The sequence below is a fragment of the Lithobates pipiens genome, unplaced genomic scaffold (assembly GCF_037356315.1).
Source record: "Lithobates pipiens isolate NorthernLeopardFrog02 unplaced genomic scaffold, aLitPip1_a1.2 Scaffold_10, whole genome shotgun sequence".
Lineage (NCBI taxonomy): Eukaryota > Metazoa > Chordata > Amphibia > Anura > Ranidae > Lithobates > Lithobates pipiens.
This window is the reverse complement of record NW_027507686.1, coordinates 21201784-21345962: the sequence shown is the minus strand read 5'-3', so window position 1 is coordinate 21345962 and position 144179 is coordinate 21201784. Positions and strand designations below refer to the sequence as shown.

Sequence of the window (144179 nt, the reverse complement as noted above, 5' to 3'; positions counted from 1 at the left end):
AGAGTTGGTGGACCTGTATGTCAGCGACACCAGATCTTAAAAGCATCGCTTGGAAGAAGCTAGCTGTATAGGATCTCTCGCCGTCCGCAAAAATCTGTCATTTGCTGCCTTGTGAATTGCTAGACTCAACACGCTTTTTCCTATTTTGTGCCATAGATTGTGTCCATCATGGAGACGGCTCACACTGACAACAACAGGAGGCCGAGTCATTCCGAGGTAAGGACCACATCTTTAGTTCTGCATTGAGACCTGCCCTGGCTCTATGTATTCACATCTCTAGCACCCTTCTCTTTTTTTTGTTTTTTGTTGTGGGTCTTGGTTCAGTCCCCCAGCCGCTCACCACCCCAGTCTGCTGACGCGATCAGCAGAGACTCGTCGGAGTCCAGCCTCTCCTCGCTGTCCACCAGTGCTGGACAGGAAGACACTAAAAGCAAATACAAAGAGGTAAAGTAATTTGAACTTCTTTTGGATCACATCTCATTTCACTAGGAGGTGCACTCCATATTTTCCTAGAACTGTGTGTATGTATGTAATTTTTTGCGAAGAATCACCAACAAGTGGGACACAATTGTGAAGTGGAAACGAAATCTATTGGATATTTAAAAAATTTTTATCAAATAAAAAACTGAAAAGTGGTGCGTGCAAAATTATTCGGCCCCTTTACTTTCAGTGCAGCAAACTCACTCCAGAAGTTCAGCGAGGATCTCTGAATGATCCAATGTTGTCCTAAATGACTGATGGTGATAAATAGAATCCACCTGTGTGTAATCAAGTCTCTGTATAAATGCACCTGCTCTGTGATAGTCTCAGGGTTCTGTTGAAAGCGCAGAGAGCATCATGAAGACCAAGGAACACACCAGGCAGGTCCGTAATACTGTTGTGGAGAAGTTTAAAGCCGGATTTGGATACAAAAAGATTTTCCAAGCTTTAAACATCCCAAGGAGCACTGTGCAAGCGATCATTTTGAAATGGAAGGAGTATCAGACCACTGCAAATCTACCAAGACCTGGCCGTCCCTCTAAACTTTCAGCTCAGACAAGGAGAAGACTGATCAGAGATGCAGCCAAGAGGCCCATGATCACTCTGGATGAACTGCAGAGAACTACAGCTGAGGTGGGAGAGTCTGTCCATAGGACAACAATCAGTCGTACACTGCACAAATCTGGCCTTTATGGAAGAGTGGCAAGAAGAAAGCCATTTCTCAAAGATATCCATAAAAACTCTCATCTAAAGTTTGCCACAAGCCACCTGGGAGACGCACCAAACATGTGGAAGAAGGTGCTCTGGTCAGATGAAACCAAAATCCAACTTTTTGCCCACAATGCAAAACGATATGTTTGGCGTAAAAGCAACACAGCTCATCACCCTCAACACACCATCCCCACTGTCAAACATGGTGGAGGCAGCATCATGGTTTGGGCCTGCTTTTCTTCAGCAGGGACAGGGAAGATGGTTAAAATTGAGGGAAAGATGGATACAGCCAAATACAGGAACATTCTGGATAAAAACCTGTGAAACTGGGACGGAGATTTATCTTCCAACAAGACAATGATCCCAAACATACAGCAAAATCTACAAAGGAATGGTTCACAAATAAACGTATCCAGGTGTTAGAATGGCCAAGTCAAAGTCCAGACCTGAATCCAATCGAGAATCTGTGGAAAGAGCTGAAAACTGCTGTTCACAAACGCTCTCCATCCAACCTCACTGAGCTCGAGCTGTTTTGCAAGGAAGAATGGGCAAGAATTTCAGTCTCTCGATGTGCAAAACTGATAGAGACATACCCCAAGCGACTTGCAGCTGAAATCGCAGCAAAAGGTGGCTCTACAAAGTATTAATGCAAGGGGGCCGAATAATTTTGCACGCCCCACTTTTCATTTTTTTTATTAGTTAAAAAAGTTTCAAAAATCCAATAGATTTCGTTTCACTTCACAATTGTGTCCCACTTGTTGGTGATTCTTCACAAAAAATAAAAATGTTATATCTTTATGTTTGAAGCTTGAAATGTGGCAAAAGGTTGAAAAGTTCAAGGGGGCCGAATACTTTCGCAAGGCACTGTATATATATATTATGGATGCTTTGCATAAGCTCTCTGGAAGTATTTGTGTGCATAGGTGTATTTACAAGTACATTTTGATTTTGATTTTTTTGGAACAATGACTAGAGGAAAGAAACAAAACCGAATTAAAGCCAAAATAATTTTGTTGCTAGAAAATTTACCCAGAACCCCTAAATAAATAAATAAATATATATATCTATATCTATATATATATATATATATATATATATATATATATATATATATATATATATATATATATATATATTATTTATTTATAATGAATGTGTGTAAAGCAGAGGCCCTAGAGAATAAAATGGTGGGTGTTGTCACGTGGTATTTGTGCAATTGTTTTTTTTTGGGGGGGGGGGGGGGAAATAAACTTTTTTTTTTTTTTTAATGCACTTTTTTAATTAATTTTAATGCAAAAAATATATATATAAACCAATTCTTTGATAAAATATTACGTGGCGTAAATGGATACCGTACATGTCACGCTTTAAAATTGCGCATTCTTGTGGAATGAAGCCAAACTAGGATTCCCCAAAAAAAAAAAAAAATTGAGCCTAGGATTATTTCTCTCGCTATAACATTTTGTAGCGATACCTCACATGTGTGGTGCAGACGCTGTTTACATATGTGGGCACGACCTACGTGTTTGTTTCTGTAGGAGGGGCGGTTGAAATTTTTTATTAATATGTATTTATTTACAATGTCCCTTAAATTTTTTTATTTTTTTTGGATTGATTTTATTGCTATCACAAGAAATGTAAACCTCCCTTGTGATAGAAATAAGGCATGACAGGTCCTCTTTATGGAGAGATCTGGGGTCCTCTAGCCTAGAAAGCATGAGATAAAAAACAAAAACATTGATCTTTTTTTTTATTTTATTTTTTTTTTCCAGGCGAAAAAAATCGACAGTGTTTATATCTGCCAAAACTGGAATTGAGGTGATGACATTGCTTTCGGCCTCCCAGGAGCATAGGGATGGCCGGAGACCATCTGGTCCATGGCCAGCTCTGCAATAACCCGGCGGAAGCGCCTGATCAGAGCCCAGGCTCTCTAATCATGTGGAAGAGCCCAGAGAGGCACCGGTGGGCGGCAGGAAGGAGGGAGTCCCCTTCCGGATCCTGTAAAAGCAGTTTAGCAGCTAATCAGCCGCTAGGATGGCTTTTACAAAAAACAGAATCGCCAGCTGAAAAATAATATACTGGGATAATTCCTGTAGCTGCAGGCATCATCCTGGTATAACCACTTTAACCTACAGGCATCCATGAACGTCCTACAGTCAGGAAGTGGTTAAATCAGCTAAATACGTTCCAGGTGCATCAAAACAAACCTATGCAAATTCCTACAGTTCATTGTAACAGCAGCTTCAGCCTGATAGAAAAGCCTTTCCCCTACCAGCAGAGTGCGGAATCAGTGGCCTCTCTGCAGAGGCCCAACAAACCCCCTGCTGCATCAGACCCTACAGCTCTGCAATCTGCTAAGCTTGTGTTCCATTGCTGATTTCATTGTTCTGAATCTGACTTGGCAAAGGACGTGTCAGACCTCTGCAGCGAGACCGCTGTAAAGTCTTGCCCCCCATTGAATGCTGGTAGAGGTCAGACTTTTATTCCCAGGCTGTAGCTGCTTTCTAGAGAAACCAAACTGCAAGACTGTCAGAGTTTTTATTAACCTAAATTAGCCTTCTCAGCCAGGGCTCTTCCTGAGCTTCCTAGGGGTAGTGAAAAGATGTGTATACTTGCCTTAAAACAAGGGCGCTCTGGTACAGTTATGAAGCGCCGGCTTCAGGGGAGTGGAGGGACAGCCAACAACAGATGTCCCATAGTAAGGCTCCTTTTACATTAGTGCATCTCCAAAGTCGCACGATTTCCAGTGTGGCTCTGGCCTTACTTTTCATTCTCTGTACCAAAGTCGCATTAAAAGTAGTACCAAAGTAGTTCAGCAACCTTTTTCTGAAGTCGCAGCGACTTCTGTAGTGTCAGTAGGAATGGCTCTCGGAAATGTATTTTTAGTGGCGCTTTAGCATTGTTTTAGCGGTGCTTTTAACCCCTGCTAGCAGCCGAAGAAGGGGTTAATCCTGCCCCTGTAGTGCCGCAGAGCTTAGCGGGCACTGCCCATTCATTTCAATGGGCAGGGGCACTTTAGGAGCGGTGTATACACTGCTCCTAAAGCGCCCCAAAGATGCTGCTTGCAGGACTTTTTCTAACGTCCCGCAAGCGCACCGCCCCAGTGTGAAAGGACTCAGGCTTTCACACTGGAGTGATGGGAGAGGCGCTTTATGGGTTCTTTTGCAGGCGCTATTTTTAACGCTAAAGCGCCTGTAAAACGACTGTGTGAAAGTAGCCTAAGTCTAAGGGCGACATCACTGCTCAGGCTCTGCAGCTGTTGTCGCTGCTCTCTCCTCTCCCCTGCAGCCAGCTTCTGGGGATATCATGTAACTGAAGCACCCTTAGAATAGGTACGTATACACCTCTTTCCTTTTCAGGCTAGTATAGGGCTTAGAATGGGGGTGGGTGAGGATTTAAAGTGGACTTCCACCCTGAAGTGGAAGTTCCGCTCATCTGATCCCTCCCCCCCCTCTGGTGCCACAATCGGCACCTTTCAGGGGGGAGGGGGATGCAGATACCTTGATAATCCAGGTATCTGCACTCACTTCCGGGAAACAAGCTAGCCGCAGATGCCCTGCGCCCCCAGGACACAGCGGGGACCAGTAGAGACGCGCAGCGCGACTCGCGCGTGCGCAGTAGGGAACCGGGCAGTGAAGCCGCAATGCTTCACTTCCCGATTCCCTTACAGAGGGTGGCGGCGGGGGCAGCAGAGAGACAAGCGATTGCTCGTCATCTGCCGCCGACATCGCTGGACCCTGGGACAGGTAAGTGTCAATTTATTAAAAGTCAGCAGCTGCAATAGTTGTAGCTGCTGCCTTTTAATATTTTTTTAAAGGTGCAGCTCCTCTTTAAGCTTGCTTAGGTTTAGACCAAACTTTTACTTTAATGCTAATGTAATGCAAACTGTAGGTAGAATTATTTTTGGCATTTATTCCCAAGACCTAAAAAATATTTATTTGGGGTAAAAAGGATGAGAAAGGCTGACCTAAATTCCAAGTTATTTGCTTTTCTGATTTATTTTTTATTTTTTATTTTTTTTTATTTTACAGGTTGAGAAACTTTTAAGAGCCGTTTCTGATGGTGATTTGGAAATGGTAGGTCATTTTTTTTTTTTTTTAAACTTCAGACATCTGATACAGAATTTGTACTGATACAAAATTTGTACAGACTTGATTTGCTTCCTTTTTGCTTATTCCGGTCTGTTCCCCTAGGTGCGGTACCTCTTGGAGTGGGTTGATGATGACTATGAGGATGAGCTGGAAGATTCTTTGCTGGGGAAGAAAGAGTTTTGCCATCCATTGTGTCAGTGCCGGACCTGCGGTCCTGTTCAGAAGGTCAGTCTGGTTTGTTTTATTCATAAAAAATCAACAGAACTTTTTATATGCATTAATTATGTGAAGCACAATAATTCTGGGAGACCTTGCTGATTTCCACTGATTGCTAAGGGCTCTTCCTATGAAGTTATAATTATTGCATCACTCTCATAATTCGAATCCCTAAGGTTTTGGTTATCCTTTAAACCAGGGTTTCTCATCCAGGCTTCCATGGGACTCTAGGGTTCCTCCAGAGTTTGCTAGGGGTACCTTGAGCAATTTCTGCCTCTCAGATATGTTCCCACTGACACCATTGATCTCTTTTAGCCATCTGTAAGAGGGTAATTCTCACTGACCATCACTAATTTATTATGAGTTTATAGCTGTAGTAACCTTTTAGCAGGGGTTCCCTGAGACTGGAATGTTATTTTACCGGTTCCTCTGTGTTGAAAAGGTTGAGGGCGGCTGCTTTAACCACTTGCCTACTGGGCACTTTTACCCCCTTCCTGCCCAGGCCAACTTTCAGCTGTCACTGATGGGCACTGTTGGGGCTGCACTGATCATCTGTGCAGATCTCCCCTGTGAGGAAATGCTGCTGATCGGCAGAAGCAGATAACCGGCATTTCCTTGTTTACATGTGATTGGACACAGCTGATCACAAGGGTAAATAGTCTCGTCATTGGCTCTTCCTGGGATCGGTGATGCACCGTGTCCAAGGGACTGAGCGCACCACTGATCGCTGAGAGTGGGAAAACGTCATATGTCCTAGAACAAGAGAGCCGTCTCCCGCCCGTCAATTGAAAATTTGATGGGTGGTAGGTGCTTGAACCATCACTTGACTTTCCAATAGTTGCATCCTTTTGTCAGAACAGGAAATTCTGTTTTGGGTAATTTGCCTCCGGAGATCCTGAGACATTAGAAGCCAGAGTGTGATTCAGCGATGGCCTTATTTTATCAGTTGTGGCTCAGAGCTGTCCATGACTCCTGGGTCATATAAAACTATTTTATACAAAAGCGTGCAGCGCAAAATTAGGGCTCATTAAAATCTTTCATATATAATAAAAAGTCCATATAAATCCAAATAGAAACAAAAGCAGAAGGTGGACTAACAGTCCCAGCAAACAACGTCCCAGTGAGAAATTTTAATGCAAGGGTGACTTTCCCTCCACCTCCAGCACACTCGCTTCGCTCACCTCTAGGAGTGGACCAGTGAGATAATAGATGGTCAACAACACATGTCCCATATGGGTTTGATCTCCAAACAGGGTCCAGATCCACCATTCGATATCCCGGGGGGGGGGGGGGAGGTATAGTATTAAGAGAGAAGCAGAATCTAAGTGCACGCTGATGATTCTTTTTTCAAACAGCTTTATCAAACGGCTACTCACATGGGCTTCAAAACTATTGTTCCACATAAATTAGTCAGCAAATTGAAAAATCTATATTAAAGCTACATTCCAGGTATGACATTTTGTTTAGATAATTACATTGGTCCAATGTAAGAATGTATATACCATCCCTGTAGAGGATCCTTGTGGAAGCTGGATATCACTGAAATAGGCACCACTGCTACAGTGATAGCCTATGGGTCCTTTGCCAAGTGGCTGCCCCTGCTGTATTGTCAATATAGGAGGTCACCTTCTCAGCACGGGCACCATTCAGGTAACAATTTGTATTTTCACAATGAATGCAAAATGTCCTTTGAGTCTGTTTTATCTTGCCAATATGACTGCCCCATGTACTGGATAGGATTAAAAGCTATGCACTTAAAAAAGAAAAAAAAAAAGTTTTTTCAAACACACCATTTAGATCAAGGGGTCAGCAAGCCGTCGATCGCGATCTACTCAGGACTGGTGCAAGTATTTTTGACGCCCTAGGCAAAACCTCATTTTGCTACCCTCCACCCCCTTTGCCCTGCCCATGTATACCCCACCTTTTTAATGTAGCACCCATCATTGCAGCCTCACCAGTGCCCATCAATGCAGCATACCAGCCCCCATCAATGCAGTCTACTAGTGCCCATCAATGAATGTTTGTTGGTTTCCATTCATTTGGGAGTCGGGACACAGACACAGGTCTACTAATGCTGAGGCTTACAGTATTTATCATGTATAACACGCACCCCAATTTTAGGAGGGAATTTTAAGGAAAAAAAGCTTACATTTGAATGCCCATCAATGCAGCCTTGTCAGTGTCATTTTGCAGCCTTGTCAGTCATTTGCAGCCTTGAATTGCAGCTTTGTCAGTGTTGTTGCAGGCTTGCCATTTAAAAATGCCACCGCCGAGATACAGAGCGGATGCCCTGTGTATCTCGGCAGCGCTTGGTAGCTCTGGGTGGCTTTCGGCTATTTTTGGCCGCTCTCTGCGGCTTTTGGCTGTCCGAAACGAGAACGGCCGAGTGCAGCCAAAAATAGACGAGATCCACAGAAAACCTCACAATCGGCGGGGGATCGGCGTATAACACGCACCCACGATTTTCCCCTGGTTTTAAGGGGAAAAAAGTGCGTGTTATACGCTGATAAATACGGTAGCTGCTTGCTGCAGAGAGAAGAGAGTAGGAACACAAGTGGCCGGGTGCCCTAGGCAGCAGTGCACCCTAGGCGGCTGCCTAGTTTTCCTAGTGGTAGCACCGGCCCTGGATCTACTGGATGACCGCGTGGAGCCGACAGGTGGATCGTGAACACTGCTCTGCCCCACCCCCCCCCCACCAGCCTGTGCTGGGAGACTGTGAAAAAAACACTGATGGCTACTGGTCACACGGTGATGATCAGGAGCCAGTAAGCTGGGCTTATGATCACTGTGACAGCCAGTTGTTGATCACATTATCAGGAAGCCCAAGAAACGTCTCCATTGTTAAATCTTTTAATGGGGCTGGTTGGAAGGGGTTATGACTCACAATGCACAGAGCAAACTAAGGGTTTTAGGGTTTACATCTCCTTTAAATGTTTCTAGTTATTTTTGTATTTGTCTGCAGAAGCTGAGCAAGATTCCTTCCAATGGCCTCAGTGTCAACGTGACCAGCCGAGACGGTTTCACTCCTGTCCATATAACCAGTCTGCACGGTCACTCCATCCTTCTCTCTCTTCTGCTGAAACATGGGGCTCAAGTGGATGCTAAGAATGCTAACCGCGCAATACCTCTTCACCTTGCCTGCCACAAAGGACATCTGGATGTGAGTCTGGCTCCATTTTGTAGACATCGCTTTATATTGAAACGTGTGCAAGCAACACTTTTTAGACTGGATGCCCAGGTGACATCCTTTTTCTGCAATGTTCAGAATCTGCCCAATGGGGGAGCCATCTTAATTTGCACTGCTGGGTGGCTTTCAAATCTCCCGCTACTGCTGGTTTAACATGAAAAGGTTTAATATTGAGGGACTGACTATGCTCTGCAATAGGAATTGAATTTATGGTAAGATACTCCCTAAGCCTTGTCTGCTAAAGGGATGCAGACACTGCAGTTTTCCTACTTAAACAGTGAGAATAGTTTGGATGGTTATATCGGACACAAGAATTAGTCTTAAAAGGACATGCGAAAATAACAACAAGGTTTGTTTAAAAATCCTTGCAACGTCCATAGATAACCAATTCACTCAAAGTGATATTTTATTGGAAGGGGTAATTTGTTGGGCTGAATCACCTGGGGGTTTTTATACAGTAAAACCTTGGATTGCAAGTATAATTTGTTCCAGAAACATGCTTGTAATCCAAAGCACTTGCATATCAAAGCAAATTTCCCCATACAAAATCATGGGAACTCAAATGATTCGTTCCACAACCATTCATAAATCCTTCAGATTATAGTCCATATAAAAATATTATAGCAATGTGACCAGGTTGTATAACCATAAAATGTCCATCCACAAGGGGATTGGAAGCAAAATCCATCAGGAGCTACAGAGTGTAAAAGAGAAGAGAGGCGCCTCTAAGTGTAGCAATATGTTGCTAAATGTTGTACCTTCATTAAATGTAACCATATTGCTACACTTGGAGGCGCCTCTCTTCTCTTCTTTACTCAGTTGTGACATGACACTACTTGGCAAGACATGGTTTGTATATCAATTCAAAATGTATTCAAAATGTTTGCTTGTCTTGCAAAATGTTCTCTAAATCCAATGTTTTACTGTACTTCCTTGTAACCACATGAAGTAATTGGTGCAAATAAATATTATTGGAAGGTGGGTACGGATCCCCTCTATTTATTGCACCTATGCATTAACTTGTCTATTTCTATAGTTAGCTAGTCTATTAAAACGTTGATCACATGTTACTGTTGATATCACAATAATACAAGGTTAGCTATGAAACCAAGCATGCTGCTTAATAAAACAGTCTTATTTATTTCCCAAGAGAATAGGAAGCGCTAACATGAAAATACTAAAGAAAGATTTTACAAACATATACCAACAGAACACGTAATACAAGAATATCAAGGATACTTATCACAATGCTTTCCTCGAGGCTTTGTATTGTCAGGCTGGGCTCAGATGGCAAAGAGGGAGCCATGCGGCTCAGGCACAAGCCAAGAGCAATAAGGGACGAATTAATTCCTGTGTGCCCTTTTTACATATTCATTCTGACCCATTCGTAACCACCCCCACTAACCTCCTGTCCAATGAGATATTGCCAAGAGGTAGTCTTTTTAATATCTTATATTGCTGTTCGTCTTGCTGTATTGGCCTCTAGGAGCAGCATTGTCCATGTATGTATCCTGGTCAATCTTCAATGCCTTTGATCTTCTGTAGCAGGACAGTCATCAATCATCTTGTCAGCTATAGTCCCTTTAAAGTTTGCATTATAATTGACGGTCCGGAGCCTTGATGGAGGCCTGAGCTAAACAAAGCTTTGATGTGCAACTTGTTACATTCCAGACCTGGTATCAACCAGGAAGAATGTCAGACCTTTACCCTTTAAATCCATGGAACTGCAAGGATCAGCATGGCTGATCTTTGGGAATAGGAAACGGATATGTAGAAATTCCAGAAATATGACATTAGACCATGTTGCCTTCCAACACCACAGCAGCAAGATCTTTGATTCCTACTTCTCATGCTGCAGTAGGTGTGTTGGGCTGTCTGGATAGCTAAAAATGAATGCCAACATGGAGAGTTGGACACATCTGTAAAAACTTGGCAGGTGTATTATATCTCGCTGATCTCTTCTGTTTCAACAGGTGGTGAAGATCTTGATGGAGTACAGCACTGGGAAAAATAAGAGAGACATGCATGGCAATACACCTCTTATGTACGCTTGTATGGGAAACCATCTGGAAATTGCATCACTGTTACTGGAGGTAGGGCGTCTCCACCAGACTTGTCCTGACATTTGTAAATGATGAGACTGATGTAACCATCTTTTTACAGTTGTGCATTATCACAAATAAAGGGTCATACCATGCACAGAAGATACTTGTGTCTTAACCAGTTCCCAACCGCCCTATAGAAGTTTTACTGCTACAAACGGTGTAAAAATAAAAAAATAAAAGGTAAAATAAATAAGAATTTTTTTTTTTTATTAACGCGCCCTGTCCCGACGAGCTCACGTGCAGAAGCGAACCCATACGTGAGTAGCGCCGGCATATGAAACCGGTGTTCAAACCACACATGTGAGATATCAAAACATGCAACCTGTAGCATTTTTTAAACGTCACCTATGGAGATTTTTAAGGGTAAAAGTTTTGCCGCCATTTCACGAGCGGGCACAATTTTGAAGTGTGACATGTTGGGTATCAATTTACTCTGCGTAACATTATCTTTCACAATATGAAAAAAAAATTAGGCTAACTTTACTGTCTTATTGTGTGTTTGTTTTTTTTATTAAAAAAAAGTGTATTTTTTCCCCAAAAAAGTGCGCTTGTAAGTCCACTGCTCAAATACGTTGTGACAAAGTATTATTCTCTATGGTGTTAGAAAAAAAAAATGTCTAAATGTTTGGGGATTCTAAGTAATTTTTCAGAAAAAAAAACAAAACTGTTTTATCTTGTAAAGAAACAAATCTCAAAGAGGCTCGGTCCTTAAGTGGTTAAAGAAAAAAAAAATACAAAATTCTCCTCTTTACTCTCTCCAGCATGGAGCATCTGTTGATCTCTGCAACGTGAAAGGGAACACAGCACTACACGAGTCCGTCCGCAGGAATCACGAGGGGTTAGTGAAGCTGCTGCTGTTTTACGGGGCGGCGGTGGACATCAGGAATAAGCGGCAGTACTCCCCTTTGGACTATGCAAAAGAGGTACACAATCTCATGCATGATGTGCATAATTGGTTTATCTTGGTTTTTCTAATGACCGCAGTCTTGCTGTGTTTCAGGGGTTTTATGTAAATGAGACTCTGTCAATTTTCCCATTCAGGGCAGAGCTACAGATTCGTTATAAAAGGCCCCTCCGCAATACCCCGCCTCTGCCCGAGCCCTGGTTTTACTCCCTCTGTAAGCTTGTGACTGTATTTAGGCCACTGAGGACAGAGCACCGCATCCTGGCTATAAGTGCACTAAAAAAATATATACAAATATAACAAAATCCTGTGTTCAAAAAATGTAAGAAAATATAACAAAATGTTCAGTTGCTGCTGTACACTCTTAAAGCGGAGGTCCACCCTAAAGTGGACCTTCCGCTCATTGGAACCCTCCCCCCCCTCCGGTGCCACAATCGGCACCTTTCAGGGGGGAGGGGGGTGCAGTTACCTGGATAATCCAGGTAACTGCACCCACTTCCGGGATAGCTCTCTGCGGAAAGGGGCGTAACTTACGCCCCTTTCCGCAAGTGCCCGCCCCTTCCCACAAGTGCCCCGCTGCCTGCTGGGAAACACACAGATCCCAGAGGCAGCGGGGAGCGTCCTTATTGCGCAGCGCGATTCGCGCATGCGCAGTAGGGAACCGGGAAATGAAGCCGAAAGGCTCCATTTCCTGATTCCCATACCCAAGATGGCGGCGGCAGGACCCGACAGACGACCTAGAGATCGGCTTCGGGTGCCGACATCGCGGGCGTGCTGGACAGGTAAGTGTCACTATTTTAAAAGTCAGCAGCTGCAGTATTTGTAGCTGCTGGCTTTTAAAAAAAATAAAAAACGCGGAGTCCCGGTGGACTCCCGCTTTAAGCCTCGTACACATGATCAGACTGTCCAAGGGGAAATGTTGGATGTCGGGCTGTTTTCTCAAAATCCAACCGTGTGTACGCTCCATCGGACAATTGTTGTGGGACTTTCTGCTAACAAATGTTGGCTAGCAGGTTTTCAAATTTTCTGCGGACAAATGTGTGCTGTCGGATTTTCCGATCGTGTGCACACAAGTCCGTCGGACAAAAGTCCAAAGAACAAACACGCATGCTCGGAAGCGGAAGCAGTCGGTCTTGTGAACTAGCATTCGTAATGGAGAATTAACATTCGTGACGTGGCAAATTATGAAATCTCGAAATGCAGTGCACAATTCTCTTCTTCTTATAATGTATAGGGAGCTGATTCCTCTTGGGGGATTTTTAAGGGAGAACATCCACTTGTATGTTATGCTGAAGTGAACAAAATTTATTTTAAATAGTTAATGAGTATTTGTAGGTATACAAAATCTACATGGCATAAGAAGAAGAGAAGTGGGTGCATATAAAATAAACAGGATGCAATAGTCACAAACGTGAAATACAAAAACAAATTCCGACGTGTTTCGAGTATTGACTCTTCTTCAGGGAATAGAGATCAGCACATTATCATAAATCATGTAGTGTATCTTGAAATCATCAAGTGTAGTTGTATCCAAACATAAAAGAAAAGCCCTCTGTATAGGAAACAGCGGGGCAAGCACAGTCACCGTTCTGCATAGAATGCCTCACTGTAAAAAATCACTGTGATATACTTTGCTACGATCTCCTTCCTCCCCACCTGGGATTCAGCTCAGTTACCACATCTTTGTTCAGCGGACCACATGTAATCACAAATGCAGACCACATAGTGCTCTTCGTTTAAACATATATATTTAATAAAATTGCCCATTTAAAACACACTTGCAAGATATGCAATTACCGTATATACTCGAGTATAGGCCGACCCGAATATAAGCCGAGGCCCCCAATTTACCCCCAAAAAAACTGGCAAACTTATTGACTCGTGTATAAGCCGAGGGTGAGACATGCCTGTCCATCCCTGTGTGTGTCCGTCCATCCCTGTGTGTCCGTCCATCCCTGTGTGTCAGTCCATCCCTGTGTGTCAGTCCATCCCTGTGTGTCCGTCCATCCCTGTGTGTCCGTCCGTCCATCCCTGTGTGTCCGTCCGTCCATCCCTGTGTGTCCGTCCGTCCATCCCTGTGTGTCCGTCCATCCATCCCTGTGTGTGTGTGTGTCCATCCATCCATCCATCCCTGTGTGTGTGTGTGTCCATCCATCCATCCATCCCTGTGTGTGTGTGTCTCCATCCATCCATCCCTGTGTGTGTGTGTCTCCATCCATCCATCCATCCCTGTGTGTGTGTGTATCCATCCATCCCTGTGTGTGTGTGTCTCCATCCATCCATCCATCCCTGTGTGTGTGTGTCCATGTGTGTGTGTGTGTGTGTGTGTGTGTGTGTGTGTGTGTGTGTCCAGCCTACCTGTGTCCCGAGCCTGTGTCCCGAGCCTCCGTCCCGTGCCTTGCCTCCTTGCCTCCGTCCCGTGCCGTGCCTTGCCTCCTTGCCTCCGTCCCGTGCCGTGCCTTGCCTCCGTACCGTGCCGTGCCTTGCCTCCGTCCCGTCCCGTGCCTTGCCTTGCCTCCGTCCCGTGCCTTGCCAGGATCGCCGCTCTTCGTCGGCGCCTCGGCGGCCATTCTAAAATTCAAAAGCCGCGCCTCCGCCTTCGCCTGTGATAGGCGGAACACTGAATTTCCCAGCAGCCTGTGTTCCGCCTATCACGGACATCGTCTCATCCTCGTCCGTAGTACGAGGATGAGACGATGTCCGTGATAGGCGGAACACAGGCTGCTGGGAAATTCAGTGTTCCGCCTATCACAGGCGAAGGCGGAGGCGCGGCGTTTGAAGGGTAGAATGTCCGCTGTCTGTCTGCTCGACACGCTGATCGGGCAGGCAGACAGCGATGACTCGAGTATAAGCCGAGGGGGGCACTTTCAGCCTCAAAAAAGAGGCTGAAAATCTCGGCTTATACTCGAGTATATACGGTAACTACGTCTGCTTGCTCACCACTCCACACGGATCACGGTGGCTGCATGAAGTCACAGGCTCGGTTCCTCCCTCTTATGAGTGTCGTCCTCTCATTGGGCTTCTTCAGTAGGTCGTCTGCTACGAACCTTGGCACCCCAGATGTTTTGGAACTACATTTCCCATGATGCCCATACACTCTGCAGTGTAGGTGAGCATCATGGGAAATGTAGTTCCAAAACATCTGGGGTGCCAAGGTTCGCCATCACTGCCCTAGGGTCTCTGCTAAAAAAAAAAAAAATGTATAACGTTTGGGGATTATAGGTAATTTTTGAGGAAAAAATACTGATTTTAACTTTAAAAAAATAAATAAAAAGCCTGGTTTTCAAGTGGTAAGAAATATACTGTACTGATGGACATGTTTTTTTTTTTTTTTCCTCTTTAGAACACCAAAATCAAACAGCTTCTTCTCTCTGCACTCCACGGTGTAGTAGCAGATATCGGGTCAGCGGCATCACTGGAACAATCGCAGCATATTAGAAAGAAATGTAGGTTTGCTATTTCAGAAAGGGAACCCATGCCTGTATGATCTGAAACAATTTTGATACAGTATGTACGAAGTGGTGGGACTGCAACACAGTATATGTAATACCGGCTCTGTCCACAGCAGTAACAGAGTATTTCAGGAGAGGAAAGGTAGATAAAGGAGCAGAGTCCTCCAGCAGTACAGAATATTTCAGTGGACGAGAAGGAGAAAAGAGCATAGTCTGCCAGAAGCGCAGAGTATTTCAGCAGAGGAGAAATCTAGAAAGGAGCAGAGTCTTCCAGCAGAATATTTCAGCGGAGAAGAAGTAGAGAAAGGAGCAGAGTCTTCCAGCGGTGCAGAGTATTTCAGCAAAGGAGGAGTAGAGAAAGGAGCAGAGTCCTCCAGCAGTACAGAATATTTCAGCGGAGAGAAAGGAGCAGAATCTTCCAGCGGTGCAGAGTATTTCAGCGAAGTAGAGAAAGGAGCAGAGTCCTCCAGCAGTACAGACTTTCTCAGGCGAGTCAAACTAGCCATACGCTGAATGAATTTCATCTGGTTCTAAAGAAGCGGTGGAAATTTGACCAGTGAGGGACACTATCGGCACCCTCCCACTTGACACCCTTCAGTTGAAAAGGAGAGTTAGGTGGAGGAAGGGGCAGAGGGGAGGGGAGGAGAGATAGATGCTTAAAAGAGCAAAGTCGTCCAACAGAGCATATATTTCAGGAGAGGTGGGTTAGATGAAGTAAGGAGTAGAGACCCTCAGCAGTGGAGAATAATTCAGGAGAGGAGAGTTGGAGGAAGGAGTATTGAAAATCCAAGGAGCCGGGTAAAAAGTATCGGTCAAACGATACCCGCATTCAGTTAGATGTGGGTACTGTTCGGCTATTCTGACAGCCAGCATTGCCAATTAGAAATAGCCCCAGTGGGAACTTTATCTATCCACGCTATTTAGCAAGGATGGAGGAATGTGTCCGATTTTATTTTTTATTTTTTGTTCAGCCCGCAGGTGTATGGCCAGCTTAAGCTTTAGGAAGGAGCAGAGTTCTCCAGCAGTGCAGAATATTTCAGGAGAGGAGAGTTATGCCCTGTACACACGGTTGGACATTTTGACAACAAAATCCCTCAGATTTTTTCCGACGGATTTTGTGCCAAACTTGTGTTTCATACACACGGTCGGACAAAGTTGTCGGAAAATCCGATCGTTCGGAAATAGGTGACGTTCGTTGCGTACGACGGGACTACGTAGAGGCTAGTAGCCAATAGCTTTGATCTCGTAATTTAATCTGAGCATGCGTGGCACTTTGTCGGAATTCTCTACAAATGGTCGGAAAAAGTCAGATCGGATTTTGTTGTCGGAAAATTGTAGATCCAGCTCTCAAACTTTTTCCGAAGGAAAAAGTTCGATAGAGCCCACACACGATCAGATTTTCCAACAACATAATCCGATCTGACCTTTTCCGTTGGAAAATCTGACTGTGTGTACAGGGCATTAGAGGAATGAGCAGAGCAGGAGAAGAGCATTGGAGGAAGGAGAAGAGGCCTTCCGTAATGCAGAGTGTTTCAGAGGTGGACAATTGGAGGAAGGAGTGGAGTCACTTAATGCAGTGTATTTCAGGAGAGAAGGGTAGGATAGAAGAAGGAGCGGTGTCCCCCAGTAAAGCGAGGTATTTCAGTAGAGTTGGGTAGAGAATGGAGTAGAGTGTTCCCACAGTGCAGAGTATTTTAGGAGAGGCATGTTGGAGGAAGGAGCAGAGTCACTCTGCTTCTTCCTCCAACTCTGCTACCCCCTTCCCAAAATACCCTGTGCTGCTGAGTCCTCCAGCAGTGCAGTTTCTTTCAGGAGATGAGAGGGAGAAAGAAGCAGAGTCCTCTTAGCCGTGCAAAGTATTTCAGAAGAGGATAGTAGGAAATGGGAAGGAGAAGAATGCAGTGCAGAATATTTCAGGAGAGGAGAGTTAGAGAGGGGAAAGAGCAGAGTCTCCAGGAGCACAGGGCAGAGATGGTGAGGTGTTTGTAAATATACAATTACTGTCATCTGAAATTAATCTTCTCTTTTCAAGCTACAAATTCCAACCTGAGTTGTTCAGGATCTCCGTCTTCACCCGGACAAAGTCATGTTACGCAGTCCAAGTAAGTTCTACCAACCCACTTTCTGCCTTCACAGAATTTTGTTTGTTCTTTCAGTACCGGCTGCTCTCAGAAATGACGTAACATGCTTTTGTAATGTTGCTTTTATAATCTTGTTTTATGAAATTGAGGTTAAAGGGCTATTTGCCCTTGCCTTGTAATCCATTGCCTTCCATTACACATGCTTTACAGATAAGATTTGGGGATTGCCTTTGTGGAGGATTTGTCCATTAAGTATAATGGGAAACGATAAATGTGGCTTATTTTTCATGCAGACAGATGGTCTTCTCACATTTATGAGCAGCAAAAGGCAGATTTAGTATGAGAGGTGAAAGGATCTGCCAGTCATGTAGGAGGAAGGTACAGCTATATACTGCAGTGTATCCAGCGTGCTCATTCCACTGCGGTCAATGATATTCTCCTTATGTCAAGCAAATCTGTTCTGTACACTTAAAGTGTTCCTAAACCCAGGAGCCTGCGTTCACTAGATCTGGTCTCCCACAGTACGCAGAACATGGAAATGCAATTATTTTAGTAAATATAAACTGCTAAATACCTTTTCTCATCAGCGGTATATAGCAGTCTTGTGACTTCTTTCAGTTTCTGGTTAAAGCTTGTAGGAGGAGTTTTCATTCTCCCGTGACTGTCATATGAGGATACAGAACCCCTGACCCTCTGTCTGGACAGTGCTGATTGGCCCTGTGCTGATCACATGCACACAAGAGAAAAAAAAAAAAAACCTCTCTAGCAATATACACCAAACTGAGCATGTGCAGCTTGTCCACTAGCCTCTGTACTGTGCAGAGATTGTTTTGGGGACTCTAGAAAAGGGGGAGGATTAGAGAAGACAGGGGTCAAACAGTCTTTTTACACAATGCTGAGGATTAACCACTCAGGTTCCACAGTGAGCATAACAAGCATGCTATCCTGCATATACAGACTGATTTTACTGCTGTGGGTTTAGTAACACATTAAAGTGGCCATACACCAATCGAAATTCACCTGGTTCAGCGGGGACCAGCCCAATTTAGATTAGAGTGTGATCGTCCCTGTCGCTGGAACATTGTATTATGACAGCGAGACCTGCTTGTTAGAACCTCTGTCAGATTTTATTGTTGTCTGTGTGCCCCTTGGGGTGATTTACCCTCTCTGTTTGTCTTTCTGGCCACTGTCACCAGGACTGAAAGGGAGGGAAAATCCTAAAAGTCTGAGTTGTCACCAGTGCAGGAATAGAGGGAAATCATCCAGTGGGAATGCTTCTTGCTTTGACAAATGTCTTGGGCTGGTTGCGCTATAGTACGCCGGTATAAGGGCAGAGTTTGCACACAGAAGCACAGGTCCTCCGTGCATCCCCCTGCAGGCATTCCTAATCATTTCAATTGGGAAGCGGTGGCTGCACAGACACAACCGCTGCACTCAATTCAACAGCAATGTGGGTGCGGGTGCGTGTCCCGAACGCACACTGTCTGCGTTCAGGGCAGCCCACTCTCATAGCTGTCAATTTGGGAGCAGCTACTTTGTCCGTACAGCCACCTCTCCCCAATTGAAACAAATGGGACTGCCTGTATAGTGATTTACAGGGCACCTCTGCATCATGTGTGGGCAAAGACAGTCCTCACACAAGGCGTATGCTATAGGTATACCTGTGTGAATGAGGCCTAAATGGTGATTTCCCTATATATGGAGAATTTTTCTCTTACTGCCTTTTTGAACTCCCAATCACATGAAGGAAAATTTCCCCCAATGGAAACACAGACAGCAAAAAAAAACAAAAAACTCATTAGAGTTTTAACTCTTCCCTATTCTATCCAAAATGAAGAGGAAAAGTTTAAACTATACAGACACTTTAGAATAAAAATTGTTCTAGGGAACACTGATCTTTGGCCCTTTGTTTAGAAAGTTTGGAGACCCCTGATTTAGGCAGTCTATTGTCCTTCAGACTTCAGGGGGGCTAAACTGTGGCCAGCGGGAGTATAAATTGTCTTGGTGTCAGTGGGAGGTAAGAAATGCATTACTAGTAATTGGTGGGAGGAAGGGCTGGCCCCTCCCTTGGTGCCGGTGGGAGGAAGGGCTGGCCCCTCCCTTGGTGCCGGTGGGAGGAAGGGCTGGCCCCTCCCTTGGTGCCGGTGGGCCCCCTTGGGCCAGATAAAGGCAGGTTAAAGGTTCATTTTTTTTTTTTTTTCTAAATAGGTTCCTTTAAGCTAGTGCATTGTTGGTTCACTTACCTTTTCCTTCGATTTCCCTTCTAAATGTTGTTTTTCTTTGTTTTCTTTGTCTGAATTTCTCACTTCCTGTTCCTCAGTAAGCTGTTCTGGCTGACTAAACACCACTCGGATGATGGTGTGAAGTTTACTGAGGAGAAACAGGAAGTGAGAAATTCAGACAAAGAAAAACAACATTTAGAAGGCAAATCGAAGGAAAAGGTAAGTGAACCAACAATGCACTAGCTTAAAGGAACCTATTTGGAAAATAAAATACGAAGCTTTACAACCCCTTTAAGGGCCGCAGTATGGAGACCACTGGGCGAAAGCAATGTTAAATGTGTTTATTTCTTCTGTCCCAAACTACATGGGGGGTTTTGTGGAATATTTTTGCTACTAAGATCACCTGGGATACAGTCAGTCACACGATGACCGTCTCCCTTATGGGTCACCTCTTTATACACAGGGCTGCACAGACTTACATTTCTCTATTCTTGAATTGCAGATGTTCAAGCACAAAAAAGCCAATCCGCAGGGATAAAAGTATGCCAAACTTTGATGAGGATTTAATAAATCAGGTATGTGGAGTTAATATGTACTGTAAATCTTTCAGATGAACCCTGGGCACAACAAAAAATTATTTAAAATTATATACCTCAATAGCCACAAAGGGTATAATCTATGATGTGTGCTCCCAAATACCTTTCACAACCTCAAATCTTCGCTTGTAAAAGTGGCAGCGATTGCCACCAGGCTCCACCCACTACAGGCAGGAAACTACAGGATGGGGCGGAGACGAGATCACCCTGCAGAAGGCGAGAGCAAAGCTGTGGGAGGGGCCCAGCAAGCTCCACCCACTACAGGCAGGAAACTGCAGGATGGGGCAGAGACGAGACCAGTCACCCTGCAGAAGGCGAGAGCAGAGCTGTGGGAGGGGCCCAGCAGGCTCCACCCACTACAGGCTGTCTGTCGAAAACGACAGGAGGGGCGGAGCCCAGATCAGTCACTCTGCACAAGGAGAGGGATCAGCAGTGAGCGGTCTTTATTACAGGAAGTCTCACACTGGATTACTGCAAAGATCTGGAAGAAATACACAAAGCTCACCGAGATTCATGGAGAATACACATGATGAATGGATTTGGACAATATTTACTTATCCCAGCGTTCAGTTTTAATCTTTGTTGTCCTGTGCTGAATTTAGTAAATGAATAGGAATATATTATTCCAGATATTGTTCCAGCTTGAGGAAAAAAAAATGTAAGTCTGCATCTACAAATACTGTAGCTGCTGACTTTTAATACATGGACACTTACCTGTCCAGGGGGCCCATGATGTCAGTACCCCAACCGGTCATCGGATCGGCTGTCAGGTGCTGCCGCTGCCATCTCCACTAAGGAAAACCGGCAGTGAAGCCTTTTGGCTTCACAGATGGTCTCTAATTGGCCCGGCAGAGAAAGGAGGAAGGGGGGGGGGCGAACTTCCGAGGGACGGCGCCGTCTCATGGAAGTGGGGACAGGGACCTGTCAAACGGGTGTGTGTCCCCCCCGAAAAGTGCCAAATGTGGCACCGAAGAGAGGAGGAAGCAGATAAGCAGAAGTTCCACTTTTGGGTGGAACTCCGCTTTCATAACCTCTGGAGAAACAGATCCTGAGATCTGATGTTTGAAACTGCATTAACCAAAACTGCACTTCAGACAAAACATTTTTAAACCTCTGAAGAGGGTGTGAAAGGGGTTTGACCCTGTGTCATTTTTTTTTTGCTGTCTGTGTTTCTATGTGCTATATTTCCAATCCTGGCACCATCCTATTACATGGAAATCTTTAGGCGGTCACCTGGACAGGATATAATAGACCGCAGAAAACTGACATTGGTTTGTAAACTTTCACTACTCCATCCAAAATAATAAATTACTGTAAATCCACATTAAAACTGTATCCTATTTTGTATTTTTAGCTAGTCATCAACCAGTATCTTTAAAGTGGATCTTTACCCATAACTGTTCGATAACAATAATGTTCTTTAACAAAAAAACATACATTCCACATTAATAATTACGCTACCAAAATGAGTGTGTGCTGTGAATTGCCTCCAGCATTGCTCCTGTTTCTTCTTGCTGGAGGCCTCCATTTTGTTGAAGCCCAGAGCATTGACTTCCTTTATCAGAAGCTCTCCCTGTCTCTTTTGTGTCAAAAACTATTTTACTTGCAATTAACCACTTAAGGACCAGGCCACTGCGTTGCTCTAACTTACAATTGTGCGGCTGTGCGATGTTGTACACCAACTAAATGTGTAATTTTTCTCCCACAAATAGAGCTTTCTTTTGGTAGTATTTGATCGTCTCTGCGGTTTTTATTTTTTGTGCTATAAACAAAAAAGCGTCAATTTTGTAAAAAATAAATAAAACAATTTTTCACTTTTTGCTATAATCAATATCCCCCAATTTTTTTTAAACCAATTTCTTCATTAGTTTAGGCCAATATATATTCTTCTACATATTTTTGGTAAAAAAAATCACAATATAATCACTATTTATTTTTTTATTATTTACTAGTAATAGCGGCAATCTGTGATTTTTAGTGGGATTGCGACGGACAGATCAGACACTTGACACCTTTTTTTTTGGGACCGTTGACAGTTATACAGCGATCAGTGCTATAAAAATGCTCTAATTACTGTGTAAATGTCACTGGCAGAGAAGGGGATAACACTAGCGGTGATTAAGGGGTTGAATTGTGTTTCCTGGGAGGTGTTTCTAACTGTGGGGGGGGAGGGGGGGCGACTGACTGTAAGAGGAGAGAGATTGCTGCTCCTGACCACTAGGAACAGCAGATCTCTCTCCCCTCCCCTGTCAGAACGTGGATCTGTCTGTTTATATACACAGATCCCTGTTCTGGCTCGCTGAGAAGCGACCGCGGGTGGCCGGCGGACATTGTGGCCGCCGGCCACGCGCATCGGCTCCGGCGTCGCGAACGTGCCTCCTTTTAGCTTCTTAAAGCGGCTGGCGATTCGTGCAGCCGTGCCAACCTGCCACAGTACAACTGCGGGGGCTGGACGGCAAGTATGGACATTGTATATCTGGACTCCATTAGAGAGGAAGGCTGACAGAAGTTTTACATTGCTGAAGTTCACAGGCTGCTGATGAGGGAGAAATGAGAAACTATCAGGGAGATAAGAGAAGACCTTATCTCTGCAAGTTTTCCTTTTTTGTGTCTCCCTGGCAGCAGAGTTTGTCCTGTCACCTCCTCTGCTTTTCTCCCTTGCTAATCTGTGTTCCCTCCTGTTGCTTTCTTCCCCCTTCAGTACAGCAAATCCTAAAGCTGTCAGCTGATCGGCCGCTAGTGGCTCTGATTTTAGGCACAGTGCCGAGAATAGAGAGCAACTGAGCATGTGCAGAGCAGGGTGAGACCGTGCATTACTGAAGAATAAACAGTATAGGCACTTATATTTAATGTGCATAATGCATAGCTAGGGGCCAGTCTGAAGTGATCTAGTAGGACTTTATTTTCTGATTAAATTTTGCTTTAAAGTTTAATTCAAGCCTCAACCTGACTAATCCTAAATATGTCCCCTCCCCTAACAGCTATACTGACTAAGTAAAGTTGTTAAAAAGATGCATTTACTTACCTATTCTCAGCCAGCTTCAGTCCGATCACGTGATCTCCTGTGTCAGCCAGCGGCAGCTGCAGGAGAGAGAGTGCTAGACAATGGCTGGAATTCCTGGGAGCGGTGACATCCTCCATATGTCCCAACCATTGACTGTGCTCCCACCTCCTCACTACTGCTGGCTAATGCATGGAAGCCGGATGACGAGAGTGGAGTGAGCTGAGAAAGGAAGTATTACCAAAAGTATTGGGACACAGGCACATTAGGTTCAATATTGAATTGGCCCATCCGTCACAGCTTCAACTCTTCTGGGAAGGCTGTCCACAAGGTTTAGGAGTGTGTCTATGGGAATGTTTGACCATTCTTCCAGAAGTGCATTTATGAGGACAGGCACTGATGTTGGATGAAAAGGCCTGGCTTGCAGTCTCCACTCTAAGAACACCTTTGAGATGTATATCGGGTTGAGGTCAGGACTAGTGGTGCAACGGATCATCACCGATCCGTGATCCGAATGGGTCAACCTGTTTGGATCGGCACACCACGCGATCAGCAGAGCACTCCACTGCCTCGGCCTTAGCAAAGGCCGTGGCTTCGGCCTAGCTCTTGAGCGGCAGCCATCTTGGTACACCCGACGGCGTATCACGGTAAAAGGGCCGTTGATCGAGGTAGTTTACCATGTCATCGCTCTGTCAAATGACCGAGCTATCACTTGTAAACAAACCGGCGTCATGACATGATGCCAGTTAGTCTCTCCCCTCTGTGTACTGATCTGTACAGTGGAGGGGAGAGATCGGATGGCAGCAGCACTGTGGGCTGGATCTGTAGTGCCCACAGCACTGCTCTGTGACAATTGCAGTCACATCCATGGATCCATCCTTGCTCAGCCATACATCCGTCCTTGCTCAGCCATACATCCATCCGTCCATGCTCAGCCATACAGCCATCCGTCCATGCTCAGCCATACAGCCATCCGTCCATGCTCAGCCATACAGCCATCCGTCCATGCTCAGCCATACAGCCATCCGTCCATGCTCAGCCATACAGCCATCCGTCCATGCTCAGCCATACAGCCATCCGTCCATGCTCAGCCATACAGCCATCCGTCCATGCTCAGCCATACAGCCATCCGTCCATGCTCAGCCATACAGCCATCCGTCCATGCTCAGCCATACAGCCATCCGTCCATGCTCAGCCATACAGCCATCCGTCCATGCTCAGCCATACAGCCATCCGTCCATGCTCAGCCATACAGCCATCCGTCCATGCTCAGCCATACAGCCATCCGTCCATGCTCAGCCATACAGCCATCCGTCCATGCTCAGCCATACAGCCATCCGTCCATGCTCTGCAATACCCTGCCATACTCTGCAATACTCTGGGAAGGGCGGTTATTAGAGACACCAACAGGCTTGGAGCAGCATCGCTACCTCTGGCTTTAACTACTTGGCACCCCTCTATATAGCTAAAAGACGGCTACAGCACGGGCTTAAAATTCTGTGAGGGCGTACATAGATGTCATTGGGACTGGGCTTATCACAGATCGGGTAAAGGATCAATCACAGCAGGCTCTTTACCACATAATCAGCTGTCAGCCAATGACCTGATCATTGAAGTAAACAGAAGCCGGTTATCGGCTTTTTTTCCCCTCACGCTGTCAGCATGAACAAAATAAAGAAGTCGTTAACTGGCTTCTGTTAGAGGTACATCGGTCCCACACAGTGCCCATTAGTGCCAGCTATCGGGCCCATTAGTGCCAGCTATCGGGCCCATTAGTGCCAGCTATCGGGCCCATTAGTGCCACCTCATCAGCGCACATCAGTGAAACAGAAAATGTACTTATCTGCAAAATTTTATAACAAAACATGAAAGAATTTATTTATTTTTCCCCAAACTTTCTATATTTTTTTTTTTAGCAAAAACTAAAAGCCCAGCAGCGATTAAATACCACCAAAAGAAAGCTCTATTTATGTGAACAAAATGATAAAAATTGCCATTCAAAGTTGTGACAGCACTGAAAGCTGAAAAGTGCCTGGTAAGCAAGTGGTTAAAACAGTAGCGACTGGGTATCTGGTATTTTTTGGTGGAAGGTCGGTAGTGGCCACTGATTCTGTCCACACAGGTTCAGTTTAATCACTGTAGGCTTCCCTTTTCTTTCGCAGCTCTCCATCAGCAGACTGGAAGACAGTCAGTGCACATCAGACGCCAGAAGCTGCATCGAATTCATAGAAGGCTGTAAAGCAGACAAGCCGGACTCTGCGCTAAAGACTAACAAGTTCATGGCTAGAAGGCACAGCCTAAACATAGCTTGCACTATAGACAACGAGGAGACCACCAGTGACCTCAGCGACACGGTGACCGATATCAGCTCTCCTCTGTCCGACACGTTCAAGCTGGACTCGGACGACGAGGTGCGTAACCAAGAACTGTCTAACATGAACTCGCGCACAGGCCCGGAAGCTGCAAATGATACCCCAAAAATAGATGACCTCGAGTGCTCCGGGGGGCCGGAATGCTGCTGCGTAGCTTGTGTTTTGGCTCTGGAATCCTCCTGGTCTGTGGTGGATTCTAGTAGCTCATACACCTGCGATGGTCCCAACCAAGAAGACTGCAGTGGGCTCAATACCTAGGACTGTGGTAGTACGGCACCTAAATGCCGAGTGTATTAATGGACAACTTGTGCACCTCCAGCGTCTGAGTAGCGGCTAACTAAAGTATTATCAGGCCATGCTGGGGCTTGTAGTTACTCAACAGCTGAAGGACTAAGCTGTAGGGCTCATTTAACTGCTGCTGATGTTCACCCAGGGAATGATGTTGTGGTTTTGCAAGATTGGGATTTTACCGATGTGAACCAAGTATTCTGTAGACGATTGTGGAAAGATTATTAAAATCGGAGAAAGGTTAACTGCAAATGTTTGTATAGATTCTTAGGAGCCTTTCACAGAACAGAATGAACACGCACTATTATACATTAACAGCTCTTGCTCCAGCAAGGGAGACTGCTCTCCCAAGAATGAGAAACTGAGGATCCTAGCCCGGTCCCGACATGCACAATGATAGTCCCAAGCAATTGGTTCAGATCATTCTTTTCTCAGCCATGAGTTTTATGTGTAAATAGTATGCACAGGCAAGCAGACCTCAACAGAAGAGGAACCTTGACATGTCATGCACCAGGGGTGTCAAACTCCATTTCATTACAGGGCACATCTGGATTATGGTTGCTCTCGAAGGGCTGGTTGTATCTGTAAGACTAGATGTCCAGACTCTTCCCCCCCCCCCCCCCCCCACCTCAGATGTCAAGACCCTCTCTTACATTGCAGTATATTCCCCCACCCCCCCTTACCTGGCCAGGAAGAAGCTGGGAAGCAGAAAGTGCAGGGTCTGGAGAAGGACCAGAGGAGGTCAGCTGCCAGACATTAAGTACTGAGACCAGGGGAGGCAGAGTTGAGGGGGTGCTGCGGCTGCATAGAGCAGTTCTGGATCTGTAAGAGGCGTTCTGTCCTCCACGCTGCGGCTGAGACGAGGTCGGGGGTGCTGCAGCTGCATCAGAGGTGCAAAGGCCACATGAAATGGCCCACCGGGTCTGATTCGCCCCGCAGGCCTTGTGTTTAACATATGTGTTATGCACAAAGTGTTTAAAGCAGTAGTAAAGTGTTGCACAAAAAACTAAAATATTTTTTCCCCTGCAAGACAAATCTATAATGTGCTAGTATGCATCCTAGCACATTATGCAAAACTTGCCTTAAAACAAAGCCCTTCAGCGTCATGCTGTCACCGCTGACAGGGCTTCCATCTTCCCCCAGTCCTCCTTCCGGGTTTGCTGCCTCTGGCTATATGAGGAGCCCTCGGCTATGGCACGCCGTTGTATGTCACCGGCTGCATGCAGTGGGAATATTTCCTAAACTGTGCAGGTTTAGGAGATGGTCACTGTACCTACAGGTAAGTCTTATTATAGGTTTACCTGTAGGTACAAGGTAAAAAAAGTGGGTTTACCACCACTTTAAAGTGGCTCTAGATTCAAAAGGTTGTATTACCTTAATGCATTCGCTGCATCAAGGTAAAAAAAACACCCTACTATGTTCTGGAACACCTGAAGTATGATATAGAGAATGTAAAAATGTCAGGCTTTTGTAGCTTCTGCACACCAGAGGGTTTCCACAATTGATTGAGAGGGGTAAATCAAGAACTGGAGGGCCACACCATAATGCTGGAGTCCAAAGGATATGTCTATGCCAAACATATGTTCTATGTTAAAGCCAGGGCCCTACATAATTGGGGCTGAAACACCCCATAAAAAATATGATGAAGGGGGTGGAGCACAGCACCTAAAACGCATTGGCAACAGTTTCTGCTTGGGATACACCTATCTTTTTGGACTTGGGTTCCACCCTAAAGTGGAACTTCCGCTGATCGGAACACTCCCCCCCTCCAGTGTCACAATTGGCACCTTACAGGGGGGAGGGGGGACGGAGATACCTGTCAAAGACAGGTATTTACACCCACTTCCAGGCATAGACTCCCGTGGGAGTCTTATGTCATTTCCTGTCCCGCTGCACTGTCTGCTGGGACACACACGGGTCCCAGTGACAGCGCGGACAATTCCTATTGCGGTGCGCGACTCGCGCATGCGCAGTAGGGAACCTGGAAGTAAAGCCGATTCGCTTCACTTCCTGATTCCCTCACCTAGAATGGTGACGGCAGCAGCCGAGAGCCGAGTGATCGATCGGCCTCGGCTGCCGGCATCGCTGGAACCCGGGACAGGTGAGTATCCATTTATTAAAAGTCAGCAGCTGTAGTATTTATAGCTGCTGGCTTTTAATATTTTTTTTTTTTTTAGGTGGAATCCCTCTAAGGTTTGGTGCTTCAGTTCTAAATTCACGCAAATCTTTTGTTGACATTTGTTCTCCTCCTGTGCATACCCCTTCCATAAAGCTCCAGTTGAGCAGAGAACTATACATTCTTAAAATTTTTCATTTTGATTACGCACACTATTATAATGAACCTTCAGTCCCCACTATCCCCAGCAACCTCCCCGCTATCACTCGCTGACCTGCAGCAGTCAGAGGTTGCTGGGACTAGAACGGGTATATTGAGGTACTGTTGGTTGGAGCTGAGCCCTGACTGGCCTCCTCCTTCCAGTCATCGGCCTCCAGAGCTTAGTTTGTTTGTCCCTAATTTGTACCACTCGCTTCCACAATGCCTAAAGGAGGGCCCAGAGCTGAATGGGTCACCACATAAGATTGCTTAGGAAAACTTTTCTTTGCAGCACAATGGGCCAAGGTAAAGGTTGAGGTCACTCTTCAGGACTGTAGAGCCTAAAGTGTATCTATACCCAAGACACTTTTTGGGTTTTGGCTAGAATGGGGAAAGGATTAGAACCCCTGTCAGGATTTACTGCAATCCAGGAACTTGTTGGAGATATTTCTTCTCACTTTTTTGTTCTGGTGACAGACTCACCAGACAAAGTGAGAGAAAATCTGCATCAGGGAGACGGATAATGATAAAAAGCTGAGAGAGGTTCTAGGCTTCCCCTACTTAAGAAGGGACCTTCCACCTCCTAATCAAAAGAGGTATGTTACCTATGCTGTTTTTTCTTTCTGAACAAATGCATTCATCAGTCCAGCGACTCCAGAGTTCTCCTCTTCTCACCTGCTGCTCTCCAAGTGCAGAGACCTAGAGCCGAGACCAGAAGGCTGCATAAGGCCGGATTCATGCCTATGGCATTTTTAGTGCTTTTTGCAGATTTGCACTACAGAACGTGTTCCATAGGAAACAATTTTACATGGACTGTAGTGAAAATCTGCAAAATGGGGGAAAAAAAAGCACTAAAAATGCGTAGGTGTGAATCAAGCCTAAGACAGAGAATAACTGGCAACAGAGGACAGCCCAACCCTCGGGTCATCTAAAAGCCCCGGGTAGTCTAGAAATAGGAAATGAATATTAATCTCCAGGTAAAGTCAGTTGTGTGTCTAACCACAGCCAGAGTGTGCAATGATTTCTAGTAAGCATTAAACATTTACTGATCAGTAGGACTGGAACTGACCTATAATCCTGTCTGCATTGCTTTGGTAAGGGACATGGGACCCCAGAAGAGCACAGCGGAGATCGGGACAGCGATTGGTGCGTACAGGAGCTGTTATGGCTTTTTCTGGGTACATGGTTGCAGCTGATCTTCGGGGGGGGGGGGGGGGACTGATGGAGAAGGGAGGGGATAACCCCCTATCTACAATGGTGAAAAAAGCTAAGTTTTAGCTTTAGATGCTCCAGTAACAAATTAGCAAAGAGAAATACCCAGGACTTCCTGGTATAGAGGAGCATGTGACTTTCTCTTCTTCCTCCTTCCTGATGCTTGACGATCAGACACCAAGGGATGTCACACTGGGGCAGGAAGAGAGTCCTCTGCTCTGTTGTGGGTTCCAAATCCCAACTAGGGGTTCTGTCTATTGTGTTTAGGCAACACGGCTTGGTCAGTAGACTGCCTCAGGCTTTCCATATGAGCAGCACACATGATGTCATCCTATTATGTCATCCCTCTGCTCTCCATTCATGTGAGCATGTTCAGGAAGATGAACTACCAGCACCTTGCAAAAAACAAAACAAAAATACCTAATTGGCTAAAAACTTCTGCCCCTCCCCTTTTCCCTCTGTCATGAGTACCCCTCAGCAGGGATATGCAGGAGGCTGATACCATGACAAATTGAAGTATTCACACTAGCTGTACTGTTGGCAAAAATGTTTATTTTCTTCTCTTTTTTTTGTCCACTGGAGGTCACAGGGAGTCATATAATGTTGGGTTATACTGTTGCCCATCAGAGGATTGGATACTGGCAAACGCAAAACAATCTGTAGGCCATCCCAGGATTACCCCTCTTCTTCTCAGCATGTCTGTTTTTTTTTTTTTTTTTGCTATTGTCTTAGGAGGATGGACGTCTTTTTTCCTTCAGTTCTGCTGGAACGCCTATCTTTTCCTTCTTTTTTTTTTTTTCTCCAATTTTTCTATTTTTTTCTTCATATACCAAGGCTAGTTTCTACATAGCAGCTATCCAGAACAGTCTTTTCTGAGCCTAGCTTTGGAGTGCCGTCTCCAGCCACCGCTGAACTGGATGCATAAAGCTAGCCTGAGAAGTGACCTTTTGGAGCATTGGGTTCCACTTTCCAGACCCCATTTGGATAGCAAGTTAGCTGCGAATTTGTTTTCCTGGTCCAGAGATGCTGGCTTTGACTCTGCGCTTAACCCGTCTCTGAAGGCTTACTATGCGAAAAGGCAAGTCAGGCTGAGCACTGGGCTCTACCCCGCTGTTTGCACCGTGGGGCCCCTTTTTTCATTTCCTGCTTTTGCAGAAGGGGTTAATGTTCCTGCACTTTCTTGCTAATCGGCATCAGGGAAAGCACTCGACTCGAATCGCCTCTTAAGCTTCGTAGGTTGTTTCTAATCCATCTTAATTATTCCCTGGTAAATCCCACCATGGTAGGCTGGCTATCTCTAGGCTAGGAATCACTTGTTTTTGACCTAGAATAGTTGGGCCTGTAGAACTTTAGGGCCTTTCCATTTAGACTGGTTGGTCTTCTTTGTTCAAGTCCCTTCTTCCCTTGGTTAGTTGTACATGTTCCTAAGGCTTGATCCCTACCCTTGTTGGGCTTGTTAGTTTGTTTTTGTTTTGTTTTTCTTCCTCCCTGTTGTGGGTGGTTCAGGGTGACCAGCTCCTCCATAGTTTCATGCTTCCTTCCACATTGAATGGTTCCTCTGGTGAAATTTTATTTTTATTCTTAGTGGTCAGGTTGATCTGTGTTCTGCCTTAGCTCCTGTCGCCGGGTCCTCATATCAGGCAGGGGCCTCAGCCTCATCTGGTGTAAAATTTGGGCTTTGATACTTTTGGAGGCTCTTTGTGTTGTAGTCCCTTGTCCTGTTCTCTTGAACCGGTTATTGATTGTTACCCACTCCACTAACCGATTGGACCATTGGGCTCCCAATCACCCAACAAATAAAATTCAAAATGCTAACCACAACATACAAAGCCATTCACAACTCTGCCCCGAGCTACATCACCAATCTTATCTCCAAATATCACCCAAATCGTCCTCTCCGATCTACTCAAGACCTCCTACTCTCAAGCTCTCTCGTCTCCTCCTCCCATGCTCGTCTCCAGGATTTCTCCAGAGCCTCTCCCATCCTCTGGAACTCGCTACCTCCACTGGTCTGGCTATCCCCTACTCTCGCTACCTTCCGGCGATCCCTGAAAACTCATCTCTTCAGGGAAGCCTATCATGTCTCCAACTAATCTCCTACCACTTCCATCAGCTCATTCCCCACAGTTATAACCTTTTGTACCACCTGCACCACCCTATTAGATTATAAGCTCTTCTGAGCAGGACCCTCTTAATCCTCTTGTATTTTATTGTCTCCTTTTATATTGTAAAGCGCTGCGTAAATTGTTGGCGCTATATAAATCCTGTATAATAATATAATTACGTCTTGTGTCACTCAACAAAGTAAAATAGGATCTTTATGCTCAGCGTAAGCTCCCTGTCTTAAAGTTTGTTGTGATACAAGTCCCATCCTTCTGTGTCCACAATCAATCTCTTGCTACAAGCTGAGAAGAAAAGGTGGTGCCTTGGGCTAGGATAGAAGTTTTTTTTTGTTTTCCAATGTCCAATACTTCCTGCAGGTAACGGTATGATATTTCCTGTGCAATATCAATCTGTAATGCAGAGATGACCCCCTTACAGTACCAGATCACTAGACGTCCTCTGTCTTATATCCAGCATCATTCAAACCACTTCCTCTGACATAGGTGATAATGAACCCACCACGCCTGTGACTGGAGAGCAAAAGGAGAATCCGCAGTGCTAAGCTCACCTGTGTCACACTGCTCTCTCCTCCTGTGAGCATGCACTGATTGGCTTTGTACCTCCCCCAGTAGAAGTCAGACAAGAGGCTCATACCAGGTATTTACACAGCTTGCAATTAAAAGACATCTTAGACCCTCCGATTAGAGCTCATGAAAATGATAAGGCTGATCAATTCTGTGCTACACACCCCGAACCTTTAAAGCACCTTTTATGTCTCCTAATGTTGCACCCAAACACAGGCACATGCTATTTCCACACATCTCCATCACTAAATGTATAATTCTCTGTGAACAGTAATCGTAATTAATTTAGTCCAGGTTCAGTTTACACCAAATAAAGTCTTCTTCACATAGCATGAGCAAGTAATAAAGGTGTATATTTTTCTAAATAATAATTTTTTTTTTTTTCTAATGTGCCTTCACCTGTGCCAAGTTCTAAAAGGTTCAACATAATAAATGATTCTGTAACACATTCCTGGCTCTGTGTCATTTTGTTGTCACAGGAACGCATGTAACGGACAGACGCTGGAGATTAAAGTGTACTTTCCATTTTGATTGTTAAAATGCATATAAGGTTTTTTTTTTTGACTCTCAATATCTAAATTTGCTTCGCTAGCTGCATATACTATATGCCCAAAAGTTTTTGTACAGCTGGCCACCACAATGTTGTTGAAGTTTCCATTCCAAAACCATAGCCATTAATATGGAGTTGCACCCCTTTCTGAATATAAGAGCCTCCCACTGGACTGGGAAGGTTTTCAACAAGATTGGGTAGTGTGTGGGAATGTGTGCTCAGGTGTTGATGCTGGAGGAGAAAACCTGACTCCCAAAAGGTAGTTTTGAGGTCAGGACTCCAGTCCATCCTGTTCAACCTTAAAAACAAATAAAATAAAAAATAATCGTACAATCCAAATACCCAATTTTATGCCCACAAATGATCCAGAGGAAGGCGGAAAAAAAAAAACCCCAGCAGAGCATGATCCAATTTGCTACAGCAGGGGGAAAAAATTCCTTCCTGATCCCCCAAGAGGCGATCGGATTTTCCCTGGATCAACTTTACCTATAAATGTTAGTACGCAGTTATATTATGGGCATTCAGGAAAGTATCCAGACCTTTCTTAAAGCAATCTACTGAGCAGGCCAAAACCACCTCTGGCGGGAGTCTATTCACATTTTCACAGCTCTAACTGTGAAGAAACCTTTCCGTACTTGAAGATGAAATCTCTTTTCCTCTAGACGTAAAGAGTGCCCCCGTGTCCTCTGGGTTGACCGTACAGAGAACAACTCAACACCAAGTTCACTATATGGACCCCTTATATATTTGAACATGTTGATCATATCCCCCCTTATTCTCCTCTTCTCAAGAGTGAATAAATTTAGTTCCTCTAATCTTTCCTCATAGCTGAGGCCTCCATGCCTCTTATCAGTTTGGTTGCCCTTCTCTGCACTTTCTCCAGTTCCCCCATATCCTTTTTGAGAACTGGTGCCCAAAACTGAACTGCATATTCCAGGTGAGGTCTTACTAATGATTTGAACAGGGGCAAAATGATATCTCTCTCTCTGGAGTCCATACCTCTCTTAATACAAGAAAGGACTTTGCTCACTTTGGAAACAGCAGCTTGGCATTGCATGTTGTTATTGAGCTTATGGTCTACCAAAACCCCCCAGATCCTTCTCCACTATGGATTCCCCTAGTTGTACTCCCCCCTAGCATGTATGATGCATGCATATTCTTAGCCCCCAAGTGCATAACTTTACATTTATCAACATTAAACCTCATCTGCCACATAGTCGCCCAATTAGACAGTGTATTGAGGTCGGCTTGTAAATTGGAGACATCCTGTAAGGACGTTATTCCACTGCATATCTTGGTGTCATCTGCAAAGACAGAAATGTTACTCTCAAGTTTCTTTATACAAAACCATGGCTATATGGAGCTGGCTTTGTACACAGTCATGCTAAAACAGAAAAGGGTCTTCACCCAACTGTGACCACAATGTTGGAAGACTACAATATCTATGTGCTGTAGTATTAACATTACCCCTCACTGGAAACACCTGGTCTTATTTTTTTTTTTTTTACATTTTGGACAAACTCCATGCACCGGTCTTGTTGGACGGGTCACACATTAGTGCTGAAAGAGTAATTGTGACCAATCGCAGCTCACACAGAGCCAAAGACTTCCACAGCCCAACTCCAGAGATGATCACTACGTCTGGTGCGGGTGCATCACGAGATGATGGCATAATACGCTCCATCTCAGAAAAACCATGACAACCCTCAGCACTACATAGGAACCTTGACGCATAAAAGTCTGCAGGACAGGTTTCCTTTTAAGCAGAACTAACCTGTATCTGAGCACCACAAACTGAAATTGGAAGTGAATTCATGTAGTTCAAACCTAGCAGAAGATAAGCATACCTTACTTGCGGGCCTCCCGCTGCTCTGGTAGATTTGGCTCCATCATGGCCGCTTTCACAGCCCCATGTTACACTCGGCCTGCTGTGCCTAAATACATTCAGGAAGTATTGGGAGCCCCACCCACTCCTGCATCCTGGCAGTGACCCCCAGATTCCTCCTGTATTCAAATGTATTGTAACTGGCCTCATGGTATAAAGCGCTGCACTAACGGTTGGCGCTATATAACTTCTGTATAGTAATAATAATGAAGCTGCCTGTATCTGCACAGCTTCCTAAGGGGAGAGAAACTCGATTCCTCTGTAGCCAGATAGTGCTCAAAAATAAGATGGCCACCACTGACTTGCAGTTCCCCCCGGAAGTGACGATTAGCCCCGGCCCAACATCATTCCGCCACCCCATGAATGCTGGAGATATTGATATAAAAAGTAAAAGAAGGGGAGCACCAGCCTTGTGCATTATCCTTTTGGATATATATTTATTAAAAACGTTAAGAAAATTATTCACAAACAATTGTGTAAATTCTTGCAATATGAATAGTCGTCAAGCTCTGAGGAATAAGGGATGTTCCCTTTGAAACGCGTCAGCTGGCAGTGATTTTTTTTTTGTGAGTTCCTCTGTGACCCTTGGAGAGTTTAGTTCATCTTTGAAGGAAAGCTGCTACTTGTCGACTATTCATATTGCAATAATTTACACAATTGTTTGAGTATTTTTCTTTTTAACGTTTTTAATAAATATATATCCAAAGGATAATGCACAAGGCTGGTGCTCCCCTTCTTTTACTTTTAAATCTTTGATGATTAGGGTTCCCCATCCTTGGGGGCAGCAAGGCCTGTCATTATATAGCCAGTCTGGTAATCCACTTGTGCGCAGGAGCGTTTCTTCTCTATCAAAATTTAATGCTGGAGACATTGATATGAGCATTCTCCCAGAAGCATGGCTGGCGAATTGCAGGAGAAACACAGCACAACCTCCCCAAGAAAAAAAACACATGATTCTGCTCCCTTGGTCCTTAAAGCAGAGTTCCACCCAAAAATTGAACTTCCGCTTTAAGAGAGGTGACCCCCACTGCACATCTGCAAGCCGTGACATCATCTGGGACTTGTGATGTGTCCCAGGTGATTGCATTCGGCATGTCCTTGTTCTGGGGGGGGAGCTGGTACCCTCTTTTTAGAGGGTCCCAGGTCCCACTTCCTTCCCAGGGCACCGGAAGGGAGATCACCTCTCTCCCTTCCCTCTCGGCAATCACCTGGGACACATCACAAGTCCCAGATGATTGCTGTATAAATGACAATGGTCCCAAAAATGTCCGATGTGTTCACCATGTCGTCGCAGACACGTAAAAAAGAAACAAATAGCCGATTGCCGCCAATACTAGTTAAAAAAAAAAAAAATAATTAATAAAAATGCCATAAAACTATTCCCTATTTTGTAAACAATAACTTTTGTGCAAAAATCAAAACGCTTCATGCAATTTTTTTTTTACCAAAAATATGAAGAAAACTTATCGGTATTTTTTGTACTCGCCATAAAATCCTTTTCTCTGTAGTTCACCGACTGACACAGCTCCTTTCTTTGACCATTGGGTTGTTATGCCACCTTCAGGAGAGGACTAGACAGAACATGTTATAATAAAACTAGAACTTTCTAGTTCTGCTCAAGGGACGGTCCCTTAGGCAACAACCCCTCAGCCTGCTACTGCAGCCTCAGTACATCAACAAGCAGTGTAACGTAGACAAAAAATAGCAGGGGTGGGTGCTGTGTCACTCTGTGAACTACAGAGAAAAGTATTTTACGGCGAGTATAAAAAAAAAAAAAAAAAAAAAAAAAAAAAATCCTATTTTCGCTTACGTTCACCGGCTGACACAGCTCCTTTCTTATACCATCGGGACATCCCCAGGAAGTGCCAAACAAGGGGTGGGAAAACAGCACAAAAACTTCACCCACAATGGCATGTGGGAATGAGCATAAAAACTTTACCCACAAAAGCAACAGTGTGTGAATAATCAAGAACTTTTTTACCCACAAAAAAACAGGGTGCTCCTCAATCTGGGAGTCACTACCTCCAAACCGCCAAACTACACGGGCGCCTGCAAAACTTTGCGGCCAAAACAGGCATCAGCCGATGCACTGACATCTACCTTGTAGAATTTTGTAAAGGCGTGAACAGACAACCAAGTCGCCGCTTTACACACTTGTATGACTGACGCTTGATGTCGGAAGGCCCAAGACGTTCCAATTGCCCTGGTGGAGTGGGCCATGACCGGAAGGGGGGGGGGGGGGGGCACCTGCCCCTTCAAGGCGTAGGCCTGTACTACAATCTGTCTGATCCACCTGGAAATGGTGGCCGACGAGAACGCCATGCCTTTTTTCGGACCAGCCACTGAAACAAACAAGGAGTCCGACTTCCGAAAGGGAGCCGTAGCAGACAAATACACCCTCAGAGCCCAAACCACGTCCAGGGAATGGAGGGCCACCTCTTTAGGATGTGTCTGTTTAAGACACAGAGATGGTAATACAATGTCTTCATTGATGTGGAACGCCGAAACCACCTTTGGCAGAAAAGAAGGCTGTGGACGCAACACCACTTTATCCCTGTGGATAACCAGATAGGGCGACTTGCAAGACTAGGCCGCCAGTTCCGAAACCCTCCTGGCCGATGTAATGGCCACCAGAAAGACCACTTTCTGAGAAAGAGTCAACAGAGGGATCTCTGATATTTTCAAATGGCAGTTTCTAAAGAGCCGATAACACCCGGTTTAGATCCCATGGGGGTAACAGTGGACACACCAGAGGAACTACATGTCGGACTCTGAGGGGGGTCACTGAAAAAAAAGACAGCCAGAGTTGATATTTGTCCTTTAATGGTGCTTAAAGCCAATTTCTGGTCTACTCTTTGCTGTAGAAACAGCAGGATCCTGGGTATAGAAAAGGAGCGCGGACACCATCCTTTCTCTTCACACATGGAGATGTAGGCCTTCCAGGTACGATGATGTATCTTCCGAGAAGAAGTTTTCTGTGCTCTCAGAGTTGGAATCACAGAGTCCAAAAGACCCTGGTTCCTCAACACCTAGCTCTCAAAAGCCATGGCGTTAAAACCAGCGATGGTAAAGCAGGATGGAGAACCTTGAGACAGCAGGTCCTCTCGCAATGGCAGTCGCCATGGGGCGTCCGCCACCAGGCGCACTAGGTCTGCGTACCAGGGACGCTGGGGCCAATCTAGAGCAATAAGAATTACTGGAATCCCCTCAGCCTCCACTCGGCGGAGCAGACATGGTAACAGTTTCAGCGGAGGAAAGGCATAGATTAGCTGGTACTGATCCCACGGAGCCACCAGCGCGTCTGTCGCGTCCACTCACGGATCTCTTGTCTTGGAAACAAATCTCAGCACCTTTCAATTGAGATGGGAGGCCAGAAGATCCACGTTTGGTGTGCCCCATCGCAGGCCTGAACACCTCTGGATGCAACGCCCATTCTCCTGGGTCCAGCATCTGGCGACTTAGATAGTCCGCCTGCCAGCTCTCCACTCCCGGGATGTAAATAGCCCATAGGGCCAGTACATGTCGCTCTGCCCACTGAAGGATGTGAGCTTCTTGTTCCTCCTCGGTGATTGACATATGCCACCGCCGTAGCGTTGTCTGACTGAATCCTGATCGGACGCCCTCGAAGTCTTATCGACCATGTAAAGAGGCATAGCCTGATCGCTCTTAGCTCAAGCACATTGATCGGCAACTTGGATTCCTCCACCGACCAGAGGCCCTGGGTCGACTGAACTTCCATTACTCCACCCCAGCCAGTAAGGCTGTTGTCCTTTGTGATCACCGTCCATTTTAGAGGTAGGAACGACTTCCCAGACAAAGTGCTGGGGACCTCAGCCACCAGAGCAAAGAATCCCTGAGTAACTGGCTCACCTGAATCTGCCGATCCAGGGACAATGGATCAAAATCTCCTTCTGCAAGACTCTGGTGTGAAACTGGGCATATGGTACTGCCTCTAAAGGAGGCCACCATGAGTCCCAGGACTCGCATGCAGAAGCGTAGCGACAACCACCTAAAGTTCATTAGCAGTTTTACCATGGCTCTGAGAGTCTGCAGCTTGTCTGAAGGGAGAAATACTCTTGCTTCCATGGAGTCCAGTAGTAAGCCTAGGTACTCCAATCGCTGAGTCGGTACAATCACCGACTTTTTAAGGTTCAACAGCCACCCAAATTCCTGCAGGGTCTGCATGGTGATCACCACATTCTCTAACTCTGAGGCGGAAGATGCTCTCAGGAGGAGATCGTCTAGGTAACCCACGATCGTGATCCCACGTTGTCGCAGCAACACCAAAACAGGAGCCAATACCTTGGTAAAGACTCGGGGGGGGGGGGGGGGGGGGGTTAATGCCAAGCCGAAAGGGAGAGCCACAAACTGGTAGTGGGCTTCCCCGACTGCAAATCACAGAAATTTCTGATGCCGAAGGCATATGGGTATGTGCAGGTACGCATCCTGGATGTCTAAGGACACCAGGGAGTCTCCTTGATGGAGTGCAGCGACTACTGAGCGAACTGATTCCATTCTGAACCTCTGCACTTTCACAAAGTGATTGAGGGCTTTTAAGTCCAAGATCGGACATACCCCTTCCTTCTTGGGAACCACAAACCGATTTGAGTAGAATCCCTGGAAGCGTTCCGAGTCTGGAACTGGTACAATCACCCCGCGATTCAGAAAATCCCTTACCGCCCCCAACAGGGCCTCCTGGCGAACCAGGGATACAGGTATGCTGGAGGGAAAGAATCTGTTTGGCGACTAAGAGAGAAACTATCTTGTAGCCGGGCTGCAAACTCCCGAAGGCGACCCCCCACCCATGAAAAAGCAGTTTGTGAGCGGAAAAAAGAGGGCCCTTGCCTACGGCGTGGATCCTTAGCCTTCCTGGCCTGTGGGAATAGGGTACTCTTACCACCAGTGGCATTTTTAATAATGTCATCTAATGAGGCTCTAAAGAGCTGGTCGCCAAGGAAGGGAAGATCCGTCAGGGCTTTTTTGGATACCTGGTCAGCAGACCAGCATTTTAGCCAAATTAGGCACCTCAGCCGACACTGAAGCCCTGGATAACAGAGGGCGAGTATCCAGGGCCGCATCACAGACATACTTAAAGCCTTGCACTAGTTGGTCAGCTAGTTCCACGCAGACAGGGTAAGCGCCTGTTGCTCTTCCAATTCGTGGTGCAAAAGTTTTGCCCACTCAGTCAGTGTCTGCGACACCAGTGCAGATGCCAGTACAGGTCGCACGGCTGACCCCACAACCGTAAACAAGGACCGAGCCACTGTCTCGGCCTTCCTGTCTGTGGGATCCTTGAATGCAGGAGTCCCCTCTACCGGGATCGTGGTTACTTTATTTCACCTGGATACTGGGGGGTCCACGACCGGAGAAGCCGACCACTTTTTGAGAAGGCTTTCCTCAAAAGGGGTAACGCACTGCCATGTATTTGGGGACCAAGAAGGTCCGTTGCGGGCGACCCCATTCCTTGTAAATGAACTTGTCAAAATAAGTCAGATACGGGAACATCTTAGGTGAACGTGCTGGCTTGCAGGACCCAAAAGCGAGTGGTACACCAGCAGAGGGATCCGCTGGCTCCTGAATCTTCAGGGTATTACGCACAGCTGTGATAAGTGCTCCAACAAGCGCTTTGTTGCGCCCAGACCCGGACGGGGACTCACCCTCACTATCTGAACTGTCCTGGTCAGCGTCGCCTGACAAGACAGAGGTCACCAACCTCAGCAGGACTTGAATCTGCTTCAGAGCTCTCCCCAGAGGAGGGGGGGGGGGTTCATCTTAGCGTTACTATCTTGGTAACGAACAAATTGAGGACCGCCGTCAGGGGACTGCGCAGTCCGCAGGTGACCCGGTTGCAATTGCCTGGATTTTGGGGGAAGAAACACCAGTTTCTGAAGCCATGCTGACCCTACCCTGTCTGCCACCCGAAGGGGACTTAGGACAATGACAGTCCCACCCTCCTTTCTGCAGCCGACTGAGGGGCTCTAACCCGCCAGACTCGCCACCGAGGAGTTCTGCGCTGTTCACAGCAGTGCCTGTAGACCCCTAGTGCTCCCAGGTGCAGAGGAATACAAACAGTGTCGGGTGGGAGTCCGTCAGAGCGATTGTTAAAATGATCTGAAAAACTTGCTCAGACTACATAAAATGGCTGCCCAGCATCCAGTAAAACAGACACGAAGTTGAAAGCATATGTAGCTGCTTGCAGGAGAACACTGAAACGTGCTCAGGCTTCTAGAAAATGGTCACCAGTGTCCTGAATAGGGAAGCACTGGGAAAATGGCCGCTTGAAGCCCAGAAGATCTGCTTCAATTGCCCACACCTAAAATGGCCGCTTGCCAGCTTCCATGAGGGGCAGAGACAAACATGGCAGAGACACAGCCAGACCCTCACAGGAGCAAAACACAGGATCCAGGCACCACCAGCCAGTCCCCTATCCCAGATGAGAGCCCTCAGGGACCTTATACACACACCTCTCAGTACCACTTGCAGCATCCCCCCCCCCCCCCAGAAAAAAACATGGACCGATGGGCCCGTCAGGGTTCATAGGTCCTTCTTCACTAGGCAAAATAAAACTGCAGGCTGTGGGGTTGTTACCTAAGGGACCGCCCCTTGGGCGGAACTAAAAGTTCTGCGTTTTTCATAACATGTTATGCCTAGTCTTCTCATAAAGGTGGCGTAACAACCCAATGGCTAAGAGGAGCCGTGTCAGTCGGTGAATATAAGAGAAGAGAAAAAGTTTATAAGTTAGCTACCAACATAACCTACCACACCAAAAGAACCCAAAATAAAATTCTCCTGATGATCGCGATATCACATATGTAAGATAGTTGTTAGTACCTGTAGTAGTACAGCCCAGAAACAGTAGTGCTGTTTTTTTTTAATCCTACCTAAAAATATACCGATATCAATTAAAAAAAAAAAAAAAAAAAAAACACACAGATCCTGACCTTTGACCCAAACACCTTCCCTGAATTAATTCAAATCTTGATCTAGGTATTTTTATTTATTTAGAAGAGAATGGGGTCAAGCTTCATAGTGACTGATCACTGTGATAGCCAGAGGCTACCACAGCGATCAGGTGACCCAGAATCAAGCATTCCAGGGCTCTTAGTGAGACCCCGGTCTCTGTGCTGGGAGAATGCAGTGCGGCGCGCTCCCAGCACAACACACATATGCAGCCCCACAGGAGAAAGAAAGGAAAAAAAAAAAAAGCTCAGTCCAGCGACGCACCATATTTGTGTTACGTCACCGCCAAGTGGTTAAGTTGTGCAAAGCCAGCATCCTCCTATGAAAGAAGTGTGCTTTGACTGCAGCCATCCCGTCGGAATGTACCCGTCCAATATAAAGCACAATATCACTGCGTTACAATTGAAGAATTCATCAGTTACAACACAAAAGTAGTTTTATTATCTTTCAATAAGCAATGGCACAATTCTTCACTGTCACAATCAGAGGTCTCATAAAAAAAAAGAATCACTTTTATGGTTTGAACAGGAATTGAAAGGAGTTAAATTCTTGAATTCAAATAATTTACTGGAGGAAGGGGGCAGGAGGGACAGTTTTCTAGAAAAAAAAAAAACACCTCATTCTATGTAACAGTTTGTAAACTTTGCAGCACAACAACCTATTGCAGATCACCAGATTAAAGTGTGCCACTTTGAATGGGAACTGTTTAAAACCCCGAATACACATGATAATGTCTTTTTTGGGTAATCGTAGAAGATTACTCTGTGCCTTTCGTGTACAATACATGCGTTGTAAAAACAAGTGCTTGCAGCCAATCCCTTTGCCTCAGTAGTCATCTTCCTCGTCAGAGTCCATCACTTTCCTTCGATTAAACTGAAAGAGAGAAGCACAATCTGTTTTATCATGTAGACACAGAGGGATCAAGGCTGCTTACCACCAGCCGGTACCCAATTAAAGCATCTGACAAACTATTTTACCAAGGCACTTAAATCACCAAGAGCCCCATTTATGAATTCAAATGCTGGTAAAATTATTCATCTTGGCAACAGGAATAGAGAATCCTCCGCCTGGGTCCTTCTGACATGTTTCACCCACAAGACTGGACTTTCTCCTAGAGGAGGTGGTCCGAGGCAGAGAGTGTCTTGTTCATGTTGTCTGAATGAATAAATTCACCAGCGGTTTTTATTACCAGCGGAGTGCAGCTGCTCTTTTCCTTTGGATTTGTACAGGCTGTGAACAAGATTATGCTGGCATTCAGCACCTGATCTTCCATAAACATCACCTGATTTAGGGCTTGGAGAGTGTAGGGATGCAACTAACGATTATGTTCACAATCAATTAGTTGGCCGATTTTTTAAAAGGTCATTATCCGATTAAATCAAAAATAAAAAAGTGTTGTGTATAATTTAAAATATGTAAAATTTAAAAAAATAAAAAAGGCAAGTTTATTCTTAAAAATCTATATGCAGTGGTAAATATAAATAACTATATGATTAGGGAGCAAAAATAGGATTTTTAAAACAGCTTACCTGTAAAATCCTTTACTTGGAGTACATCATAGGACACAGAGTCTCAAGTAATTACTTGGTGGGTTATAGGCATACCTTCAGGTGTTGACACTGGTATAACCAATACAGGAAGTTGTCTCCCCTATATAACCCCTCCTCCTTCCAGGAGCACTCAGTTTTTGTAGCCAAGCAATATAAGTAATATACTCTAACCCCATAAAACAGGGGGGCGGGAGCTCTGTGTCCTATGATGTAGAGGCAAGCCGTTTTAAAAATCCTATTTTCTTTATTGTACATCATAGGACACAGTCTCAAGTAATTACTTGGTGGGATGTCCCATAGCAATGCTACTTGAGGAGAGGGAGACACAACCCGTAGGGTAACCCCGAGACCTGAGGACTTATACTGCTGCCTGCAGCACACTGTGCCCGAAGGCGATATCCTCATTCCATCTTACATGCACTTGATAAAATTTTGCAAATGTATGTACCGAAGGCCAAGTCGCGGCCTTGCAGATTTGAGACCTGGAGGCCTGGTGACACACTGCCCAAGAAGCACCAACCGCTCTGGTAGAGTGCGCCTTAACTTGAACAGGGGGAATCTCCTCAGCGCTTCCCCTCAGCTATGCCGCGAGGTGTGTGTGTGTGTGTGTGTGCGCGTGTGTGCGCGCGTGCGTGTGTGTGTGCGCGTGTGTGTGCGCGTGTGTGCGCGCGTGCGCGTGTGTGTGCGCGTGTGTGTGCGCGTGTGTGCGCGTGCGTGTGTGTGTGCGCGTGCGCGTGTGCGCGCGTGCGTGTGTGTGTGCGCGTGCGCGTGTGCGTGTGTGCGCGTGCGTGTGTGCGCGTGCGCGTGTGTGCGTTACATCCATACAGAGCACCACGTGACCTTGCGGACATGCCCCTCTGCGTTCTCAGGCCCTGCTAGGGACCCGAATGGCCAACACAAAGTAAGGTGAACGTACTATACACCTCTACAAGGGGGGAGGGGTGTTCTGGCAGCATATTTATCATTTTTTTAAAACCACAGAAGCATAGGGCATTTCCCAATGTTACTAGGTGGAAGTGCTGGGTTATACTTAAACCATGCAGCTAAAGCAGCTGCGTCAACCAGCCACCGCCCATATAGAAGTTAGACACATCTCTGTATTAGCAACTGCTGTATTTTTTACCAAATCCCACAGGATCTATTTAAGCAAGAACCCCCTCTGCCGCTGGGACCACACATGTTCTGGAGACAGAGCTGCACTAAGACACATCATAGGTAGTGTAAGTTAATCCTTATAGAGGAGACATTTTAAAATGCATAGAAGGTATATTGAAGGAAAAAGCAAAGCTTCTTCCCTTACCTTGTCCTCGCTGCAGGATACTGCTGATTTAACAGACAGATCCGACTTTCACCCATCACGGCGGGCTGCGTTTAAACACGCTCAAAGACTGGGGCCCTTTTAAAAGGGGTTTTGCTCCTTTGGGCCTTGTATAGCACCCCTCAGGACAACTTTAGGAAATGTAACAAGACCAAAAAGCGTCCTGGTTCCTAGGGTCCAGCTCTCAAAGAGAAGCATTACAGGCAAAACCTCGTTCTTGCATCGAGGTCCAGGTACCATCCTATGGCCTCAGTGGCGAGGATGGATCTGATTGTTGAGGTTTCTTTAAATCCAGCATGGATCCCTCCTGAAGCTCCGCAGAGCACATCTTCACTCGTGACCAACACCTTAGACACTGGCGAAAAAACTGAGTGCTCCTGGAAGGAGGAGGGGTTATATAGAGGAGTCAACTTCCTGTATTGGTTATACCAGTGTCAACACCTGAAGGTAGGCCTATAACCCACCAAGTAATTACTTGAGACTCTGTGTCCTATGATGTACGATAAAGAAATCTCAAATCCACTCTGAGAATAACAGACAGAGATATACTGTAAAAACTATTAGAGGTTGAATCTTTTAAAGATTCGACTCAGAAATCAAATTTTTTATTTAGACCCCTTTCACACTGGGGCGCCTTGTAATGTGCCCTGCTTACTTTAAAATGTAATAGTAATGCTTTTTATTACCTCCAGTCTATCAGCCTCTACCTTCCCTGGGTTCAGATGCTGATCTTCCCTGCACACAGTCTTTAAAAAGTAATTTTTTATTTTTTAAAACAAATATGTTATACTTACCTGCTCTGTGTAACGGTTTTACACAGAGCAGCCCCAATTCTTGTCTTCTGTCTGTTTCGTCTTGGCTCCCCCACCAATGCTTCTGGCTCCCCCTGCCTTTAGATTGCCCCAATAGCAAGCTGCAAATTATAGTATATAGTGTGCCCATATAGCAAGGTAAAAAAAAAAATTCTGCCTTTAGACCCACTCAGTTCCTTCGCAGGACTACATGTTCCATGAGGCATTGCTCCTCACACATTCACAAGTTCTCAGGCACTTACTGACATGTATGGATGGTGTACAGTACCTGCTGCCGATATTGTGTTTCCAGCATGAAATTGCCGCTGCGAGGCTGTGCTTCTTGCGCTGGCCGCCCCCCCCACGATATGTCACACATCCATAGGAATCCATTGGGGGCAGCGAGCGGGAGGAGCGACAGAGCTCGGCGCTGGTTCCCACGGCGGGGCTCACAGGTGTCAATCTCGCCGCTGACAGCGGCAAGATTGATGCAATATCGGTCGCACCTACTGTACTTTATACAGGGAATACAATGCAGCTGTATGTGTGCTGCATTGTATTCCCCGATATATGTAAATAATGCATTCTGTATGCAGGCCGATTAATCAATCATGAAAATAGCTGACAACCATTTTCATTTCAATTGATTTTTTGTTTCAGCCCTAGAAGAACGGACTTCATACTTCTGCCAATGCCCCATTTGTAAAGCAGTGATGTGACCTTACCATGGCCATTTAATTACATTGAATGGATGTGCGCTATAGTAGGCAGCCATGCAAGCCAATTAACTGGAAAAAATAAAAAAGGCCAGGTGGAGAACACGTGACCTTGCTGGAGGGAGATTTACTAAAACTGGAGCACACAGAATCTGGTGCAGCCGTGCATAGAAACCAATCAAGTTCTATTGTCAAAGCTTAAATGAACAAGCTGAAGTTAGAAGCTGATTGGGTCACTATGCACAGCTGCGCCAGATTTTATAAATCTCCTCCTTGGCCCTATTCACACCTATGCAGGTTGCAGGTGCATTTTGCTTTTTTCAATACATGCTTTTGATCCATTGAAGTCTATGGAACCAAAAACAAGAAAAAAAAAAAAAGTCCCTGGCCCTTTCCATAAAATCCAGATGTGAACTACATCCATAGGAAACCATGTTAAATGGACTGTAGTGCATTTCTGCAAAACTGAAAAAGACACTAAAAAATGCATAAGTGTGAACCAGGCCTCAAGAGTCATGGGACAGACCTCTCCCTCAATCACAGAATTCTCTCTGCAGAGGTCTGCATGTTATGTGTGACAAATTGCAGGAGCAACATGCAAGTACTCCGGGGTCCAGAACCTTTTATAATGGCACTTGAATGGATTCCTTCACAGGGCTATTCAAGCCTTAAAATAAAGCTTTGACCCCATACACACTATTAGATTTTCTGCAGATTTGTCACAACCATGTAGTGCAAGGGCCTGCTCGATTGCGTACAAATTGAAACTCTTAAGGTTTGACCCCATATTGCATGGTTTTGGTAAATATGAAGAAAAGGAGGTCAAACCCTAAGAGTTTCAATTTGTATGCAATCAGGCAGGCCCTTCCACTACATTGGTTTTGGTAAATCTGAAGACTAAAGTCTGCAGAAAATCTAATAGTGTGTATGGTGGGCCTTACTGTGGGACAAATTTGAAGGGCTGCAACTGCTGGCTTTTGAAAACAGTAACTGCTTGTCCATCCAGCTGATTTGTTTGCTTCAATGCCTATAGGATAGTTAGGCAGAACAGGTATACAATAGATTTGCATTTGTGTCCCGGTTAAGTGACTCAGATCAGAATGGCAGCCAGGTAACTAGCATGTTTCAGAAGCAGCAATGGCAGCTCATGTACCTCTTGTGATAAGCTTCCTTCCATGTGCAATAAAGCACTGCTAACAGACGCCTGGAGGTGATCAGCATGCTGCTCTGGGCTGCCCCCCAGTGTCCATTCTGCACAACTTCCCAGGACACTGCAGGGATAGAGGCCAAGGAAGAGCAGACTACACAAAGCAAAACCAGCCTACCAATGTACTCACCTTTACCGTTGTCTTCTTATCTGTCTGCTGACTCACTTTTTCCAAAATCTCTATTAGACCCTCTTCAGATAACTGGAAGACAAAATACACCCAAGAATCATGAAAAATAAGATTCACAATGCACGGACAGTGAGGAAATAGATTACACCATATATAACCAAAAATTATATAAAGATCACTACAACTTCTCCAGGAGAGGGGCAGAGAATACCCTGCCAGATTGCCGGGGGGGGGGGGGGAACACAAAGAAAAACATGAGCTTTGCCAAAGTACACATTGCACTAAGTCAGGGGTCTCCAAACTATAGCCGTCCAGTTGTTCAGGAACTACAATTCCCATCATGCCTAGTCATGTCTGTGAATGTCAGTTTACAATGCCTAATGGGATGTGTAGTTCTGCAACACAGCTGGAGGGCCGTAGTTTGGAGATCCCTGTACTAGGTGAACATAGGTGGTCTCCTACCAGGCCAGGCCATGAAAAAAAAAGGTTTGGTATGCAGTACCTTTTTCAACGCAGTGTGATGCAATATACTGCCTTACAAAAGAGCTTAAAGCGGGAGTCCACCGGGACTCCGCGTTTTTTTTTTTTTTTTTTTTTTTTTAAAAGCCAGCAGCTACAAATACTGCAGCTGCTGACTTTTAAATAGTGACACTTACCTGTCCAGCGCGCCCGCGATGTCGGCACCTGAAGCCGATCGCTCGCTCGGCTGCCGGGTCCCGCCGCCATCTTGGGTATGGGAATCAGGAAATGGAGCCTTTCGGCTTCATTTCCCGGTTCCCTACTGCACATGCGCGAGCCGCGCGGCGCAATCCGGACGGTCCCCGCTGCCTCTGGGAGCTGTGTGTTTCCCAGCAGGCAGCGGGGCACTTGCTGAAGGGGGCGGGCGCTTGCGGAACGGGGGCGTAACCTACGCTCGTTCCGCAGAGAGCTAGCCCGGAAGTGGGTGCAGTTACCTGGATTATCCAGGTAACTGCACCCCCCTCCCCCCTGAAAGGTGCCGATTGTGGCGCCGGAGGGGGGGGGGGGGGGATTCCGATGAGCGGAGGTCCATTTTAGGGTGGACCTCCGCTTTAATGAAAGGTCACTTTTGTTAACCACTTTCCGATTGGCCCTGACAGTCGTTGCTTACAAGTTAAAAATCTGTATTTTAAAATGTATTTATTATTTTTGTTATAATTTTTTTAAATTTTTACACAGTCTCTAAAATCAACAGCATGACAGGTCTTCTTTACGGAGAGATCTGGGTTCACGCTGCAGCTTACAACAGGGGTCCGGTGCATCCCTGCTCACTGTAGAGGTCGACCAATATGGGTTTTTCTCTGGCTGATGCCGATATTTAGAAATCGTGGCGGCCGATGGCCGATATATGATGCCGATTTTTTTTATTTATTTTTTCCTCTTCCCCCCCCCCCCCCCCCCTCTTCTCATAAAATCTAAGTTGGACACCTTTCACACTGGGGCGTTTTTCAGGCGATTTTGGGCTAAAAATAGCGCCTGTAAATTGCCTTCAAAACGGCTCCCCTGCAGTCTGTGTGAAAGCCCGAGCGCTTTCCGACACCGACACAGCTCCTCTCTAACCAATGGGTTGTTAGCGCTATCACTGGAGATACTAGGCAAGTTGTAATACAACACTTCAAAACTTTTAGTTCCGCCCATGGGGTGGCTCAGGCAGAACTCAGAAGAGAAAAAGGAGGGGTGGGTGCTGCGTCGGTCGGTGAATTACAGAGAAAAGGATTTTACGGCGAGTACAAGAATCCTATTTTCACCGACCGACACAGCTCCTCTCTGTAACCAATGGGACGTCCCCAAGCAGTGCCAAACAAGGGGTGGGAAAAAAAACATCATAAAAACTTCATCCACCATGGCAAGTGGGAACTAGTGAAACTAAACCCACCAAAAAAATAAATAAAAAAACAGCAGTGTGGAAAAACACCACCACGTAACCGGGTATCCTCAACAGGAGTGATACCCAAGACTGCAACCATTTGCGGAAGTAATGCAACAGTGCATCAACATAACAGTACTGCGTTTTTATCGAAAAACCAGGAAAAAATAAAGATTGCATATTTAATTGCAACTACACAGCCGCCTGCAAAACTTTGCGACCAAAACAGGCATCAGCCTATGCACAGACGTCTACCTTGTAGAACTTGGTAAACATATGGCCAGATGACCAGGTCGCCGCCTTACACACTTGAGCGACAGACACTTGATGTCAGAAGGCCCAAGACGTTCCGATTGCCCTTGTGGAGTGGGCCGTGACCGGAAAGGGGGCACCTGCCCCTTCAAGGCGTGGGCTTGTACTACAATCTGTCTGATCCACCTGGAAATGGTGGCCGACGAGACCGCCATGCCCTTCTTAGGGCCAGCCACCGAAACAGTGAGTCTGACTTCCGAAAGGGAGCTGTGGCAGACAAATACACCGTCAGAGCCCTAACCACGTTGAGAGCGTGAAGGGCCACCTCTTTGGGGTGCTTCAGCTTAGGACACAAGGATGGTAATACAATGTCCTCATTGATATGAAAAGCAGAGTCCACATTCAGTAGAAAAGGACAGTTGCGGACGCAACACCACCTTATCCCTGTGGATGACCAGATAAGGCGACTTTGCAGGACAAGGCAGCCAATTCCAAAACCCTCCTGGCTGATGTGATGGCCACTAGAAAGACCACTTTCTGGGAAAGAGCCAAAAGGGGAATCTCCCTGATGTTTTTAAACAGCATTTTTGAAGCACCGACAACAACACCAGGTTCAAATCCCATGGGGGATAACAGTGGACGCACCAGAGGGACTACGTGTCGTACCCCCTGAACGAAGGTACTCACTTGGAGTGCGAGGGGGTGGGGGGAAAAAAAAAAAAAAAAAAAAAAGGACAGCCAAGCTGAAATTTGCCCTTTGATGGTGCTTAATGCCAATCTCTGGTCAACTCCTTGCTGGAGAAACAGCAGTATCCTGGATGCCATCCTTTCTCCTCACACATGGAGATGTAGGCCTTCCAGGTACGATGGTATATCTTCCCAGAAGAAGATTTCCGTGCCCTCAACATAGTTGGAATCACCGAGTCCGACAGACCCCAGTTCCTCAACACCTGGCTCTCAAGAGCCATGCCATTAAAGCAGGATGAAAGATCGAACCTTGAGACAGGAAGTCCTCTGGCAACGGCAGTCACCAGACGCACCAGATCTGCGTACCAGGGCCGCTGAGGCCAATCTGGGGCAACCAGGATTACTGGAATCCCCTCGGCTTCCACTCTGCGAAGCAGACGTGGCAACAGTTTTAGTGGAGGAAAGGCGTAGATCAGCTGGTACTGATCTCACAAAGCCACCAGCGTGTCTGCCCACGGATCTCATCCTGGACACAAATCTTGGCACCTTCCGATTGAGACGGGAGGCCAATAGATCCACATCTGGTGTGCCCCACTTCAGGCACAGCAACCTGAATATCTCCAGATGCAATGCCCATTCTCCTGGGTCCAGCATCTGTCGACTCAGATAGTCCGCCTGCCAATTTTCCACCCCCGGGATGTAAATGGCCGACACGTGTCGCTCTGCCCACCGAAGTATGCAAGCGACCTCCCGAGCAGCGGCTGAGCTTCTTGTTCCCCCTTGGTGATTTATGTATGCCACCGCCGTGGCGTTGTCCGACTGTATCCTGATCGGACACCCTTGAAGACTCAACGACCATGTGTGGAGGCACAGCCCAAACGCTCTCAATTCGAGCAGATTGATCGGCAACTCAGATTCTTCCATCGACCAGAGGCCCTGAGCCGACTGAATCCTCATCACTCCACCCCAGCCAGATAGACTGGCGTCCGTAGTGATCACCGTCCATTTCAGAGGAAGGAACGATTTTCCGGACTGAATCACCGGGGACCTCAACCACCAGATCAGAGAGTCCCTGAATGTTTGGCTCACCTGGATCTGTCAATCCAGGGACAACTGAGATTTGTCCCATTTCAACAAGATCTCCTTCTGCAGTACTCTGGTGTGGAACTGGGCATAAGGTACTGCCCCAAAAAGGAGGCTACCATGAGTCCCAGCACTCGCATGCAAAAGCGGAACGACAACCACTTGCGGTAAAACAGTAGTTTGACTGCAGATCTGAGAGTCTGCAATTTGTCTGAAGGGAGAAAAACCCTTGCTTCCCTGGAGTCCAATAGCAAACCTAGGTACTCCAGACACTGGGTCGGCACAATCACCGACTTCTTTAGGTTCAACAGCCACCCAAATTCTTGCAGGATCTGCATGGTGATCGCCACATCCTCCTCTAGTTCTGAGGCGGAAGGTGCCCTCAGGAGATCGTCCAGGTAGCCCACGATCGCGATCCCACATTGTCGCAGCAACGCCAATACTGGAGCCAGTACTTTGGTAAAGACTTGGGGGGCTGATGCCAGGCCAAAGGGAAGAGCCACAAACTGGTAATGGGCTTCCCCGACTGCCAAACGTAGAAATTTTTGATGCCGGAAGGCATATGGGGCATGTGCAGGTACGCATACTGGATGTCTAAGGACGCCAGGGAGTCCCCTTGATAGAGTGCAGCGACTACTGAGCGAACTGATTCCATTCTGAACCTCTGCACTTTCACAAAGTGATTAAGGGCTTTTAGGTCCAAGATCGGACGTACCCCTTCCTTCTTAGGAACCACAAACAGATTTGAGTAGAATCCCTGGAAGCGTTCCGAGTCTGGAACTGGTACAATCACCCCCTGATTCAGCAAGTCCCTTGCCGCCCCCAACAGGGCCCCCCGGCGAACCGGGGATACAGGTATGCTGGGAGGGGAAGAATCTGTTTGGCGGGCAAGAGAGAAAAAAAAAAAATAAAAAAAAAACACACTATCTTGTAGCCTGTGGAAATCAGATCGCAGACCCATTGGTCGGATAACCGGGAGGACCACGGGGCTGCAAACTCCCGAAGGCGACCCCCCACCCAAGACATGGGTGGGGGTAAACCTTCATGCGGTAGCACTTTTGTTCCGCAGGCTTATTAGGCTTGCGGTTCCAGGGACGTCCATGGGCATCCTGATGGGCAGGGGACATTTTGCCGAAGCACCGGGTGGACGAAAAAGCCGCTTGTGAGCAGAAAAAGAGGGCCCTTGTCTACGGCTTGGCTCCTTAGCCTTAGTAGCCTGTGAGAGTAGAGTACTCTCACCACCAGTGGCATTTTTAATTATATCATCTAACGAGGCTCCAAAGAGCCGGTCGCCAAGGAAGGGAAGATCCGTCAGGGCTTTCTTGGATGCCTGGTCAGTAGACCAGCATTTCAGCCAAATCAGGCACCTCAGCTGACACTGAAGCCCTGGATAAGAGGGAGAGTACCCAGGGCCGCGTCACAGACATAAGGCCTTGCACTAGTTGGTCTTCTAGTTCCACCAGACAGGGGAGGCCTGATGCTCTCCCAATTTGCGGTGCAAAACTTTTGCCTACTCAGTCAGCATCTGTGACACCAGTGCAGATGCCAGTACAGGTCGCACGGCTGACCCCACAATCGTAAACAAGGAACGAGCCACCGCCTCGGCCTTCCTGTCCATGGGATCCTTGAACGCAGGAGTCCCCCTCAACTGGGATCGTGTTTACTTTGTTTAACCTAGATACTGGGGGGGGGGGGGGTCCACGACCGGAGGAGCCGATCATTTTTTGAGAAGGCTTTCCTCAAAGGGGTAACGCACCGCCATGTATTTGGGGACCCATTCCATGTAAACGAACTTATCAAAATAAGTCAGATACGGGATCATAGGTAAACGTGCTGGCTTGCGGGACCCAAAAGGGACCGGTACATCAACAGAGGGATCCGCTGGCTCCTGAATCTTCAGGGTATCACGCACAGCTGTGATAAGTGCTCCAACTAGCGCTTTGTCACGCACAGACCCGGACAGGGACTCATCCTCACTGTCCTGGTCAGCGTCATCTGACAAGACAGAGCAGGGGTCACCGGCCTCAGCAGGACATGAGTCTGCGTCAGAGCTCTCCCCAGAGGACGGGGGGGCAGGGGCCACTTTTTAGCACCTTTCTACCCACGTACCGCTTCTATCTTGGCAACGAACGAATTGAGGACCGCCGTAATGGTGTTCATAGGGGCCGCGTAGTCCGCAGGTGACCCGGTTCCAATTGCCTGATTTCGGGGGAAGAAACACCAGTTTCTGAAGCCATGCTGATCCTACCCTGTCTGCCACCCGAAGGGGACTTAGGACAGTGACAGTCCCACCCTTCTGCTGCCACTGGCTGAGGGGCTCTAACCCGCTGGACTCACCACCCTGGGCCGTTCCGCGCTGTATTACTGCATTGCCTGATGATCCCCAGCGCTCGCAGATGCAGCGATAGCAGAAAAACTGTGTCGTGGTCGGCTGGTCGCACGATCAGTGGGCAATCAAACACACATGTTCAGAACACAGGATAACCTTCCCAGCGCCCTGTGATGACCAAACAGGAAGCAGAGGGTACAGGGGCAGCTGCTAGAGCACAAAAACGTGGTCCAGCTACCAGAAAAATGGCCACCGGTGTTCTCAATTGGGAATCACCAGGAAAATGGAAGACTGAAGCCAGTCTGACCCTTGCCCATACTTAAAATGGCCGCCGAAAAGCGCCATGAGGGACTAGAGAGAACATGTGGCAGGCACAGCGCTGCACCAACACAGGGGCATGACTACACAGGCATCCAGCAGGACTAAGCTTCAGGACCAAGGCACCAAGCACAGCTAAAACCCCAGACACACACCGCTCAGCACATGTAGGGGAGGGGAGTTAGGGACCGAGAAGAGAGGGGGGTGAGAGGGGCCCCTGAATCGACCTCCCAGGGAATGCCCAGCTTCTCCACCCTGCCAGGCAGGGAGAGCTGTACTTACCAGTCCTGAAGCTGGGAGACATTCCACGGTAGTCAGCTCCTGATCAGTACAGGGAAGACTACTGGCCTCGGCATACTGTGACACAGACATCAGTAGCCCGGTCATATGTACGCCTCGGAGCATAAAGCTCACCAACCACCTCTGGAGCTGAGGTATGTTGTGGCCTGCCGAGCCTTAGCTGCGACCTGCACATGCTCGCTGGCCGGACTTGGGAGACTATAAGGATGAGTGAACCAGCCTGTCACCCAGCCGGCTGTTGAAAGGCCACGGACCTATGGGCCCGTAGGGTTCCTAGGTCTATCTCCTTCACTAGGCAAGAAAAAACTGAGTTCTGCCTGAGCAGGCTGTGGGTTGTAGCCTAGGGACCGCCCCATGGGCGGAACTAAAAGTTCTGAAGTGTTGTATTACAACTTGCCTAGTATCTCCAGTGATAGGGCCAACAACCCATTGGTTACAGAGAGGAGCTGTGTCGGTCGGTGAATATAAGAAAAAATATTTACATGGCTTGAGAATCGGAAGTGATGTTGACCTGGTCCTCCAAGGGCATAGAGATGAGCGGTGGCCATCATTTATCTCTACATTAAAACACCAGATGAATCCTGGGTTCAGCGATCGGAAATATTAGCCTGGGAGCCATCTCTCCCGCTGCTTATACATTTCAATAAAGTTTTTTTTTTTTTTTTTTAGTAAAAACACACACGGTAAACAGCAGCATGATGCACTGTGACTGGTGCAGTGGCACCGCGGTCATCCTGCTGCACAACAGCAGTTGCTGGTGTGAACAGGCCCATAATGTAGATTAATGCACTAGGACAGTGAACAGGCGAACCTCGGCACCCCAGATGTTAGGGAACTACATTTCCCAAAATGCTCATCTACGCTGCAGAGTGCCTGAGCATCATGGGAAATGTAGTTCCAAAACATCTTGGGTGCCAAGGTTCGCCATCACTGCACTAGGAGCAGGTGCCTCTACCACAGACTCATTGGATCCCACAGTGATCAGCACTGCCAAGCGCTGTCTCCACTACCCCAGGCGCTTCCCTATGAGTTCACAGGAGCCAGAAACTACAGAGGTGGCATCAAGTATCAATGTGCACTGACAGTATTGACTGCTTTGACAGCTTTGAGAACACTGGAAACATTGGGCGATATGCATCTGCCACAACGTTGATTTACAGCAGAACCCCTTGGGACCACCAAAATTTTGTCATGAACCATCAGTGGTCCACTGGTTGGCGACCGCTGCTCTAATGGGACCCCAGGGTGCTTCGTTATAGTCTCACTCCATTTGTTCATTTGCATAAGATTTTGGGAAGAAATGGCGTGAAAACATGACCTTGCAGAGCAATCAAAGATGCCAGTACACATCTCATCGTCTTATCAGATAAAAGCAAAAATAATGAGAAAGTCTACATTTACAAACTTGCTTGATATGACTCATTTGTTCTGCACCTTAACGAGTGTTAAAATCATTCATATCTACTAAAATGCAATATAGCGGACACCAACCTTCCCACCAAGCTGGCCAAATCTTGCCATCTGTATAAGGTAACTTTCTACAGCTTTGGCTTTCTCAGGCTTCACCAAGGCAAGGTTATTCACTGAAACAGAAGAGGACTTGAGTGCATACACAATGTATAGTTCCCACAGAACACATTTGAAGGAATGACCCACAGCCAATTTTAGGTCACATGGTGATGATACTTACACCGTGCTCGAGCGGCCTGGCTGAGGACCTGGGATAAAATGTTATTTCGCATTTCATCTTCTCTGTAAATAAAAAGCAAAAATCAGAAACCAACATGCTTTATGTGAATGGGGTATGTTTCTTATCTGCAGCTTTCATAAGTCTCATCAGCATTTAATACTCCTGGGAGTGTCCCCTGCTGCACAATGTAGTTTCCCTCCCACTGTTAGGGCATGGAAGGTTATGGAAAACGTACCGGGCCCAAAGGGGGTGCAGTAGGAGTAGGAAACAAAGGCCGCCAGAGAGAAAAGCATACTACAGTTTGTAGCAGGGCAGTGCCGATTGCATACACCCCATAGAGAACAACAGTTTTTACATTTCTGCTATGGGCCTGTTTATTCAATACTGATCACTATATAGAGTTGCACGATTCTGGCCAAAGAAAGAATCATGATTTTTTTTGCTTAGAATAAAAAGATCACAATTCTCGTAATGTAAAAACATTTACATTATACAAAAAATAATTGTAATTTTCTAGCAAAAAAAAAAATTTTGATTCCTGGAAGACTGCCTGTTTTTTTTTCCTTCCTTTCGAGAGCTGTGGCTTCAGAAGAGCAGAGAGAATTCTTTGCATAGCAACGCTTGTCAAGATCACAACCGAAAAAAAAAAAAAAAAAAAACACAACGAACCCCCACACGATAACGATTCTAGACGATTAATCGTGCAGCTCTATTTAACCTCTTGACCCCGGAAGGTTTTAGTCCCTTCATTACTTACCACACAAAGCTTTAATTTTTTTATTTTTTTAAATTAAAATTTCTTCATAAGATTTTGACCAAAATGTATTTGGCTATATGGTCGATTAAAAAAATATCCCAAGTGTGGAGGAAAGTTATAACGGCTACAAACTACGGGATATATAATGGAATTTTTTTTATTTATTTTTACTACTAATAGCGGTGATCAGACATATAATGGGACTGCTAATGGGGCAAGCAATCTATAACTGACATTACCAGGAACACCAATACAGTGATTAGTGCCAATACTATACACTGTACTGCCACTGGCTGGGAAGGGGGTTAACATCCAGGGCAATCAAGGGGTTAAATGTGTACCCAACTGTGTAATGTGAGCTGCTTTTTAATACAGACCTTGTTTTTTTATCCCTGCTTTGCAGAGATAAGAAACACAGATGTTCTGTACAGAGCTCAGTGATTGTCAACACAGGCGATCAGCAGATTCCAGCAACGATCTGCTGACAAGCTCCCGCTGCGTACAATCACAGCAAACACTGGCAGCAAACCCCGTTTAAAATTACACAAGCTGGTATGAACACCTCACCTTTGTTTAGCTTCTTGCTGAGCTTGCTCACCTCCACCTTCCTGCAAAGAGAACAGACAAGGTAAGAACTCTGAACGCAGCATTTCATCATCCCAAAACTAGGTGCTATGTTCACTCCCCCAACCCCAAATACACCAGTGTTACACCCCCGAGCCCAATACCCACACATGAATATAAAATATATCACAGTGTTACACCCCAACATAAAATACATATTTTATATAGCGTTTATCCCCCCCGACCCCCATATATATATATATATCCCAGTGTAACCCACCCCATATAGATCCATCTATATATATATATATATATATATATATATATATATATATATATATATATATATATATATATATATATATATATATATATATATATATATATATATATATATATATATATATATATATATATCTCTCTCTCTCTATCTATATAGACATACACACACCCCAGTGTTACCCCCTGACCCATTATATATATATATATATATATATTATTTTTTTAGACAAATGTGGTTTGAATTTAGGAGCCAGTTAAAAAAGTTAGGAGACAGTTTTTTTTTTTTTTTTAGAGTGGTATGGAATGTCAGCTCCCGGGGCAAGGCCAGTCATTTTCACCCCCTATCCCTAACTCACAATGGAGCACCCAGTCAATAACTCCAATGAAACGCTGTTACATCAGGGTTATGGGCTGACCAGAAAGAGTAAGGCTGGCAACAGATGGAACTGGCTGGTACTGGCAGGTGGCACTGGTTGCTACTGGCAGGCACCTGGAACTGCCAGATGGCACTGGCAGGTGACACTGGTTGGCTTTGGCAGGTGACACTATTGGCAGGTGGCACTGGTTTGTGATGGCAGGTGGCCCTGGTTGGTGATGGCACTAGTTGTCACTGGCAGATGGCACTGATTGGCGGTGGCACTGGTTGGCGGTGCCACTAGTTGGCACTGATTGGTGGTGGCACTGGCAGGTGGCACTGATTGGCGGTGGCAGGCACGTGGAACTGCCAGATTGCACTGGCAGGTGGCACTGGTTTGGAACTGGCAGGTGGCACTGGTTGGCGATGGCACTAGTTGTCACTGGCAGATGGCACTGATTGGCGGTGGCACTGGTTGGCGGTGGCAGGTGGCACCGATTGGTGGTGGCAGGTGGCACTGATTAGCGGTGGCACTGGTTGGTGGTGGCACTAGTGGGCACCGATTGGTGGTGGCACTAGTGGGCACCGATTGGTGGTGGCACTGGCAGGTGGCAGCACTGGTAGGTGGTGGCATTGGTAGGTGGTGGCAGGTGGCACTGATTAGCGGTGGCACTGGCAGGTGGCACACGGAGCACTCTGTTACTGAAATGTAACAGAGGAGCTGTCAGAATTGAGCTTAATGTCAGAATGGGCGGGACCCAGCCGGGGTGTGAAACTGACAAGTAACAGAGGCGGATCTGTCAGATTTGAGCTTGATGTCGGGGTGGGCGGGGACGGGCGGGTGGGCAGGACTCAGCAGCTATCAAACACCAGCCAACGATTAGCGCGGCACCGCTGAGTGTGGAGGAGGGAGGAGGACTGCAGTCAGTGTTCATGCGCTGCATGTCTGGGGCATCGATAGTAAGTGGGCTGGTGGCAGCTTAGGCGCCAGGTTGCGATTTCTGGTCGCATTGGCGACCTGGGGTTTGTCGAGCTATAATCCCCCAGTGTTACCCACAACCCACATATATAGTGTTGAACTCCCACATACCCCAATGATGCAACCCCCTCTCCCACACACCCCAGTGTCCCCCCCCCCATATCCCACATACCCCAGGAGCTGCACCCGTCTGTCCGTCTCTCACATACCCAGTATTGCACCCCTGTCTCCCTCAGTGATGCACGGACTCCCCCCTCCTGTTCCCACCCCATGTACCTTAGTGTTGGACTCCCATCTCCTACATACCCCAGTGATGCACCCCGCCCACATACCCAAGTTGCATCCCTCCCCCATCTCCCACACACCCCCAGTCTCCCACATACCCTCAGTGTTGCACCTCCCATACCCTAGGAGTTACACCCCCATCATCTCCCGAATACCCCAGTTTTTCAACCCTCAGTGACGCCCAACCCACAACAAACCCCAGAGATGCACCCACACCATCTCCCCTCGTGCTCCTCAATACACCCCAGTGTTATACCCCCTGCTCCCCATATCCCAGTGTTAACCATCTTGCACCCCCCCCCCCAGGTTTCAGTGACACCCTCCCTGCCCCTCCTCTCACCCCATGTCTCCCCTGTAGCTCCGTCAGCCGCTGCTTTCTTATCGCTTCCAGCTCCGGGTCCGCCATCTCCGTTCAGACCTCGCTACACGTTCCTCCCCACCACCGTTCCAAGTACGTCACCACGCACACCGACCCCCCCCCCCAGACATTACTAATAGGGCGGCCAGGCAGATGAATCGAGCGCCGCTCTGGTTTCCATGGAGACGTGGCGCTTTATCGCTATGGGAATATCTGTGTTCACTTGATCACTTAATCATGCGCAAAGAAAAACTCTATAAAATTCCCTCAAATCCCCCATACATAATTGGACAACCAAAGTAAAATATCAACCAGTCTATTCACATAGATCCAAACTGTCCCTGATGTGGGGCAATGTCCCTCTGTCCCTCATTCCTCCTCATTTGTCCCTTATTTTGGTCTGATCTCTATAGTTGTATATAAAATGCACTTTTAATCAAAAAGCGTTTCCCAGCGCTAAACCTTTTATTACGTTTCTAAATTGCTGCATTTGCGAATTTCAAAAGTAAATATAAAGGAATAGTAGTGGTAACCCTTTTTTTCTGGCAAATTCTCCTTTAAGGGGGTGTGGCAGGGGCGTGTCCTATGCCTGTATGTATTTGCTAGTAGGTGTCCCTCATTCCCATCTCACAATCTTGGGAGGTGTGTATATTCACTAAGCTACATAGTCCTTCTCTTTGGCCAGGTTCACGTCACCTGCCACTTCACCTGCCACACGTTGCGGATTGTCACTTGCCACAACGTCACCTGCCATGTCACCTGCCACACGTTGCGGATTGTCACTTGCCACAACGTCACCTGCGACGCATTGCAGATTGTCACTTGCCACATCATCACCTGCCACAGGTTGCAGATTGTCAATTGCCACAATGTCATCTGACACGCATTGCAGATTGTCACTTGCCACAACGTCACCTGCCACACATTGCAGATTGTCACTTGCCACAACGTCACCTGCCACACGTTGCTGATTGTCACTTGCCACATCGTCACCTGCCACAGGTTGCAGATTGTCACTTGCCACAATGTCACCTGCCACACATTGCAGACTGTCACTTGCCACAATGTCACCTGCCACACATTGTAGATTGTCACTTGCCACAACGTCACCTGCCACACATTGCAGATTGTCACTTGCCACAATGTCACCTGCCACACATTGCAGACTGTCACTTGCCACAATGTCACCTGCCACACATTGTAGATTGTCACTTGCCACAACGTCACCTGCCACACATTGCAGATTGTCACTTGCCACAATGTCACCTGCCACACGTTGCAGATTGTCACTTACCATAGCGTCACCTGCCACACGTTGCAGATTGTCACTTGCCACAACGTCACCTGCCACACGTTGCTGATTGTCACTTGCCACAACGTCACCTGCCACGCATTGCAGATTGTCACTTGCCACAACGTAACCTGCCACGCGTTGCAGACTGTCACTTGCCACAACGTCACCTGCCACGCGTTGCAGATTGTAACTTGCCACAACGTCACTTGCTACGCATTGCAGATTGTCACTTGCCATAATGTAACTTGCCACGCGTTGCAGATTGTCACTTGCCACAACGTCACCTGCCACACATTGCAGATTGTCATTTGCTACAACGTAACCTGCCACGCGTTGCAGATTGTAACTTGCCACAACGTCACTTGCTACGCATTGCAGATTGTCACTTGCCATAATGTAACTTGCCACGCGTTGCAGATTGTCACTTGCCACAACGTCACCTGCCACACATTGCAGATTGTCACTTGCCACAACGTCACCTGCCACACATTGCAGATTGTCACTTGCCACAACGTCACCTGCCACGCATTGCAGATTGTCACTTGCCACAACATAACCTGCCAAGCGTTGCAGATTGTCACTTGCCACAACGTCACCTGCCACACGTTGCAGATTGTCACTTGCCATATTGTCACCTGCCACGCATTACAGATTGTCACTTATCACAATGTCACCTGCCACACGTTGCAGATTGTCACTTGCCACAATGTCACCTGCCACACGTTGCAGATTGTCACTTGCCACAATGTCACCTGCCACACGTTGCAGATTGTCACTTGCCACAACGTCACCTGTCACACATTGCGGATTTTGCAGATTGTCACTTGCCACAATGTCACCTGCCACACGTTGCAGATTGTCACTTGCCACAACGTCACCTGTCACACATTGCGGATTTTCACTTGCCACAATGTCACCTGCCACATGTTGCGGATTGTCACTTGTCATGTCACCTGCCACACATTGTGGATTGTCACTTGCCACGTCACCTGCCACACGTTGCAGATTTTCACTTGCCACGTCACCTGCCACATGTTGCGGATTGTCACTTGCCACATCACCTGCCACACATTGTGGATTGTTATCAGCCACACATTGCAGATTGTCACTTGCCACGTCACCTGCCAAACGTGGATTGTCACCTGCCACACATTGCGGATTGTCACTTGCCGTGTCACCTGCCACATGTTGTGGATTATCACTTGCCACGACACCTGCTATAAGTTGCGGATTGTCACTTGCCACGTCACCTGACACACGTTGTGGATTGTAACTTGCCACATCACCTACCACGCTTTGTGGATTGTCACCTGCCACACATTGTGGATTGTCACTTGCCACAACACCTGTCAAACATTACAGATTGTCCCTTGCCACGATGTCACCTGCCACATGTTGTGGATTGTCACTTGCCTCAACACTTGCCACACATTGCGGACTGTCACTTCTTGCCACGTCACCTGCCACATGTTATGGATTGTCTCCTGCCGTATGTTGTGGATTGTCACCTGCTGTACATTGCGGATTGTGAATTGCTGTGTCCCAGAGTGAAGCCAGGCAACAGAGAGATGGTGTAATATCTGTTGCCCGCGGCTGCACAGTGAGGGCAGAATTGCAGTGATGTAGGGCAGGCAGTGAGAGATGATGTCATCTCTCTGCTCCCCCTGCCCGACAACTCACTGGCTAGCCAGCAAGCCCGCTCACCGGCCGACTGGCCCGCTCGCTCACTTACCCACTGACAGTTTACCGCCCCCCTGGTCCCACCGGATCCCATGTTTTATGTTTTTGATCTTTTACTTTCATTTTTATTTATTTTTTTCTTTCAGCCTGGACCGATGAGCCAATCAGACCAGTTTCATGAGAAAGTTGGCCATCTGCTGAAAAAAACTGTACGGGGGTTATAGCTTCAGCCATAACTCCGGTAAACCACTTGCAGCCGCAACGTATATATATACAGTACATATTGTGGTGGGCAAGTGGTTAAAATAATTACGGTGCCATCATCCACATACAGAAATAGAAGAATTCACACCAGTGCTTGCAGTTCCAGTGCGTTTCAGTTCCAGAAAAAAAGTAGAACATGCTGCATTTTTCCTGCCCTGGACTGTACTGGAACACTGTAAAAAGCATCAAAAACGCACTGGAATGCACCTAAACGCACCAAAAACGCACTGGAACAAACATGTTTTTATTTAAATTTAAGAAAAAGAGGAGGAAAAATGCACTGGACTGCATCAAAAAGCAACAAAAAAGCATCAAATACACACTGGAACGCATCTGGAACGCACATGCAGAAAAGCATCTGGAATGCATCCAGACTGCGTTTCTATGGTGTGAACTGGCCCGAAAAAAGTAGGAAAAAAAAGCACCTGGAATGCATCCGGAAACACATCAAAAACACACCGGAATGCATCAAAAACACGCATCCGGAACGGATCTGGAGTGCGTTTTTGTGGTGTGAGCTCTTTTATTTTCTATTCTGTATCTTTTTTTCTTCTATGCTTTTATTTTATATTGTGTTCTGTTTTACTCTATTATATTCTATTCTTTTATTTTCTATTTTTTATCTTTTTTTTCTATGCTTTTATTTTATATTGTGTTCTGTTTTACTCTATTATATTCTATTCTTTTATTTTCTATTCTGTACTTTTTTTTTCTATTCTTATATTTTATATTGTGTTCTGTTTTACTGTATTATATTCTATTATTTTATTTTCTATTGTGTTCTGTTTTACTGTATTATATTCTATTCTTTTATTTTCTATTCTGTACCTTTTTTTTCTATTCAATTTTTTTCTATTCTTTTATTTTCTATTGTGTTCTGTTTTACTCTATTATATTCTGTTCTTGTATTTTCTATTATATTCTATTATATTGTTTTGTATTCTATTCCTTTTGTTTTCAATTGTGTTGTGTTTTACTCTATTATATACTATTCTTTTATTTTCTATTCTATTTTATTATATTGTTTTGTATTCTATTCCCTTTGTTTTCTATTCTAGTTTATTCTCTTTGGGAAATTTGATTAGAAAACTATTCGATTTCAAACTTTGTTTTTTTTAATTATTTTGCATTTGTTAAAATTTGTTAATAATGTAATTCGGATAATCTGAATAACGAAAAAAAATTGGGAATGAAATGAAGCGCTCATGTCTACAGGCGTATATTTGGGGTTCTGTGGATAAGGACAGGTTCTGTATGTACATAGGAAGCCGGCTGCTGTACACAGTATTGGAATAATCACATCACCTAGATAATGTGTGTGTTTAGGAGGCAATATAATAATGGCTGGAGAGGAAAACAAGTCTCTGTTTCTAGTGATGAATGGTTGCCACGGTGACACTGGCTGCTTAAGATGATGCCGCTTCCCTGCAGAGTGCTATAAACTGCGACATCTCACATAAACATCATATAAATATACTACATACATACAGGATCCGGTACTACAAAATACACACAAATCACCAAAACCTTTTTTTTTAACCACTTCAGATCCGCGCTATTGCCAAATGACGGCATTAGCGCGGATCTACTTTTCCGGGACGACGTCTATTGACGTCGTCCCGGATACGAGCGGCCTGCGCGCCCCCTGAGGGGCGCGCGCGGCGCGCTCTGTGATCGGCGAGTCCGTGAGACTCGCCTGATCACCGATCCGTGCAAGGGGTCGATCCCGACCCCTTATCACGTGATCAGCTGTCAGCCAATGACAGCTGATCATGTGATAGAACGGAGCCGGTAATCGGCTATTATTCCTCCTCGCGCTGACAGCGCAAGGAGAGAAAAAAAAAGCCGATCACCGGCGGCCGTGATCGGGACATCGGTCCCGATCACGGCCAGCAATACAGCTGACCACCTGCCCCCTGCCAGTGCCCACCTGCCCACCGCAGTGCCATCCTGAATAAAAGTAAGTGCCCCCCATCAGTGCCCATAGTGCCCACAGTGCCACCCACAGTGCCACCCACAATGCCACCCACAGTGCCATCCAGCAGTGCCACCAACAGTGCCACCCACAGTGCCCACAATCTGCCTCAAAGGTGCTGCACCCCAGTGCCGCCCATCAGTGCCCAGCAGTGCCGCCCATCAGTGCCCAGCAGTGCCGCCCATCAGTGCCCAGCAGTGCCACCTATCAGAGCCACCTATCAGTGCCACCTATCAGTGCCCATCAGTCCCATCTATCAGTGGTACCTATCAGTGCCCATCCGTGCCACCCATCCGTGCCACTTATCCGTGCCACCCATCCATGCCATCTTATCTGTGCCCATCTTTGCCCATCAGTACCGCCTTAACTATGCCTATCAGTGCCCACCAGTGCAGCCTATCAGTGCCCACCAATGCAGCCCATCAGTGCCCACCAATGCAGCCATCAGTGCCGCCTAATCAGCGCACTTCAATGAAGGAGAAAAATGACCCGTTTGCAAAATTTTATAACAAACTATTAAAACATGATTTTTTTTTTTTTTTTTTGCATCTTTTTTTGTTTGTTTAGCAAAAAATAAAACTCCGAGCTGTAACTAAATACCACCAAAAGAAAGCTCTATTTGTGGGAAAAAAATGATAAAAATTTCATTTGGGTACAGTGTTGTATGCCCGCGTAATTGTCATTCAAAGTGCATCAGCGCTGAAAGCTGAAAATTGGTCTGGGACTGAGGGGGGTTTAAGTGCCCAGTAAGCAAGTGGTTAATAGCAAAGATAAGAGAGTCACTAAATCCTATCATGTTTGTGGTGTTGACCTGTATGGAGACAACACAGGGCGGCGGGGCTGTTGATATCTCTCCTTCTGATAACGCTTATGGCCCATACACATGATCCGAAAATCGGAAAATATCGCTTCAACGCGATCGTACGATAATCGGATCGTTAGTACAGAGCTTTTCGAAAGCCGATCAATTCAGCCGATATTATTAGATCGGACAAGCACAAAAATTTTCCTCGTACGATAACAGATCGTACGATTTTAGTTTATTCAGTACAGTTGTCATCTGAAAATACAATGCAAATGCATTACAACGCAATGACATCACTTCTTTTTTTTCTTCTGTCGTACGAGAATTTTCATGACTTTAGTAACCTATTCATTTTCTACTTGTGACTATTAACCACTTCCCGCCTGCCAGCCGTCAAATGATGGTTGGGTGGCGCGGCTCTCGTTCTGGGTGGACGTCATATGACGGCCTCCCAGAACGGCTGCTCTCATCTGCACCTGGGGGGGAGGGGGGCGCGTAGCACGGCAATCGCGCAGAGTTGCTAGGAGAACTTTATCCCTGACCTGTCTGGTGTGTTCCTTGGCCTTCATGATGCTGTTTGTTCACTAAGGTTCTCTAACAAACCTCAGTGGACTTTACAGAGCAGCTTTATTTATACTGATATTAACCCCTTCCTGCCGAGCGTACGCAGATATGCAGCCTCAGCTTTCGGGGGTTATACCGGGATGATGCCCGCAGCTGTACTGTTTTTTAGAGCGGGCGATCGGCTTTCCAGGGATAACAACCGATGCAGCTGAAAGCCGCTCGATTGTTATCCCGGAGGAGCGGGAGGGGACATCCCCCCCTCCCGCCGCCTCCCGCCGCTCTGACCAGGCCTCCTGTCCCACCGACCCATGATCCGCCACTTGTGGCGGCTAGGGACAGACTGGCACGAAGCCGGAAGTGGCTTCATTCCAGTCTCCTGATTGTAAACACAGAATTGACGGCACAACGTCACTTCCTGTTTACTCAGCTGCCAATGGTGCTGGTTGTTAAAAAATATACAGTATTCAAGATTGCCGAAAACGGCGACCTGAATACTTTGAAGTGCAAAGGAGGGATCGGAGGTCTTTTAGACCCCCGATCCCTCCATAAAGAGTACATGTCACTAGGGATGAGCTCAGGCGTGTTCGTATGCTCTACGTGCGGAGCCCGCCAGGAAGTCGGCGCAGCGCTGCGCTAATCACAGGCAGTGAGACATTTCCCGATCTTTGTAGCCGCGCATCAGGGCAATGTCTCACTGCCTGTGATTAGCGCAGCGCTGCGCCGACTTTCTGGCAAGCTCTGCGCGTGGAGCATGCGAACACGCTGGAGCTCATCCTTACCTGTCACCACCTATTACTGTCACAAGGGATGTGTACATTCCTTGTGACAGCAATAAAAGTGATGAAAACTTAAAAAAAACATTAAATAATATAAAAATAAATAAATAAGAAAGAAAAAAATATATTTTAAAAGCGCCCCGTCTCCACGAGCTCGCACAGCAAACAAAACGCATAAGGAAGCCGCGGTGTTCAAATCACATGTGAGGTATCGCCGCGATCGTCAGAGCGAGAGCAATAATTCTAGCACCTCCTCTGTAACTCCAACCTAGTAACTGTAAAAAAAATAATAAAGCGTTGTGACATGTTTGGTATCTATTTACTCGGCGTAACATCATCTTTCACATTATACAAAAAAATTGGGCTAACTTTACTGTTTGTTTTGTTTTTTAAATTCATGAAGGTGTCCCCTTTCCCAAAAAGTTGCTTTTAAAACACCGCTGCACAAATACAGTGTGACATAAAATATTGCAACAATCGCCATTTTATTCTCTAGATTCTCTGATAAAAATATACATATATAATGTTTGGGAAAGGTAATTTTCTAGAAAAAAATACGGATTTTAACTTGTAAACATTAAATGTCAGAAATAGGCTTAGGCATGGAAGGGTTAAATTGCACACAGGTGGACTCTATTTACTAATTAGGTGACTTCTGAAGGCAATTGGTTCCACTAGATTCTAGTTAGGGGTATCAGAGTAAAGGGGGCTGAATACAAACGCACCCCACTCTTTTCACATATTTATTTGTAAAAAATCTTGAAAACCATTTATCATTTTCCTTCCACTTCACAATTATGTGCCACTTTGTGTTGGTCTATCACAGGTGTTGGCAACCTCGGGCCCTCCAGCTGTTGTGGAACTACCTTTTCCCATGAGGCATTGCAAGGCTGGAAGTTACAATTACTCCCAGAGGCATGATGGGACTTGTAGTTCTGCAACAGCTGAGGGCCCTGGGTTTCCTACCCCTGGTCTATCACATAAAATCCCAATAAAATACAATTACGTTTTTGTTTGTAATATGACAAAATGTGGAACATTTCAAGGGGTATTAAATATTTTTTCAAGGCATTGTATAGCTAAAAGTCATGCATGGGAGTTTACTCCCACTTTAACCACTTGCGGACCGCCCACCTTCGTTATACATCGGAACTTTGAAGAGGTTAGCTGCCATAACTCCGTTATCTTCTTCTTCAGAGGGCGGTCCGCTTCAATATTACAGTGGTCTCTGAGGTGGAATCGCTGCGAGATCGCTTTTATCGGTGGTGGGAGAGGGGCCCCCTCTGCCGCTTAATGGAGCTGTCGGCAGCGAAGGCGATTGGATCCTTTCCCTAGCCTGACATTGAGACTAGTGAGGGGAAGATGGCCCCCACCCGTCTCCATACCATTGCAGGGCGGAAGAGACGTCAAAACGTCACTTCCACCCATAGCTCTTAAAGGACCATTTTTTTTTAAATGACAAAATAGGATTTTTGTACTCACCGTAAAATCCTTTTCTCTGAAGTTCACTGACGGACACAGCATCTTCATCTTCATCAATAGGAGGGGTGGGTGCTGTGTCCATCAATGAACTTCAGAGAAAAGGATTTTACGGTGAGTACAAAAATCTTATTTTCTCTTTCGTTTATTGACGGACACAGCATCTTCATCTTGACCTTAGGGACGTCCCCGACGCTTGATGTCGGAAAGCCCAAGAGGCACCAATTAACATAGTAGAATGTGCCATGACAGGAAAGGCTGTCTGATCCACCGAGAAATGGTGGCCAACAAGACCGCCAGGCCCTTCTTCGGACCAGCCACTGATGCAAACAGTGAGTTCGACCTCCGAATAGGAGCCATAGCAGACAGATGCACCCGCAGAGCCCGGACCACTTCCAAGGAATGTAAAGCAACCTCTTTGGGATGTGACAGCCGAGGACATAAGGACGGAAGCACAATGTCCTCATTTAGATGAAAAGCCGAAACAACCTTTGGAAGAAACTAAGGCTTTGGGCGCACCACCGCCTTATCCTTGTGAAGAACCAAGTAGGGAGACTTGCATGACAAGGCCGCCAACTCAGAAACCCTCCTAGCAGGTGTAATAGCCACTAGAAAGACTACTTTCTGAGTGAGTGTCAATAAGGGGATCTCCCTAATGTTCTCAAACGGTGGTTTCTGAAGCACCGAAAGCACCAGATTCAAATCCCCCAGAGGCAGCGGTGGCCGAACTGGAGGGGCCACACGTTGGACCCCCTGAACAAATGTACTCATCAATGAATGAGTTGCCAAGGGTCGCTGAAATCTGCTCCTTAATGGTTCTTAAGGCAAGTTTCTGGTTGACTCCTCGTTGCAAAAACAGCAGGATCCTGGAAACTGAACATGTATGCAAACGCCACCCCATCTCCTCACACATGGAGATGTAGACCTTCCACATGCGATGATAAATCTTCAGAGAAGATGACTTCCGTGCCCTCAGCATAGTGGAGATCACCGAATCCAACAGACCTCAGTCTCTTAGCACCTGGCTTTCAACAGCCATGCCATCAAAGTCAGTGATGGTAAAGCAGGATGAAGTTTTGGACCTTGCAACAGAAGGTCCTCCCGCATCGGCAGCCGCCAAGGAACATCCGCCACCATTCGTACTATGTCGGCGTAACACGAATGCAGAGGCCAATGTGAGGCAATCAAAATCACCAGAATTTCCTCGGCCACCACTCTGCAAAGCAGACGTGGTAGAAGTTTGAGTGGGGGGAAGGCATAAACAGTCGATAATAACACAAACTGAGGGGCCCAACCGCAGGATTCACCACCCTGACCGAGTGCTGCGCTGTGCTGCCGCTGACTGCTGTGTTCTGTGTCCAATCACAGGTGCCCAGAGTGAAAAACCACGCTGTTCTGAGGTAAAACGAGCCAGCACTGGAGTTAAAAACCACACTGAGGCTACAAGAATATGGCCGCCGGTCGTTTTCATATGGAAAACACCAAGAAAATGGCCGCTGAACCTCTAAAAATGGCTGCATAGAAACTACAGGAAAATGGTGGCAGGCGCTGAGAAAATGGCGCCAGCACATTCTGAGGTAAATTTTACACAGGCACCTCAGACACAGAGAAAAGGGGCAGAAAGATAACGAACTGACCCAAAAGGCCAGCGCAGCCGCTGCCAAGGTACAGAGCCCCCCCGGAGGACCCCCAGCCCAGGTACATACACCGCACCTCATGCCCAGCCATGCAGCGGCCCCCACAGGGGGAGGAGGGAAAAAAGGGATAGGGAGAGAGGAAAGGGAGAGTGAGAGACCCCCTAATCAACCTCCCAGGGAATGCCGAGCTGCTCTATCCTGCCGAGGCAAGGAGAGCTGTACTTACCCATCCGGTCAGAATAACTGGACGTCTTCTATCACAGACCCATCACCCGAGCAGTACGGGGTGGCTGCTGGCCACGGCACACTGTGACACAGCAGTAGCTCGGTCATATGTGTGCCCCCCAGAGCATATAGCTCACTGGCCGCCCCTGGAGCAGAAGGGGCATGTCGTGGCTGACCCAGTGCGTAGCTAGGGCCTACTTACGCTCGATGGCCAGGCTGGGGAGACTACAAGGATCTAGATTATCCAGCCTGTCACCCAGCCGGCTGTTGATAGAAGATCACAGGATAAACATCTTGTGGAAAAAATCAAAAAATTCCCAGGACCAATGGTTCCCTCAGGTAGCCAGGACCTTCTCCTACACTAGGCAGAAAAAACTGAGCTGCAGGAAGCGGGCTGAGGGGTTATAGCCAGAGGAACTGCCCCCTGGGTGGAACTATGCAGTCTTGCTGTTTTTACATGTGTTACACATTCTGCCTAGTCCTCTCCTGAAGTTGGTGTGATAACCCTACGGTCAAGATTTAAAGGAGCTGTGTCCCTCAATGAATGAAAGAGAAATGGTGTGCAAACCACACATGTGAGTTATGGCGGAGATCGGTAGAGCGAGAGTAATAATTCTATCCCTAGACCTCCTCTGTAATTCAAAACATGCAACCTGTAGAATTTTTTAAACAATGCCTATGGAGATTTTGTTGCCATTCCACAAGCAGGTGGCGTAATTTTGAAGCGTGACATGTTGGGTATCAATTTACTCGGCGTAACATTATCTTTCACAAAGATAAATTTGGCTAACTTTACTGTCGCTTGATTCTTTAATTAAAATAAAGTGTATTTTTCCCCAAAAAAGTGCGCTTATAAGAATGTTGCACAGGGTGACAGAAAGTATTGCAACGACCGCCATTTGGTGTTAGGAAAGGAAATGTTTGGGGGTTCTAAGTAATTTTCTAGCAAAATAAAAAAACGTTTTTAACTTATAAACAGCAAATCTCAGAAAGAGGCTTGGTCCTTAAGTGGTTAAAAAACCTCCTACCCTTTCTTAGTTTAAAGTATGAAGTGTGACAATTTAATTCAAGGAAAGCCTGCTGCATAGCACTATGGTGGTGAGTCACACAGCCATTCGTACTTGAGTATATTCTGTTCTAATGCCGCGTACATGCGACCAGACTTTCCGGCAGACTAGGTCAGACGAAATCATTCTGTGGGATAGTCCGATCGTGTGTGGTATAGTCCGATTGTCTTTCTTTAAAAGAATCAGACGGACCTAGAAATAGAACATTTTTCAAATCTGTCCGACTGACTCAATTCCTATCGGGAAAACCGTTCGTCTGTATGCTGGTCTGACGGACCAATTACAACGCAAGGGCAGCTATTGGCTACTTGCTATTGAACTACCTTTTCTAGTCCCCTTGTACATTCAAAATTAACAGACTTTCGAACGGACTTTAGTCTGTTCGTGTGTGGGCCACTCCGTTAGTTCGGAAGTCCATCGTAACGCCTTCGAAAGACTGTCTGACCTTTTCTGCTGGAAAGTCCGGTCGTGTGTACGCGACATAACTTGCACTCGCCTGGGTCGTAGACCAGTGGACTTAATCTTTACAGAGTTGTAGAAGAAAGAAAACGCGTGTGCATTGTGCTGTTGGTGGAAAATGAGCGTCAGAAATCTGGAGCAGCAGATTAACATAAAATTTGGTGTGAAAATCTACAAAAGTGCGAGTAAAACTTTAGCTCTGTTACAACAGTCTTATGGTGAACATTTCATGCATTATGAGTTGTCCAACCACCTTATTCTCCTGGCTTAGCAACCTGCGATTTTTGTCCGTTACCAAAATTTTAAAAAATGCCTTAAAGTGGTTGTAAAAGCTGAAGATTTTTTATTTTCAGCCCAGCAATGTGCACGAGAGACTCGGCTGTCCCAGGACTCCCTCTCCTCATTGGCTGAGACAACAGCGAGTGCTCGTTGGCTCCCACTGCTGTCAATCACAGCCAGTGAGCCAACGAGGAGAAAGCGAGGGGGGGACGTCTTATGGACGCATAAAGCAGCGGCTCGGGAGCGTTCATGCAGCATTGCCCCCAGGGAAAGAGGCTTTTTTCTGGGAGCACTGTTCGAAGGGAAGAAGCCAGGAGCGCCGGCAAAGGACCCAAAAAAGAAGAGGATCAGTGCTGCTCTGTGCAAAACCATTACACAGAGCAGATAAGTATAACATGTTATTTTTTTTTTGTTTTGTTAATAAAAAAAATCTGCTTTAATAATCACTTGCTGACCAGGCCTTTTCTGACACTTTTTGTTTACAAGTTAAAATCCGTATTTTCTGATAGAAAATTACTTATAACCCCAAACATTTAATATTTTTTTTATAGCAGAAATCGTTGCAATTTTTTATGTCACAAGGTATTTGCGCAGCAGCCTAATGCCGCGTACACACGATCAGACTATCTGGTGGACTAAGCCCTTGTACACACGGTCGGACATTCCGATGGACAATGTCCGATAGGACCGTGTTGTCGGATAAACCGACAGTGTGTGGGCTCCATCGGACTGTTTCCGTCAGAGTATCCGATGGACCAAGTTTTCCAGCTGGGCTATAAAATTTTCCGACAACATGATCCGATCGGACTTTGTCCGATCATTTGTAGAGAATTCCGATCGGACAAAGTGCCACGCATGCTCAGATCAAATTCCTAGACCAAAGCTATTGGCTACTAGCCTGAACGTAGTCCCGTCCTAACGAAATAACATCATTACGTTAAGTACGATTGGATTTTCTGACAACTTTGTCTGACTGTGTGTATGCAACAGTTTCGGACAAAATCCGACGGATTTGGTTGTCGGAATGTCCGACCGTGTCTACAAGGGCTTAGTCTGGCAGACAAATCGCATGAACGAGCGGACCTGCCCACACACAACCGGACTTACCATACCAGGCCGCGTGCCCTCAAGATGGGAGGGCTTTGGGGAAGGGGGGCCGTGCTCCCCCCCACCCCAAAGCACCTTGTCCCCATGTTGATGAGGACAAGGGCCTCTTCCCGACAACCCTGGTCGTTGGTTGTCAGGGTCTGCGGGCAGGGGGCTTATCGGAATCCCTCTTTAATAAGGGGGCCCCCAGATACCTGCCCCCCACACTTTGTGAATGAGTATGGGGTACAATGTACCCCTACCCATTCACCTGGTGAAAAAAAAGTAAAACAAAAACACCACACAAGGGTTTAAAATAATTTATTGCATAGCTCCAGGGGTCTTCTTCCGTCTTGGGGGGTCTTCTCGCCGGACTCCTCCGCTATCTTCTGATAGCTCTTTTACTAGTGGAGGAGTCCGGCTTTCTTCTTCGTCGCCCACCCAGGGGTCTTCTTCTGACTTCGGGGGTCTTGTCCCCCTCTTCGGGGTCTTGTCCCCCTCTTCGGTTCTTCTTGCCGGGCCTCCGCTTTCTTCCTTTAGCCGGTGGCCCGGTCTTCTGTCGCCGCTGCCTCTTCTTCCGACTTCGGGGGTCTTGTTCCCCTCTTTGGTTCTTCTTGCCGGGCCTCCGCGCCTTCTTCCAGCTCTTTTACTAGCAGTGGCCGGGTCTTCTATCACCGCCGCCTTCTCTTCTTCTTGTTCTTCTTCTTCCTTGAGATGTTGACTCGATGCTCTCTCTGGCCGCAATGACAGGGACGCGGTGTGTGGCGACTTATATAGGGACATCGCCGGGTGATGTCCCCGCCCCTTATGATGTCACAGTCCCAGAGGATGCAATTTTTGAGTCAAAACTACTTTCTAAGTCCGCCGGACTTTTGGGAAAAAAAAAGTCCACTGGAGCCCACACATGGGCGGATTGTCCGGCGGACTCTGGCAGGCATGTACTGGCCATCGGGACTACCGGGAGATTCCCGGTGGGCCGATGGCTCAGTGGGCCGGTTTCAGTGACAGCCTAGCCCAGGCATGTCCAAAGTCCGGCCCGCGGGCCAATCGCGGCCCGCGGGCCAATCGCGGCCCGCGTTCCAGTTTCGGGAGGCCTGTCTGGTCATGTTCACATATATATCTTTTGTGGCCCCCAACGAATCCCCGATCGCCGGGGGCCACAAAAGATAGATATGCTGGCTGCCATGGAGGGGGCGGGACGAGTGCCGTGGATACAGGACAACGTCCTGTGTAAAAGGAAGTCCCGTCCTACGCTGCCATTGGACAACCGTTTTGTCCATCACAGGAGGCGGGACTTTCAATTAAAGAGGCCGTCGATAGAAACAGGAGTTTCTCCTGTATGTCTGTCGGCACTCATTCCGCCCCCCTCCCTGTCTTCTCCAAGGCTGCAGAGGATGTGAATCAGGCTGCACTGATGGCAATGGTGAGTCTGTATTCATGGCAATATGGGGGCTGCATTCATGGCAATATGGGGGCTGCATTCATGGCAATATGGGGGCTGCATTCATGGCAATATGGGGGCTGCATTCATGGCAATGTGTGGGCTGCATTCATGGCAATACGCTGGAGGCTGCGTTCATGGCAATACACTGGGGGCTGCGTTCATGGCAATACGCTGGGGGCTGCGTTCATGGCAATACGCTGGGGGCTGCGTTCATGGCAATACGCTGGGGGCTGCGTTCATGGCAATACGCTGGGGGCTGCGTTCATGGCAATACGCTGGGGGCTGCGTTCATGGCAATACGCTGGGGGCTGCGTTCATGGCAATAAGCTGGGGGCAGCGTTCATGACAATACGCTGGGGGCTGCGTTCATGACAATACGCTGGGGGCTGCGTTCATGGCAATACGCTGGGGGCTGCGTTCATGGCAATACGCTGGGGGCTGCGTTCATGGCAATACGCTGGGGGCTGCGTTCATGGCAATACGCTAGGGGCTGCGTTCATGGCAATACGCTGGGGGCTGCGTTCATGGCAATACGCTGGGGGCTGCGTTCATGGCAATACGCTGGGGGCTGCGTTCATGGCAATACGCTGGGGGCTGCGTTCATGGCAATACGCTGGGGGCTGCGTTCATGGCAATACGCTGGGGGCTGCGTTCATGGCAATACGCTGGGGGCTGCGTTCATGGCAATACGCTGGGGGCTGCGTTCATGGCAATACGCTGGGGGCTGCGTTCATGGCAATACGCTGGGGGCTGCGTTCATGGCAATACACTGGGGGCTGCATTCATGGCAATAAGCTGGGGGCTGCATTCATGGCAATAAACTGGGGGCTGCATTCATGGCAATACGCTGGGGGCTGCGTTCATGGCAATGTGTGGGCTGCATTCATGGCAATACGGTGGAGGCTGCATTCATGGCAATATGCAGGGGGCTGCAGATGGGCACTAACCCTTATTTTGCTTCCCATGTCTTTATTTAAAATGTAAGATTTTTTTTTTTTCTGAGACTTCCTTTTTAAAGTTAAGGTGTGTGGTATAAGCCGATTAAATACAGTATATCCAAATAACACACCGAGCTCATCTGTTTACCACACACAGCACAAAGGCAAGAGAATTCTTGTTGGGCAGTGCTCGGATGAACACACTTAGACCAAATTTTAATGGTTTAAAGAATGTCAGACAAAATGGTCAGCCCTCGAGCATGTTCACTTCATCAAATCTGGCCCTCTTTGAAAAAAGTTTGGACACCCCTGGCCTAGCCGAATGAATGGCTGCGCTATTTGCACAGCCATTCATTTGAGCCCCGCTGTACTTCCGAGCGCGGCGCACTTCGGCTCATTCCGCCCCCACTCGGCGCTCTCATAAGATAGCCGAGTTTTGTTCGCTGAAGCGCTGACGGAGAGGAGCAGGGCGGGGGAAGCCGAGCGGTGGCGGAAAAGGACGACTGTGGGCCGGAGGTGGCCGAAGATGTGTGCAATACTAGTGTTATGAGTCATAACACTAGTATTGCACACATCTTCGGCCACCTCCGGCCCACAGTCGTCCTTTTCCGCCACCGCTCGGCTTCCCCCGCCCTGCTCCTCTCCGACAGCGCTTCAGCGAACAAAACTCGGCTATCTCCGGCAGCCCCCGCGGTAACGGACGCTGTGAGTTTAAATGAGCCGGGGGCCGCCGTGTGAGCAGCCGACAGGCAGAGAAGTCCCCGGAGCAGACGAGGGAGCCTGGAGGATGGCAGTGCTGCAGGAACCCATCCAGGTAACCGGCCGGCCCATTGAATACTGTATATAGCACATGGATAGATATATATATATATATATATATATATATATATATATATCCATGTGCTATATATATATATATATATTTTTTTTTTTTTTTTTTTGGTGAACTTTTAGCTATGTTGGATTTTGCATATTATTTTCACCAAATGGATTTTTTATGCTATTTTATTTAGCAACACATCCTTTGAGATATATTTTCAGCAAAAAAATCATATAAAAAATGCTTATTAAAAACCCCCCTTTTTTTGCACTTTAATACCAAGGACATAGTTTGGATAAAATGGTTTTAATTATAAGCATGGTTTATATATGAATTTTTTGCTGAAAATTTTTTTTTTATGCACATTTCAATATTAATTGACACGTTTGATGCACTTTTAGCTATGTTGGATTTTTTGTATTATTTGAATCATTATTTGCACCAAATGGATTTTTTTTATGTTATTTTGGTTAGCATCACATCCTTTGCTATATATTCAATTTATCTGTGGGTTTGTGTTAGGCCCCTTTCACACATATGTCCGTATTTCATCCATCCGCTTGCGGATGAAATACGGGCATACATTCATCCCTATGGGATAGCGGGTGTCTGCGGATGAACATCCGCAGACACCCGATTTCCTCCGCCTCCGCAACAGTCCGATTCTGCAGACGGAGGAAAATCCTATTTTTCTATCCGTCTGCAGAGCGGATCGGATGAACACAGACAGACGGCCCGTACGCATCCGATCCCCATAGAGGAGAGCGGAGAGCTGACAGGGCGGTCCCAGCACAGTGTGCGGAAACCGCCCTGTCCGCAGCCGGCTCAGCGGGCACAACGGAGCGATCCCCGCTGAGCGAGCGGATCATCACGGGGCGCATCATTACTGATCCGTCCCGTGTGAAAGGGGCCTAAACCTGTTTGAAGTTGGCAGCTTCTCATTACTGCGGTTGATCAAAAAGACTTCGGGCAGGTGACAGGGGGACACCAGGGGGTAGAGGGGGGGGGGGCTGGAAAATAAAAGATCACCAGCAGTGTGCTGTCGGCTTCTGAGTTTGCATACTCCTGCTATGTGTCTAGCCGGGCCGTGATGACGTCAAGTGCGCAGCATACTGTTTTTTTGTGCGTGTTTGCAAAATTGGAGTGGGCCGGTCTGGATGAAGTCCAGGGCCAAATTTTTGTCCCAGTCCAGCCCTGGACTCTGGTCTGATCGCGTGTACGCGGCATTATAGGCACAATTTTTGGGGAAAAATAATACTGCATGAATTTTTAAAAAACAAAACACAATATATATACCCACATTTTTGTTTTTTTTCAATTTCTTTATTTATTTTTTCCTTCTTTTTTTTCCCCCTTCATATAAACAAGAATGGAATTTTACATAAACAGTCTGAGTATCATACATCGAATTTCCATACTTATACATAGTAAGAAAAAAGAGCATAACAGTTCGTTCTATTACCTTAGCCTCTTACTCCCTTTATAATGTAATATATAAATTCAAGGAAAAGAAAGCTAAGTTAATGGTAATATATGGAGACGACGTCGGAAAAGCTCCTCTCTCGGTCCCACATGCCCTATGTCTGGTCCTGGGTTGGTACTATTCCCGTCCAGGCCAGAGTTTTATTTTTATCCTCTTATTTCTCGTCTCCCCCCCCCCCTTTATTTCCACCCTTATTTTTTCTCCCTCCCAAAAAAAAAACCCCCAAAAAAAAAATCCCCCCCCAAACCACCCCCCTCAGCCCCCACAGAACAAGAAGGGGAGGAGGAGGGGGAGAGGGGAAGTTCTCATCTCCTTCCCCTATATCTCCCCCTCCTCCCCCCTAGATCGCATCAATCTGTCTCTTTCCCTCCTCCGAGGCGACATAAAGATTCCATGGTGTCCATATTTCAAAGTAGGTTTTTCTTCTTTTCCTAGCTGTCCATATTAGGTCTTCCATCCTGTTCACCTCCTCAACTTTCTTCAGCCACATGCTCACACTAGAGGGTTGTGTTTGTTTCCACCTAAGTGTTATACATGACTTGGCTGTGTTTACCAAGTGACACATGATGGAATTCCCATATATATTTCCTGAGGTCCCTGACAAGTTCAGAAGGAATACTGCTGGATTCTCCCGTATTTCTACTTCACTAAATTTTTGAGTAATCTCTCGTACGTCCTTCCAGTATTTCTCAATTTTTGGGCATGACCAAAATATATGTAGAAAATTTCCCACTTTTTTCTGGCACCTCCAACACTTATTTGATATATGAGGAAAATATTTTTGAAGTTTTTCTGGTGTTCTGTACCACTGTGAAATAATTTTATAATTAGTTTCTTGTAGTTTTGTACATGTTGCTGTTTTAAAAATAGATTGTATCATATTTTTCTTCTGCTCCTCGGAGAAAGTCCTTCCTAGATCTTATTCCCACTTCCGAAAGAAGGGTAGCTGAAAATTTTCTACGGGTTTAATCAATAACGCGTACATTTTCGAAATTACATGTGTGATTGGTTCCTTTTCCATACAGAGTTTCTCAAATGGCATATAGTCTCGGTCTAATAACTCTGGCACTATCTCTGTTCTTAAAAAATGTCCTAGTTGTGCCGCCTGCCAGAAATCTAATTGAAAGGGGCCTTTTCTATCCATCATCTCCTGCATTGTTGGCCATTTACCTATTTTCATGAAATGCGAGGCTTGATATATTCCTTTTTTAATCAGGTCAAAAGGTCCTTTCTGTATGCCTGGTATAAATCGGGGATTACCCAATATAGGGACTAGAGGGGAGTTCTGTGTCGATATCTTATTCTTAACTAAGAGATTGTAACATATCTGTAGTGTGGGTCCTATTGTAGGGTGTAGCTTCGTATCCGAAGTCAGATTTCTATAGCACCAAGGTGCTCTATGTAGTAGCTCCCTGCATTGTGCTTGCTCTAATTTTACCCATATTTTCTGGTCTCCATGTCGACACCAGTCCAACAGTCTGCCTAGATGTATTGCCTGGTAGTATTTATATATATCCGGTGTTGCCAGTCCCCCGTATTGCTTTGGTAGTGTTAATAATGTCCTCCCTATCCTTGGTTGTTTATCTGCCCAGATAAATTTCATAAATAATGTTTGTATAGTTCTAAAAAATTTCCTTGGTATTAGAATTGGAATTGCCTGGAGGAGGTACAGGAGTTTTGGCAGAATATTCATCTTGATTATATTATTTCTTCCAAACCAGGAATGTATTCCCCTGTGCCATCTCTCCAGGCATCCACGTACCATCTTCAATACTGGTGCAAAATTTAATTCATATATTTTATTGAAGTCTGTTGCAATCATTATTCCCAAGTATTTCAGGCCATGGTCCGTCCAGTTAAATTTGTAATTTAATTTTATTAATCTCGTCATTTTCTCTGGGACTGCTATCATTAAGGCTTCTGACTTGGAGCAGTTTATTTTAAAGTGGGATAGTATACTATATGTCTCAATTTCCTTAAATAAATTTGGGAGCGAAATTGTCGGATTCGTCACTGTAAAAAGCATATCATCTGCATATGCTGCCACTTTATTATGAGTTCCTCCTATGGTTCTTCCTTGGATATCCCTGTTAAGCCTTACTCTGCATAGCAGTGGTTCAAGGGTCAACGCAAATAACAAAGGGGACAGTGGACATCCCTGTCTGGTCCCATTTGTTATTGGGAAAGATGAAGATACCACTCCATTTACTCTTACTTGAGCTGTAGGTTTTTCATACAAACTTGCTATCCAGCCTATCATTTTCCCCCCTAGCTTTATATATCGGAGTACTGCGAACATGAACCCCCACCCTACCCGATCAAAAGCCTTTTCTGCATCTGTTCCCAGAAATATACAGGGGGTCTCGGTGGAGTTGGCTATATGCATTAAGTTTAAGGCCTTGATAGTATTGTCTCTTGATTCTCTTGTTGGGACAAATCCCACTTGGTCTTTGATGAATCAGAGAGGGCAAATACTGTTGTATCCTCAAGGCTAGTAATTTACTGAATATTTTCAGATCCGACATTTTTGTAAATAGATACCTAACCTGTCACGCTTTAAAATTGTGCATGCATATATATATATATATATATATATATATATATATATATATATATATATATATATATATATACATATTGATCTTTGATTGTTTATTTCCCAGGCACCACTGGTAGGCACACATTTAACCCTTTGATTGCCCCTGATGTCAACCCCCTCCAAGCCAGTATCATTATTACAGTGACAGTGCATATTTTTCTGGTACAATGCTTTTATTGATATGCAAAAGAAAACCAGGTGTTAAATTTCCACACAGGGGATATAAACAGGATCGTAATGCAGAGTTTCACACAAGAAGATAAACGAAAATGTGCTACAGGATTTAAACTATAAAGCCAACAGTGACCCTCAGGCCTAGGCCAACATGAGATGCTGGAGCCTGCAGACTCAGGGGCAGGGGAAGACAGGGGAGTGCACCTGTCCATGAAAATGATCTGAACAAACCAAACTAAGCACAGCACAAAGAAATTAAAAAAAAAACACAACAGGGGACAAAGCAATGGGCAGGAGGCCCAGGAATAGAAGAAAGGGGTAGGAAGAGAGACAAAGAGGAGGTAGAGAAGGGGAGTTCCCCCAGGCTGGGGATGGGGTCACGGCCGTATTCGTTTGAAAGGTCTAGGCTGGTTGGGTGAAGCGTTGGAAACGTATAGGACCACCACAGGGCCCATACCCTGAGAAATCTGGCATGGATGTCGTGGAGGATACTGGTACCTATTTTCATGGATCATTAGAGTCGTCAAGGTACTGTTCACCTCTGAAATGATACAGCCGCCTTTCCAGGCCCTTGCTATTGTGCGAGAAGAGGCCTGGGATTGGACAATGGAGCAATGCAAGTTTCAGGTCCTTATGGAAGGATGCATGGCAGAGGGTAGACAGGAGTCCAAAGACCCTTGACCAAAATCCCACCAGGTCGGGGCACGGGGGGGAGGGCAGGACCACCAAATGTGGACAGTGCAATATTTAGCACCGATCGCTGTAGTATGCCCGTACACACGATCGGACTTTCCGACAACAAAACTGTGGATTTTTGTTTGAAGGGTGTTATCGCAGTTCCGCTATAAGTCTCTGATCGACGTCAATACTAGTGAAAAATAAATAGAAATTCCATAAATCTATACCATGGTTTTTAGGTGCTATTAACATTTATGCAAATCATTCAATATATGCTTATCGGGATTTATTTTTTACCAAAAATATGAAGCAGAATACACATGTGCCTAAATCGAAGAAGAAATTCAATTTTTTTTACTTTTTTTATTGCACGTTTTATAGCATAAAGTAAAAAATATTGTTTTTGTTTTTTTTATTTTTTTAAATTTTTTTAAATTTTTTTAGTTTTTTTACATTTAAAAAAAAAGAATATCAATTTATTTGCAAAGAGCATCGCAAGACTGCAAAATTTGTCAAAGTAACACAAAAAAATGTCTGGTCTTAAAGGGAGGGTAAACCCTACGGAGCTGAAGTGATTAAAGGATAAGTTCACGTTAGGGAACATGTTATATGTTCTACCCGTAAGCTTTGTTGGTTAACCGCTTGCCGCCCGTCCACCGTCAAATGACAAAGGGGTACTGCGGCTCTCATTCTGGGATGACGTCATATGACATCATCTCAGAACGACCGCTCTCGCGCGCCCACGGGGGTCGTGCAGCATGACGACCACTGCCGCGCCATGTTGCTAGGACACAGCGCGACCCCGATCTCTGTAAAGAGCCACGTCTCTTTACTTTGTGATCGGCTGTGTCCAATCACAGCCGGTCACATGTAAACAAGGAGATGCCGGTACTAGGCTCTCATCGCTCACGCTGACAGTGTGTGTGGTGAGGAGAGCTGATCAGCGGCATTTCCTCGCAGGGGACATCCAGACATGTAATCAGGGCACTGATCTCTAGTGCCCTTATTACAATACAGCGCCACCAGTGCCAGCAATCAGTGCCCACAAGTGCCACCAATCAGTGCCCATTAGTGATGTTAGTGCTCACTATCAGTGCTGCCCATCAATGCCACCCCTCGGTGCTGCCTATCCGTCCCACCTATCAGTGCTTATCAGTGCTACATATCAGTGCCACCTATCAGTGCTACATATCAGTGCTCATAAGTGCTACACATTGGTGCCCACCAGTGCCACCTATCAGTGCTACATATCAGTGCCCACAAGTGTGGCACATTAGTGTCTCCTTATCAGTGCCACCTAATCAGTGCCCACATGTGCCACCAATCAGTGCCCATTAGTGATGCTAGTGCTCCCTATCAGTGCTGCCCATCAATGCCCATCAGTGCCACCCCTCAGTGCCCATCAGTGCTACCCCTCATTGCTGCCTATCCATCCCACCTATCAGTGCGCATCAGTGCTACATATCAGTGCCCACAAGTGTGGCATATTAGTGCCTCCTTATCAGTGCAACCTCATCAGTGCCCATCAGTGCAGCCTCATCAGTGCAAATCAACGAAGGAGAATAATTACATATTTACAAAATTTATTGACAGAAACTAAGAAAAACTAAATTTTTTATGTAAAATATAAAAAAACAGCACTGATTAAATACCACCAAAAGAAAGCTTTATTTGTATGAAGAAAATGATAAAAATGTCACATGGTTACAGTGTAGCATGACATTCAAAATGTGACAGCGCTGAACGCTGCAAATTGGCCTTGGCATAGGGTTGCCACCTTTTCTTCAAGCCAAACCCGAACACTTTAGCAGCCTGGGACACCTTTGGGTGAGTAGTAATGAGGTGCACATAGCATGCCGCAACACAACGTGGGTGTGGCCAATTTGCTGACATCATCAGCCTGCACCCCAGTGATGCCGAACCTGCCCCCCAGACAGCTGCCCACGGCTCCTGGACTGCAGCAGATTAGTGTGTGACTATCTTGGTTACTTGGGGAGCCACAGCCCGATCTGAATAATATGTCCGGGTTTCAGTCCGCCTGAAACCTGGACCAGTGGTTCAAAATCCGGACTGTCCAGGTGAATCCCAGACAGGTGGCAACCCTACCTGGGCAGGAAGGGGGTGGTTAAAAAAAAAAAAAAAAAAAACTGGCTCCTAACTTTTATAGCTGGCTCCGAGATTCAAAGCAAATTTGTCACGCCCAGATTTTCAGACATTGGACTAACGAATGTCACCGATTGAAGCAGTACGGCACAGGTGGCGGCCTCCCTACCCTATATTGATGAAGAAATTCGATTTTTTTACATTTTTTTATTGAATAGGTTTTATAGCAGAAAGAAAAAAATATATATTTATTTTTTTATTTATAGTGCAAAAAATAAAAACCGCAGAGGTGATCAAATACCACCAAAAGAGAACTCTATTTGTGGCGGAAAAGGGACATGAATTTTATTTGTGTACAACGTTGCACGACCGTGCAATTGTCAGTTAAAATAACGCAGTGCCGTATCGCAAAAAATGGCCTGGTTATGAAGGGGGGGTAAATTTTCCACAGGTCAAGTTATATCGTTTGTTATAAACTCATAGCTTTGTTGGCAGTGTGATGTATTACTTCCATATTGTATACAAACATTTCCTATATGGTCAGTACAAGTCCCAGCCTGTCATCCCCTCTTCCCAGACCACTCAGAGGCTGACATGACTCTCTGAGGCCTACAGCGCCCCCTCAGCCCTCCCTGTAGTAGTAAACAAGGAAGGGATGAGGAATGCTGCCAGGGGCTGGGCGGGGCCTCGGTGACGTCAGCCGGTCACATGGGTTACGTGACGTCGCCGTCCTGGTTTCCGGCCTCTTTCTGTCCTCGTTCCCCCGGGTCTCTCTCCTTCTTCCCGTCCCCCCCGCCATAACCTAGGAACAACACAGCCCGCTCCGCCTCCCCCCTGGACATGGCTAACGTCGCCGACACCAAACTGTACGACCTGCTCGGGGTGCAGCCCGGCGCCACCGAGAACGAGCTGAAGAAGGTGAGTCAGGGGGCGCCGGAGACCGGCCTGTGGGGAGGGGGAGGGGAGACCGAGGGAGGGCCTGAACACCGACCTGTGGACAGAGGGACCGGGGAGTCAGCTCTAGAGACCCATATTGTCGGGGGGTAGGATTGTGATACTCCCGGTCTTGTAAAAGGGGGGGGGGGTGGTGGATACCTCCTGGTTTTATAAAAAGGGGGGCCTTTAGAAGGGGGATGGATACCTCCTGGTTTTAATAATAAAAAAAAGGTGGGCTTTAGATGGGGGGGGGGTGGATACCTCCTGGTCTTATATAAAAAAGGGGGGGGGGGCTTTAGAAGGGGGTGGATACCTCCTGGTCTTATAAAAAAAGGGGGGGCCTTAGAAGGGGGGTGGCTACCTCCTGGTCTTATATAAAAAAGGGGGGCCTTAGAAGGGGGGTGGATACCTCCTGGTCTTATAAAAAAAGGGGGGGCCTTGGAAGGGGGGTGGATACCTCCTGGTCTTATAAAAAAAGGGGGGGGGCCTTAGAAGGGGGTGGATACCTCCTGGTCTTATAAAAAAGGGGGGGGCCTTAGAAGGGGGGTGGATACCTCCTGGTCTTATAAAAAAAAGGGGGGCCTTAGAAGGGGGGTGGATACCTCCTGGTCTTATAAAAAAAGGGGGGCCTTAGAAGGGGGGTGGCTACCTCCTGGTCTTATATAAAAAGGGGGGGCCTTAGAAGGGGGGTGGCTACCTCCTGGTCTTATATAAAAAGGGGGGGCCTTAGAAGGGGGTGGCTACCTCCTGGTCTTATAAAAAAAAAGGGGGGCCTTAGAAGGGGGGTGGATACCTCCTGGTCTTATAAAAAAAAGGGGGGGCCTTAGAAGGGGGTGGATACCTCCTGGTCTTATAAAAAAAAAGGGGGGGCCTTAGAAGGGGGTGGATACCTCCTGGTCTTATAAAAAAAGGGGGGGCCTTAGAAGGGGGGTGGATACCTCCTGGTCTTATAAAAAAAAGGGGGGGCCTTAGAAGGGGGGTGGATACCTCCTGGTCTTATAAAAAAAAGGGGGGGGGCCTTAGAAGGGGGGTGGATACCTCCTGGTCTTATAAAAAAAAGGGGGGGGGCCTTAGAAGGGGGGTGGATACCTCCTGGTCTTATAAAAAAAAAGGGGGGGCTTTAGAAGGGGGGTGGATACCTCCTGGTCTTATAAAAAAAAGGGGGGCCTTAGAAGGGGGGTGGATACCTCCTGGTCTTATAAAAAAAAGGGGGGGCCTTAGAAGGGGGGTGGATACCTCCTGGTCTTATAAAAAAAAAGGGGGGGGCCTTAAAAGGGGGGTGGATACCACCCGGTCTTATAAAAAGGGGGGGCTTTAGAAGGGGGTGGATACCACCCGGTCTTATAAAAAGGGGGGGCTTTAGAAGGGGGTGGATACCACCCGGTCTTATAAAAAAAAGGGGGGGCTTTAGAAGGGGGTGGATACCACCCGGTCTTATAAAAAGGGGGGGGCTTTAGAAGGGGGTGGATACCACCCGGTCTTATAAAAAAAGGGGGGCTTTAGAAGGGGGTGGATACCACCCGGTCTTATAAAAAAAGGGGGAGGGGCTTTAGAAGGGGGTGGATACCACCCGGTCTTATAAAAAAAAGGGGGGGCTTTAGAAGGGGTGGATACCACCCGGTCTTATAAAAAAAGGGGGGGGGGCTTTAGAAGGGGGTGGATACCACCCGGTCTTATAAAAAAAGGGGGGGGCTTTAGAAGGGGGTGGATACCACCCGGTCTTATAAAAAAATGGGGGGGCTTTAGAAGGGGGGGGGTGGATACCACCTGGTCTTATACAAAAAGGGGGGGCCGTAGAAGGGGGGGGTGGATACCACCTGGTCTTATAAAAAAGGGGGCTTTAGAAGGGGGTGGATACCATCTGGTCTTATAAAAAAAGGGGGCTTTAGAAGGGGGTGGATACCATCTGGTCTTATAAAAAGGGGGGGGGCTTTGGAAGGGGGTGGATACCACCTGGTCTTATTAAAAGGGGGGGCTTTGGAAGGGGTGGATACCACCTGGTCTTATTAAAAGGGGGGGCTTTAGAAGGGGTGGATACCACCTGGTCTTATAAAAAGGGGGTGGATACCACCTGGTCTTATAAAAAGGGGGTGGATACCACCTGGTCTTATACAAAAGGGGGGCTTTAGGAAGGGGGGGTGGATACCTCCTGGTCTTATACAAAAAGGGGGGGGGGTGGATAGACACCGGCCTTGGGCTAGCCAGGCTCCTCCCTCATCACTACCTGGATTGTTGGTGACTCCCGGTACTCTGCTAGTTGAGGCTGTCTGGGTGGTTTACACCTCCGGGAATCTTCCTGCTGCATGTTGTAAATGACAGCCAGTGATTCACCACCGGAGAATGTTTTTTATTACAGCTACTTGCATAGCGCCATCAATTACATAATTTTTTTTTATACATTCACATCAGTCCCTGTCCCCAAAGAGCTTACAATCTAAGGGCCCTAACTCGCATTCATGCATACCCATGCTAGGCCCAATTCAGAAAGGAGCTAGTTAACCTACCAACGTGTCTTTGGCATGTCGGGTGGAAACCAGAGTACCTGGAGGAAAACCGCCCAGGTAATGCTGTGGTTGATATTTGAACCGACGAAAGGCGGAAGTGCTAACCACTTAGGCTTGGCCATGCTTTATACAATTTTCTTATGCACTTTTCTTCAGATTTACCTTCAACCATGAAGTACAAGGGCCGGCCTGACTGCATACTTAATTGTAAGGGTTAGTTTGGCCTCATTAGATGGTTTTGGTAAATCTAAAGGAAAAAAATTGTATCGTGTATGGCCAGCTTTAGCTGCTTTCTCACTGCTCTTTCAGAAGCACACAATGATGCGTTTTCGGGGTGTTTATTACCCAACATGCCCTTGTGAACCTTGGACATGTGACCCAAAAAAACACAACTGCGTTTTTGGTGCAGTGTTTGAAAGATGCAGCATGCAGGTCTTTTCAAACTCTCGGCAGTGGTGTGACGAGTCCCGTAGGGGTTTAGGCTTGGGTTCACATCTGTGCGGCTCCCTGGGCCGTGTTTTGCACTGTAGCCCATTCACTTGAATGCCGTGCCTCCTGCAATGCAGGGAAAAAGCTCCCTGCAGCATTTCAGAAATTGCAGCCCCCATGGGAGCCGCAAGTGCAGTGCGATTTCCCAAAGTGGTGCGATTTCCAGTGCATATGGTAGAGTTGCGCTAGTATCGGTGTCGATACCAAGCATTTATACAAGTATTGTGCAAATGCTCTAATACCTACCTGAAACCGATACCTTTTGTGGTGTGATTTGAGCCCATACAAAATGAATGGGCTCAAATCGCACTGCAAAGAATTGCATGTAATTTGAACAGGAATGTGGTACGATTCCGAATCGTATGCAGTTTCTTGTACCGCTCCTGTACGAATCCAGACTTCAGCCTAACACAGGAGAGGTGCGGAAACTGAATGCGATTCAGACAGGAATTGCACCGCATTCCGGTTCAAATTTGCATGCAATTCGAGCTCATTCCATTTTGTATAAGCTCAAATCGCATGGCAAAAGTATCGGTTTTGGTATCGGGAGCATTTGTACGAGTACTTATGAAAATGCTCAATATCGGTAGAGGTATTGGTGCAGCCCTACTTTTTTTTTTTTGTGTGTTTTTATTATGGTATAAACGCGTTGGTGTGAAAGCAGTCCTTAATCCTCGTGTACACGATCAGATTTTCTGCTGATTTTTTTATTTTTTTTTCCCTTCAGATTTACCAAAACCATATAATATGAGGTCAAACCTGAGGAGTTTCAATTTGTATGCAGTCGGGCAGGCCCTTCTACTACAAGGTTTTGGTAAATCTGAAAACAAAAATCGGCAGAAAATTCTGAGTGTGTGTGTGGGCCTATAAGCCTCGTACACACGATCGGATTTTCGTCTAGGAATTTTGAGATGACAGACTTGACTAAAATCCGACCGTGACTACGCTCCATCAGACAATTGTTGGCCAACTTTCCACCAAGAAATGTCGGATGGCGAACAACGGTTCTGTTCTCACAATTTTCAGATTGTGTGTACACAAGTCCGTCACATGAAAGTCCAAAGTACAAACACACATGCTTGGAATCAATGCTCACCAAACACGACATTAGCAGAAGGTGCCCAAAGGGGGGCGCTCAAGAGCTGAAATTCCATTTCACTACGTTCATGTTTGGTGACCGAAAATTGTGTGCCGTTTGTATGCAAGACAAGTTCCCGGCACAATTGGTGACGCTATATGGGTACCTTTTTAAAGCGGAGGTCCGCTGAAAAAAAAATTAAAAGCCAGCAGTTACAAATACTGCAGCTGCTGACTTTTAATATATGGAAACTTACTTGTCCCAGGAGCCGGCAATGTCGGCAGCTGAAGCCGAACTGTCCGTTGGCTCTTGGCTGCTGCCGCCGCCAACCTTGGTAGGGGAATCAGGAAGTGAAGCCATGCGGCTTCTCTCCCTGGTTCCCTACTGCGCAATGCGTGATTCGCGCTGCACGGTCCCACCAGTCCCTGCTGTGTTTCCGGACCTGTGTGTCTCCCACAATACAGCGGGGGGGAGGGACAGAGTAGGCGCCAGAAGTGGTGTAGGTCACCGCGAACGTCACAGTGATTTATGCCAGGAAGTGGGAGCAACTACCTGTATTAGACGGGTATCTGCTCCCCCCTGAAAGGTGCCAAATGTGACATCAGGGGGGGGGGGGATTCCAAAGAGTGGAAGTTCCATTTTTGGGTGGAACTCCGCTTTAAATAATATAATAGGTGAGCATCTTAATGAGAAACAATGTACAGGGATAGGGGCAATTGTAGACACACACCCACGCATACTCAGGTTGAACTGGATGGACTGGTGTCTTTATTTAACCTTACTAACTATGTATGCAGTCAGGCCGGGCCTCTCACTACAGATTTGAAGGTAAATTCTAAAGGAAATTTAATAGGAGGAAAATTGTATCCTGTGTGTGTGGGATGAAAGTCATATTCACCACTCTATAAATACGTCTGCTAGGTGTTGTCCCATACTGGGGGTTCCCCTCCTCCTGTTCCAAGAACAGACATTGTGGAAGTAAAAGTGAAACTCGTCTCCTATTTACACACTTCTCCCCTGCGTCTTCTGTGAGCTCACCCCGACCGCCACACTTGCTGAAATCTTTCAAAATTAGCGTTTGGAAGATCCTCTCCCCTACCCCCCCCTTTTTTTTTTTTTATATAATTCTAATGTTTTTTGCAGAAAGTACAAAATTTGCATCCTGACCACTCAACAGAGCTCGGTGCATAGATACAAACTGTGGAAAAATAACCAGTGTGCATCATTAATATCGGCCATGTAGGACCTACCACAAGAATCGTCCTGACATTGAATATTGAGATTTGGTCTGCGCAGGGCCTACAATTTAAAAAAGGTTGTAAACCCTCAGGGGATGCCTTGAGGTGAAAAATCTTATGTGCTACAGCACCCCCTCCCCCCTTTTTTTTCTTAGCCAATTATTAGCACAGCAGCTCCAGCCGGTGTCTCGGGTCCTCATTGGACAGATTGATAGCAGCGGCAGCCATTGACTCCTGCTGCTGTCAATAAAATCCAGTGAAACGAGGCGGCTGGGGCCGAGTCCTGCTGTCTGTGTCAATGGACGCAGAAGGACTTAGGAGCGTGCCCGCACGGGTGTCCCTTTTGTAAATCGGCTCTCCGAGGGGGCACTTGAGGAGGGGAGGTGCCAGGAGCAAGACCAAGTACAGAAAAACAATACAAAGCGAAATCCCAATTCTCAGGCTCACCCCCCCCTCCCCAAAATGGGGGGGGGATCCTCTTCTTAAAGCACTTGTTGTGCCTGTTTAGTGGCTCAACTTGTTTCATGGAAGAGGAGATAAAGGCACCGCTTTTGGGTGAAGAGGTGGCCACGTGTGCCGTACTACTTCAATCAGTGGTGTGACATTTGTTATTCCAATGCTTGACAAACTGGATTTGACAAATTTGCTTTGAATCTAAGAGCCAGATAACAAAATTAGGAGCCAGACGTTTTTTTTTTTTTTTTTTTTCTAAAGCTTACGGTTAGACCATGTAACGTGTTCCCTAACGTGAACTTATCCTTTAATCCTTTCACTACCAGAGCCAGTTTTGCGGTTTTTGTACCTAAAAAGAAAAATGACCGCATTTATTGGTGTATAGCACACACCCCAAGTTTAGGCGGGAATTTGAAGGAAAAAAAAATGTTTTAAGGGAAAAAAAACCTACGTTTAAGTGTCCATCTGCAGCCCTTATCGGTGTCCATCTGCAGCCCTTATCGGTGTCCATCTGCAGCCCTTATCGGTGTCCATCTGCAGCCCTTATCGGTGTCCATCTGCAGCCCTTATCGGTGTCCATCTGCAGCCTTACCCAGGCTACAGTTAAATTGCAGTGACATGTCGGTGTCACTGCAGTTTGAAAATGGCGCCGCCGAGATGCACAGAGCCGGTCCTGTGTATCTCGGCTCCTCTCGTAGTCCCACCCAGTCCCGCCCTATGATGGACATGACACAGGTCCAATGGCGGGACTGGGCATGACTGTGAGCGGAGCTGAGCGCCGCCCATATACATACATAGCCGAGTGTACTCGGCTAGGCTCGGATAGCTCTGCTCACAGTCACGCCGAGTCCCTGTGTTATGTCCATCGTAGGGCAGGACTGTAAGCGGAAGTAGCCGAGGATAGCAGAGTACACTCGGCTATGTATAGCTATCGGTGGCCCTCGATCCTCCGCTCACAATCAGCGGGGGATCGGCATATAACACACACCAACGATTTTCCCCTGATTTTAAGGGGGGAAAAGTGAGTGTTATATGCCGATTGTATACCTGAATGTTTTATAAAACCCCCAAAACGTCATACATTTTCTGAAAGTAGACGCCCTAGAGAATAAAATGGTGGTAGTTACAATTTTCTATGTCAGAAGATATTACCGCAAAGGCCTAGGAAACGCACAAAAAATTTTAACGCATCAAAGTAAAATTTTAGGGGACACAAAACACAATAAATTACCTTTTTTATATTTTACAAAAAAAAAAAAGCAGCAGTTGTACCAAGTAAATAGCCAACATGTCAAACCTTAAATTTCCCTTGCACCTGTGAAATGGTGACAAACTTCATTACCCTATATTTTCTATAGACAAAGCTTTAAAGTGATTGTAAAGTCTCTCGTGTTTTGTATTTATTTTTTTTTTTTGGACATCGCTGAACAGAGAGGGAACTCAAAAGCGCATTTTACAGATGTTACCGTTGACGTCTATTAGATCAGAGCGCCTGTACTTTTTAGGATGTAGTAGATCATAAGGACAATTACAATGGGATTCAACATAGTCGAATGCACATGGTGCCTAAGGGCTCGTTAACACTTACATTTTGGGGGGACGAGGTGCGCATCAGTAAAAAAAAAAAAAAAAGCACAAAAAAAAACACGGCTCGGCAACGTGTGCTATGGGATTGCTGTGATTGGTTGTTACATAATTAGGAGCAGGACATAAACAGAGCCAGTCTGTGACAGCTCAGTCACTGTGCTGGGAGCGTGTTCTTTTAGGCATCGTGGCCCATCCTCCCTGCTGCGTTCTATGGTTGACGAGGGTAAATATTGTTCGCCAGCAATCGGCCCCTAAGGATGGGCTGTAAGATTGCCTACCTACAATATTACATCTAAACGCAAATAGCTTTACACTTTTCTTTACATCACATTCACATATTTTATTTGGGGCAGTATTACCAAAAGCAAACATTTATGTTACAAATTAGATGTGATGGCTGCATTCGTTTACTTTTTTTTTTTCTGCTTTCTTCTATTTTCACTTGGCGATCTGGCCAGTAAGTCTGTTTTTCAAAGGAGCAAGCTCTCCTGCAGATGTAGCCATTACAGGGGCGAGACAAACCATTTACCACTGACAGGGGTGCCTGCAATGACCAGTTTCTACTGATGTAAAACCTTTATTCCAAAAAAGGAAAAGTTTTACTGTAACTGCTCATAAAGGTGTGAGCTGGAGCTTGGCTTCCATTTTAGTGTATCTACGCCCGCTAGTACATTTTAAGGGCACTGCCCCATTAATGGCAATGGAGCCTCTCTAATCAGTGCGACTCAAGTCAAAAGGTTCCCGCACTACTTCAGAGGTGACTTCATCATGACTTGCACTAATTTCTGTTAAGGAAGTTGTATGGAAGCTGCAATGAAGTCGTGCCAACGTGAACCATTGCTAACACTCAAAACCCCCCCAACTGACAATTTTTATGCTCAATGGTTTCTCTGTTGCTCCTTCATCCAGAGTGGATGCGCTCTAATACAGGAGGTGTGTTGCTGGCCAGATCACCAGGTGAAAACAGGGGAGGAAAAGCCACAACACAAAAAATAATGCAGCCACCACATCTAAGCATTGGTAAGCTGCAATATATTAAATTTTTTGTTTTGAGTTTAAAGCTGTAGTAAACCGCAGTGGATGTGTGGGGGGGGGGGGGGGGGATTCTCCTGCAAGGCAGTGGCACATGCTAGTATGCAACGAATACTGGTACATTATGAGAGACTTTCCATAGAACGAAGCCCTCCAGCTGACATCTTCCTTCTGGGTTCGCGTCCTCTGGCTACATGAGTGGCCGGGGGCGGGATGCCGTCACTCCCACGCGTGACACGAGAGCCGACAACTACAGCACAGACTCTGAAGGTCCAGCACGGTATGCCGGACCTTCAGAGCTCATGCGCCAGTAACGTCACCGGCTGCATGTTGGCATGCCTGTAGGTACAAGTGGTAGCGCAGATTTTACTACCACTTTAATACAGTTTAAGGCTCGGTTCACACTAGTGCGGGCCGTGCATTTGCTCTGCCGCACAAAAAAGCTGCATGCGCCTTTTTTTATTTCTTTTTTTAACCACTTGCTTACTGGGCACTTAAACCCCCCCTCAGTCCCAGACCAATTTTCAGCTTTCAGCGCTGATGCACTTTGAATGACAATTGCGCGGGCATACAACACTGTACCCAAATGAAATTTTTATCATTTTTTTCCCACAAATAGAGCTTTCTTTTGGTGGTATTTAATTACAGCTGGGAGTTTTATTTTTTGCTAAACAAACAAAAAAAGATGCAAAAAAAAAAAAATCATGTTTAATAGTTTGTTATAAAAATTTGCAAACAGGTCATTTTTCTCCTTCATTGAAGTGCGCTGATGAGGCAGCACTGATAGGCTGCACTGGTGGGCACCGATGGGCACAGATAAGGTGGCACCGATGGGCAAAGATGGGCACGAATGGGTGGCACTAAGGGGCACTGATAGGTGTCTCTGATAGGTGGCACTGATGGGCACTGGTAGATGACACTGATGGGCACGGATATGTGGCACTGGGGTGCAGCACCGTTGTTGAGGCAGATTGTGGGCACTGTGGGTGGCACTGTGTGCACTGCTGGGTGGCACTGACGGGGGCACTTATGTTTTATTAAGGGGGCAGGTGGGCACTGGCAGGGCTGGCCGTGATCGGCTTTTTTTTTTTTCTCCTCGCGCTGTCAGCGCGAGGAGGAATAATAGCCGATTACCGGCTCCGTTGCATCACATGATCAGCTGTCATTGGCTGACAGCTGATCACGTGATAAGGGGTCGGGATCGACCCCTTGTTCGGATCAGTGATCAGGCGAGTCTCATAGACTCGCCGATCATAGAGCGCGCCGCGAGCGCGCCCCTCAGGGGGCGCGCAGGCCGCTCGTGCACTGGACGACATCAATAGACGTAGTCCCGGCAAAGGAGGTCCGCGCTGTAGCCGTCATTCGGCTATAGCGCGGATCTCAAGTGGTTAAACATGGCGGCAGGGAAACCGCAAGGTCTTTTTGACAATGTGATTCCTGCGATCGGGCTGAGATGTGCGAGGATGCCATTTAGAATGGGTGGCAGCCCCGTGCGTCTCCAAAGAGCAGTGCAATGCAGTTATCAATGCGATTCCCACAACCGGAGAACACGGCCTGCACGAGTGTGAACCGAGCCTCAAATAATAGAGATGAGATGGGATGTTTTCTTTACCTCTTACCCAGTCAAAAAACATGTGATCTAGATGTTGTTAAACACAGAAGACAAATTAGTCCAGTTATCTCTTCCCCCTTAAAGAGGAAGTAAAGGGGGAAAAAAATAAAAAACGCACCCTGCAAGGCAAAGGCATAATGAGCTAGTATGCATAGCATACTAGCTCATAATGAATAAATTACCTGAGAACGAAGCCCCCGAAGCGGTCCTCTGTCTTCCTCTTTGCCGCTGCCATGGATCCCGGAGTGACTTCCGGGTCTCGCGGCTCCGGCGCTGTGATTCGCCGGAGCCGCAATGACGTCACTCCTGCGCATGCGCGCGGGAGCCGACACTCGCGGCATATCGCCGCGATCTGCGGCCTGCCCAGTGCGTCTGCGCGCCGCTGTCTACCACGCATGCGCCATAGACATCGGTGGCTGTCTTCAGGTAAATATCTCCTAAACCGTATAGGTTTAGGACAGGGCTCGACAAAACCCGGGCGCCCGGTCGCATTTGCGACTAGAATTCCAGACCTGGCGCCTGGGGCAGCACAGCTGGGGGTATGCTGTCTCCGCGCCCCCCCCCCCGGCGCGATCGCGTCGGGCCGCCGCCGGCCGGTAATTTAGCCCCCGGCTTTGAGGCCTTCTACGATCCTATGGTTCCTTCTGTAATCTGGCGCCCTCTTGTGGTGGCCGTTGGAATTACAACCAGCAATGCTAATGGATGCAATGCTAATTTTCCCTGCCTGCCAGCCTATCTTCCTTCCCTTTACTCAGAACCCCTAAAAATTATATATATATTTTATTCTAACACCCTAGAGAATAAAATGGTGGTCCTTGCAATACTGTCTGTCACACCGTATTTGCACAGCGGACTTACAAGCGCACTTTTTTGGGGAAAATGTATTTAATAAAAAAAAAAAAATAAGACAACAGTAAAGTTAGCCCAATTTTTTTTAATATTGTGAAAGATAATGTTGCGTAGAGTAAATCGATACCAAACATGTCATGCTTCAAAATTGCGCCCGCTCATCGAATGGCGACAAACTTTTACCCTTTAAAATCTCCATAGGCGACATTTAAAAAATTCTACAGGTTGCACTTTTTAAGTTACAGAGGAGGTCTCTGTATTTTTTTTTTATTTTAACTTTTATTTTTATTTTTTTCACTGTTCTTTAAAAAAAAAAAAAATGTGTCACTTTTGTTCCTATTACAGGGAATGTAAAAATCCCTTGTAATAGAAAAAAGCATGACAGGTCCTCTTGTATATGAGATCTGGGGTCAGAGAGACCTCGCATCTCAATTTACACTAAAATGCAATTTAAAAAAAAAATTGTCATTTGAAAAAAATAAATAAAATGTCCCTCTAAGAGCTATGGGGGGCAATGACTTGGAGACAGGTGAGGGGCTTGGGGCTATCTTCCCCTCACTTGTCTCCATGTCAGGCCAGGGACAGGTCCAGATCGCCGTCACGGACCCGGCTCCTAACTTTTTTAGCTGGCTCCTAGATTCCAAGCAAATTTGTCAACCCCTGGTTTAGGAGATATTTCTTGGACCTACAGGTAAGCCTTAATCTAGATTTACCTGTAGGTCAAATTGGTTTGTAAGGGTTTACAACAACTTTAATCCAGCTAACTTAAAGTGGCACTTCACCCCTTTCTCACGCTGGATTCTCTTAGGTGTGCAACTCAGCGGACAATGTATGAGGTGACAAAAAATAAATTACGAAAGGGGATTACGTTCCTCTTTTAAAGTGTGCATATTACTGAAATGTGTTTTTTTTTTTTATTTAGTTTTTTTCATTTTAAATAGAGCAAGGATGGGTTAGAACCCTTGTTGGGGTGTTTATGTGGCAGTGTACAGAGGTAAGTAGTAGTAGGTAGGGCGGTGTGCAGGAGGTCAGTAGTAGGTAGGGCGGCGTGCAGGGGGTCAGTAGTAGGTAGGGCGGCGTGCAGGGGGTCAGTAGTAGGTAGGGCGGCGTGCAGGGGGTCAGTAGTAGGTAGGGCGGCGTGCAGGGGGTCAGTAGTAGGTAGGGCACTCTACAGGGGTGTCGAGACATGGTACTGGTGTCAGGAGGGTACAAGTAGTGTGTTCCTGATGTATCGCAGGGAAGCTGCTATGTAAGAGCTACCTGTACTGGTGCTCGGATCCCTGCCGGTCCTCCTCTCTCACCATGTCACCCACAAGCACATTCGCTTTAATAAACTGGAGAGGAGAGCCGGCAGGGATCGGCGCACACAAGACTTGCTGGCTTTGTGTGCCACCTGGGCTCCACTGGCCCCCGATCTTTAGTCCTGACGGAGAGCTATCTTTGACAGCTCGGTCTTTAAGCGGGAGCGTGCAGTCTCCACACACAAACGTGGGGTGGCATGTGCAAGGTAAAGCACACCCTTTTGCCACCACATATGTGGCGTTTAAAAATTGTATTATTTTGCAGACTTTGTGGGCAGTGTTGAGTTGCAGGATCCTAGGCTTCTTAGGAATGGCTGCTGTTGCCTTTTATGTAATGGTTCATTTGTTTTTGTGTCCCTGGTTTGTGCTCAGTTTGTTACCCAAAATTCCCCGGATTAATCTGCTCTCCCAGGAATAAAGTGATGATGTCACAGGCAGGCCAGGAAAATCCATGACGTCACTGTTGGCTGTGAGTTCTATAGGAGATTTAGCTGTATCTCTCATAACCTAATTATATACTTGTGTGCAAGGTGACCGCAGTGTTGGGGACACACAAATCGCGGCACACAATGTATCGTTCTGTCCTATTTTGTTGTTGATGTTTTTGTGACAGACCTACTCTGCTGTGATTTAATTGCCAAGTGTGATGTGACAATAAATGGCAGCCGTAATTATAATGGAGAGATTACAATGCGCTATAAATATAAATATACGCTTAGTCATGCACAGTTCCTGGGTGAAGCATCAGTATAGGAAATGACATCACAATGTAATTTAAATAAAGTTTGATATTGCTTAACAAATATTGGCTGTCAGATTATGTGACTAATTTGCTTAAGGCTCGGTTCACACTACCGTGATGCGATTTATGACTAATATAATATAAAATATATAATTTATATTTTGTGAAGCAATGTTATTTACATTGTCATGCCATTCCATGTGATCCAATCTGAAATCTCATCGGTGTGTAAACCAGGCCTAAAGGATAAAAATGTTCAAGATGCAGGCTTTGTTCTGAGAAAATGGAATTCACTTGGTGCCTCAATAAATTCACACGTCAGGTTTTCATAACCATGATACGTGCTGACGCTTGGGGATCCTAAAACAATGGTTCTACTCGCCTAGTAGAGGGGTTACAAAAGAATGGTCTGTTGGAGGGGGGTCCCAGTGGCTCTGCTGGCCTGTTGGAGGGGGGGGGGGGGTCCCAAAACATCACATATGTCAAATTGGGAGCAGTGGCTGTGTTCGTGCAGCCGCTATGTCCCATTTGACATGAATGGGTCAGGATGCACAGGTAAATATGGGTGACGCAAAGATTTGTAAACCTACCTATAATCGGGCCCCTCTGGTCATGTGATCTCCCCTGTGTCAGTTACTGATGGCTGCAGGAGAGAGGAGATATTGCTGCAATAGTGGCTAAAGCCTGGAGCAGTGACATCGCCTGTAGTCTTCAATGGCCCACCTGTTGGTGCTCCCTTGTCTCCCCTGACACTGCTCATGAGACCGTACCAGAGTGTCCTGAAAATAGGTAAGCGTTTACATTTCTCACACAGGTTAGGTAGCATAATTGTTAGGAGAGGGGAGGGAAGAGTTTTAGGGATAATTGGGTGCAAGTCAGAATTCCACTTTAATGCCCTGTACACACGGTCGGACATTCCGACGACAAAATCCGTCTGATTTATTTATTTATTTATTCCCCCCGACGGATTTTGGCCCAAACTTGTGTTACATAGACACGATCGCACAAAGTTATTGGAAAATCCGATCATTCAGAACGAGGTGACGTACGACGGGACTATAAAGAGGCCAATGGCTTTCATCTCGTAATTTATTCTGATCGTGCGTGGCACTTTGTGCGTCGGCATTGTCTACACACGATCGTAATTTAAACAATCAGATTTTGTTGTTGGAAAATTTTACATCCAGATCTCAAACTTTGTGCGTCGGAAATTCCGACGGAAAAAGTCAGATGGGGCCCACACACGATCGTAATTTCCGTCAAACCCAGTCCGACCGTGTGTACAGGGCATAAGTCAGTCACATTGTCCAGGTGTGTGTTTTTTTTTTTTTTTTTTTTTCAGTTTGCTGTCGTCATTTTGCTCTTTATTTGTGTAGAATGAGTGTGTGTGTGTGTGTGTGTGTGTGTGTGGTATCTTTGCATTATGAGAGCTAAATTCAATATTTAGTACAAAGATTTATTTATTTGGTAATATTTTGCATAGCCTGATGGAAGCAGTTCCCAAGGCAACCAATCCCGAATTTATCAGCAGCATAGGCCACACTGACTAAAATGCCTGATCACCCAATACAAATGACACATTTTATCCTAATAACGTAGCTGTGCAGGCAGAGTTGCACACAGCTGACAGGATGCTGCAGGCGAAGAACCCTGCATTCCTGTAAATGACATAACCATGGTTTGCTATATGCTCCATGGGGTGCAATATGAAAGATGGAGTTAATTAAAGACTGGCTACCTGTGTGTATGCGTGAGATAGATAGATAGATAGATAGATATAATTTTATTGTGTGCTGCTTCTCATGTGAATGTTTACAGCAGAAACCAATCAGAGGGTGCTGGGGACTTATTAATTAATGTCCTCAGGCACCTGCTGATCATCGGTAAAGAACAGAGAATGGCGATCTGCCTATGTAAACAAAGCAGATTGTCGTTTTGATACGATCATATTAAAATTTGATACACGCTAATGCTCTGACTTTCTCCTCCACCACAGGCTTATCGCAAGCTGGCCAAGGAATATCATCCAGATAAGAACCCAAATGCTGGAGATAAGGTAAGCACAGACCCTCGGCTTACACCAAAACTGTTGATGGAAAGGGAGAAACATCGCGACATGTCAGCGATTCCGATGGAGAGAAATGGACTTGTGTCTGATGAGCTCATAAATAATGGAGCGCACAATTAGCAGCTTCAGCTAAAGACATCCCATTGTGTGTTTTGTGGTGCCATCTAAAATACAGGCTAATTGGAGAATGACGGTGGCTGATAAACCTTACCTAACTGATCCTTTGCTAGAAGCATTTAAAGTGATTGTAAAGGGTTGTTTGTTTAAAAAAAAAACATGTTATACTTACCTGCTCTGTGCAAGGGTTTTGCACAGAGCAGCCCCTTTTATGGGTTGTCCCGCTGCTGCGTTCATTGACAGGTGAGAATCCTTGACGCTTTACAACTCTAAAGCCACGTACAGACGATCCGCTTTTCCAATGGGAATTGTGTGATGACACGCTGTTGACGGAAAATCCGACCGATTGTATGCTCTGTTGGACAATTGCCGGATTTTCTGCGGACAAATGCTTGTTGTCAGATTTTCTGAGTGTGTATTCACAAACCCGTCGGATAAAAGTCCAAAGTACAAACAATCGGAAGCGGTCGGTCTTGTAAACTAGCGTTCGTAATGGAGAATTAACATTCGTGACGCTGCAAATTATGAAATCTGGAAATGTAGCGCACAATTCTCTTCTTCCTTAAAGAGGAAGTAAACCCTGATGAGTTTACTTCCTCTTTCATTCCCTGCAAAGGCAAAGCATAATGGACTACTATGCATCGCATAGTAGCCCATTATGTGTCACTTACCTGACACAGAAGCCAGCGAAGTCGCCGCTGTCCCCTGTAGTCCGCCGCATCCATCTTGTTGGTGGGGTCTCGCAGCTCCGCCGCTGTCATTCGGCGAAGCCGCGATGACGTCACTCCCGCGCATGCGCACGGAAGCCGACACGCGCCGCAGCTCCGTCGCTGAGAATGCCGCGCTCAGTGCGCCTGCGCGCCGCTGTCTACGGCGCATGCGCCGTAGACAGCGGTGCCCGTTTTCGGGCAAATATCTCCTAAACCATATAGGTTTAGGAGATATTGCTTGGACCTACAGGTAAGCTTTAATCTAGGCTTACCTGTAGGTCAAAGTGGTTTGTAAGGGTTTACCACCACTTTAATGGGATAATAATGAAACTGCTTTGCTGGTGATGCTGATGGAGTTATTGCAAACCTAATTTTCAAGGGCTTTTTTTTTTTCTCTAGTATTCTTTTATTATGCTGCTTGCTTATTTATTAATTTTTTTTGTGCAAGTTACCATAACACCATTATCCCATAGTTTTTAAGATCCAAGCTACAACTATGTTGGTGTCCCTTGTAAATTGTACATTGTAAATTTACATTGTATTTTTTTAAATGTAACTGCCTACTCCCAAACTGTTAATTGAATTAAAACACATAGCCAAGTATTATCCTCCACAATTTTTTTATTTTTTTATTGTGCATTTAAAAAAAAAAAAAATTACACACCATCTGGCAATATAACTTAACCAAAAAGTGCGTTCTATGCATCCCAAAAATATCAAAAATATATCAAATCATCAACCAAAAAATTAAATAAAAGCCTCATGCATGTTTCATATAGGGGGTAACAATGCCAAGAGTTGGTGAAAGCAGGGGTCCATTATCCGGAGATGATGCTGAAAATCATTTTGGTTTATTCCCCTGGAGCTCCCGCAGCACGGGCATATGACATAATTGGTCACGATTTAATAAAGCAACCAACTTTTGGTCCAAGAAATTTTCCTCCTCCTGTTCCTGGACTGGACTTGGGTCAAAGCAATAACTCCAAGGCCAATAATAAATAACACGTTATCTCCTCCGATCGGGCATCGTGGCTGGTTGACGAATGGCCATTCAGAAACTAAATGAAAAGCGTGAAATGTAAAGGGCGAATCAACACTCGCCAAACCTCTAACACGAATTAGCAGAAGGAGCCCAAAGATTGGCGCTAAAGAGCTGAGAAACCACGTAGTACGTCACTACGTTCGTGTTTGTTGGCCGACAATTCTTTGCCGTTTGTGTGCAAGACAAAATCCAGACACAAGCCTTTGGACAAAAGTCTGAGGTTTTGTCTGTGGAAAATGCGATCGTGTGTACGAAGCTATAGGCTGAATTAAAAATGTTTACTACTTTAGTGAAACATTAGCTGTAATGTGGGATGTCCCATGTTGTGTAGGGAGTTCAGCCGCAGGAAGAGGATGGGGCAAAAAACAGTTGACATCAACCAAAAGGCCAAAAACTTCAAACCTTGACATAAGTGCAGTGTCGCGCTCCGTTCCCCATCCACCTCTAGGGTATTTTTTTGAGTCGGTCCTACCTTTCTGAACTTCTTAGGGGGTCCTTGCCTCATAACGTCATCCTATATAGAAGCACATCAGCATTTATTACCTTCACCCACATTCCCAGAGTTATTCGTCATAAATCCATTTCCGGGCGATCAATTTCCGAAGTACAGAAGTCTGAGGAACAATTTAGTTTGCACATTTACCTCCTCTTGGTCAAAAACACTGTGGCCTTTACAATCACTTTAACCATTGCCCATTTTATCCAGTTTTTCTTTGAACAGGTGTGTTTTTTATTTTTTTTGATATGCTGTAGTACATTCCTCAAAATTAACAGGCAGAGTTTTCCGTATAGTTTCTGGATATTGGTTTCTGTTGGTACAGTGTAAAGAAGATTGCATCTTGTGTGGGTTTATTTAATTTTTTTGGGCTACTTATTTTTACAAAAAAAAAATCCTGTGATTGCATGATTCTTTTCTTGGAATTTCAGTTTAAAGAGATAAGCTTTGCTTATGAAGTCCTGTCAAACCCAGAGAAGAAAGAACTGTACGACCGGTATGGAGAGCAGGGACTGCGGGAAGGGAGTGGAGGTGGCGGCATGGATGACATCTTTTCACATATCTTTGGCGGGGGCCTCTTTGGGTTTATGGGTGGACAGAGCCGAAGTCGCAATGGTAGAAGGAGAGGAGAGGACATGATGCACCCACTCAAGTGAGTAGACCTTTTATCTTTGTCATGTTTTTGTGCTATCCATCTTCCTTGCCTTTTCAGTTAGAACCTCCAGTATTTAACACCTTTTTTATTTTGCTGAGCTGTTAGGGATGAGAATAGTTTTTTAGCAATTGTCTTTATTGGTTTCCAAACTAATAGCAGAATTAAATTACTGGCTACTTGGTATTTGTACACGTTTAGCTTTCTTCCAGAGTACCCTGGAAACCCAGAAATTTGGTCTTCCTCCTTCAAATGTCAGTTAACGGCTCGAAAATCTGGGCCCTGTCCTGTCCCTCTCAGAGCAAAAGCACAATTTACTGACCAATGTTCAGCCGAAGTTCAAGATTTGCATATGATGTATGCCGGGTGGTCTGAAAGATGGTTAATACCATATGCAGGGGCCCATTGGTTCCTTCAGTACATTTGTTGTCCATTTATAACCACTGTATAAAAACATGTTGTATTTGGACTGTATTTATCTTTCTCCACTTTAAGGCTTATTCAGATGGGCGATGGCATCTGTACGATGTGCATGAAGTCAGAGATCTATCTCTGCATCCTTCCCCAGCTGTGTGCAGGCAGCCTATGGAAGTGGCTGCACAGACCCAGCTGCGTGTCCAAATTTTGACACGCGTGCAGGAGTGGGTACATGGCTCCGATCAGACTGCATGCATTCAAGGCTGTGCGCCTGCTTCTGCGTGCCTGTCGGATTTTGACATGAGGCTGTCCCCTTGCATATGTTGATTCTGCATCCACTTCTATAGGCTGCCTACACACAGCTGGAGGAGGATGCAGATGCCCTAATGCCTTATTTATGCAAAACGGGTGGCAGCGCCTACCTAGGTCTGTATATGTAAGCAAAGCTGTCTGGTAAGAGTTATAAGGTTGGAAAAAATCCAATAACATAAATTGTAAATAACCAGAGAGATGTAGGAGGAGCTGACTGGTGGCCTTTTTAACCACTTGACCTCTGAAAGATTTACTCCCCATCATGACCAGGCCATTTTTTTGCGATATGGCACTGCATTACTTTAACTGACAATTGCATGGTCATGCAACGCTGTACACAAATAAAATGTGTCCTTTTTTTACCACAAATAGAGCTTTCTTTTGGTGTTATTTGATCCCCCCTCCTTCGCCCCCCCCCCGCTTATCAGCCACAGGGCCACTTGGTATGGTACAGAGGGGATTACAGGATTTAGTAGAAGTGGCTTAACAAGCACTTTAATACTGTGTGCCTAACCAGAGTTTTAGTGTACTGTGAGAGATGCTTTTACTAAGGGAAGTAATGGATTTTATTCCCTGCTTTGCGGGAAAAGAAAATCCATTACTTCCTGACAGGACAGGGCTCTGCCATGTTTACATTCCTGTCCTGTGTCTTCTTGACCGGGGCATGCCGGCGGTCATCCATTGGCCGGCACCCGCTGATCGGCATCTGCGGTGTATAACCACAGCACAGCTGGGCCGCTGGCCGCGCGCATACCCCCTTTACCCGGAGGTGCCAGATCGCATAAATAGTATGTGATCAGGTGCAGGAGAGCCACCTTGCTGCCATATACAAGTTATATGGTCGGCAAGTAACACCTTGTTGCCTTTTTTTTTTTTTGTGAGGCTTATTTATATGCTGCTTTCTGCTGTATAAAAATTGTACCGGGTGTAGTTTTAAATGATATATGAATAAGGGAGTGACCGCGTTCACACATTGCATTTCCACCTCTGCTTCCTGTATAAAGAGGTGAACTGCTGTGATCCATGGCCTCTAATCGGCAAGTTGATGAAACAAGGATCATGGGAACCAGTGCAGATTTGCTTCTCTTACCCTTTTTAAAATAAAGACCTTTTTGTGATGGTGAGCTGCAGCCAATATTGTCCTATGGTCTACTAACATGTTCTTTGTTTTTCTAGAGTAACTTTAGAAGACTTGTACAATGGAAAGACAACCAAACTTCAGCTAAGCAAGAATGTGCTGTGTAGTTCCTGTAGTGGGTGAGTGAGTGTGCTTTTCTGTCTTGCTTTATTATGTTCTAAAGAATCCACATCTGCTGGGTTTTTTTTTTTTTTTTTTTTCTCTTTTATTAATCTCATATTACATTGGCCATCAGATGGCAAAAGGCAGAGCCCAACTGATGAGTGTCTTTCCAGCAGATGTGCAGCATGTATTTGCCGTAGGGATGTCAGTGCTCTGAGTAGACATTGGCTAGTGCCATCTGTTCTGGTTACAAGATGTTAAATCTTGATTTGGCTGAATTGGGCATAAGATAGCAACAAATGTCGGACTTTAAAGGAACATGAACAGTGGGGATATAAAAATGTTTTTTATTTATAACAATACATGGTACATAAAGCAAAAAATGGGTAAAGAGTTAACATGTACATAAAACACGACCAAAACAAACATGCATAGTGTACATAGTAGTGGTATTGGAACAGAACATTTGAATCTATTAGCATAAATAGGCCATCAATTCACAAGAAACAATAGGTGTTTACAAACCTACACCTCCAGCATGGTCTAATCTTTGAGGATATATCGGTATATTAACTGCAATTGCAAGCACTGGATATTAGACACCATAACTTGCCTTAATTGTTTTGCTTGTATCATCTGTGTAGTTTTTTAGCTTTCTCTACTCTAATGCTTTTGTATTTCTGTTCCCTTTAGACAAGGTGGTAAGAGTGGAGCAGTTCAGAAATGTACAGCCTGCAGAGGCCGAGGTGTGCGTATAATGATCAGACAGCTGGCTCCAGGGATGGTGCAGCAGATGCAGTCAGTCTGTTCTGACTGCAATGGGGAAGGTAAAACTCTTTGTGTAATGTGAACCTGTACTCTCTGTGAGTAAAGAACACTGTGCCATGTTTGAGACAGCTGCTGCCATATCTTTAAACTATTCAGAGTGGCTTGGGTATGGGTACAGTTGCTAAAAGTTGTAAACTTTCTCCAAACCCTGATTTTTCAAGGGGGTTGCAAGTCCTTGAACCTTGCTATGTTCTTTCTTTTTCTTTCTCTCCCTGGTGCTGAACTCAAAGCCTAAGGGTTATATGCAACTCCTTGGTGCCCCTGGACCCATTCAGTTGTAAGGGCCGGTTCACACAGGGGGCGACACGAGGCGACACGACTTGCCGTGCCGCGACCTGACAAGTCGCCCCCGTTCTGTACAATGGAACCGTTCTAAGAGGAGCGACTCGAGTCGCTCCGACTCAGAAAAAAGGTTCCTGTACTACTTTTGGGCGACCTCGGGGCGACTTGCATTGACTTCTATACAGAAGTCATTTGCAAGTCGTCGCGGCGAGGCAAGTCGTGTTGCCTCGCATCGCCCCCTGTGTGAACCGAGCCTTAGGCCTCATGCAGACTGGCTTTTTTAAATTAAATTTTTACTTTTTATTTTTCTGCTTCTAAACACCCCTATGTGTCTATGCACATAGGCATTTAGAGGCAGAACCCACTGCCAGCACATCCAGACGCAGCAGCGGTTTTGGCAGAAAAACGCTTGACAGATCTAAATCCATGTTGGCGTGTCAAGAGGTAATTCATTTCAGTGGCAGAATAAGTTATGTCCAATTAATGCCGAATCGATTGACAAGCCTAAGTGCGTATTTGCCCTCCTTAGACAGTTGTGTGGAGTTTCCGTTCCACAAGCCCCAGACATTTTTTATCCTTCTGGCGATCAAGCTAACATTTGCTAGACATTGAAAGGAGGCTTCAGTTCCAGTATCTCGGGAACAGCAAAAAGTCCCCTGGATAATGGTTCGTGAACAGCTAGCTAACATCATTTCCAAGATTCCCATAAACATTTTGAAGAAGGTCTGGAGTCCTTGGATGAGATTATATGCACATTGAATTATAGGGCCTCCAGAACCATAGAGTTTTCCACTCCTCTAGCTTTCTCCTTTTAGGATCTGCTCTTTTTCTACCTTTCTATTCTTCTTTTTTTTTTTTTTCTGCCTCCTCCTTGCACTTGGCTGTGTCGGTTAGGTCTAATCAAGAACTTCTGTTGTGATAACACGTATGTTCTTAGTATATAGATCAGTGATGGCGAACCTTGGCACCCCAGATGTTTTGAAACTATATTTCCCATAATGCTCATGCACTCTGCAGTATAGTGGAGCGTCATGGGAAATGTAGTTCCAAAATATCTGGGGTGTCAAGGTTTGCCATCACTGGTATAGATGATCGCTCTTGCACTTTTAAAAGTTTTTTTATTAGCTTTTCTATTTAACCACTTGAAGCACTTTTTGCTTTCTGTTTCACTAGTGCTTTATTGTGTGTTTTATTTTTTTGTATTTAAATCTTCTTGACAAGTTTTTCCTCCAGTTTGGCAACCATAATTTAATAAAAAATATTGCAAGTAAAATATTTTGCCATCCTTATGTCCCAATATCCTGTGCCTTTCTTTCAGGGGAAGTAATTAATGAAAAAGATCGCTGTAAAAAATGTGAAGGCAAAAAAGTAATCAAAGAAGTGAAAATCCTAGAGGTTCACGTGGACAAAGGCATGAAACACGGACAGAGAATCACATTCGCTGGAGAGGCAGACCAGGCCCCGGGAGTGGAGCCTGGAGACATTGTGCTGGTGCTACAAGAGAAAGAACATGAGGTGTGTAAATGGGCTAATTAACTGTAACCAAATTGAACAAACTTTATATAAGCAGGAGGTAGTTTTGTGTTGTGAAGCAGAAAACACAAGCTCCAGCCTATCATTTCCTTAGGGTATGGTGACTGTGACGTAAGATGTCACTAGATTGTAGGATTTTGATTGGCTGGCTGAATATCACTTTGGAGAGTAAAGAGCTGCTGCATTTCATTGTTTGGCTTTAATGTTGATCCTCTGATTTCGGTATCTTCTCAGTCACTCACCTGGAACTCTTGAACTGCTTACTTACTCAGGTCAATGAGTTGCAAAGAAGGGAAGATGTTAGGTGAAACTGTTGGGAAACTTAGCTATTTTTTTTTTTTTGAAGTTTCCAATTGCAACTGCAAGGTTTCCAATGGGGTCCACTAAATTAGATCTACATTCTCTTTGGGCAAACATCGGCCTTTTAGTATGTAATACTACTCTAGCTTAAAGTGGTTGTAAACCTTTTATTTTTATTTTAAAAAAGTCTATACTTACCTGCTCTTTGGGATGGTTTTGCACAGAGCAGAGCAGATCATCTTCTTTTGGGGTCCCCCGTCTGTGCTCCAGGCCCTGCCTCTTTAATGAATTCCCCCAGGGAATGCCATTTTCCCTGGGGACACCCGTGTATGCTTGCTCCCGTGTCACAGAATTTGACAGCAGTGGGAGCCAATGGCTCCTGCTGCTATCAGTCTGTCCAAACAGGAGAGAGACGGCAGGCAATGCACCCATACACATCGCTGGATCATATGTGGGGGGGGGGGGGTGCAGCACAAGTACAGGTTTTTTCACCTTTAATGCATTAAGATGAAAAACCTTGAGGCTTTAGAAATTACTTGAAAATAATAGCTAAAAGGCAGTTAAAACCTGCAGATCAGCATCACTAGGTAAATCTATAAAATACTCTTGGTCATGAAGGATTTAAAGGGCGAGTAGGTCTATACCCTGACTTCATAGTTAAAACTTCTACATAGTTCTACAAATTGTCTTGGCCATGCTTCATTTTCTTTTGGTCATTATAGCACATCACTTACTTGGGCACTCCCAACCAGAGCTGTCTGTCACACGAGTCTCCTTACATGCCCTCCCAACTTTCACTTTACAGATCAGGCATTTCCACTATGACTCTAAATATCACTTGACATGGCACCATCAATGAGATTGCAGCAATGAAAGATCCCCTTGCTTAGCTTTGGGCTCTAGCAGGTGGTTACCAAAGAATGTAAAAAGGTGATTAGATGTGTCGATATCCATTCATAAAAAAAATATCTGCGGGACTGCCCCTTAAAGGGACTCGAAGCAAAATGCCTGTCTCGTATGCCTGTGATGGAAGCTGGCGCTCTGATTTCAGGGCAATGAATTCACTTGCGGCAAAGCCGAGCAGGTTCAAGCTCGTTAGCGGATGAATAGCCGATTCAGTCGGAGGTTCCTGAGATGCTCCTTTTAATCTAACCACGTTTTGTTTTACAGAGCTTTCAACGAGAGGGAAATGACCTGCATATGACACACAAGATCGGTCTGGTTGAAGCATTGTGTGGTTTCCAGTTCACTTTCAAGCACCTTGATAGCCGTCAGATTGTCGTCAAATATCCTCCTGGAAAAGTGATTGAGCCTGGTAAAGTATAGGGCTTTTACAACCACTCTGGCCTCTTATGACCAGCTCCTTAGCTGAGGGTTATGTTATGTGTTTCTCTATGTAACTTTACACGCTCTTCTTTGGCTAGGCTCCGTACGCGTTGTCAGAGGTGAAGGCATGCCACAATATCGCAATCCCTTTGAAAAAGGAGATCTGTTTATTAAGTTTGATGTCCAGTTCCCAGAAAACAACTGGATCAACCCAGAGAAACTAACAGTAAGTAGTCTTGCAATTGTTTAATATCTAATGAGTGTTGGCTATGCTTCCATTTCTCCCTTTCGTGGCTTAAACGCAGCAAAGGAGAATGAAAATAGTATGGTTGCACAATTTTTTTCCTTTTTTCTTCAGCTTCCATCTTAAAGGCCCTCTGTTGCAGGTCTTGCATTATCCGTGTTCCACCTTGAGTTCTGTTCAACAAATGAGGCATCTCCACCAAATGTCAGTTCTCTTTGTGAACTGTTTGGAGAAACTAACCCAGAAGCATACATACGTTGCTGGGAGAAAGCATTGATTGAGCCTGTGCCATGTACAGTGCCTTTGAAAAAGTATCAGTACCCCTTGACATTTTCCACATTTTGTCATGTTATAACCAAAAGGGTAAGTGTATTTTATTGGGATTTTATGTGATAGACCAACACAAAGTGGCACATAATTGTGAAGTGAGAGAAAAATGATAAATGGTTTAACATTATTTTTTACAAAAAAATCTGAACAGTGTGCATTCGGCCCCCCTGAGTCAATACTTTGTAGAACCGCCTTTCACTGCTGTTACAGCTGCAAGTCTTTTTTTGGGGATGTCTCTAGCAGCTTTGCACATCTAGAGAGGGACATTTTTGCCCATTCTTTGCAAAATAGCTCAAGCTCTGTCAGATTGGATGGAGATCGTCTGTGAACAGCAGTTTTTTCAAGTCTTGCCACAGATTCTCAATTGGTTTTAGGTCTGGACTTTGACTGGGCAATTCTAACACATGAAAATGCTTTGATTCTAAACTATTTCCTTTGTAGCTCTGGCTGTATGTTTAGGGTCATCCTGCTGGGAGGTTTTCTTTTAAGATTATCCTGTATTTGGCTTCATCCATCTTCCCATCAACTCTGACCAGATTCTCTGTTCCTGCTGAAGAAAAGCATCCCCACAAAATGAAGCTGCCACCACCATGTTTCACAGTGGGGATGGTGTGTTCAGGGGATGTGCCATAAAGTTTTAATTTTTGGTCTCATCAGACTAGATCACCTTCTTCTTCCAAATGTTTGCTGTGTCCTCCACATGGCTTCTCGTAAAAAAAAAAAAAGCATGGCTTTCTTTCAACCATGTCTGTCTTGCCATTCTTCCATAAAGGGCAGATTTGTGGAGAGCAAGACTAATGGTTGTCCTGTGGACAAAATCCCACCTGAGCTGTGGATCTCTGCAGCTCCTCTAGAGTTACCATGGACCTCTTGGCTGCTTCCCTGATTAATGCTCTCCTTGCCTGGCCTGTTAGTTTAGGTGGACGGCCATGTCTTGGTAGATTTTTCAGTTGAGCCATACGCTTCGATTTTCGGATGATGGATTGAACAGAGCTCTGTGAGATGTTCAAAGCTTGAGATAGATAGATAGATAGATAGATAGATAGATATATATATATATATATATATATATATATATATATATATTATATTATAATTTAAACCTGCTTTATACTTCCCCACAACTTTATTCCTGACCTGTCTGGTGTGTTCCTTTGCCTTTTATGATGCTGTTTGTTCGCTAAGATTCTCTAACAAACGTCTGAGGGCTTCACAGGACAGCTGTATTTATACTGAGATTAGAATTACACACAGGTGGACTCTTATTTACTAATTAAGTGACTTCTGAAGGCAATTGGTTCCACTAGATTTTTAGTTAGGGGTATCTGAGTAAAGGGGGCTGAATACAAATGCACCCCACACGTTTCACATATTTGTAGAAAAATGGAAATTGAAAAACATTAATCATTTACCTTCCACTTCATAATTATGTACCACTTTGTGTTGGTCTATCACATAAAATTCCAATAGAATACATTTATGTTTATAACATGACAAAATTTGAAAATTTTCAACGCACTGTATATAAAGCACTGATCGTAGGTGCAATGTACTGCAGGGTTCAATGGGAAAAAAAATTGTAAATGCACACATTGACATCATTGGCTGCGATCTGACGGAACGGAGGTGGTGGTAACTTCTCTGTGCCTCATTCCATGAGAATTTATTCCTGCACTGTGTTCTCATGCAAATTTTTGTGGACTTTCAAGTGGACAATGTTCTCTGGAGGAAGCAGGCGAGGCACAGTGATGTCAGTGGCTCAATCAGAAAGGAATCTAAATGCTCATTTAGATTTGGGTTTCTTCAAAATAAAAAAGGCTGTTTTACTTGCCTGAACCTCTACTCATCCAGGCTGTAAGACAAGTCGCCACAGTCTCTTCTCCCCTATGCTTCACCAATCTCAGGTCCTCTAACACCAAGTGCAGTGCAGAGCCCACAACCTTGCATTGGACATGAGGCTGCCCAGGGACAGTCCACAAGCCGAAAGCATAGTAAGTAAAACTGATTTGGCCTTCTAGACCTAAACAAGTATTTAGACAAAAAGGAAAACCTAGTGCCAAACAGCACGGTAATACCCCTCTGGATTTTATAGACAAAAATCATGTTGTGCGTGTGTGTTTTATTTATATATATATATATATATATATATATATATATATATATATATATATATATATATATATATATATATATATATATATATATATATATATATAATCTCTCCAAAGGAGGTACTCTACAATGTTCGAAATATTTTAGGCATCATTTGCAGTATGTGCTCTCACTAGCTAAACTTTGTCTACAGGACAGCTGAGTTCCATACCAATGTTTACCTGAGTATATTTGTTACACTTTTTTTTATGCAACTATACTTTTCTTGCGATTTGCAATTTTATTGTATGTTTATAATACAATTTTTTTTACTAAATTACCTGGTTTGTCTAAAATCCAGAAGGTAGGTTTTTTTGATTAGACGGGCCAGGAGTTTATACACACACACACTACCAATCCCTGCCCCCTAAATGAGTATTTAAAGCGGAGATCCAAAAAAAAAAATGCATCAAAATGCTCCTAAATCTGAAAAATATAATATATCTATATCTATATTTATTTTATTTATTTTTTATTTGCCAGAAATGGCTGTTGCTAGGCAGATCGTCCTAGTCTGCCACATGACCTACTCCGCGGTGATCTTCATTCTTCTCTTCCTCGCGTTATCTTCTGGGGAATTGGGCGCGCCTTGTTCTGGGAACTGTGTGTGTCCCAGAACACAGCCGGCCATTCACAAAGTGCCGCATGATCGGAAACAGGCAGTGAAGCCGCAAGGCTCCACACTACCTGTTTCCCTTAGTTCGAATGGCAGCGCTGGGACCCAATACAATGGACGGATCTGCCTCGGGCCGCTGACATCGTGGGCACCCTGGACAGTCAGCTGCTGACTTTAAAAATAAATAAATAAATAAATATTTCAGCTGGACCTCCGCTTTAAATGGCAGTTGCGCAATTGCATAATGTGCTAGTAGGCATCGTGTAGTAGCACATTATGAAATACCTTTGAACGAAGTGCACCATCACTATTGACGGTGCTTCCATCTTCCCCCAGTCTGTCTTTTGGGTTCGCAGGCTGTATGAGTGGCCAGAGCCACAATGACATCACGCTCCTCAGCTCCGGCACGATGCTCTGAAGAGCGCACGCGCCAGTGAGCTCACAAGCTGCATCCAGGGTAAATATCTTCTAAACGGTGCATGTTTAGGAGATGATCATTTAACCTACAGGTAAGCCTTACAGGCTTACCACAAAGCGGACTTTACTACCGCTTTAATCCTTGCAGTGGGGGGGGGGGGGTTCCATTGCAAGGGAGAGTGGTGCCCCCCCCCCCCCTCCCTTTCTCCGAGTTCAATTTTACAGCTTATTTACTACTTCATAGTTAACCTCTTGATGCCTGCACTATAGCCGAAAGACTGTTACAGCATGGGCTTCCCCTTCCCTTTGTCTATGTCCCCCTGTTCTAGCGTCGCCTGTGCTCGCTCTGTGGTCACCGAGTCCTTGGTACCCTGCTAATCACAGAGCATGGCAAAGGGCAATCACACTGGGCCCTTTACCCACGTGATCAGCTGTCGGCCAATGACCGCTGAACACAGAAGTAAACAGAAGCTGGTTACCGGCTTTTTTTTGTTCCCACTGTCAGTGCTGGTAATCAGTGCCCACCAGACCAATCTATCAGTGCCCATCAGTGGAGGAGAAAAATTACCTGTTCATATTTTATCAAATTTGGCAACTTTTATTTATTTATTTTTTCCCGTTTGTTTAGCAAAAAATAAAAAAAAACCCAGTGGTGATTAAATGGCACAAAAACAAAGCTCCATTTGTGTGCAAAAAATATAAATTATAAAAATGTAATTTGGGTACAGAGTAGCATGACCGTGCAGTTGTCCGTTAAAGTGCAACAGCACTGAAAGCTGAAAATTGGCATGGGCAGGAAAGGGGGTATAAGTGCTCACTAAGCAAGTGGTTAAACGCGTGAGTGGCCTGACCCATAGTTCGGCCGCTGGTTAACTTTTCAGGTTGACCTAATTTCGTGCTGTCCTTCTCTATAGGAACTTGAAGACCTCCTACCTGCCAGACCTGAATCCTCCACCATTGCCTCAGAAGCAGAGGAAGTAGACCTTCAAGAATTTGACAGCACCCGTGGCCCGGGAAGTGGGCAGAGGCGTGAGGCCTACAACGATAGTTCAGATGAAGAAAGCAGCCACCATGGGCCTGGCGTACAGTGTGCTCATCAGTAAACCTTTCTCTACAAAGTTGCACAACAAAAAGGATTACCTTTTTTGAATTATGTTTTTCTGCCTGTTGTTTTTTTTTTTTTTTTTTTTTTTTTTTTTTTTTCTATTTTTTGTTTGTTTTTTTTCCTGCAACCCAGCTGAAATTTTTGCCCAAACAATCCTGATATGGGACGTCTCTGTTGCTGTATGTGTAACTTAAAACAAAAATGGTTCTATAGTATTTACAGTGTATAATTTAATACTAACCACACACCTTACATGCAGTTTCGACCATTCTGTAGCTTTAAAAAAATAAATAAATAAACCAAATCCCTTTTTTTTAAATGAAGAAGAGATTCAATTACTGCTCTCCATACCAATTGCTTAATTTTTTTTTTTTTTTTTTTTTTTTTTTTTTTTACACCAGTCTGTCTAGATTAGGGTCAGGCAACAGGTAATCCTTCCGAGGTTGAACGCTGAATCTCAACGAGATCTTGAGTTCCTCAGCAGCTGCTGGGTGCTGCAGGTTGCCTGTCTCTTGTGTAGATTTTATGTTTTCTGTTTTATTTCATACATGTAAAAAAGTGTTTTTTTGTTTTTATTTTATTTTTTTTCCCCTCCTCTGAAGCTGTGTATTTTTTGGCTGCACTTACATGAGCTGCTACATATAGAATAAAAAATTTCATGGCCTGTATTTCCAGTACCAATTACACGCTTGTTGATTTTATTTTGTTCCAATTTGGGCGATCACAATGTTACCTGGACATTTTCTGGTGTGTTTTTTTTTTTTTTTTCTTTGTTTAAGTGAATGGTTAATAAAACAGTATGTACGGTCGATGTGGTGTGCGTATGTTTATAATGGTGTAGGTGAACATGTGATTGGGGGCTTTGTCAAATCTAAGAACAGGTTACAAAAAATGAGCTGCATATACAGCCATCTATAGGCTGCATGTTTAGGGTGGGGGGGGTGTTTTTTTTGTCTCCCCCACCCCCTCTTAAGTGTTGCTGCAGGGCTTAAAAGACCTTGTGCTGGCAGCTTGGAAAACGGAAAATTGTATACTCGCCTTCCGTAATTTTTCCTTTCCTGACTCGTCTTCATGGCAGCACACACTGGGTTGTGACTCCGCCCCCACAACCTGACAGGATTGGATTAACTATAAATTTGAAGGGGAGACCCCCTGCTGCATTCTCTGTACATATCATCACAAAGAAACAGGGTGGGAGCTGTGTGCTGCCATGAACATGCGTCGGGAAAGGAAAATTACGGAAGGTGAGTATACAATTTTCCATTTTCCTGACGCCTTCATGGCAGCACACACTGGGAAATAACTCGCCAGTCAGGTGCGTGCAAGTAAAAATAAACTTTATTCCTCATAATGCGGAAGAATTGGCTCTAATGATGGATCTGCCAAAGTCAGTCATGGACAGGTGAGCCGAGTCCACCTTGTAGTGGGAAATAAAGGTATGCCCAGAGGACCAAGTTGCTGCTCTGCATATTGTTTCTGGAGAGACTCTGCAATATGCTGCCCAGGAGGTAGCCACTGCCCTAGTTGAATGAGCCCTGATGTCTTCAGAAATCGTCAGGTGCTGGGTGGAATATGCCTTCTTAATGGTTCTGACCAGCCAGGATGCAATGGTACTAGAGGAAGCTGCTTGCCCGCGTTTGGTTCCATAAGGGATAATCAAAAGAGAATCTGTCCTTCTAAAAGAGGTGGTAGCAGTTAAGTAGTTAATAATGGTTGTCCTCACATCTAGTGGATGCGGATCTCCCTGATCGTTAGAGAAGGATGGTAGGATAATGTCCTGGTTGTAGTGGAAGGAAGTAGCTACTTTTGGGTATGAATCGTTCCGAGGGTCTTAGAACCACTCTGTCAGGGAAGAGAACCAAATGAGGTTCTGAAATCATCAATGCTTGGATCTTACACCCTTCTTGCTGATGTAATTGCAATGAGGAAGGTCAGTTTCAAAGTTAAGTCCCATAGGGAGATTGTTTCAAACGGAATAAACGGAGGAGTAGATGGAGCATGCAGAACTACTGATAGATTCCATGATGGAAAGACTGGTTTCCTAGGGGGTTTGATCTTTAGATAGGCCCTTAGGAACTGGATTACTAAAGGATGGAATGCCCACTTTGTATCTGTTTTGTCTGACAGGGCAGATACTTGAACTTAAGCTCAGACCCTTGTTAACCCCTGATTGGAGGAATTATAGAATATGAGAAGGTTCCGGAGAAATGCTATTCAATCCCCTCTGTTGAGCCATGGAGCAGAATCTTTCCCAAATTTTAGAATAAATGGTATTGGTAGTAACCTTCCTGGCTTGCATCAGAGTTGATATAAAAACAGCCCTGAGCTCTTAGTCTAGCCCTCTCAATCTCCAGGCCATCAGGTGCAACCTCTCTGGTGCTGGATGCAGCAATTGACCTTGAGATAAAAGATCCGGAGTTATCGGAAAGGAATAGGAGATTGCAGGCTGAGCTGTAAAAGTGTCGTGAACCACGGCCTTCTTGGCCACAGTGGAATAATTGCGATTACTGACGCTGAGGATCTCTGGAGCCTGGATGGGAACCTTGCAATCAATGGGGTTGGAGGAAATATATACCCCAACCTGAAGTTCCATGGGTGACTCAGACAATCCACCCCCTCCGCCCATGGAAACGAACCTCTTGACAGGAATCTGTGGCACTTGGTATTCAACGGTGTGGCTGCTAGACCTATTTCTGGCATTCCCCAGACTTCTGCAAGGAGAGAGACTGCCCCAGGGTTCAAAGACCACTTGTTGGATAATGTTTCTCGACTTAGGTAGTCGGCTAATATGTTCTGTGTTGCTGGGACATACACTGCTTTAAAACTCGTAAAGCTGTATATGGGCCGAACCTCCTCCATCAATGTGGCACTCCTTGTACCTCCCTGCCTCTGAATATAAGACACCGCCACTTTGTTGTCCATGTGAATAATCACATTCTTGCCTCTCAGGAGTGGTGCAAACTCTCTGAAGGCATGGAAGGCTGCTCTGAGCTCCAGTATGTTTGAGACTAGGCCTAAGGCCTGAAAATGCCACTGCCCCTGGGCTGCCTGATCCTGAAAGTGGGCTCCCCAACTGCTCTGGCAGGCATCTGAAGTGATTACTTCTGGGTTTGGAGGGACTATTGGTCTGTATCTTGCGAGATTGCTCGGGTGTGTCCACCACCATACCAATTGCTTCACCGATCTGGAGATAAAGATGGTCTGACGCATCGATACTCCATCCCACTGCCTGAGAAATTAGTTCTGAAGAGATCTCATGTGCCACTGCGACCATTGCACCATGGGTATGGTTGCGGACATGGACCCCAGTACACTCGGACAGGCTCTGGCTGGCAAGTGGTTTGTTGATAAGTCTCTGCATCTTCCATATTAGAGGCTTGACCTTCTCCTGCGGGAGCTTTATCTTGTTCAACCTGGTGTCTAGGTCTGCCCCCAAAAATACCATATTTTGTGTAGGTTGTAGACTGCTCTTTTTCCAGTTGATTAATCATCCGAACTTCTGAAGCGTTGTAAGGAGAATCTCCCGGTGATGGATCAGTGTCTCCTGATCTTCTGCTAAAAGCAGGATGTCGTCTAGGTAATGGTGGATTCCTAATCCCCTCTCCCTGAGAAATGCCACTAGTGGTAACAGAACTTTGGTGAATGTCCTGGGAGCTGAGGAGATACCGAATGGGAGACACCTGAATTGGAAGTGATGCTGTTTTATGGCGAATCGCAGAAACTTCTGAAAGGCCGGATGAACTGGCACATGAAGATAAGCGTTTAATAAATCTATTGAAAGCATCCAGTCATCTAGATTTATCGCCAGAAGAATAGACTGTAGACTTTCCTTTTTGAAAGACTCCACTTTGATGCCTCTGTTGAGCCGTTTGAGGTCTAAAACAGGTCGCAAGTCGCCTGTCCTCTTTTTCACCAAAAACAGGGAAGTAGAACCCTCTCCCTTTTTGGTATGATGGAACCTCCAGGATTGCTCCTTTCTGTTTCAATTCTGCTATGTACTTCACTAGCAGATTTCTTTTGGATAGTGAGGATGTAAGTCTGGTTGTCCGGAAGTGATTTGCTGGGATTCTGTTTTTGAATTTCCATCTGTGACCGAATTTGATTGTGGATAACGTCCATAAGTCCTTTTATGTGGTTTGACCAAATTTTGAAGACGTTTTTCAGCCTAGCAACCTGAGCTGGGTGGGCGGGTGGAATTTCAAAACGATTTCTGCTGTTCCCCAACCTGGGTAGCCTTGGACTTCTGTATCCTGAGAAAGGAAGGTTTTATGTTCTTCCAGTCTCTTCTAAACTCCCTACCCGGATGGTAGGATCTGGATTCTCTGTATTTATCCGGAAGATTGCATTTGTAAGCTGGTCCTTTGTGTTCTGGGTCTTCTATCGGAGAGGATCAGACCTGATTTCCCTCCTGTTACCTTGGAGATGGCAGAATCTAATTTGGCACCGAATAGGTTTGAGCCATCATACGGAATCCTGCACCAATTCGTTTTGGATGCTGCATCGGCCATCCAGGGTTTGAGCCATAGAGCCCTTCTTGCTGTTACTGAAGCCAGCATTGACCTGGCTAAAGACCTTATAATATCTACCGAGGCCTCTACTACAAAGTCTCCTGCTAGTCTGACTTGCAGAGAGGATATTATCTTCCCCATCTCGACGCCATCTTGTAGGTCTTTCTCTATTCTGGATGTCCATCCCGAGATGGCTCTGGCCTACAAGCTCCCCCAGCCGTGGAATATGCTTTCTTCAATTCCAAATCCATCTTTCATTCGAGTACATCCCAAAAAGAGACCGCATCCTCGATCGGCAATGTAACGTGACGGGTGAGACGCATTAAAGAGGAGTCGACGATGGGAGCATTAATTAAGGATTTCACTTTTGTTTCCTTTTAAGGGGTGCATCTTGGCCATTTTTTTACTTTAAGAGACAATTGCGCATTCATGCAACACTGCATCCAAAGAAAATCAGGACTGATTTTCTTTGGATGCAGTGTTGCATGAATGCGCAATTGTCTCTTAAAGTAAAAAAAATGGTTTCTGCTCCCTCAACTTCAAGGTTACGTCCCTCCAAACTTTGCTCCCTGGCCACCTGCAACTTTGGCATTCAAATGGTACCTGACATGAATGTATGACCCCACTTTTTAGAGTTGGGGCTTGTTGACCCTTGCATGCATTTGTACATCTTGTATCCAGGGTGCAAATAGTGGTGTTGTAGAGTTACAAATTATTATTATTTTTATTTTTTTTTATTTTTTTTAACCCTACTCTCTGTTCAAACCACTTTCCTGTGTCTCCTCGGACCAGAGATCTCCATTAGCCCTTCCGGAATAGTCCCTGCTGCAGAACGGTTTTACTCGCAACTTTTTCACTGTTCCAAAACTCAGAGGCATTCTCTTCAACTGGGGAGTGTTTACATTCAGACCCAAATTCTGGCTGCACTCAACCAGGTATGTCATTATGAAAATTAATGATGCTTGCATGCATATTATTGTAAAACATTCACACCTAGGGAATAAATGGCAAATATTTTTGAGCTGTGTTCCCACTGAGGGGCAGCTTGAGAATAGGTTATAGGTTATATATATATATATATAAAAACGCACCTGCTCCACCTAAAAATACATCAGATCCTAATGTGATAATCTGGATCTGTAATTTAAACCCTATGTCATATAGATAACTATATCCTATTACAGGGGTAGGCAACCCCCGGCACTGGTGCCGCAAGTGGAACATGAAGTCTCTCTCTCATCAGCAGAGCAGCACAGGGAAGTGTCAGTGAGACAGCAATGCATTCTAATTTCAGAGTTCCCCATGTCACATCTGCACTGAGGGGATGGCACTGCGCCCCCACACATTGTAAAAGATGGCAAACATTGTTTGGTTCTCTAACTTCCCTGTGTAGCTGCCATCAGGGCTGGTGCAAGGATTTTTGACACCCTAGGCGAACCCTCATTTTGTCGCCCCCACTTTGGCCCTGCCCCTGACTCCACCCCCTTTGCCCCTGTAACACATGTGACTTGACACATACACTGACCTACCTGACACATACACTTGCCTACCTGACCAGGGCCAGTGCTAGCCTATTTTGTGCCCTAGGCAAGACCAGCTAATTGGGGGAAGAGGAGAGGGGGGCTAAGAGAGAGGGGGGCTAAGAGAGAGGGGGACTGAGAGGGGGTAGGAGGGAGGGCTGAGAGAGGGATGGCTGGCTAAGAATGGAGGGAGGGCTAAGAGAGGGGGGCTGAGAGTAACGGGTGGGCTGAGAGAGAGGTAGAAGGGAGGGCTGAGAGAGGGGGGTTAAGAGAGTGGGGGCTGATAGAGAAGAGAGGGGGCTGAGAGAATAGGGTGGGCCGAGAGAGGGGGGCTGATAGAAAAGGGAGGGGGCTTAGAGAGAGGGGGGGCTGAGAGAGACTAGTGGGTGAGAAAAGAGGGGGGCTTAGAGAGAGGGGGTGGCTGAGAGTATAGGGATGGCTAAGAGAGGGGGGGATGAGTGAGAGAGAAGGGAGGGGGGGTGATCGAGGGTGGAGGGCTGAGAGGAGGGGAGGACTGAGAGGGGGGGCTTAGAGAGAAGGGTGCTGAGAAAGAAGGGAAGGGGCTTAGAGAGAGGGGGAGGGCTGAGTGAGGGGTGCTGAGAGAGAAGTAGGAGGGAGGGCTGAGGGAGAGGGGGGTTAAGAGAGTGGGGGCTGATAGAGACAGGTGGGCTGAGAGAATAGGGAGGGGTGAGAGAGAAGAGAGGAGGCTGAGAGAATAGGGTGGGCCGAGAGAGGGGGGCTGAGAGAAAAGGGAGGGCTGAGAGAGACTGGTGGGTGAGAAAAGAGGGGGGCTTAGAGAGGGGGGGCTGAGAGTATAGGGATGGCTAGAAGAGCGGGGGGGGTGATCGAGGGGGGCTGAGAGAGAAGGGAGGGGGCTTAGAGAGAGAGAGGGGGCTGAGAGAATAGGGAGGGGTGAGAGAGGATGGCTGAGAGAGACTGGTGGGTGAGAAAAGAGGGGGGCTTAGAGAGAGGGGGGGCTGAGAGGGGAGGGGGCTTAGAGAGAGAGAGGGGGCTGAGAGAGGGAGGATGGCTGAGAGAGACTGGTGGGTGAGAAAAGAGGGGGGCTTAGAGAGTATAGGGATGGCTAAGATAGGGGGGTGATTGAGGGGGACTGAGAGAGAAGGGAGGGGGGCTGAGAGTATAGGGATGGCTAGGAGAGGGGGGGGTGATCGAGGGGGGCTGAGAGGGGAGGGGGCTTAGAGAGAGGGGGAGGACTGAGAGAGAGGGGCAGGAGGAGTTTAAAGGAGATGAGAGACCCCTAGCCCTGCTCCTGTAGTCCCACCTCTGTCCCAGTCTCTGTCTGCAGGTGTGTATGACACACAGTACCTTCTATACCATGATGCCAGTCTCCTGCTTCGATCCGTCCAATTCTAGCGGCTCCCGCTGCAGCCTGCGCCTCCTGCCATCCTCTGTGACAGCTCTGTGCCCCCCAGTGAGCAGCGAGCCTGTCATCCAGCTTCGGAGAGGAACTTGGAGAAGTCCGTGCTCTGGAAGCATGGGGTACACTGCGCGCGCTTGCCTCCTGGGGGAGGCGATGTCACGAAGGAGGCGTGGCCACGGTGGAGCTCTTCTCCTGAGTCCCCGGCTCTCCGGCTTATCTGCTCTCTGCCAGCCCCTCGCTGTTCACGGCCATGTAACGATGGATGCCTGGCCGCCCACACCTCCCCAACTTCACACATTAGAGAGCGCCCTGGGGTTGGACCTGTGACACTCTTTGGCTGATAGAAGAGCAGAGAGGGGGGATTACTCATCTGAAAACACATAAGAGCGGAGAGCCAGGGCGGGGGCACTGCGTGACATGGCTCTGTGGAGGACAGTGTAAAATAGCCAGCGGCAGTGCACCCTAGGCGGTTGCCTAATCCGCCTAGTGGTAGCGCCGGCCCTGGCTGCCATCATCAGCTTTTGTGACAATGAAGAGATTGGGTGCAGTTCTGGGGGGGGGGGGGGGGGGTACTGTCATTGTTGGCCACTGCTAACACCAATCACAGTCCTGCTAGCCCCATCCACCATCTGGAGGGAGATAACTCGCTTGGTTGCCACCACAAATCTCAGAAAGAAGGGATTTCACTGTCATTGAGAACCACAATCATGTTACAGTTTGTGGAATTACTGTTGCATAGTAGGTGAGGTAAAAAAGACACAAGTCCAACCTATATGTGTGATTATATGTTAGATAAGCACCTGAACGACCACAACATACAGGGATATACAATGTAATACTAATAGTTTTTTTAACCACTTCAGACCCAGGCCAATTCTGACATTTCTCTCCTACATGTAAAATTCCTAATTTTTTTGCTAGAAAATTACATAGAACCCCCAAACATTATATATGTTTTTTTAGCAAAGAGCCTAGAGCAGTGATGGCGAACCTTGGCACCCCAGATGTTTTGGAACTACATTTCCCATGATGCGCTAGCACTCTGCAGTGTAGTGGAGCATCATAGGAAATGTAGTTCCAAAACATCTGGGGTGTCAAGGTTCGCCATCACTGCCCTAGAGAATACAATGGCGGTCATTGCAACTTTTTATCTCCCATGGTATTTGCGCAGCAATTTTTCGAACGCGTTTTTTTCAGAAAAAAAAACAGTTTCATGCCTTAAAAAACAAAACAAAAAAACAAACAGTAAAGTTAGCCCAATTTTTTTGCATAATGTGAAAGAGGAGGATACGCCGAGTAAATAGATACACAACATGTCACGCTTCAAAATTGCACGCGCTCGTGGAATGGCGCCAAACTTTGGTATTTAAAAATCCCCATAGGCGATGCTTTAAATTTTTTTACTGGTTACATGTTTTGGGTTACAGAGGAGGTCTAGGGCTAGAATTATTGCTCTCACTCTAACGTTCGCGGCGATACCTCACATGTGTGGTTTGAATACAGTTTTCATATGTGGGCGGGACTTACGTATGCGTTCGCTTCTGTGTGCGAGCTCACGGGGACAGGGGCGCTTAAATTTTTTTTATTGTTAAATTTTTTATTTTTTCGTTTTACACTAAAAAAAAAATTTGATGACTTTTATTCCTATTACAAGGAATGTAAACATCTCTTATAATAGGAATATGGCATGATCAAACCTATTTACAGTGAAATATGGGGTCAATAAGACCCCATATCTCACCTCTAGGCTGGGAAGAATTAAAAAAAAAAAAAAAAACAATCATGGCTTCCTAGCCAGATCGGCGCTGTTAATTTGAATACAGAGGCCGGGCGTGACGTCATAACGTCGCTCCCGGCCTCCGAACGATCACAGAGACTCCGGGGACAATCTAGTCCGCTGGAAATCTCTATGATCACATGCTGGGGCCGGCGGATCCTGTGACCGACTCACCGATGGAAACGGTGAGTCGGTAGAAGCACCGGAGGGCAGCGGGAGAGGGGGGCGTCCCCTCCCGCAAGAACGATCAAGCAGCGAAACAGCCACTATGATCGTTCTTATGGTGTAGGGAATTGCCGGCTGAAAACGGCAATATCTGAATGATGTCTGTGGACTCAGGCATCATTTAGATATAACCAGCGAAACCCCATGACGTCAATAGACGTATTGCGGGTCTCAAGTGGTTAAACTATCCATGCTCCCCACTGATACCACCACCTGTGGAAGGTAATTCCACATGTTTGCCTCTCTTACAGTAAAGAACCCTCTACATAGTTTAAGGTTAAACCTCTTAATTTTAATGAGTGGCCACAAGTCTTATTAAACCCCATTCTATGGAAAAAGTTTTCTCCCTATTGTGGGGTCACCAGTCCGGTATTTATATATTGTGGGGTCACCAGTACGGTATTTATATAATGAAATCATATCCCCTCTCAAGCGTCTCTTCTCCAGAGAGAATAAGTTCAGTGCTCACAACCTTTCCTCATAACTAATATCCTCCAGACCCTTTATTAGCTTTGTTGCCCTTCTTTGTACTCGCTCCATTTCCAGTACATCCTTTCCAAATAAATACAAACGTGAATGAAAACCTATAGAGTTTTTGTATGGAGGACTATATGAACCAGAGTCAAATGTGACTCAATTAAGAGGATACAATTCATTAAATATATAGAGTGACAGTTTAACGTGCATATAGTGATGGCTGTGCAAAAGTTTTTGTTTTTTTAAATATAATTAAAAGTGCTGTGATGCTCTGTGTCAATGCATCCACCTCCTGCAGGCTGTAAAAATCTGTTGGACTCCCTTGCTTTCTAGCAAAAAGCAGTCTTCTGTGCTTGTAGGTCATTAATGGGGCCAATCCCAGTACACTGTCCTCCGGTTGCTCCCTCTATGGTAGGTTACCTTTGATAGTGGATCCATGGACAAAATTGTGCAATATGTGGAAAAGAAACTCGGGAGTAAAATCCTCAGGATGATTTGCAAAACAAAAAAAAAAAAAATCCACCTTATGCAAAACGTTTTAACACCACACACAGATCTGGACGTTACAAATCCAAGACAGTAGCCCTACTTGAGAGACATGGATGCTGCTTACTGCATAGCCTGTGATATTGGCAGCTCAAGGACCTCACAGGTAGCCATAGCCAAAGCAGAGACCTGAACCTCCAGATTAAAAGTCTGATGCACTACTTACTGAGCCATCTGGGCCCTTACTTACATGTGCCCATCTTTCCAGCACACACACTCCCTTTTGCTGTGGGATACAATATTTAAGGTTTTGTAAGCCACACTATTTTATGGGGGGGTTCAATATGGGTTTTTTGGACAGTCATGTGATTTTGGGCATCTTGGGCTGGGACATCTACTAATGTAGAGTTGAAGGGACATCAGCACCACTTAAAACACCATGAATAAAGTGTGGATGGTGACACCACCTTAGAAACCACAAGGGTGGCCATCATGGCCCTGCCTTCCTGTATTCCAAAAAAGGAAGATACTGGGAGTCTAACCCGGAGGACTCAGGGAATTTTGTGGTACATACATAATTTTGATTGGCTTTTTTAATCCTACCTGGAGGAAAAAAAAAAAAAAAAAAAAAAAACACAAACTCTACAATGCGCAAGCACTACCATAGGTATGCACAGCCTATTGTGTTAGGGTGTGCACCCCACAGCTTTAACAACATTTTACAAATATTACACAAAAAAAAAAAAAAAAAAAAAAAAAGGGGTCTAGACACTCGATGTCTCACTTTTGAGAAAAGGACAGATTCCCCAGTCCCTTCCTCTGCAGCCTCAGCTGCACTGGTGAACGAATGGGAAGTGCACCATGCTGAGCAGCTTCCTGTTCACACGCTGACGAATAGTAAGCAATTTACCATGGTTCAGTGGAGAATGAACACCGTGAGTTATTAGTACCAGGGGGGTTGGCAGGAAGAATAGCAGTCTACCCCATCACCTGCCTGCAATCTATGGGATGCCAACCCACACCTATGAGCAATACCCATTCTGTGACAATACTACAGACAAGTTTGTAGCAAAGACAGAACATTTATTCATAATTTATTACATTGAATCAACATACTAATTAAAATATTAGCTAAAAACACCAAAAATTGATCAGAACATTTTCATAGCATGTAGAATATTCATGCAGCCTCCTTTCACACGTGGTCATGTCTCAGGTCACTGGGATACAGCCCTGCTGCTGTGTGTATGCCTTGGTGCACAAATTGGTGAGCCGACCCTGGAAGAAAAAAAATAAAAAAATAAAAAAATACAAAATAAATATAAAATTTACACCATGTCCATTCAGTAGAGTTTGTTTTCTATGAGCACCGTTGACACCATACACCAGTTTTCCATATGATGTTCACACCATACCCATGCAGTGGTATGGAAACATAGCGCAACTACATGGTGTTAACCAACCCCAACTGTTCAGACAAACTGACTTGAGCAAAATAACTCTCCTGGAAATAAAGGCAAAATGGCACATTACAACACTGCTGCTAGTGTACATTTACATGGGTGGTTAGGCTTACTACAAGGGTGTGAATGTGTTGTACAGTGTCCGGTCTCAGCAGCTCCACATCCACAGACTCCAGATCATCATTGGCTGAAGACAGTGTCTAAATAAAAAACAAACAAACAGCGAGTGATTTAAATGAAAATTAAAAAAACATCATGCAAAGAGCCACAGGAGGCATGAAATGTCAGGTGAACCATGAACCTTTAGCCAATTTGAATGCTCAGACCAGTAATTTAAAGTGATCATAAACTCTCAAGTTAAGCATTTTTCAGCAGTTGATGTTGCCACCAAGTATGTAGCTTATTTTAGTCCTTGCCTAGGTTCTAGTTGGTGCCATAATGGTTTGTAGGCTGGCGAGCAGGTGGGGGCCCCCTACAGGAGTAGCTAGGTAGTTTGTAAATTCCTCCACGTTTACCTCTTAGTCGGGTGCCAACTCCTCGTGGGTTCTTCTGGGCTTGGTTAAGCACTTTTACAGGGTCACTTTACCACACAGACACAGTACCTGTGTTTTAGGTCATCTTCATCAATACCCGGGGGACGAGGCTGAGGTTGCTGCAACTCAACCTTAAGGCGGGCCTCCACACTTAGAGATGTACACTTGCATTGCAAATGTTCTCCAGTAAACCCTCAGGTCCCTGTGACAATGTACTTCTTTGTAACTTGCATTTTGGAGGGATGTGCTGAGTGAGTGCCCACATCCACCTGGCCAGTGGTTTCCGATACTATTCCCAGTAGTGGGCCCCACATGTTGGATGAGGCCCTTTTCTTGCTTTTATCCAGCCCTTAGGACATTGTTGCCCACACTGTCAGGAACAGTGGGGCGTCGTTTATCCTACAGACACCAACGATGCAGTGCCATTCAACCCCTGCCCCAATACCAATAACAGGGCACGGTTAACCCCCACTGACACCAATGATTGAGCACCATTCCACACCCAATACTAATAGTGGTGCATGGTTTACACCCACTGATACCAGAACTTTCTCCCAGCGCACAGTCTGGTCCCAAAAAATAAATAAAGGAAGAAGGCCAGCAGCAACATTGTCATTTACCACTGTTTGAGCCACTTCCTCTCTAGGCCACAATCCCTGGTCTCTGTCTCCTGTAGATCCCTTCACATCAATGGACCCCCTTCTGGGGGTTAAGTGGGCAGGCAACACTACACTCATTGCAGCCATCTTTGGGACCAATCCACTTCCTTCTCAGGCCATTTTAATCCTGGCTATATTGGACAAAAAGCTGCAAACCCTCCTGCAACAAATAATCCACAATATTGAATTACTCAAATAGGTGAACATACAGATGCTCTGGAAAACTAGTGGATGACTTGGTGCAAAATGTACAAGTACTGGAGGATAAAAAAAAAAAAACATTTCTACCCCAAGACACACTGCAATGGCAGCAAGATTTGGAGAGGCACCAAAACCTGCACTTTCATGGTATACCAGAAATTTAGGCGATAATCTGCTCCCTCATCTCTTGGGTCTCTAATACACTTGGTCCCACTGTTGTGGATATTTACTGGCGCTTGGATCAGGCCCACAGATCCTTGGGCCCTAAACATCCTGCCAGAGCTAGGCCTGGAGACTTTAGTGCAGTTCCACTACTATGACCATAAAGAAACTAACTGGCTACACACAACATGTAACAGGCCAAATCTCCAGATATTCAGTGACCCATCTACCATAAACATCGCCAAGCGGGGGGTGGGGAATAAATAAAATAAAAATCCTATTACAGCCCATCTGCAACACACTGCGCCGTACTACTGGGGGTTTCCCTTTTGTCTCATTATCCGGAAAGGAGTCCAGCACAGCCTCCGAGATCTTTGTTTCTCCAAGCAACCTCCTCGATGTGAAGCGATAAGCCTTTGGTTACTCTTGTAGGATATAACACGCTGTACCATCCATAGACCCAATTGATTGCCTCAAATTTCCCTGAACAGCCATTTTGAGTTTAGATGTCTGATCAGCAAAGTTGGAGAGGTATGTATCAATTAATGCAATATGGTTTTAGGGGGCCCTTTCTAAAGCATTATACTCACAGATCAGGTCCAGATGTCCTCTTGTCACACCACTTCCCCATGACACTCAGCAGGGGTGTCATCTCCCCTTTGCTTTTTATTTTATGCCTGTGGCCCCTAACTGAGGCCATTCAATTAAATAGATATTTCTGGAGTGGTGACAGAGGGAATACAAGTTGTCTTTTTGCAGATTACATTGTTAACTTACCAATCCCCTCATATTTGCCCAGGTTGCTCCACTGCTTTTAGACTTTGCCTTAAGCTGAGACCTTGGCATAGCAACTGGCATTCTAGAGAGGTGTCCTTAAATTTAGAGTGGGAATGCCCATCGTATTGAGCGGTCGGTTTTCTTCATTAGGGACAAGGGGTGGGGAGCACCTGACATTGTAAGACTCTGACCAGTGATAATGGACAACTGTTGCATTGTATAACATTCAGGCTGGGTTCAAATACAGTGCCTTGGAAAAAGTATTCCTACCTCTTGACTTTTTCCACATTTTGTCATGTTACAACAAAAAATATACCGTATTTATCAACGTATAACACGCACTCTCCCCCCCCCCCCCCCCCTTAAAATCAGGGGAAAATCGTGGGTGCATGTTATACGCCGATCACGAGCTCTTCTGCCGGTCTCGGCCATTTCCGGCCGCTCTTGGAAGCTGCCGAAAATAGCCGAGAACAGCTGAGAGCTACCGAGCGCCGCTGAGATACAGGACATCTGCTCTCTCGGTGGCGCCGTTTTTTAAATGGAAAGCATGCAAATGACACCGACAAGGCTGCATTGATGGGCATTTAAATGTAAGTTTTCCTTAACCACTTTCAGACCGGACCATTTTGCTGGTAAATGACCAGAGGTCTTTTTACACTTTGGCACTGCGCTGCTTTAACTGGTAATTGCGCGGTCATGCAATGTTGTAACCAAACAAAATTTGCGTCCTTTTCTTCCCACAAATAGAGCTTTCTTTTGATGGTATTTGATTGCCTCTGCGATTTTTATTTTTTGCGATATAAACGTAAAAAGACCGCAAATTTTGAAAAAAAATGATATTTTCTACTTTTTGTTATTAGAAAAATCCAATAAACTCAATTTTAGTCATACATTTAGGCCAAAATGTATTCAGCCACATGTCTTTGGTAAAAAAAAAGTCAATAATTGTATATTTATTGGTTTGCGCAAAAGTTGTCACATCTACAAACTAAGGTACGTTTTCTGGAATTTACGCAGCTTTTAGTTTACGACTGCCTATCTCATTTCTTGAGGTGCTAAAATGGCAGGGCAGTACAAAACCCCCCCAAATGACCCCATTTTGGAAAGTAGACACCCTGAGGAAATTGATAAGTGGCATGTTGAGCCCATTGAATATTTTATTTTTTTGCCTCAAGCGATTGAATGACAAAAAAAAATTTTTTTTTTTTTTTTTTTTTTTTTTTTTTTTTTACACAAAGTTGTCACTAAATGATATATTGTTCACACATGCTATGGGCATATGTGAAATGACACCCCAAAATAAATTCTGCTGCTCCTGAGTATGGGGATACCACATATGTGGGACTTTTTGGGAGCCTAGCCGCGTACGGGGCCCCGAAAACCAAGCACCGCCTTCAGGCTTTCTAAGGGCGTTACAGTTTTGAAGGCCATAAAATGCCAAGATGGCACAAACCCCCCCCAAATGACCCCATTTTGGAAAGTAGACACCCCTAAATTTAGGGGTACACTAGTGAGACTAGGTAATAAATGGCGGGTGCCCTGAAACTATAAAAAAAATAACTAACCAATCAGCGTCACCTGTAACAGTTATATGGTGATCACTGGTGAAAGGGTTAACTAGGGGGCAATCAGGGGGCTTTATGCGGTAGTATATGGGGGTCCCTGGCGCTATAAAAAGCTGCGGCGAACCTAAATACCTACCTGCCTAACTAGCGTCACCTGTGACACTAATACAGCGATCAGAAAAACGATCGCTTATTAGGCTGGGTTCACACTGGAGCGATGCGGCGGGTTTCCGCATCGCATGCCTCCCGGCGACAGTTCACACTGCCCTATGCGAACTGCTGGGAGTGTCAGTGAAATGTTAATGACACCCCCAGATCAGTTCGCATATCGCAGTGCGATCTGCAAACTCGGATCGCATGGTGTGAACACCCATGCGATCCGATTCTGCTGCGGACCAAAAAAAGGGTCCCGTGCGAGTTTGCGGCGGGTGCGACACGAATTCAGCCATACTATCTGTATGGCTGAACTCGAATCGCACAGAGATCGGATGTGATTTGCACTGCAGTGCGAATCACATCCGTTCTCATAAACCGCTGCAATGTGAACCCAGCCTTAGTGACACTGGCGACGGGGGGTGATCACGGGGTTAAACCTTTATTGGGGGGGTTAGGGGGGTACCTTAGAACTAAAGGGGGCTAACCCTAACTGCCCTAACAGTTATTACAGTCACAAATGACACCCGCCGGGTGATCAGGGGGTTAAACCTTTATTTAGGTAATAAATGGCGGGTGCCCTGAAACTATAAAAAAATAACTAACCAACCAGCGTCACCTGTAACAGTTATATGGTGATCACTGGTGAAAGGGTTAACTAGGGGGCAATCAGGGGGCTTTATGCGGTAGTATATGGGGGTCCCTGGCGCTATAAAAAGCTGCGGTGAACCTAAATACCTACCTGCCTAACTAGCGTCACCTGTGACACTAATACGGCGATCAGAAAAATGATCGCTTATTAGGCTGGGTTCACACTGGAGCGATGCGGGAACGGGAGTGTGCCTGGCATGTTCTACTGTGTAGTGTAGTGCTTGTGCAACTCACCGATGTTCTCTCCTCGGTGCCGGAACGAAAACTACCGACACGGAGGAGAGAATACATCACTTCCTCTCCTGTGTTTACATTACAGGAGAGGAAGTGATGTCACCGGACAATTTCATTCGCCGGGAGCGATCGCGAGGGGGTGGCCACGAATGAATGGCCGTCCCCTCGTCCGGGATCGCTCCCGAACGAATACCGACCGCCGCAGGCACCGGGCGGGGGCCCGATCGGGCCCCCGACCCGCGGGAGGCAAGGGACGTACATGTAAGCCCTTATGCCTGCCCGTGCCATTCTGCCGACGTACATCGGCGTGCGGCGGTCGGCAAGTGGTTAAACTTCCCTCCTAAACTTAGGGTGCGTGTTATACGCCGATAAATACAGTAAATTTATTTTATTTGGATTTTGTGTGATAAACACGAAGTGGCACATAATCCTTTATAATCTTCCTTCCACTTCAGTTAACTTTTTTACAAATAAATATGTGAAAAATTGATATGCATTTGTATTCAGAACCACCTTTCACTGCAATTACAGTTGCAAGTAGTTTTGGGGATGTCTACCAGCTTTTCACATCTAGAGAGGGACATTTCATTGCCCATTCTTTGCAAATAGCTCAAGCTCCGTCAGATTGGATGGAGAGCGTATGAACAGCAATTTAAGTCTTGCCACAGTCAATTAGATTTAAATCTAGACTGACTGGGCCAGTCTAACACATGAATATGTTTTGATCTAAACCATTCCATTGTAGCTCTGGCTGTGCGTTTCAAGTCTCAAGTGTTTTGCAGACTAACAAGTATTCTTCTAGAGATTGCCCTGTATTTGGCTCCATCCATCTTCCCATCAACTAACCAGCTTCCCTGTCCCTGCTGAAAAGCATCCCCACAACATGCTGCCACCATCATGTTTCACGGTGGGGATGGTGTGTTCAGGGTGAGGTGCACCATCAGTTTTCAGCAATGCATAGAGTTTTGCTTTTAGTCTTAACTACCCAGAACACCTTCTTCCACATGTTTACCGTTTCCCCCAACATGGCTTCTCACAAAGGGAACTTATGGCTCTTGTCAAAACGTGGGATTTTTTTTTTTTTTTATTTAAATAACCCAACCCTGATTTAACCTTTGCCACAACTTTATCCCTGACCTGTCAGGTGTGTTTCTTGGCCATCATGATGCAGTTTGCTCACCAAGGTTCTCCAACAAACCTCTGGAAGACTTTACAGAACAGCTGTATTTATACCGAGATGAAATTACACACAGGTAGACACTTTACTGATTGGGAGACTTCTGAAGGCAATTGGTTCCCCTATATTTTAGTTAAGGATATCAGAGTAAAGGGGGCTGAATACAAATGCACGCCTTTCACAATTATGTGCCACTTTGTGTTGGTCCATCACAAAAAAAAAAAAAAAAAAAACACAACACACACGTTTTTGGTTGCAACATGACAAAAAGTGGAAAATTAAGGGGTATGAATTTATAATTGTGCCATCCATAAGCTGGCTGGCATTTCCCTTTACTAGAAGACAGTTAGCTAATGGGTAAGCCAATACAAAGACCGGCCAGTAGGTGGGATTTATAAAAAATAAAAATCAACCCAAACAAATCTCTTATAAATTACAATACAGAGCAGCAAGAATGAAAAGGCAAGAAGGTTTGAGGGAACATTTGCAACAGTTACCTGGCCATCTACTAGCGGTATATGAAGAAGCGGGACACCATCCAGGAACTGGTGGTCAGTCAGTGAAGATTTCGCCCTGTTTCGTGATGATCTGGTGCATCTGATACAGACAAGGGATTTTTAAAGAGAAGTCTTCCTTTCCAACACTAACCATGGTACACCCTGAATCTTAGTGTAGCATGAAGAGTACATCTCCCCCCCCCCCTTATAGAACTTGCAAGTTCTTCTACTCGCTAGCCCCTCATCTGAACTCTGCCTGCACAGCAATGTCATCTATTAAATAGGATTGGGCTACTCCCCAGGAGGAGGACAGTTAGTCCAATGCTAAAAGCCAAGTGACAAATCACAAAACACAAATTACTGATAGTCTCATGGATCAAGTGCCATACTCCAATGTGTAGAAAAATCCATATTTAAAAAAAAAAAAAAAAAAAAAAAAAAAAAAAAGAAGGATTATGTGGGCTTAAGCTTTATACACATTATTGCACTTTGAGATCTGTAATTGTTATGCAATTTGTCATGGTTTATACAGTTGGATGTAAGGGTTGCCCAACGGTCATCCTGCTGGGGAATAGCACAACCCTTTAATATTTGTTTTGCTGTAGTGCATCCTATATTTGGTGTTCACAACTTTTCACACATTGGGTTTATTAGGATGGTTTTGGACCTTGAGTGCAGTGGTGTTACATTTATGTTGAATGTCATCCATTCAGGGATTTGTGAATGGAAGTCAAGTCTCTGCTGACACCATAGCAGAAGGACTAGCTATCAATCGCCATCGCTGCACTTTTAATCCATGAATTACTTCCTCCAGCACCATAATAAAAAAAAAAAAATAAAAAAAATAAGGGGGAGTAATAACCCACACATTTATAAAATTAAATTTTTTGTAAAAACTAGAACATGCTTCAGGCACTTTCTACACTGAACCTAAGCACGCAAATGACTAGTCTGTTCACTCCACAAATGCAGAGCGGACACAGCCCACTGTCCTCTATGGGCAGTTGGATGTAAACAGACCACCTGTTTACACAGAACTCCATGTGTCTGTTTTTAGCAGATAGGATCCGATGTAAGCATGTGTAAACTGACACGTCCATTTTCTGCACCAGAGGATACTGGAGGGTCCACTTAATAAACTGACAAGACATCTTTCCACCCTTCACCCATGTCTACATAGGCCAAGTGGTACCTGGACATTTGAGATTCCGTTCGACAGATTGAAGTGGACGACAAAAGCTTCCTGGGTGCTTTACCAAGGGGGGTGGCAGATATGGATCTAAAATTAAGTTAAAAATGGTCATCACATGTCACAGTACAAAAAACAAAACCCCACAGAAGTCAGAATTTTAGAGCCCCCACCTCCAAAAAATAAAATAAGCCAATTTAAAAAGCACATTCACCACCAGAAAATGTAATCTAAAAAATATAATATATAAAAAACGGGGCTTCTTTTGACATCTTGGACCCTAAATTTAATGTGACTACTGTAGCAAGAATTTGGTCTTTATACAATCAGAATTTACATTGTCAGACTTCTACCTCAACCGCTCAGTGTGCCACCCTTCTCTGCCAGTCCCTCCACTGGCTTGTGATTACCCAAATTAAATTCAGAATACCATCCATAACTGCCTTCAGTGACACCAATCTTGTCTCCAAATATCACCCAAAACGCCCTCTGCTCCTCTCCCCCCCCCCCCCCCCCCCCAATGACCTCCTGCTCTCTAACTCCCGTTTCCTATCACACCTCAACTTTTAATTCTTCTATCAGCTCATCCCCCACAGTTCTTACCTATTAGAATTAGATCATAAGCAATTATGAGCAGAGCCCTCTTGTATTGTAACTGCGATCTCCCTTTATATTGTAAAGCGCTGCACAAACTGTCGGTGCTACATAAATACAGGGGCTGCAGTATAGCTGCTCTTTAATACACACTACTCACCCCACTCTCATCTAATACAGCAGTGCCCAACCAAGTCTCTTACAAGAAATGCTGTAGTCCCAGTCCCCGTTATCGCTGACCACTGCTTATTTTGCAGGCCCCAACCATCTGTTGGTTCTAGTCCCCACCCTTCTCTGCACCTTCCCCACTCACCTACCTTTGGAGTAAGACACAAGTGAACAGAGGTAGGGGGCAGGGAGTGCACAGAGAAGTTGCAGATTTTAGTGAAACAAGTTGGTGGGCCTCCATGCACTTAAGCTACCTTAACATGGTGGGCTTCTTGGAACTTTCACCAACAAAAGATTTACTTTTGGTGATCTGGAAGGGAAAAAAAAAAAAAAAGTTTTAAAACAGGAATCAGACAGCAAAAGGTCTACATTATCTGTGTAGTTCTATCATTTTGGATTGTATATCTTTTCTATTTGACAGACGCACCTTCTGGACAGTCCTACTCTTCTGGATGGTGGACATCCCTTTAGAGCCGACGGGATCGTGGTATTCTGTAGAGGTCGTCACCTTAACTACAAAAAGACAAGTGTCAAATCCCCCAAATATAAGACTTCCCAAATGCAAAGTGCTTTTGATAGCTTAACCTACTTCAAAAACAAAAAATAAACAAACTTTAGGGTGCTTGAAATGTACAGGTTTGGGTTAGAACCTCAAATTTGTTTATTGGCGGTCCACATTTCCCCCTCAGATCTCATTTCCTCAAAATATATTGAAAGCCTCTTATTAAAATAATTACAGCGCCATCATCCACATACAGAAATAAAATGGAGAAAGTAAAATTAAACAGTGTGCGTTTAGTATCACTTTAATCTGACAAAGGTTTTCTGAAGCCTAAAAACTTATGAGGTTTGGCTGGAAGGAGTATAAAAGGTGTAATTTACAAACCTTGACTAAGATTTACTAAATCTGGTGCAGCTGTACGCAGGAACCAGCTTCTAATTTCAGCTTGTTTAATTGGGAATTAAATCCCAATGTAGGGATGCCCATGGACGTCCTCGGTTTGCAGCCGGTATGATGCCTGCACCTACAAGCATTATTCCATGGTTGAAAATTTTCAGCCAGCGATTTTGTTTGTAGCAGAAGTGATTTGAATGGCTAAATAGCCACTTGATCAGTTCTGCGGGTGGCAGAAGGGGGTCCCACCCCCTCCCAGGCTCTGTCTGATTGTGGAGCCCAGGAGCAATGCAACTGGTGGCGATGGCTGCATGGAACAGAGGAATCAATTAATGTTCCTGTGTGACCCCAGACACCAAGAGCAACAAGGGTCTTTAGAGGCCAGGAAAGCAGCTGATCAGACCAATCTGTGTCTGAACAGCTACATTAGAGGCCAGAGGCGAGATCTGGGGTCTAATAGACCCCCCGATTTACCCATAAGGAGGGCCTGTCATGGCCCATGTCATCACAAGGACAGGCCTCGCCATGGTCAACTAAAGAAGTTGAGTGCATGTGCTCAGCATCATATCCAGAGGTTGTCTTTGGGAAATAAATGTACGAGTGCTGTCAGCATTGCTGCAGAGGTTGAAGAGGTGGGGTGGTGTCAGCCTGTCCGTGCTCAGACAATATACCACACACTGCATCAAATTGGGCTGCATGGCTGTCCTCCCAGAAGGAAGCCTGATGCACAAGAAAGCTTGCAAACAGTTTGCTGAAGACAATATAAGGACATGGATTACTGGAACTATGTCCTGTGGTCTAAGACCAAAATAAACGTTATTGGTTCAGATGGTGTCAAACGGGTGGGTACAAAGGAAAGTGCCTTGCCTTCAGTCAAGCATGGTGGTGGGAGTGTCATGGTCTGGGGCTACATGAGTGCTGCCGGCACTGGGGAGCTACAGTTCATTGGGAGAACCATGAATGCCAACATGTTCTGTGACATACTGAAGCAGAGCATGATCCCCCTCCCTTCAGAGACTGGGCTGCAGGGCAGTATTCCAACATAACGACCCCAAACACACCTCCAAAAACCACTGCCTTGCTAAAGAGGTGATGGACTGGCCAAGCATGTCTCCAGACCAAAATCCTATTTAACATCTGTGGTGCATTCTCAAAACGGAAGGTGGAGGAGCGCAAGGCCTCCAAAAGCCACCAGCTCTGTGATGTCATCATGGAGGAGGGGAAGAGGACTCCAGTGGCAACCTGTGAAGCTCTGGTGACCTCCATGCCCAAGAGGGTTAAGGTAGTGCTGGAAAATAATGGTGGCCACACAAAATAGACATTTTGGGCCCAATTTGGACATTTTCACTTAGGGGTGTACTCACTTTGGTTGCCAACGGTTTAGACATTAATGGCTGTGTGTTGAGTTATTTTGAGGGGACAGAAAATTTACACTGTTATACAAGCTGTACACTCACTACTTTATATTGTAGACAAGTGTCATTTCTTCAGTGTTGTCACATGAAAAGATAGGAGAAAATATTTTACGAGGGACACACTTGTATATAAATGCATATATTTATCTTTGTAATTTTTTAGCAAAAAGTAGATTTTTCTCATGTAGGAGTGTCAGAATCGGGCCAGACAAAGTGATTAAAGCAGGCCATACATGGTCGATTTTCGAACAAATTTTCTTTTCGAAAAACAGAAAGCTCGTTTGTGATCCGATGACGCCACCATTGATTTTTGAAATTTGGCCGACCAAGCCTTCAATTTCACCTCATGTTGCTACAGAAAAGAATGTGGCCAGGAATATTTTCTCTCCGTAAATTCTCTTTTCTTGCACATGCGCTCTTATTACATTTCTCACACGATTCTCCCATCATCGATTAGAAAATAGTTTGTTTTTCAAATTTCCACCATGTCCAATTCCTCAAATTTGACTGCCGCAAAAAAAAATCAGCTGTTGCTGCAGCCCACTAACGGTGCAAAATTCTTAGATACAATGTTCAAAAGAAAATTCTTTCGAAATTCGAACAGTGCATGGCCAGCATAAGCATGACAATAAAACCTAGAAGCCGATTGGTGCAGCTGTGCATAGTAAGCTTGTGCGCTTCAGTTTTAGTAAATCTCACCTAACCCATCCCCCCCCTTTGTGTTGCATGCGAATCATTAGGATGGTAACCAAATAGATTGTGGGAAATGTGTGCCAATGGGAACGTGCCAACCCACAGCATCACTGGTAAATCCAATGACCAGGAAAGAAACTTAAACCCTTGACCTTACCTCTTTTGCTGTTCTTTCTTACAAGTTTGGCTTCACATAGCTCTTCATCCAGACTATCCACCTACAATAAAAGCAGTGCAACACTTAAGATTTACCTAAAAAGCACCAAGCCATGTACGGCTCCCAATACAGCCAGCAGGCCTCACCTTTGGCAATGCGGCAGCCTCCACTTTGTTTGCTCCCATCAGCTCTGGAATGAAGAATTAGTGACAATGTCTGAGGAGCATGTGACATTAGGTCATTGAAGTAGATCATAAAAACAAATATTAATCTGTATGTACTGTACACATTTGCAAGTAGTATCTGAATTTGACCTGGCATCAGTCTGTGTGCAATCCCCGGTGTAGCAAAACCCAAAAGCAAGGAGGGAGAGGCAGCATAAGTAGCCATTAGCTGTCCTAAAGGGCAAGGAGCCTGCAGATAGGAGGAGCAAGCAAAGTGACAGAGGAGCTCATCAGTCTGCTGCTGCTTCTTTAACCACTTCAGGATTTACTCACTTCCTGACAGGCCATTTTGTGCGATACAGCACTACGTCGCTTTAACTGGCAATTGTGCAGTCGTGCGATGCTGTACCCAAACACAATTGGTGTCTTTTTACTCCCACATAGCTTTTTTGGCGTTTGCTCACTTCTGTGTTTTTTTTTGTGCAAAAAAATAAAATTTGCTAGAAATTTTTTTTTTTTTTTTATTTAAAAAAAAAAAAAAAAAAAAAAAAAAAAAAAATCAGTTTAGGCCGATATGTATTCCACTACATATGTTTGGTAAGAAACAACCCCATAGGGTCGCTTGTTTGCATCAATAGCAGCTCTTAAGGCCTTCTCACTGGAATGTCACATAGGCCCGCTTCTCCCGCTGGTACAGACTCCCTATTTTAGGATTAATACTCCAATAAATATTTATGGTGTAGATGCTTTAAAATGTGTTGGGTTTTTGGGTGTTATTTCAGAAATAATGGCAAATAAGAATAGAATTCCCCCCCCCCCCCCTCTTTAATAGTCAGTGCCTAAACGTGACTCACTGTAATAGTCTCCAACCTTCATCTGTCGGATGGATAGCGGCATCTTTAGGAGCTCCACCTCCAGGATCTGGTCTGGGATAGCACTAAGGACCTCCAGCTCCTTTTTGACCTCCTTAATGCGATCTTTTTCTAGCAGGAAGATAAACAGAAATTTACTTTAGAATTCCCCCTCCCCCCCATTAAAAAAATAAAAATTAAAGAAAAAAATAAGGATGAGCACTTGCAGATTGACCTGTTGTGAATACTCCCTTACCAAAGGAACCAGGTGCAAACTTCAAATACACCAGAGCCTGGTTGTGACCCAAAATTACAAGATCTTTACAATTACATTTGGAATGGAAAGGGAGGGGGTGGTAAAGAGGCAGCGGATCTACATTTTAAAGCTGCTGGACAGGGGTGTACACATGCCAAAGCCAACATCATCTCCCCCCGTAATGGATTTGGCATGGAGCATAAAATGTAACCATGGTCAAAATAATAATAATAATTTTTTTTTTTTTTTTAACCACTTCTGTTCAGTTGCTATGATAAACAATTTTGTACAACAAAGAAAAAAAAAGGGGGGGGGGGGGGGAAGATTAAAAGAAATGGGTGGTTGTGCTATAAGGGCCCATTTGCATTTAGTTACATCTCTGAAGGTAACCACACAATATGCATGTGACCAAGGCTGTAACTAAAGATGCACTACGGGTACACTATGGGTCCCCAAAACTGCAAAGCCAATTATTACTTTGTACAACAGTGATTGGAGGCAAGGTGTGGGTGTGTGCACGTTTTATTGGTTCCGCTATGGGGCTCAATCACCTGTAGTTACAGCTCTAGATGAGACCAATGTACAATATGCATTAAACGCAGGGCTGGGACAAGGGGTGGGCAGCTGCCCTGGGCACAATGGTTTATTGGGGGGGGGGGGGGGGGGGGGTGCCCTGTGCCAGTTACTTCTACAAGGCCGATACAAGTAGTGATAGTGACATCACTACTAACCAGTTTGGCACCTTTGCCCTGCAACACCTTGTCCTAGCACTGCATAGATGTGACCCCAGAGACATATCTATAGCCATTACAGACCATACAACTGCTATGGGGGGGGGGGGGGGGGGGGGATTTGCACTTTATTGGTTTTTCTTTGGGGCTCAATCGCTCATAACAGTTTGCAGAGTATTACCACGTCAAATGTAATTGGTTTGTCAGACTCACTTTGCTGAATGAAGTCCAACATGAAGAGGCGAATCTTCTCATTCTTCTGCTCTTGCAGGGGGTCCACCAGTCCCAAACCAGAATCTCCGCTGCCCTTCGCTCTGACCGCTTGCTTCCTGGTCCTTCTTGCATGCATCGTTCTCAATAAGTCTCTTTACAGACCACAAACTGAGTCAAGCCTGATCACAGCTACAGGACACGCTCTGCTCGCCTTGTAGGCCACTAATCGGGTCACATAGGTGTGGTCCAGAAAGTAATCACCTGCTTTATATCACAAGGGGGTGGAGCTATGTTCTTCAAGGAGGGGTGGGCATATAGGGTGTGCAATAGTAAAGAGAGGGGTGGAGCTTAACCCGCAGAGGAGCATGGGCTTTATGCAGCACCTGTAATGTGAGTATGTTTAGCACAGCTTTGGGTTGGGGCTCATTCACATCACAATGTATAGAAATACATGCATATTAACATGCAGATTTTAGGGATGGTTCACACTGCCTGTATGCTACATGTTCGGTGTGCTGGCAGCCGTCAGTTGTTCCCTGCAGTGAGCTGTGCTATCATCGCATTGCACTTTACTTTTTTCTTTGTTTTACTTTATTTGAAGTACTCAAAGTGACACTTCATTTATGTCTTTGCACAAAAGCAAATCACTTTGCACAATAGTGCGGTGTCATGCGGTGCCATCCAGTGCAACAGAAAGATGTAGCATGCAGTGTGAATGGTGGCATAGAAAAGAGTTATTTTTTAGGTGACCTTGCGGTGACTGGCATTTATCCAGTGCCAAAAATGCCAGTGGCTGCACATAGTGTGGACAAGCCCTGAAGGCATTGCATCACAAGCAGTTTTTGCACCGCAGCAATGCTGAAGTGCAGTGGTCTCCAAAATGCTGCCCTTTGCTTGCTTTTAATCCGGCCCTTGGGGCACTATTTCACCCACTGATACCAACAATAGGGCATAATTTACCCCACTGACACTAACATAAGGGCACAATTTCTCCCAATGACACCAACGATGGGGCACAATTTCTTCCAATGACACCAATGATGGGGCACAATTCCTCCCAATGATACCAATGATGGGGCACAATTCCTCCCAATGACACCAACGATGGGGCACAATTCCTCCCAATGACACCAACGATGGGGCACAATTCCTCCCAATGACACCAACGATGGGGCACAATTCCTCCCAATGACACCAACGATGGGGCACAATTCCTCCCAATGACACCAACGATGGGGCACAATTCCTCCCAATGACACCAACGATGGGGCACAATTCCTCCCAATGACACCAACGATGGGGCACAATTTCTTCCAATGACACCAACGATGGGGCACAATTTCTTCCAATGACACCAACGATGGGGCACAATTTCTTCCAATGACACCAACGATGGGGCACAATTTCTTCCAATGACACCAACGGTGGGGCACAATTTCTTCCAATGACACCAACAATGGGGTATAATTTCTCCCAATGACACCAACAATGGGGTATAATTCCTCCCAATGATGGGGCACAAATTCTCCCAATGACACCAATGATGGGGCACAATTTCTCTCAATGACACCAATGATGGGCCACAATTATTCCCACTGACACCCACGATGGGCACAAACGATGGGGCGTTATTTTCCCCACTGTCTTCGAGAACTGGCCACAGTCCGGCCCCCTAAAGTCTGAAGGACGGTAAACTGGCCCTTTGTTTAGAAAGTTTGGAGACCCCTTCTGTAGTGCATAGGAATTTTGGGAATGTCACCTTGCCATTTCAATAAAGTTTAAAAAATAAAAAGGTGAACAAGGCACTGACCCCCCCCCCCCTTCCCTGCTGGCACAGAACGGATTGTTTTAGTGCACAGGCTTGCATGAATGAGGCTGCAGAAAACGCATGGATGTTGGTGTATGATAACATACATTTTTTTAACGCATTGGGTTGCATTTTGTTGCACATTGAACTGCGTTGTTCGATGCCTTTTTATTCTCTACAGGCAACATCAAAGATTAAAATAATACATTTTTATTTTTTATTGTTGTTGTTGATAGGTGTTGTCATGCGTTTTTTTTTTAGTTGATTTTTATGCAAAGCACCTATATATTGCATGCAGAGCACAAAGAAAACAATTGTATTCTGTGTCCTTGTGTTGATCAACACAGCTCAATAGGCATGGCTTGCATGAGTGCTAGGTGGGCCAAGGGGTTAGGATATTTATGGCTTGCAGCGCTAAGGTCCTTGGGTCAATTTTATAGATATTAAATGTCAGTGTGTACATTCGCCTTGTGTTTGTGTGAGCACAAGGGTAGGTTGCCTTCATCACAAGGTACCCCCAGTGTGTATCTGTATCAGGACTCATGCTGACAGGCGTTGTTTATGTACACAGTACACAGAAATACAATTATTTTAGTACATATAAACTGCTAAATATCTTTTCTCATCAGCAGTATTGTGACTTCTATCAGTGTCTGCTTAACCACTTTCAGACCGGACCAATTTGCTGGTCAAAGACCAGACCACTTTTTGCGATTCGGCACTGCGTCGCTTTAACTGACAATTGCGCGGTCATGCAACGTGGCTCCCAAACAAAATTGGCGTCCTTTTTTTCCCACAAATAGAGCTTTCTTTTGGTGGTATTTGATCACCCCTGCGGTTTTTATTTTTTGCGCTATAAACAAAAATAGAGCGACAATTTTGAAAAAAACGCATTATTTTTCACTTTTTGTTATAATAAATATCCCCCAAAAATATATAAAAAAACATTTTTTCCCTCAGTTTAGGCCAATGATACGTATTCTTCTACATATTTTTGGTCAAAAAAATCGCAATAAGCGATTATTGATTGGTTTGCGCAAAAGTTATAGCGTTTACAAAATAGGGATAGTTTTATAGCATTTTTATTATTTTTTTTTTACTAGTAATGGCGGCGATCTGCGATTTTTATTGTGACTGCGACATTGTGGGGGACCCATCGGACATTTTTGACACATTTTTGGGACCATTGTCATTTATACAGAAATCACTGCTATATAAATGCAGTGATTCCTGTGTAAATGACACTGGCAGTGAAGGGGTTAACCAGTGGGTGGCAGTGTAGGGGTTAAGTGTTCCTAGGGGTGTGTTACTAACTGTGGGGGGGTTGGGCTTTCATTTAGTGAACACTGATCTCTGCTCCAATCACATGGAGCAGAGATCAGCGTCACTAGTTGCTAGGCAGAATAGAAAAATGCTGTTTACTTTGCATTTCCTTCATTCGGCCGCTCCATGAGACGATCGCGGGGATGCCCGCGGCGATCGAGTCCACGGGTCCCGCGACCGGACTCACGGAGGTCCCGACCAGCGCGGGAGCGCGCCGCCGGCGGCGCGCTCCCGATGGCAGGGCGGCAAATTTAAAGGGACGTACATGTACGCCCATTTGCCTGCCCGTGCCATTCTGTCGACGTACATCGTCGTGCGCTGGTCGGCAAGTGGTTAAAGCTTGTAGGAAGAGTTTTCTCCTCTGACTGTCCTACGAGGCTGCAGGACTCCGACCCTGTCTGGACGGAGCTGATTGGCCCTGTACTGATCACATGCACCCTCTCAAGAAAAAGAAAAAAAACCTCTCTAGCAATACACACCAAACTGAGCATGTGTAGAGTGATTCCAAAACCGCTGTCTTATCAGGTGATGGATAGGGGACAGTGGAAGAAGGGGAAGATCAGAGAAGACAGGATCTAGCAGCCTTTTTTTACACAATGCAGAAGATTAACCCCTTAGGTTCCACAGTGAGTATAACAAGCATGATTTACTGCATATACAGATTGATTTTACTGTTGTGGGTTTAGTAATACTTTAGGCTCCATTCACACCTGGGTGTTCTGGATCCCGTGCAGAACTGTGGCAAAACGCGTTTGCGATGCCATTATTTCTTAATGGCACCCCAAACGCAGTGCGATTTTTGCTGTGATTGTCGAGCGCTAAATCGTGGAAAAATTGCAAGCTCTGTGCCAAGATTTGGTACATAAGCTTCTTTTTGAGCGTTTTTGGAGCAGAGAGAGGCCTATTTAAATGAATGGTGCTGCTCCAAAAACGCTCAAGTAAAAAAACACACGATCAGAATTTCAGCCAGCAAAAGACTAATGAGAGCTTTTCATCGGAAAATGCAACCGTGTGTATGCTCCATCGGAATTTAGCTGGACAGCAAAAATTTGATAGCTTGTTCTCAATTTTCCCGATGGAAAAACTTTCGATCAGAAATTCCGATCGTGTGTATGTAATTCCGATGCGCAAAAACTCACACCTGCTCAAATTCAACTACGAGATGGAAGCTATTGGCTACTAGGTATTGAACTTACTTTTTCTAGTCCCGTCGTACGTGTTGTATGTCACCGCATTCTTGGCGGTCTGAATTTGGTGTGACCGTGTGTAGGCAAGACAGTTTGAGCGGAATTCCGTCAGGAAAACCATCAGCGCTTTTTCCGACGAGAATTACGATCGTGTGTACGTGGCATTAGGCTCTGCTGTCTTTCTGTGCATCCAGGAAAAGAGAGCACTGCTGTTTTATTACCTCAGGGAATGCATTAATGTAGAAAAAGGTTTTGACTATAAAATTGCAGGCAAAGCAAGCTAAATGCAGCTTTCAATGGAGGATTTCATTTCCTGACTACCCATCACTGTTTTGGAGACCCGAAAAAGACAGGATAGTACAAACACCTCCCAAATGACCCATTTCTTGTAGACACTACAAGGTATTTGGCGAGGCATGATGAGTATTTGGCAGATCTTATTTGAGGTTTTTGAGAAATTAAAAAAGAAAAAAAAAAAAAAATACATTCTCATTCTCTTTCTTCATTTTCTAAAAACTTGTGGCAACAAATGAGTTCTGCAAAATACTCACCATGCCTCTTAGCAAATACCTTGGAGTGTCTACTTTCCAAAAAAAAGGGGCTATTTGGGGGGTGTTTGTACTATCCTGTAATTTTATGGCCTCTGAAAATGCGATAGGTATGGCACAAGTTACGTCCTTTGAAAGCCTAAAGGTGCTCATTGGATTTTTGGGCCCTCGTGGCTGAGGCTGGGCTCCCAAAAAGTCTCACACTTGTGGTGTACCTAGACTCAGAAGTAGCAGAATGTGTTTTGGGGTGTGATGCCACGTATACCCATGTGTGAGAAATATCTCAGTAAAGTGATACAGTGGAACCTTGGATTACGAGCATAATCCATTCTAGGAGAATGCTTGTAATCTAAAGCACTTGAATATCAAAGCGAGTTTCCCCATAGAAGTCAATGAAAACGAAGATAATTAGTTCCACATTGACTTCTTTTGTATGCAGTACCGCATATGGCCAGAGGTGGAGGGGGCGCTGGAGAGACTCGGAAAAACCCTCGGAAACTGAGTGTTTTCGAGTGCATCCGAACGGCTCAGAGTGTCACCGGTGCCCCCCGCACCT

The 144179-nt window shown here is 45.6% G+C and overlaps 4 protein-coding genes across 5 annotated transcripts in view; 2 read left to right on the top strand and 2 right to left on the bottom strand.

Annotated features, from left to right (window-relative positions):
- Window positions 1–25958, top strand: part of LOC143927973 (ankyrin repeat domain-containing protein 27-like) — a 156594-nt gene extending 130636 nt beyond the window's left edge. The window contains exons 19-29 of one of the 2 annotated variants that reach the window (XM_077452512.1): window positions 157–216; window positions 325–444; window positions 5223–5267; window positions 5385–5507; window positions 8461–8658; window positions 10659–10778; window positions 11552–11713; window positions 15038–15140; window positions 17179–17248; window positions 19952–20024; window positions 25209–25958. In XM_077452512.1, the coding sequence (XP_077308638.1) occupies window positions 157–216; window positions 325–444; window positions 5223–5267; window positions 5385–5507; window positions 8461–8658; window positions 10659–10778; window positions 11552–11713; window positions 15038–15140; window positions 17179–17248; window positions 19952–20024; window positions 25209–25676 (1542 nt within the window). In that variant the 3' untranslated portion in view covers window positions 25677–25958. The remainder of the gene's footprint in view (window positions 1–156; window positions 217–324; window positions 445–5222; window positions 5268–5384; window positions 5508–8460; window positions 8659–10658; window positions 10779–11551; window positions 11714–15037; window positions 15141–17178; window positions 17249–19951; window positions 20025–25208) is intronic. The other variant, XM_077452520.1, reaches the window with a different exon arrangement.
- A 15774-nt stretch (window positions 25959–41732) lies between these two features.
- On the bottom strand, window positions 41733–59288 carry PDCD5 (programmed cell death 5). The gene is made up of 6 exons (XM_077452502.1): window positions 59133–59288; window positions 56895–56935; window positions 55571–55632; window positions 55372–55463; window positions 47027–47098; window positions 41733–42187 (listed from the first exon to the last, which is right to left on the bottom strand). Exons 1-6 carry the CDS (start codon window positions 59196–59198, stop codon window positions 42140–42142), a joined length of 381 nt encoding a protein of 126 aa, XP_077308628.1. The 5' UTR covers window positions 59199–59288; the 3' UTR covers window positions 41733–42139.
- A 24401-nt stretch (window positions 59289–83689) lies between these two features.
- DNAJA2 (DnaJ heat shock protein family (Hsp40) member A2) lies at window positions 83690–113670 on the top strand. Its single transcript, XM_077452494.1, has 9 exons — window positions 83690–83897; window positions 98797–98856; window positions 101665–101885; window positions 103791–103871; window positions 104548–104681; window positions 106283–106479; window positions 107968–108112; window positions 108222–108349; window positions 112796–113670. The coding sequence occupies exons 1-9, from the start codon at window positions 83820–83822 to the stop codon at window positions 112982–112984; spliced, it is 1233 nt and encodes a 410-aa protein (XP_077308620.1). The 5' UTR covers window positions 83690–83819; the 3' UTR covers window positions 112985–113670.
- A 10752-nt stretch (window positions 113671–124422) lies between these two features.
- On the bottom strand, window positions 124423–139009 carry LOC143941549 (borealin-2-like). Its single transcript, XM_077463343.1, has 10 exons — window positions 138759–139009; window positions 137562–137690; window positions 136690–136733; window positions 136544–136604; window positions 133811–133896; window positions 133638–133693; window positions 132625–132711; window positions 131433–131532; window positions 124937–125023; window positions 124423–124638 (listed from the first exon to the last, which is right to left on the bottom strand). The coding sequence occupies exons 1-10, from the start codon at window positions 138892–138894 to the stop codon at window positions 124573–124575; spliced, it is 852 nt and encodes a 283-aa protein (XP_077319469.1). The 5' UTR covers window positions 138895–139009; the 3' UTR covers window positions 124423–124572.
- Window positions 139010–144179: the final 5170 nt, after the last annotated feature.

Bases quoted from the DNA above. Each gene is read 5' to 3' on its own strand.
- LOC143941549 (XM_077463343.1), bottom strand. From the start codon at position 138,894: ATGCATGCAAGAAGGACCAGGAAGCAAGCGGTCAGAGCGAAGGGCAGC. The intron at 131,533-132,624 runs GTACCACTTGGC...TGTCTGTATCAG, and splicing joins ACGGAATCTCAAATGTCCAG to ATGCACCAGATCATCACGAA. The intron at 125,024-131,432 runs GTAACTGTTGCA...TTTTTTATTTAG, and splicing joins TACCGCTAGTAGATGGCCAG to ACACTGTCTTCAGCCAATGA.
- PDCD5 (XM_077452502.1), bottom strand. From the start codon at position 59,198: ATGGCGGACCCGGAGCTGGAAGCGATAAGAAAGCAGCGGCTGACGGAG. The intron at 55,464-55,570 runs GTAAGTATCATC...CTTCTGTTTCAG, and splicing joins CCAGGCCGCTCGAGCACGGT to TGAATAACCTTGCCTTGGTG. The intron at 42,188-47,026 runs GTGAGTACATTG...TCTCTCTTTCAG, and splicing joins ATAAGAAGACAACGGTAAAG to TTTAATCGAAGGAAAGTGAT.
- DNAJA2 (XM_077452494.1), top strand. From the start codon at position 83,820: ATGGCTAACGTCGCCGACACCAAACTGTACGACCTGCTCGGGGTGCAG. The intron at 103,872-104,547 runs GTGAGTGAGTGT...TGTTCCCTTTAG, and splicing joins CTGTGTAGTTCCTGTAGTGG to ACAAGGTGGTAAGAGTGGAG. The intron at 108,350-112,795 runs GTAAGTAGTCTT...CCTTCTCTATAG, and splicing joins TCAACCCAGAGAAACTAACA to GAACTTGAAGACCTCCTACC.